Here is a 144,179-nt window from a genome sequence, read left to right on the forward strand (position 1 = left end):
GTTTGTGCATGGTTTGGAGCAGTATTCTAAATGCAGGAATGTGGCAAACAATTTTGATGTTAAAGGAGTGGAAGAGGTGTGGAGCACTGTGCCTGATTTCAATGTGCAGGGAATTGTACAAGTTTGTGAAGATATGGGCAGGGTGAACAGTCCCCATGTGGTAGTTTTGCACTGTGGTGCTTTGCATGTGAGCTATGTCAGTGCCCCTACTTTGTTGGCAGATTTGGAACACTTGGTTCAAGCAGTAATGAAAGTCCTTCCAAATGCCAAAGTTATTTTTTCTGGTTTAGTACCTAGGGCAATATGGGACAATAGTTCTGTTTTTTGTCCTCAGCAAAACATTGCTAGATGTGCAATCAACCGAGGCATGTTTGCTTCCATGCTTAGAGCTCGTATGTTCTTTTGTAATAATGAGAACATTGAATCTGGTAATGTTGTTTATTTTAAAGAAGATGGCATTTCTTTATCTTTTATGGGAAATGCCATGCTGTTTTGGAACATAAGGGTTGCTTTGGTGAAGCTAATGTGAAGACTTTAGGAGTACAATAAGAAAAAAAAATACAAAATAAAAGGTGTTTCTCAAGCATCTGCAAAAAAACCAAAAAAAAGGTTCTTTTCAGAGCCAACCTCAAAGGGGAAATGGTGCACACTATTTAAATTTACATTCACCACGCTCGGATTTCTCGATTTGTCCACGGACACTGCGATTGTCTGTGGACAACACGTATTACATACAGGGATTTTGGGGTTGAGAGGCATGCAAATGAGACTGAGCAGAGCAAGGGATTGGTCAATAAGGTTTACTGAGTGTGTTGTGTAAGGAGAGAGTTTGTCAGAAAGTATTTTTCCTGAGAGAAGAACCGATAGCTATGGCTGTGTGTTTCAGAAAACAGATTATCTGGATTTTGGGAGACTCATGGATAAATTGGTTGGAGGTGCATGCAGAGCGCTGTGGAGTGGATGCACATCTCGGATTCCCTCATGTGAAAGTGCAATGGCATGGAGTGCATGGAATGAAGTGGCTGGATTTGGTACCTCTTTATGCTACTTTGGTGACACAGTGTCATCTAGACATTATTATTATTCATTGTGGAGGGAACCGTTTAGGACATGTGTCTGGAATTTCTTTGCAATTTGTAATGAAAGAAGGACTTGGGAAGGTCATGGACAAATTTCCAAATTCCCAAGTAATTTTTTCCCGTATTGCGCAGAGACAAATGTGGCTGCGGTCTTCTTCATTTGGTCCACAAATGGAGAAAGCAAGGTCCAATGCCAATAAGGCTATGTGTGCCTTTTTAAGAGATCTTGGCATGTCCTTTTTTAACAATGAAAATATGTTTTGTAGCACATACATGTTTTGCAGAGATGGAGTACATCTTACTTATGCTGGCAATCAGATTTTTCTGCGAAATATACAAAATGCATTGCAACCTTTTTTGGAATTACATTAATACATTTTGCAGTGGGTGTTAATCATTTGAAGTTTTTGAAATACAAAAAAACATCACCAAAAGGCTCTTTTTAGAGCTACCACTTCCTTTCAGAAAAATGAACAGGGCCCTGCACTATTTATTTGTCACTTAAGGCGGCTCTGAAAAGAGCCTTTTTTTTGTTTTGTTTTTGTTGTTTTATATTTTTTTTGGTTTTTTAAACATGACACACAAGGAAAGGAGGGGAAAGGTGGGTAAGGAAGGGACACCAACCACTGGGATAATAAAGGGCAGGTGGGGAGAGGAAGATGTAGGGTGGGCCTTATTCAGGTAGTGGCCACTTCTTCTCATGCTCCTTGACCGAAGTCTTGAAAGCACTCTGAAGGGTCTCCCCCCTGCAGAGTACTGCATCGCAGTACATGCACAATATTGTGACCCTCAAAAGATAAGGGTCAACAGCATCATGAATGGCCTGCGAGGCAGCTGGAGAGATGCGCTGTCCCACAGGAGTGTCTCTTGTGGTGGCAAGAGCGGAAAACGAGGATGCTGCAGGGGAACTCAACCAACTACGTTTATCGCAAGGTACAACCTTACGAATAGCCCCACCGTGGAACGACTTCACGTGTCGCTTCATTGATGTCATACCAAAGCTATATGAACCAGGCCTTCCACGACTCAGCACCATACGGCACTGATTGCAGATCACCTTATTCGCACAAGCTTTTGGCACTCCATCAAGAGTGGTAAATAACCGCCACACCACAGACTCACGGCGAGTGCTGGTAGTAGGGACTTCCACTACCTCATCCTCTTCATCCTCTTCATCTGTCTCCTCTGCATCCTCATGCCTGTTCCCCTCTGCAGGTCCTTGGGGAGGTGGTGGTGGTGGAGGGGGTGGAGGTGGTGATGAAGCTGAAGCAGCCATGGTTGCCATCTGGAGGATAGCAGGCAGAAGTCAGCAGCAATGCAGTGAATGCAGGTCAGAAGCAATGCTCAGTCAGGTAGCCAGAAGCACAATGAGGAGCAATTCTAGGGTGTGGCCTTTTAAAGGAGAGCTGAGGTGTGTTTTGCGGACAGCCGCGATGTCTGTGTGGATAGATCGAACACCAATAAAAGGCTCAAAAAGTTCCAAAAAGTATGTAGATCACCAGGGACATTGTATGGGACATGTACAATGGTGAACTTTTACTGTAAAATACCTTGGGTTGTCAAAAAAAGCACATTTAGGACACGCAGGACACCACATGTGCATGATCAGTTGTGCGCATGTGTGCGGTTGTTCTACGGACAGTGTTCTAGTCCCCGAACCAATTAAAAGTGTGACACATGTGCGGCGTACAGTTACGGACAGGTGCGATATTCTTAGGACATCCCGGACATCTAGCGTGTTCTAAGAACAGTTCCATTTTGATTGTGGACAGTACGGACAGGTATAGTGTCCTTAGGATACCTCCATTTTCGTTAATTCCGGCCATTCCGGACATCAAGTGTGGTCTAAGAACAGTTCCATTTTGATTGCGGACAGTAGGGACAGGTATTGTGTCCTTAGGACACCTCCATTTTGGTTAATTACGGACATTCTGGACATCAAGTGTGTTCTAAGAACAGTTCCATTTTGATTGCGGACAGTACAGACAGGTATAGTGTCCTTAGGACACCTCCATTTTGGTTAATTACGGACATCGTGGACATCGAGTGTGGTCTAAGAACAGTTCCATTTTGAATGCGGACAGTAGGGACAGGTATTGTGTCCTTAGGACACCTCCATTTTGGTTAATTACGGACATTCCGGACACCTGCGCTGTCTGCGGACATCCCTACTGCTTTAAAAAAAAAAAAAACACAGAGGAATAAAGTAACAACACACATAATATTTTATTATTGTATACAAATATAAAATGTATGAAAGAGAGGGGGAAGCAGAAACTGAAACAAATACAGGGAATTAGAGGTTTAGAGATGATGGATTGCAGGGGATGAAGGGATGGAAGTCTCATCATAACGTTTTTCTTGGTGGGGAGGGTTTGGGGATAGTTGACTGTGACATGGAGAGGGCTAACAGGTACATGTGGGACAGTGATATTTAAGGTTTTCTTTTATGTGGTCCTACACACAATGTTTTAAAAGATTGACATTTTTCATTAGCATATCCATTTTTTGGCCCATTCGCTGCAGAGCATTTTCTAATGTCTCTCTTGGTATATTATTTTCACTGTTTGTATGTGCTAAGTATACATAAGGTAATGGTTATTGATTAGCTTATATAAGGAAGTGTTGTGTCTACCACTAGTATCACTGTCTTCACTCGTTTCACCCTGTGGGAAATTTTCTTCCAGCAATTCCAAAGTACTGGACATTTCTGTGTAAAATAAATATATTACTTTTAGTGTACCTAATACAGAAAGTTTACAAATATATAAGAAAAATGATGTTTACTTACTAGTTTTTGGTAAATTGTGTTGTTACTGTTGTGTAGGTCTGCTGTTGCTTTATGCTGTGCAGTTTCTGTGAGGTAATTATGTTGGAGGCATATATATTGTGTTTTGGTGTATTCCATTCTGGTGCATACGCTATTTAAATGGACGGTTCATATCTTACATATATAGTTTCCACTTCTTATTTATTATTACATATAATGTGTTTATGTGCTGCTTTTTGAACTTGTTCAGTGTTTCTATTGCATGATACAACAATGTAAGATACCCCCTGAGTTTTTGGATAGTGTTGATGTTGACCGCTTCCGCCCGTGGACATACGCACAGTCCGCATCAAAATCACTAGCTGTTTTTTTTTTCCAATATACTAAGGTACACATGTACTAACATAGGCATAGTGTGCAGCAAACATGATGGAGATTTAATATAATCTTGCCATGTTAAATACTAAAATTATAAATACTTTCTTATTAGAGTTTTGCATTCTGTAAATATTTAATAAGTATGTAATAAAACCAATTTAGTACATTATTACATTATTGCACACAAAACATAAACAGACAACACCTACAAACATGAGCATGTCCAGGGAAAGTACAGTAATAAAAAAACAACAGAACTATAAAAAAAAGTGTTGATAACCTTACTGATTATCTTCATACACACAAAGCATTCAAGTCTGTGTTTTCCCCTATGTATATGTTTCATATGATGTGAGTGGACTCTAAGTGAATTACTGTAAGAACATATTTGAAGTATAAGTCTACAAATATAGTACTATAGAATTTTTAGTTCCTGACTGTTACTGAAGAAAACCATGTGGCTTCCCCCTTCCTGCTTCCGCTGCACTTGTGCGATCTCAATGTCACTGGCCTAGTAAGATTGTTGTCTCTGTCTTCCCTCTGTTCCCGCTCCCTTGTCTCGTCGTGCCTTGAAACACTTATGTATAGGCGCATTATAAATGCCATATCATATCATATCATATCATATAATTACTCATCCTTATACTCCTGTGGGACAGTAGTCATTTTGTCACACTGATAGGCAGCGGTTAGGATTTGATATAGACTGTGCCTACAGCTTAGTCATCCAAAATAAAAAGAAAGTGTGAAGTTAATGTTAGAAGCACTGACAGGCATATTTTAATTTCTACAGTGGAGCTTGACATCAGTTCTGCACCTGCCTTGAAAGTAGGGGAGATGCATCAGCTATTTCAAGAAAGGCGACTCCCCTGTGGCAGTAAGGTTAGGAAAACGAAACTGCTCAAGGGCCTCCAAGCTTTTCAGGAAGCTTAGTGATTAAAGAGTTCTAAATAGGTCTAATATTGCTCTGTGGTAACCAGATTTAGGCACCCATTTCTCTAGGGGGGTAGAGATGGAGGGGGCGGTGATAGTGTTGATGGTTTACACCATTGTCCCTAGAAAGCAGGTAATGTAGTTGCTGCTCAGTCTCAAGCCTCAGTTATATTCCATGCTTCAATACAGTCTAAAGCTTCTGTTAGGTTCTGGGTGAAAGGCAGAGACAGAGGGAACCTGCTTCTTTAGCAAAGAAGGTGCAGAAGGCTGCAGCCACTTTAGCAGAGCAGAAACTGTGCAATGATAGGGGGGGGCAGAAAGCTGCAACAGAAGCAGAGGGACCCTACTGCACTGGAGAACGAAAGCAGAAGAATGTTAACAGAAATTCGCAAGGATGAAATTTGAAGCTCGTTTTCGGATAGATCGGCACAGGCGCTACTTTAAACTAATCAATACTACTATGTGCTGGGTAATAAAGTGAATCGACAACTGGTTTATAAATTAAAGAAGGTACCCACCCAGAAATAATATTCAGGGGATTCAGGGTGAAAATGGGGTGATGCGATATTGCGATGATGAAAAGCTGGAACCAAACCATACATATTTCACAGCCTTGATGACAGGTGAGCCACTTCAGGCTATGGACTGTTTGAAATATATATCTGAATCAGATATATCCCACAAATCTATGGATCTAGAGTGTGCTCTGGAAGGCCCAATTCAACCCTCAGAGGTGGAATGGCCCATAAAAACCCTGAAAAATAAGCCCTCGGGGGGCCAGACGGCTTTACCACTGCATTTTATAAAAAAAATCCAGGCTCAACTAATACCCCATATGAAAAAGCTGTTTAATAAATTTCTTGATACAGGCAGGACAACTCTGTCCATGAGGAGTTGATTGCAGTATTGATATCTATGCCTGGGAAGGACCTTACGAAATGTGAATCCTACAGACCAATTTACTATTATGAATAATGATGCAAAAATGGGTGGGTTTCATAATGAATAGAAACACTCGGGACAATATACAGAGGGTTTTGAATATCATAGTGATTGGGAATCAAGAAAAGATCAAAATGAGAGTCATATCACTGAACGCCATAAAGCATTTGATATGGTGGATTGATGCTACAATTACTGCTTGGAACATTTGTATTTGGCCCAAACTTTAGAATTTTGGTGTTGGCTAACTACGAGAAGCCATCTACAGCTATCAGAGTAAATGCGCAAGTCACATTTAAAAAGTTATTTCAAGGGGGACCAGACAAGGCTGTCCTTTATCCTCCCTGATCTTTGCTTTAACTATGGAACCAATTGCTAAAAGGGACAGGGATGGTGAGAGAATTAAAAGGGTCGTAGGTTAGAGGAGAACTATATAAGATATCCCCACATGCGGATGATTTGATGGTCACTATACGGGAGATGATAGCTTCTCTGATGACATTAATGGAGGAATTGCAAGACTTTGGGCTTGCCTCAGGATTTGCGATAAACTATTCTAAATCCAGTGGCCTGAACGTATCTATGCCACTACAAATGAAGCAGGATTTTTCTAAGGTGTGCCCAATTTAGTGGTTCCGTATGGTCGTTAGCTATTTGGGTGTATCGATCCTAGTACAACATCGCCAATGTTTTTATTACAACTTCCCATGTTTTTATTTAAGGAGCTGCACGAGGACCTGGATAGATGGGACAAACAGGAAATGTCATGGCTTGATAGAATATTGGCTGTAAAGATTCATTTGATCCACAGATTGTTGTACCACTGCTTGGCCCTCATTCCTGATCTTAATCTGCAGACGCTTCAGGCACAGATTCTTGAATTTATATTGGTAAAGACGAGGGTACGTATACAGAGGACGGTATTGCTGAGGGGGAATCAGGAGTGGAGGCTTAGGTGTACCGGTTGGCCACCATTATAATTTGATGGCACAGTTGTCGCATGTTCTGACATGGTGGAGTAGAGATGTAGCCCCAAAATGCAAGCACATTAAACAGGCGTGGTCCAAGGTCCCTCTGTCATTGATACCCTTTTTGAATGTTTCGCATTATAAAACAGAATTCCCCATACTGACCATGACCGTGAATACTATACACTATTGGAATAGAGCGGCTGGTAGGTGGGGTATTCAAACTGGTGTAGGTCCGTTCACTCCCATTTGGGACAACCCAGAGTTCCATCCCAGGAGAAACAATGTGCAATTTAGGAACTTGATTGGAGGTGGACTTGAACATTTGCACCAACTTTACACAGTGCAGACCACTATAATTTGAGGAAATTATACCCTGTTGGTGAAGAGGATAGGTTTCAATACATGCAATTATGGCATTGGGCCTCTCACCCGAGTACTAAAGCTGGTGGCTCAAGAGAAGTGACTTATGATCTGCTCTGATATAAATAGGGCTAAGGTGTCAACTCTATACAAAATGTTAGACAGATACGACCCTGGGTAACGACTATCATATATGAAAAAGTGGGAGCAAGATTTGTGTTTGGAAATTGACGATGATGCCTGGAGTCGTATCTTGGCTTGTACCCAAATCCTCAAGATGTGTGACTGACAAAGAGTGTTTGGTGAAAATGTGTTATAGATGGTACATGACCCGTGAGATTGAATAAGATGAAAACCTCTTACTCTCCGAATTGTTGGAGAGGGTGCTGAGAAGCGAGTACTCTAATACACCTACTCTCGACATGTGGTGAGGTGAGTCCTTTCTGGAAGGAGTTGCTAGCACAAATCAAAAATATTACTGGTATCCAATTACTGTTGGACCCGGGGGTTATACTTCTAGGTGACACCGGGATGATATCTTCCTCATGACTGGACCCTTGACCACCTTAATGACACGTCTGACTACTGCGGCCAAGATAACCATAGCTCATAACTGGAAGAATCTGGCAGGCCCTTTGATTCAGATGTGGTGGGTTAAGATCTGGGAAATGTTGGTGGCAGAAATAATTGCTACACTGAGTATGGATAAATATGAGAAATATAGATATGCATGGCCGACTTTTATAGAATATTCTGAAACTGTAGCCGCAGTGACCGTTAAACCTTGATACCTTGATTTCATTGCTGCGATAGTGCCTGCCCACCGAGGGTAGGCGGACCAGAGGGTTTACCAGAGAATGTATTGGGATAATGGCTGTATTTGATTGGGAGTTTTGGAATGTATTATGACAGAACTCATGTATTTGTAACTTGCAGGGTGTTCTATGTTGATATGGATGACTATGTAAGCTGGTTGGTTCCTTTGTACCGCAGTAATAGAAAATTAAATAAAAATAATTTGTTGAAAAGAAAAATAGAGGAATTCTCGTGCTACTGTGCAAAATTGAACTAGAGATACAGCGGGAACGCAGAATTTCTTGTGGGAAGGGAAGTATCTCCAGTGGTGTCTCCCACATCTACAAGGTTGTGGTCCACCATATGGGATGGTGAGAGACAACTTTAATTGGTTTCAGGGACTGGCACTCACCTTCTATTTCCAGGAGGAGGAAGAACAGTTGTGAGCAGCTGGCAGGATGAGCCCTCTAACGATGGCTTGAACAGATGTAATTATTCTTTTGGTGTCTGAGTAGAGGCTCACGTATGAGAAAGAAAGTTGCCATGCTCAGAAAGTTCTGCAAATTTGCGAGCCGTACCTAATGAGCTTTAGAGCGCTCACAAAGAAAGGAGGTGAAACCTTTGAGGTGTTTGCACATCAGTCCTCGAAGTATCTGTGTGGGTCGGTCTAAAGTAACAATTGTGACACTTTTGAGGGCACGTACAATTTATTTGCATGCAAGAATATCTTCAAGAATTGTGAAATGGATTTACCCCAGAATCTATTGGACAAGAGCATCACAGACCCTAGGGCACTTGCTAAGGCTGCTGCAGGTATGTGAGCACTTGAGACCAGAAAAAGGCTCAGGCGACCACATCTAAGTCGGATAAGAAGCCAATTGATAAAAGCAAATCCAAGTAGAGCAATCGCACAGGCCCTCATCCGCCTGCCAAGAAAGGTCCCCAAAAGCACACTAGGACACATAGCTCATCATCTCCCACAGAAAGGAGTGAGGGTACAACTAAAACCGGGGCTCACACATCCACGGTTTCAAAAGGTTGTTTTTTATGTGGGGAGATAATACATAGAAGAGGGGATCAGGCTTGCAATGGTTGACCCAAGCGGACCATACATAGTGCTACCCTCATGGAGGAGGAAGAGATACTCAGTGTGGGCATCATAGACAATGAATTCCCACTAGGCCAGGGATTGGCCGAATGTTCTCAAACTAGACTCTAAGTGGGCGAGGTACTAGGGTCTCCAGTTGACACACCGGTTCCCACAGATTCTCAGTTCTTTTTGTAGCACGCCTTCATAAATGGGAACAAAGCCCCATACTGCTGCAAGTATCACCGCTGTCCAGCAATGGTGGCTATGAGAGGATCAGATAATTCCTGGCCTAGACAAGTTAGTCAGGAGGTTTAATGGCCTTACTTGATGGCCACTGGCTATTGTGGAATTTTGCTGGAGGGGAGAAACCTACCAGCACTGTGTCGCTGTCGAAGGCGCTTCTCTGGTGGTCTGTATCATAGGGAATTACCGGCACAACATCAAAATCATCTCCACAGACACTAGATCTAGGGCCAAAGAAGCAGCACATTGAAGCAATGGACCGAGAGGTTTTCCAGCAGGAGATAGTGAAAGGCTGGGTTCCTGTTGACTGCCCAGTTTGGATCCTAAGCCCATGCAGACACCTGCTCATTATGGATGGGGCCTACTGGCCAGTCTGGTGCCAACTTCAGTGGCCCTAGATTCAGGGATCTCAGGGTTTCCTACAATCATACACCCATAACCTGAGATGGAGGACAACGTAGTTTTAGACCTCATTGACCTGCCAGAACCTGAGTTGTCATCAGCTGGAGATCCAAGTCAGGCTGACTATTGCAAGGCCCAGAGGGAATGTTACACTCTGGTTGATCTGCATGAGCAGGAATGAAATACGCTCATGGGGAACCACCTGGGTGTTCAGGATGAACAAGGAGAACAGTCTTCTGTACAGTGAGCCTGAGAATACTACGGCCAGGGCCAACTGGATGTTGGTTGTGCCCCAATGGCACAGGAGGTTCATTTTGAACTTTGATTGCAACATTCCTTTGGAGGATCACTTAGGGGTGATCAAAACAGCTGACATGTTGTCTGCCCATTTACATTGGCCCCATAAGGGTGTCTAAATCAGGGAATATATAAGGTCTTGCCACACTTACCGAGCATCGGTAAAACTAGCGGGCAGCAAAGTCTTCTTAATTCCACTTCCAGTGGTTGGGCAGTCTTTCGAGAGAATAGGCATGAACATTGTGGGTCCTTTGGATCCACAGACCACTTCAGGGAACTGGTACATTTTGGTTGTGGTAGAGCATGTCATCCAGAGGCTGTACCCATGAGAAGTATCAAAGGTTGTGTGGTGGCAAAGGCTTTGATAGGGATATTCTCTCATGTGGGTTTCACTAAAGAAGTTATTTCTGACAGTGAATCCAAATTCATATCACTTATATGAAGGCCATGTGGGATGAATGTAGGGTAACTTTCAAGTCCTCCACAGCCATTCACCCACAAACGAATGGCATAATATCGGGTTTGGAACAGCACCTGAGGAGAACGTGGGATGTTCTCATGCAATGCCTTTGTTTTGCCTACAGTGAGGTGCAACAAAACAGTATATGGTTCAGTCCATGTGAGCTCCTGTTTAGTCATCCTGCAAGGGGTCTGCTAAGCCAGGTGTTGGATGGATGGGAGGGCAGTCCCTAAACTCTTTTCGATGACATAGTGAATTATGCGCTTTGCCTCAGATTCAAGATGGCCAAGTACAGAGAAGAGAGCGACCAGAATTGGAAGGTCAGCCAGGAGCTCATGAAGCATTGGCATGTCCAAAAGGCCACAGCAATAGAGTATACTTCAGGACAGACGATCTGCATTATGCAACCTGTCAAGCCCAGCACCCTTCCTGGCAAGTAGACTTGGCCTAGTGTGGTGGTGGAAAAGATCAGTGAGGTTGACTACCTCTTTGATACAAAGACTACACGCCAGATGCACTGTCTTCTATGTCAACTGGCTGATGACTCACTATAGCAGGGATGACTTTTTGTTGGCTCACATGACAGGAGATGAGACTGAGGAGACAGATGCCATCCCAGACGTGTTACATGCAGAGTCCACAGATGGGTCTCTGGAGGGATTTCATATCTCCCTAGAGTTGAGTGAAAAGCAATTGTGGGGCTGCCAGCAGTTAGGGAAAATTGATTGGTGCGTCATGATTGCCACTGGAGACAGTAAGCCTTTGAAGAGCAGAAATCACCTGATGTCTGATAAGGTAAATTACACCATCAAGGAGGTGGTGTCCAAGATGTTGGACCCAGGATTGATTGAGGCTTTCCACAGGCCTCGGGCCAGTGTTATGGTACTAGTACTCAAAAGGTTCAGTAGTGGGAAGTCTGCTTAATTCTGTCACCAAGACAGACGTTCACTCCATACGTAGGGGAACTTATTGACAGATTAGGCGCTGGCAAGTTAATGAGCACCTTTGACTTCACGACGGGGTAGTAGCCAGTTGGCCTAACTGACAAAGCAAAGGAGAGGTCATCATTTCCAACTACAGAAGGACACTACCTGTTCACTGTTATGCCTTTTGGGTTCAGAAACACCTCAGCCAAATTTTAGAGGATGGTGAACCAGAACCTATCTGGGTTAGAGGAACTCTCTCTCTCTCTCTATATATATATATATTTGTTTGTATGTTCGGGTTTGGCTCCAGACACATAACAGTTGGTGGGCTTACAATTTGGTCCAAGGTCGGCATACCAGTCTGGGGTGTACTGGCCATAGTTACATTTGACCAACCCCACCCATTCGCTCTGCACAGTGGTGGAGCGGAGTCCCGTCCTGTGCTATCAGTATAGGTGATTTCAGGAGATTGGTGATTTTGTGATTTTTCAAAAATAGAAAGTTATGACACAATAAAACATACGCAAGGCTATAGTAGACCTCCATGTGCAAGTCAGCTACAGACTGGGTGGTGCAGCTAGTTGCCTATGTAGATGACGTTGTTCTCTTCAGCCATACCTGGAAATACAATCTATTCCACCTGAAACAGGTAATTCAAGCCAGGCAGAAGGCTGCCTTGACTATCAATCAATCAATCAATAAAAGCTTTATTTCAGTCATAAAACCAAAAAAGAAATACAGAAAAATATACAATATTCATTAATACTAAAAAACAATGAAACCACAACACTATTATACAGTTATTATCGGCATACAATAAGCAGAGCATAGCTCACAGCCTTAACAGACAGGGGATCTGAATTAGTCATACTTTGCTCCACCAGATGAAAATGACAAAGTCTTGATTGTTTTCACCTATTATATATATTAAGGGATTTTGCTCTTTACAAGCAAGCTCTGTATATATGTCGAGATGTTGCAAATACAACGCAAATATTTAGCGGATTACTTAAAAATAGTAGTGCATCCCTTGAGCTTCGAATCCCAACATTAATTAAAATTGGTCTCAAGTATCTCTGCCTCAGCCTCAAGGTCTTATGGCAGATCAACAAAAAATGCAGTATGTCTTCTTTTCTTAACAAACACATTGGACATAGAGCAGACTCCTGGTTTTTCCAAAGGGATGTAAAGCTCGCCACAGCCAATGTCCCTAATCGGAAGCGAAAATATAAAGATTTCTTGTAGGCCGTGCTAATTAGGTTGACATATACAGTTCTGGACTTTAGCAGTCTGTTTTCAATATAGTCAGTGCTGGTGGACAGTTTCAGGGCATCACAAATTAAATTATTTCTCACACAATGATTAATGGCTAAGCTTACTGTCTCTCTTCCACTCATGTTACAAGACATTGGATCTGTCCAAAGGTTGTTCAAATTCAGCTTGGATAGGCCTTTCTTTACATAACTCGGTCATTTCGAGCATCTGACACCTTCTAAGCTTAGAAGATGTGCTAGCGCTTCACAGTAGGATCTTTGTCCTTCCTTGCGCCACAGTGTCATCCAATATTTCACTGGATCAAAACTCACCTTTTTCATCACAGGTAAGACACCTAATTCCAAGCATATTAAAGAGGATGGCGTGTTCGATGGCAAGAGTATCAGTTTTCTTAAAAACGTCCTTTCACATCATTGCAAGATATTTAAATGAGTATATCCCCATAATTCGGCCACATGTGCTGCTGCTCGACAGGATTTATTCTGTAATAGTTTCAGGGAAGGGGAGACTGCACCCCTACCATGACTCTCAAAGAAAGAGTGTATGGCCCCATTATCTTTTTCCATACTAATTTTTGCTTTAACTATTTGTGGCTCCCAACTTCCAATTTCTTGGAATCTAACCCCCAGGTAGTTAAAAAAAGCTATAATCCATAATCTTTGATTTTTTTTACATTTATTTCCAGTTTTAGCTCTGAACATTTAGTCGCAAAAATTAAGAGAGCTTTTTAAACCCCCTGAGGTTGTAGAAAGGATTGGTGCATCTTCTGGGTAAAAGAGGATATTTTTCTGAACCCATTTGTGGGCAATCCTGGCTCTCTTTCAGCAAGGCATCAATTATTTCTTGTATGTATATGTTAAAAAGCAATGGGGCAAGAGCGCATCCCTGCCTCACTCCCCTGCTCACATTAAATGCCTTTGTGCATTCCCCCCGAGCCTTAGCGAACCTTAGCCTGAGTTTGGGAATACATTGAAGCAATTATGGAGATCAGCTTCTGTGGGGCTTTATGGGTTTCAAGCATATGCCACGAAGTAGCCTTTGACACAGAGTCAAATGCAGTTTTAAGGTCTACAAATGTGACATATAACTTGGTCCTAGAAATGGGAGAAACCACTGGTCAACAGTGCCTATGTTTTTCCTGAATCCAGCTTGATGCAGGGTAAGTATTTGGTTTGCATCAGACCACGCAACAACCCTTTTTAAATAGGGGAATAATAACTGCCTTCCACCAAGAAGGCAGGATTTTGCTGGTTGAAAGAATGATATTAAAAACTCTGCATAGGACCGGAACCCACACATTCAACTCTTCATTATAAAACTGAACTGGAATCCAATCAGGGCCCACCGCCTTTCCATTCTCATGGATCCTAGGGTTTTACCAACTTCAAACATGCTCAGGTAAATATCACATTCCCCCCCCCCTTCAGTAAAACCATTTTACATTCATACCATTCTTCTCCCAGATGGGGCTTGTTCAAATTAGAAAAATGGGACTCCCATTCATCAGGGCGAATCCCACATTGCTCTTCTTGGACCCTTCCCTCATCTTACCTATCACTAACCTCCAAAAATCGGTATTATCGCCCTGTTCTAAAGCCCTATAAATATCTCGCCATCTTTCACTCATGAAAGCTCTTTTGTTTAGCCCATTAATTCCTTATAGCTTACTCTCAGGGCTTCTAGTCCTCCTTTTCCCATGCTAGTTCTGGATTTGACCATCATTATAATGCTTTTCTTAGCTGCATGGCAGTTGCTGTCATACCAGGTGTGGCACTGCCCATTCTTCTATTTTCAACCGGTAATACTGTTACAAAGGGAACGAGGATAGACATAATATTGTCGAAATTGGCCATCACAGAGAGTGGGGGGCTCTCAGTGGTGTAAATCACTGTTAATCCTTCATTTTACTCTCATAAATGACTGATTTCTGGCATCGTTCAATTACTGTTGCCCATTTGAATTGTTTTCGTATGGTTACAGAAGCCATAATGTGAGGTTTCCATGAATGACACCATACCCTTTTCTCAACCCAGACTGCTGTCAACAGATAAGGGATAATGGTCACTCTCAACCCTTCCATTAATGACAAATTCTGAAAAAAGATCCCATTGATCACCAGATACGAAAACTTAGTCAGTTAATGAGGAACCAGTTGGTCCCTTGTACGATTTCCTTGCTGGTTGGTCCATTTGAAATCATCTATTACAGGCTCTCAGATTCAGTATGGAAAGTGTCCTGCCAATTCCACAGCCAGGAGATTGGATTTTTTTGCAGCGTCAGTAATCATTTCCGGAATTCCCCAAGCCCTGTCTTGAACGTCCCACAGGTCCACTAGGTTATTCAGAGGTTCCACTTGCATATTAAGATCTCCTGCTACTATCACAAGACTGCCTCTCCCCTTCAACAATCGGGCACTGGCAGTCTCGTAAAGCAAGTTCACCACCGCCATACCCCTTGAGCTTGAGGGTCTGCTGTAGATGTTAAATAAAATAATTTGCTTACCTTTGGACAGTTGTATTATCAAGAGTTGTAAGTCTGCTGATAGGCACAAATGCTCAGTCACTTTTCATCACAAAGAGCCAAGCCACCAGATCTATCCTCATGAAGCGAAATAGGGTGCAAGGCCCACGTTTCCTGAAAAATAACTATTTGGTATGATCTTATAAAGTCACTCCACCCAGGGAATTCCACCAACCTGCTCAGTCCTGCCATATTGAATGATAGAAGTTTCTGTCCAGAACCGTGAAGCTCTCTGCAGCTGTGCCCACGGGGTCAATCCACCTCATCAAGGTTGGCTACATCCCTCCAGATGCCCGAAAGCATTGCTTGGGCATGGTTTGAATCCTGACTATTGGGATTGTACCTGTGATTAAAACCATAGCCTGCACTAACACCCCCACCTTCATAATCCGTAGACCCTTTCGGCAAAGTAGAGGTTGTCCAGGCCGAGTGCGAAATACGCAGAAAAACCGAAACTGCAAAGCCCATTTTATATAAAACTTAGCCTCACAGCAAATTAAATCAGACACAATAGGCAAAACCAATGTAACCAAAACCAATTAGTTGTATTTAAGACTTTTGGTATTTCCGGGCTCACAATGTCACCCGATAAGATACAACACAAATCCGGGATGTAGTGCAGCATTTCAAGTAAGCATGATCGGTTCATGAAGGAACTAACTTGAGTTGGATTCAACTCCACAATTTTGATATTTATGGAGTTGGCCCTCAGTAGTATTGATCCCGACAATACTGCTTGCTTACGTTGCTCTTCTTGAGGTTTGACACTTCCTGTGACCTCTTCTAGTTTTGTCTTGGATTCAGACAGCAAAGCATTAGGCTCTGGATGCTGTGGAACGGTCTTCTTAGCATAGAGGCCATCTTGTGAGTTACCAATAACCCCTCAATCCTTCCTTTGGTCCGCCATATGACTTTTCTCCCTCTGTGTGGCGAATGATGCAGATTCTATTGTCGGATGGCTACAAGAGCTCACAGCCCCATCAAAGGGACCCTGAACCAGGGCCTGCCTCACAGCGCTATTGCTTAGGACATTGGAAATAATGTGCTTACTATAGAGCAATACGACCTTACTAAGGGCTGCTTCCCCCTTGGCATTCTATTATGCTCCATGCGTTTATTAAGTGTTGACAACTGAGAGGTCAGCTGCCTAGTTTTTTTAATACCTTTTTGGTGTTTCGGAGGTATCAATGGGGCTGTTAATCAGAGATTCCTCTGCAAGCAAAGCATCCTCAGCTGCTTCCAATGATTCAGCAGTTATTTCCACGGCCTCCCGGGATGGGGCTCTGCCCATAGGAGACTTTAGGCCAGCCACCTTAACCATAAGTATACCTTCCTGAGTATGAGCACCATGACCCACCTTCGTGTTGATGCTGAGTTTTGTGACCGTCGGTTCATGATAAGAATCAATAAAAATGTCCTCACTAGAGCTGCCCATCTGCTAGTTTAGAACAAAGGAGAAATAACACATCTAATTTTGCAACAACAGCATTAAGCTGCATGGTGGATGAGAACGATGAAAATGACGAGGATACATTATCATCATAGCTAGATGATGTGGATATTCTATGAGGTGAGGCTTACTCCAAATTGTCCTCGTCTCTGTGAGCCAGATATGTAGCTGATATCTCCAAATTCGGACTTGCAGAGTGAGTAGGGACTATTACATCTTCATTATGTATGCCCTCTTGGCACTCGGGACTCCAGGAAATACGCTGTAAATTCAGACAATCAATTAGAAGGGATTTGTTATTGTCAATTATCATAGAGCTACGAGACATGTTTGTCAGAGGATTACCCATTTTATCATCTTCTACGACATCAACACCCACATCAGCACCCACATCTGCATTCACTAAAGTCTTGTTCTAAAAATAATCCTCAATTGTCATCTGGGGGTTAGATGTTACTCTTTTTCTGTTTTTTGTTACCTTCTTGTAACGTGGGGCAGCATTAAGGCTAGCACTGCCTTGTTTTGGGCTACAAATTCACTCCCATGGGCGCAGCCCGGATCTTTGCTGTTTCACTCCCTTCGTTCCTTTCATCTTTCAATCTGTTTTGAGCCTTTTTTTTATTTGGCTGGTTTGGCTGATTCAGACCCACTGAGGGTACCAAGGGGAGTCCAAAAAGTGGTCTATTGTCTGATTGATTAATCAACCACCTCTCGCTCGCTCACATGCCTCTGGAGCTGAATGCAAAAATGCACCGGGCATGAGGAAGCCTGTAATGTAATAGGGAGCCAATCCCACCTCCAAAATATAAACAGGCCCAACACCTTATAGCTTTCACCTGCAGTGGGGTGCAGACAGCACTCACCATCGCGACCCGGGTCACATCAAAGGGCTTGCCTTGGGTCTGGCGGATTGCTACAATACTGATATGCTAATGTGCACGCTCCCCCTGCATGCAGGACATGAGCCTGTAACGCTGCCTGGTTGCTTTGCCCAAAGGCCCAAACGCTGCAGCACAAGTCAGGTAGATCAGAAGGCCTACCTTGGTTCACAGCGCGGTCTGGACTGGGAATTGCCAGATGAAATCTCCCCCTCACTGCAGCACCAGAAATGGCACCGGACTTGTCCCAACAGTTTAACTCGTCACTCGCACTCTGCACTCGAAGTTGGTTGAAGGGTCGCATGGCACTCGTCGCAGGGCACTCCTCATGGATGTCGTGGTTGTCAATCAGCAGTCTCTGAGCTTCCAAGATTCCAAGCTGCTGCTGATACTCTAAAAAAAGTTAGAGGAAAATACCAAAAGGCTTTAAGCCGCACTACTCTGCCTCTGCCTCACAGTCACACAATCTTGTAGCAGCTGCTTCCAACGCTTCAATCCTATGCAGCAACAGACAAGGCTCATTCTATGTATCTTGACTATTAAGGCATCCGAGATACAGCCAGATAGTGAAGGGCACTGTTACTTACTTAGGACACCAAGTGTGTAGTGGTAAGAAACAGCCCATCCAGGTCAAAGTCAAGGCAAAGGTGGATTGGGACGTGCGCAATACCCAGACTTAGGTGAGATACTTATTGGGGCCCACTGGTTACTAGAAGACTTTCGTCAAGGGATATGGGACCCTTGACTTCCCCCTCAATGATGTAACATTTAAGAACATTCTGAGGATGGTCAACTGGACCTCTTCTTGTCAAACATCCTTCCAGAGCTTGAAGGATGGTTTGTGAAAGGCCCCAGTTCTAAAGATACTATAATATAGACATAAATCTATCATTCAGTCAGACACTTGAATTCGTAATTGGTGCAGTGTTAGCGCAACTAAACTCTGAGTGGGTAGAGAAACCTTGTAAATATCTTAGTAGGTGCTTGACCAAGCAGGAGCGCAACTGCGCAACAACTGAAAAATAGGATTTTGTGGTGGTTTTGGGCAGTGTTCCAGCTGAAACCCTATATTTCTTTGCTTCGAAGGAAATTTATAAGTACGCAAGGGAAGGAATGATTGCCCTTGTGTCCTGCCATTGATATTTGGGATTTCTCAGGTCTGAAAAATCTGATCACATAGTGTAAGAGATGGTAGCCACAACTTTTTAAAAGAATTTGTACATCTCCTTGGTGAGACCAGACCATCATTGGTGTATGAGTTTATAATTTCTCATAATAGTGCTTTAATGCCCTGGGAATACCCTCACTGTTTACTATCATTGAGCCAGTATTCTTCCGTTATTCATGCAATGTAGGGAAACAGACTACTTGGCATTTCCCTATGTTCCAGGAGCTTTGTTTTATTCTTCTCAGGGTACAAATTTCTTATTCAGTAGGTCAGTTAATACTCTTATGTCTTCCTAGTTAGTTTCTGAAAGTCCTATACCATGCCTGTGAAAGCAATCATTTTGCCACAGAATTTTAAATCTCTTTCTGGGGCTTATTTTTTCATGTTTTTGTTCTTTTTGGCTGTTGATAAACGTAGTCTCCCTCTAATTAATATTCCAGGGCATTCCATCACTTCTGTTGGTCATCCACATTGTGGGAGTGCAGAGGCATCTGCGAGTTACCGGAAATGTTAGGCAGACCACTTGGTAAGGTTTTCTCAACAAATGCCATTGTATTATTTTTACAAGGTTGGATAAACGCCTCACTATCCCTACTCTAATGAGGATTTCTCTGCCTAAAACAACTAAAGGAAACACTCTAATAAAGGATATCTGTCCCTCACACTTATACATACAAGAAATGAATACAGACATGCATGGTAGTTCAAAACAATAATGATTGTAACCACAGTCTCTTTGAATCTGGGGAAATTCCCCTTCCCAGCTTTCTGCTTAACAGTTCAAGAAAAGAAAATAAGGAAATCCCTGTCTGCAACAAAGTTCAAGCACAGTATAATTTAGCTTCTTCAGATAAAGAACAACTTTGCAGTTCATCAATAGAGACAAGAATTGTCTTGGTCAGATGATTTACCACAACTCATAATTTTAAAGAAACAAAACTGCTTAGCAGCTTTGCACAGTTTCCTTCTTCAGTGGGACAAGCACATAAAACCACTTTGTAGCACTTCTTCAACTTCCACCTGGTTTACTCCTGTGCCAGGCCTATTACCTTCAAATGTTTGCCATCCAGGTATACTTCCCTGCCGGAACAGCGTTTCACAACAAGAAGTGCTTTTGTAATGGTCAACTGACAAGAGGTTCACAATGGTTTGGCAGTATTCAACAAATTTCAGTTTCAAAATTCTCAACGACTAGGGAAAACAAAGTTCACATTGTGCTATTGAATGGTGTGCAGGGGACGGGAGTTCCTATTACCAATAGGAACCTCATTTTGTTCATGTAATTGTTGACTTTTTGATACCAGAGTCATTTTTTCGCCCCGGGCACCCAGAAAAAACGGATTAGTTTCAGGTCCAATGGATTAGAAAAAATAAGGAATTTCTGAAGTTTTACATTGAATTTACATAAGACAGGGTGTGCTTCCCCTACCTGTTTTCTGTTCCACATTTGTGCTCTCCAACACTCCTCTATAAACAATGCTCCTCTCCTTCTGAACATCTGTCTCAGAAGGGGTTAGAAGGCAGCCTCTTTTGTCACTCTTGTTTCCCCACTACAGCCGCAACCAAACATTCATAAGCACAGGGTCTTTCTCTGCCCCTCTCTTGGCTTTGGCAATGTGAGTCTACACCAGTGATCTTCAAACTTTTTTGGCCTGGGCCCCCCCCGAGCAAAGTTTGGGCAGGCTGGGCCCCCCCAAAAGTGCCAGATGGACAGTATGTAGAAATCGCTATGAACTTTTGTGTGCCGTCACCGCACCCTACTCCCAGTACAGACCCTGGGCTCTCCCCACCCTACTCCCACTACTATCCCAGTGCTGCCGCCCATCCTGCTCCCACCACAGTCCTATAACACAAGCATAAACACATCCATACACATTTAAATAAACAATATATCACCATAAACGTACCTCGCATGGTTGCTAAAATGCCCCGCTCCAGGTTGCTCTGCCCGTATGTGCGAGGAGGCGCAGGAGCACCCCCTCGCACATACATACATGCAGTGCCCCAGCCAGCATTTCCAATGAGCTATGCAAGGCTGGTGAAGCAAAACACCCCCAGCGTTGCATGACTCAGTGATCATGTGTGGCTGGGGAAATGAACTGTCAAAGGCAAACAGAGTTTCCCTTTGACAGTTCAGCCAGCCCAGGAGCACTCTCTCAGCTGGAAAAAGCAGCTGAGGGAGTGCTCAGTGTTTCACTGGGCTGTCTCCTCGGCTCCTCCATAATGGGTGAGGTGGCCAGTGGTGGACGCCCCCTCACCCATTATCGATGAGCCGCAGGCTTGGACTGGCCTATAGGGCAATAGGCCGATGACCGTACCAAAAATGCAAAATGCTAGTGTAGGCCAGTAAAAATGGGCCACTTTTTTGGCCAATGTGGGCCAGTTTGAGGAGTTACTTCACTATGTAGCTAGTAGTTTTGACCATTGTTGCTGAATAAATGTTCTTTAAACATCACCATTTGTTTACATTTGAACAAAAAACACCCCCTTGGGTACTATTCAAACAGTCTGTGACTAAACACTGAATATCCATTTGCAACTGCTGGCCATTTTTTCATTGGTGCCTAAGACCGTTTTATGGCCCAGTCTGACCATGTGAGCTGCCCCTTCCCATTTCCTCCAATCTAAAAAAAAAAAAAAAAATTATTTTTTTTTACATCTGGCGCCCCCCCCCTCTCCTCCCCCTGGAGCGGCGGTCCCCATAGTTTGAAGACCTCTGGTCTAGACCAACATTTAACCTATGTTGTATAAAATATGAGCAACAGGTTTCACCGCTTACAGATCTTTCGTTTGCCTCTTTCTGTTGTTATCAAAATGTGTTAATTTGTATATGCCTTGACTTCAGTAGCTTTTGGCTTGGGCAATACTTGTGGGCATTACCTTTCACCAATATTGGCCTGTTCGGGGGGCTCGGGTTTTCCATAGACTTACACGACTAAAGTTATAGTCAATTGGTTTTGTTTAACAGGACTTTCGCTACTGCTCAATGGGTTAGTATTCAAAATTGCTTTGGGTACTGATTTCACTCACGTGCGAGTGTTACATTCGATGTTTTCCAATTGTTTGTTATTCAAAATTAACTTCACGGTTACTTTCACTCATATGCGAGTGCTGCTCTTCAACTGAATGCCTGTCTGGGATACACAAATGGGTAACGAGCGCTCTAGGGTCACTACCAGCTTGTGGACTCACTTTATAAGTCTTGCGTCTCTTGTCCCTTTGCCGCTCACAGGACTTCTTCTTCTGCGTCTCCTCGCAATCAAGCAAACTGCTTCTTGGAGTCCGCATTCACCCACACCACCTGCAACAGAAGCGTCTGTCACTCCGGATAACCTCTGGTGCACACCAGCCACCGGAGACCGCATCTCATTTGCTTCTGAGGCCCTCTGGTGCATACCAGCCACCAGAGATAGCCTCGAAGCCTTCAGGTGCATGCCAGCCACCTGAGATGGCCTCCTGTGAATGTACGTTTCCCTTGCCTTCACTTCTCGCTACACAGCCTCTGCACTTCAGGATTCGAGAGTCCCAGATCCTCTCAGGACCAACAGCCACGTTCTGCCACGCAGTGGTCCTGGCGTTTTCTCTCTCTCTCAGCCTTCTGCTTGGGCTGCAATCAAGTAGCACACTGCTTCTGCTGTTGGCACTCTCTGCTCCTCTGCTTTCCTGCTTTCTCTATGGCCTGCACCTGAGGGGGCTTTTTAAGCCTTTCTATCTCCCTCAGGTGTGGGTCATTCAAATTAATGATCTGATCACTCCTGCAACATTGTACCTTTTTAGCACTCTTCCTCGTCCAAGTATTTAGGGAATTATGGGACTTGAAGTCTCTAATGGTAAAGTCAGTTTTCCGAGTTGGATTTTTACTTTTAAGCTCAAATCTGTTCTTTACAATATTATTAAAAGGAACCCCACAAGGATTAGTTATCAAGCCTGATTGAAAAGAGGAAGTTGGTTCTTTTTGGCTGTTGTTCACAGATTTCCTTTCACTATACCTTTAGGTGTTATAGGGGTTATTCGCTTTACAAGTCTCTAGGATTTTGGATGGCTGTTTATTTTTCACAATGCCTAGAAGCTGATTGTTTTTACCCTTCTTTATATGTGTATGTTGTGGAACGAAAGGGTGATTATCAGAACAAGCCATTAGATATTTTGGCATTAAGGAGACATCCTCCCTAGAGCAAGAAAAATGCAGCATCCCTCCCCACGGATTCCTCTCACTCCCCTGGTTCTTTTCTTCTCCCAGGTGATCCTCCCGCAGTATACCACCCCAAGGTCAGGATCAGGAAGTGTCTGCCTTTTCCTGACCACCTGGGAGGACACTTTAGGCATTCGTTTAGTGAGGGATTTGTAGGATTCATCTCCCATACTTGGGGTTTGGATAACTTCCCACATCTTCATCCTGATATATGGTGAGGTGTTCAACATAAGCAACACTACACATCTAATCAGTATGACTAACCCAAAATGGCTGGCATAGTAAGTAGTTCACTAGGAGCATCAGTTTACAAAAAATGTTGGCTTCCTTATTCCTCCAGCCACTGAGCTGGTAGATTCCAAATGTTATGGTGATGTATGTGTTGCCAGCAAAGCCCTCTGGGATTCACCATTGGTGGGTGTGGCACAATGCAGTTCTGGGCACAAGGCAGTGGTCATGGGATGAGACCAGTTGTAGAATAAGTTGCATTTTGATCTGTGAAGGGAACACCAATCGAAAAACAGGCTAGATTTCTGGTCACAGCACATTACAAGCAGCTATTACACGATCGATAATTTTCTTTGACAGAAGAAATTGCACAGGTTTTGGGGTACTGAGGTGTAATGATTGAGCACATGGGCACGGGAAGAGTCAGATCCCTCCAACAGATACAAAGGTCTTCAGGTAGCAGAGTATCTCTGCAGTCATTGGACACTTTGTGGGTCTGTTTCTGTTTCATGCAATGAGGTCCATATGGAGCCAATTCTTTAATTTAAAAAAAAAACATTTATTTACTTGATTTAATTGTACAAAACAATTTTTACAAGACAAAATTCCCACATTAGTTAGGATAAGTCCTTTTTAGGTTTCCATCATGTTCTAATAAGGTCCTGCATCGGAAGTGTCCAACATAAAGAAGGGAGGGGAGGCAGGGTTTCATTTTCTATTCAGACTAGGCCATCAAGTAAGTAGGCCAATACTTCAAAAGAAGCCCACCACTGCAATGACCCAAGAAGTCTTCTCCACACTCATGAAACGGCACCACCATTCGTCCTCGTCATAAAAATGGAAATGCCTAAGTAAGTGCCCTAGATGCAGGGAGCGAGGGCCTATTACCACTGAACAATTCAACAGTAAATGTTTAATTGTTTCCGTCTTTTCTGGCAGCTTGCAAAATCTGCATGATTTTTCCTCAGACAGATTTCTTCTTGCTAGAATTTCCCTTGTATGTAAAATATTCAGGCAAATTCTTAGAAAATTCTCCCAGAGATTTTTGTCCGGACATTTTGTCAGATATGGTTTTAAGACATTTACTTTAGACGTATAAGGAGGTAATTCTTGAGTCAATTTAGTGGCTAATGATGTTTCCAGTGTCTCTATCCAGTCTCTCTCCATGATGCTCTGTTTAACCTTTACTGGGTTATGGATAAGTTCCTCTTGGGTACTACCAGCCCAGTGTAGGAGAGAATGGATCCTCAATGCCCATTCCGAAAGCATTTTGCTGGACCCTGATTGAATTTCCTGGTGTATTTCTTTCAGGATCAATGGATGTGAATGGAGTAAGGTCTTTCAATATAGCATAGTCTCATTTCGGGCCACTATTGATCCCAATGATTGCAATGAGAGTTCACTCCTTATTAGGGCAATTGGAAGCGATTGTGGGAGATTGAGGACTTTTCTCCAGTAAAACCCCTCTAGTCTCGGCCAGAAGTTTGCTGGAAGGTTAGGTAGCGCTTCTACCCCATAAGTCAAGCTTGGAATGACTTTTGTCTTGTAGAAAATCAATGTTGGTGACATTGTGAAACACCCGAACTTATTTGCTACCACTCCAGACTGTGAGATGAGAAGACGAGCTTTTGACATGATGCTCTCCTGCATCAGTGTTTCTTTGTTGCTTTTGTTTAAAATGACACCCAAGTATTTGAAGTTGTTCACAATTTCAATTTGGGTATTGTCCACTGTCCATGAGAATTTCCCCACTTTCCTAGAGGTACCTCCAAGTGTCATGATTTTTGCTTTCTCAAGTTTCATCAGAAGGTGGTTCTCTCTGAGGGAGACATTCAGATTGTTGATCTGCCTCTGCAGGCCAATTGGGGTTAGGTCCATGAGGATGATATCGTCTGCGTATCACAATCTTGATATTTTGCTCTTTCCCAATGTCGGGGGGAATAAACAAACTCTATCCTCACAGTCTTTATAGTCCGCCATATAGGCATTATAAAGCGCAGGAGCCAAGGGGCAGCCCTTTTTCACCCCTCTTCCCGTCTTAATCCATGCTGATAAGAGGCCTTGATTGTTCAGACGGACACACATTGTGGTTTCGGAGTAGAGGGCCTTTATAGAGTCCAGAATCCCCAAGGAGCAAGCATGTTGGTGTAATTTGGACCACAATAGTGGCCTATCTACCCGGTCAAAGGCCTGCACCAAATCAATGAATGCCATATAGACTTTAGGCCTGCCCTTGAACACTTTTGCTTTTAATGTGATCACAGCGAGAATGTTTGCTGTAGTCCCAATGTTTTTCACAAAACCAGCCTGCAAAGGATCGGACAGTCCGGTAGTGGAGATCCATGATTGGAATTTGTCTAGAATTAATACGCCAAAGAGTTTTCCTATAGAGTCTAATAACGCTATCGGGCGATGGATTCTCTTTTGATCCCTTTTTAAAAATTGGCACCATTATTGCCTTTTTCCAAGACAATGGGATCGTAGAAGACTGGACACAATTTGTGAAGACCTCCTTTATGAAGATGGACCAGGATTCGATATTGTTCTTGATATAAAAATTAGTTATGCCATCTGGACCAGCCGCCCTGGACCCATTAAGATGTTTTATTTTCCATTTGATCGTTTCTAGGTCCAGCGGAATTGACCAGTCCCCCTTTGCGGTACCTAAACGGGAGCCGTTCATGGTATCCGAGACACCATAGAGGTCCTCAAAGTGGGATATCCATGTCTGTTCACCAATTGAATTTTGCAATGCCTGGTTGGTAGTTTTTGAATTGTCCTTTATTAATGACCAGAACTCTTGTGCGTTGTGACCACAGATAGCACAAAGCATGCTTTCTGCGTCGTCTTGGAGATGTTGGATTTTAGATGACTTCAACCACGATATGTAGTTTCTAACTGCCACGGTTGCTTCTTCCTTTTTTTTTTGATAGAGTTTAAATTTGCTGCATCCCGTTTTAATTTTCTTACCCACTTTCTTCGGTCTACAAGTTGTCATTAAATGTGTGTTGGAATACGTTATTTTCTATTGCACTCTTTCCTTTTTTACGTTTGAATGCCGTTAGAAGAGGTGTATAGTAGACCGAAAATGTTGTGGTGGTTACATCGCTGGGTTTTAATTTCACATATAGCTGAGTGAGTTTTGTGATTGCAACTTCTGACAATCTTAACCTAGTACCACTCTGGTTGAGATCTAGGTTCGGGTTAGTAAAACAAACCTCTCTCCTCCGTAAGCGCCAGGTAAAAGTTAGCATGTTATGGTTGCTGTAGTTAGTCCTAATGACTATGAATGATTCCAGTAAGGACAGTAGGCTACGGGAAACCTGGATGTAATCAATCGTGGCCGTTTGATCCATTCGCTCCCAGGTAGGGATGATTTCATTCAAGGAAACAAGCCACTGCTGGAGATTATGCATCTCTCTAGAGTTTAATAAATTGGACCATAGGCTGGATCTTCCTTGGGGAGAGTTGAGTCGATGAGTTAAATCAATGTTCAAGTCTCCAGCGATAATGACGTGACTTGATTTGGACGTGATCAAAAATCCATCTATTAAATTCTCCATTTGAACAATAAAATCATCGTTAGTTATTCGCTTAGGGTTCCAATAGGTATTGATCAACAAGATCTCAGCCTGTTTGGTGGTTTCAGAAGGGCTTCCGGGAAATACCCAGGCCAACGTTATGGCCAGGATGAATTTGGATGCTAATAACGCCTTTAATATTGACAAACCACTGCCCGATCTAATGGCGGTGATAAGGCCAGATCTTGGTCTGCCCTTCTCTCCTTTATGGGCCGGGGAGTGCACCAGTTGAAAGCCGTCCAAAACTGGTTTCTCGACCAGCCAAGTTTCTTGCAAACGCAAGGCATCAAAGTTTGCAAAATGTACATGGATTTGATGGCCAGGTGTGAGAAGCCCCTGGTATTCCAGGAGCCCAACTTCAAGTCGACATCTATAAGATCTGGTACAAATGCCTCCTGGTTCAAAATGCTTCGAAAAAAACCATCTGATGGCTATTTCTTTCTTGGTTGTTCCTTTAGGAAGTCCATTCTATCTCTTCTTCGATCAACAAGAAGAGCTGTTTCTCTTTTGGTTTTCCCAGCATCCCTCTTTGCTTCACCCAAAAGGTCCTCTTGCTGGAAGTTTTGACGTGAAGATAAGTTGGTTAGATGGTCCTTGTGCGTCTGACGCTTTTCAGGGCTTGCTTTCCTGTATGCATCCTGTTGAATGTTGGATTGATGTAAAGGTCGTGAATCCCGATTTTCAGTGTTAGTGTGTGAAGCATCCCCCGTTAATCTCCTTGTGTAATGAGGTCTTTGAAAATCACTATCTTGAGCTTTAAACATAAAAATGTTCGGTCGTTGGGATGTCATTTCAGGATAGGGTGTAGGAGAAGATACTTCTCCTGATAAGTTGGTCAAGTCAAAGCCCATGTTATACAGTTTTCTTCTTGTTCTCCATATTTGTTGTTGAATGTCATTGGAGCCTGTATGGGGGTAAGAGCTGTCTTTTCTTCCGTTAGGATTAGATTCAAGGACTTTAATGTCATTCGTGATGTCAATTTGAGAAAGACGGATCTCGTAGAACAGTTTTGCTAGAGCCCTTCGATTTAATGTCCAGTTGTCTTGCTTTTCATATGATCTTTGAAGTTTGAAAGTTCTTGTCAAGGTTTCTTTTTGCCTATTTGAGACGGAGTGATTGTGGGAAGGTTTTACACCCCTCTGATCATGCACCCTGGATCTGTTGTGAACTCTTATGTCGACCGGAGAGGACCTCCGATCCATTACTCTATCTTGCTGATCGTGAGCTATAAGTAAGGCAGTGGGTCGATGACCTTGATGTAATTGATCTCAAAAGCCACCGCCATGTTTTTTCTCGTATTGTTCCTTTTCGGTCCGCCGCCCCTCCTCGACACTTTCTCTTCTCTGAGGAACTTTCCTCTTTTTCAGGGACATAGGCTTAGTCGAAGGGGAGTCAAGGAGCAGGGCCTTTGTTTTAGGCTCTTCTGTTGCTCTGTTTTCCCAGGTTTCTGGTTTTTTCCTTTTTTGCTGATTAATAGACAGGATTTCAGATTCAGATTCTTCAACTGTATAAATGCTCATGTTCATTAAATCAATCGAACTACAAGAAGCATCTTGCGATCTTTCCGGACTCGAGAAGACAGTCATAGACTTTTCCGTCGGCTTCAGCTTAAACACTCTTCTATTTTGAACCAGAGAGGAGTCCTTGTCTGAGTTTGTTGGGCTCTAGAATTGGAGTTGTTTGTCGAAGCCGAGGTCGCTTCCAGTCGAAGAACAGGAGTCTTGACTTTCAAGACCTTCTTTCGTCTTTGAACTGGTTCACTGGGTCCTTTGTGTTGAAAAATTTGAAATGTAGATGGGATCTTGATTGTGGAAAAATCAATTGCTTTGGATGCTGGATGAATAGAAGCACTTAAAAGCCACCGAACCGTTTTTCTTGGGTGCATTGATGGTCGGAGCTTGAGGGGGTTGCCCCACCGTTGCTTGCGTCTTCTTCAGTGGAATGACCTTTGTAGATGGAGGGAGCCCTCTCAAAGGTCGTCGGGATTGCTCATTCTCTGTGGAGATGTGCTCTACACAGTCAGAGATGTTATTTTCCTTTGTTAAGTAGCATTCAGTAGTTTGAGTACCTTGCGAGAGTGGAGAGTTAGACAACGTGCAAACTTGAGGGCCGGCCAACCCCTCTGCAGAGTGGTCAGATCTTTCATTACCAATATACCCTTCACCATCACGCCAGTGGTGTTGCTGGGCGGACACAAACCCCTCTAAAAAGTTAAGCTTGGTATGCATATACGCAATTAGAGTATTTTGGTCCTTCAGAGTGTCATTGATTGCTTCATAGAGCTTACCAAAAGGAGCCAAAGCAATAGTGACTATGGACAGAATGGTCATTGGATCAAATTTTTTAGGAGGGGTATCATTCGATGTCCTAGATGTTATTTCACTCACCCGTCTTGGTGGCAAAGGGGAACCAATGCTTTGGTTAGGGCCGATGCTTTTGTCAAGTGACTTACCACCCTCCGTAGTTGGAGGTTCCCAAAAAGGATTGGGAGGCCGAGGAGGGGGAGGTAGACCCCTTTCTGGGGGGGCATAATATCATTCTCAGGAGCTGGAGGTGGCAAAACCACCCCCCTGGAATCACAAGATGGTGAAGGTCCTCCATTTCACTTCTCGGCATCACGAGGGGCTTTTGCCTGGGCACCCTCCCCAAGAATTGTCCCACCATGGTCCAGCTGGACAACGGAAGTAGGCCTCATGTTTTGCAAGTCACTTGGTTCACATGGAAAATTTTTCACCAATTCTCTCCTCCCCTTCGAAACATCCAGTGTTAGCCGAGATGTTTCAATTTGTTGGTTTACCATCTCATCCTTGGAGATAGGTTGCAGCGTCTTGTTGGTACTTCTTTCCAAGAGAAGGGGCGTCTTTAATAGTAGATTTAAATTCGAGAGGTCGAGAGGTGTGTGGCAGTATCTTCCACAATGGCCAACAACTCAGCATCCGATAAATCTTGTAGGCCTTCATTTCCAAAACGTGTTTTTTTACTAAAGAACTCTTTCAATGTGGTCGTGGACATTGGGGTATGAGGGTTCAAAGGTCTTTTACCCCCCACTAGCCCTCTTTTATACGCTGCCTTTGCCCGCACCGTCCTCTGGGAGAACATTTTGTGGCCACTGCCCAATGTTCTCGCCTTAATAGGTTGATCCAGATTACCACTTACTGGTGGATCATCCAAGCATGGAGGGTCAGTTGTTGAAACAATGGAGGACATTTTCAAAGAATCCGTAGGGCAGGGACTCTGATTCTGGGTTTCGGCCGATGCAAGTTTCGATGGACTTGGAACAGGACAGACTTCAGGGGATAACCCTACGTCCACGATAGGGTCCCCTCCCACCTCTGCCAAAAGCTGTTCCTCCGATGTGGCACTGGGAGAGTGGGGAAAATATTGGTCTTCCTCAATCCCCGGGGGAGTCCTCAAATCTTCTTCTCCCCTAATGTTGTGGATCATTATCACAACCTTGTCCCCCGAGACGGCAATGCCCCCCGCCGATATGTCCCGTTGGACTTCACGGTCACGTGCGACCAGTTCAAGGTCAAGCGGGAGAGGGAGCATCGGGAGTCCTGCACCTCAGGAGTTCGTAAGGGGGCACTTCACCGGATCCAGGTCCGGCATGTGCTGCGAGGGGCAGAAGATGCCTGGAGTGGACGGCACCAGAGGTAAGGAGGGGGCCTGAACCGCTCCCTTAGATTTAATCAGCGCTGTAAGAAGAGGGGGAGGGGATTGGAGGAGTGCGGTAAAGTCAGACACCTCGTTATCCTCTTTTGTAGAGGGCATTGAGTTCATACCCGCTGATTCAATTGGAGGAAACTGAAAGTCACTTACTGTGGAAGGCTCTGCTGCTCTCGTTACTCGAGCACGGATTGCTTCCGGATGATGTTTTTGCCGGGATTTCAACAGGGAACTCTGGTCCTCCGGCCGCTCGAGTCCTTCTGGGGAAGTAAGAGTGTTCTTAAACAGGCCAAGAAGGAAGAGTTTTGAGCTTCTTAACGTACGTTGGTCACGCTCTCCTATACAAAGTTTCCTTTTTGAAGACTCAACCTGAGTCGCCATAAACTGCGGACCCGCCTGCCTCTCTGGCTCCCCCAGGCGCTCTGTCAGGATTCTGGGTCACGAGAGAGAAGGCAACGGCAGCGGGTAAGTCCAGAATGGATTCCAGTCACACGGTCCCGCGGGCCCGTGGACTGCAGACTGCCCTTATCAGTCCCTTCGCGGTCCGCTTCGGGGAGGACTGGAATTATGTAGCTGGAGGGCTCGGGTCCACACGCCTCCAAGCACACGCCTCCAGTTGTAGAAAGTGAAGAGGTACTATTACACTGTACCAACGCTCCGTGCAGATACTGCACACTGCCCTTGTCAGTCCCTTCGTGGTCCGCTTTGCGGAGGACTGGAATTATGTAGCTGGAGGGCTCGGGTCCACACACCTCCAAGCAATCGCCTCCAGTTGTAGAAAGTGAAGAGGTACTATTACACTGTACCAATGCTCCGTGCAGATACTGCAGACTGCCCTTGTCAGTCCCTTTGCGGTCCACTTCGTGGAGGACTGGAATTATGTAGCTGTAGGGCTCGGGTCCACACGCCTCCAAGCACACGCCTCCAGTTGTAGAAAGTGAAGAAGTACTATTACACTGTACCAACGCTCCGTGCAGATACTGCAGACTGCCCTTGTCAGTCCCTTCGCAATTCTTTAATTGCATTTTCACATGCGGACGGTTTGCTGAAGCCTGCAGTCAATTTGCATGCTCACAATTTTCATGCTCACTAATACCACATCTCTGCCTTTTTTGCATGCTCCACAGAATCAGTTCAGATAACAAAACTGCCAATTGAGATAATAATAGTTGAGGTATTTGCAGGGCAAACTTCATAACTCTCAGAACATGGGCCTTAATGGATTTTGTCCACGATCAAATCAATTCTCGCCCCTCCTGTCTTTCTTCCAGATCCCATCTCGGTCAGCTTTACCTTCTCTGTACAATACGCATTTCTGAGCTTGACAGCATTGCTCACCCTTGAACTACCCTAGTGAGAAAAGGGGGAGAATTCTGGTACATTCGCAACGGTTGAAAGGCTGTTTCAACATTGGCAATCACATGAGGGCTCGTGCAAATACAGCATAAGAGTGGTATTGCACACACTTTCCCCCGGTGCAAATGCAATTAGCACTACTGAAAAAATGTATCAACTGCCAAAATCATATTCTTTCAATGCATTCTTGCACAGACTACATTGCCGGTATCCTGGCAGTAAATCCTCCAGAATGCCGGCAAATGGAATTACTGTTACTGGCACTTGGTCTGGCGGTATTACTGTGTATGCCACATTAGTCCGGTATTACAGGAGCCGGTATCATCGGCACCTCTCATACCTGCAATTTTTACCAGTAGAGTGGCGGGATTACCTCCAACACTTAGCTGGAGGTGATGCCTCCACCCCACCGGCCAATTTATAGTTGGCCGGTGGGCAAACGTGCTGGTATACGCTTATTCCGGCACGTTAATTACGCACCAGCCAACTTGTAATGTGGCCCATGTTTGCTCTAGCACTAGTGTGAAGTGTAAAACATGCCTTAAAAGAAAGTGTTTTGCACATGTGCAATTTTTGCCCTAGTTTTAATTGCACGAGAACAAGACCCTAAGTATTTTGGTTCTGGTGCTAATTTGCTTGTCCACGTGCAATGTTTACACACGTGCAAATGTACTGAAACACTTCTCACGAGCTGTACTTGTACCATTGCAACATTTGTCCCTGACGAAAGAAATTGCTGATTTCTTGACACAGGCCTCTACATACTTTCGAACTCTACAAGTAGAAATTCGGTTGAAGATTAAATGCATTGGCAGAATTTAAATAATTGAATTGAGCAATGCTTTTTGCCTGTAAAATGTAGCCAGTAGTTTGTTCTGAGCGAACTGAGGAAATAATGCTGGCAAATCTTACTTGCAAACCACTTAAGAGCTCGCTTACATGTTTAGCAAATTAGCAGAACTGATTTAGTGCAGTTAGATTTAATGAATGCTGATACTTATTGGGTCCTGACATATCGCAGTCATTATTTGCGAATCCTAATGTAAACAGAACATTCATGGCTCCACACTAAAGAAAATTAACTGCTAATGGAAGAAATAAAAATAGGCATTCCAGTTGTGAAACAAAAAGAACATCGCGATGCGGGAATCAAAGTAGCTGTTACTTTTATGGAATGATACGCATGCCGGTCGCCAATTACCATAATTAACTTTTCTTCTCTGGTGAAGGTTCTGTGCATATTCCAACAGATGAATACGCCGGGATCACCGTTCACTGACTGCAAAAGGGATAAGTCAAATTAACGGGGCGAGGTGGACGTGGTTCTGACGGGAGCCAAGCAAATTACTTTTGACAGGGTTAACACACCGCAGCAGAAATGGGACAGTAAATCAGTTATAAGCAGTTTTCAGTTAGGGTTTCTATGCGAAAAGTAGGGCCACAAACACATTACCTCCCTTCCCCCTTTCCTCGTTCCAATCCTTTCAGATGGAAATCGCTCTGCCTACCAGGCAGCCCCCTCGATTTCCAGACTAAGGGCCTGATTTTCACACATGTTTCAATGGGACTTTCCAATGTTAAAACATGTTTGTAAATCAGGCCCTGGGAATTTTACCCTAGTCCTTAACCGGGACTATAAAGCCCCGCACGTGCCCACCCGTCTACCTATGTCAGAGCCCTACGAGGACAGCCAATACGAAAGACTGGGAGAGGAAGGGTGGGACTTAAGAACTGTGACGAGTCACGAGGACTCAGGGCCAGATTACGGATGATTACCACAGGACCATGTTAAGCACTATTGGGGCCCACCCAGGGCACGGACATCTAATATTATAGATGGGTGTTATACAAAATGGGAATGATTCAAACGTCATTCTCTCCATCTTCAAGGGAATATCAGCAAACCAATTGATGTAATTTAACACATTTAATCTGGGTTTGTCTTTTGTATTTTAAAGATTTAAATACTTCCAAAACAATGGTGTGTGACATTTTCATTTATAAACGTGCATAAAAACCTTTGCCTTTTACCAAAAAGCAAACCGTTTCTTGTGTCACATGAGCAGACCGTACATTATGCTTGCTCGAGGCCTGCAACATCTGGTCCGCTCTCTTCTGTCTACCAGCCCTTCCACCCAAATGGCCTACATAAGAAGAAAGATCAAGTAATGGGCTAAACGATTTCAGCAGCATGCAAAAAGGCAAACCTCACATGAGATAGCACAGAAATGTAAGATGTATGAGATGATTTGACCAGGATCACTGTATCGTCTGCTGGCAAATCCAGGATAGAAGCATGAACGCTTTGGTTCCATAGTCTTGAATTTGGATATTTATTCACCTCTTGGACTTACAGTTTATGCCATCGTCGGAGGCGATTGTCTAGGTTTTACAACACCCCGTCTGAACAAACTAATTTCTACACTTTCACCATACAGATGATATGTTCGTTTTTATAGCAAGCCCTATCTGGTGCAGGTACATTGCAGATAATAACAGATGTTTTTCTGCAAAACCAATTACATATGCAGACAGGTTTATAAACTTCAGACATAGCGAAGGCTCAGCCAGCCGTGCTGGAATGTGATATTCTAGTTTTGTATATGAACACATATCTTTGCAATGGGAGCTTCACACACTGATCTAACTTCTGAACCATTGTGGCACTCAATCAATATGCATTTCACCGTTGCCTATTGCACTTGATCAGCATAATTCCCACAGGAAGGAAAGAATGCTACAGAGTTGTGCCATAAGGAACACACAAACTATGTATACCACAATGAACATAGAAAGCAATACATGATGAATTGATCAAGCCAGAATGTACTTGTCAAAACAGAAAGGCAATGGGTTCAGAGCCTTAGCAGCACCCCATTAAATATCCTGACGTGTGCTTTTTAAGACTAGTGAACAATGGGATCTTACTTCTTCAGATCAGGCAGCACTATGGGGCCCCCTCGAAGATGGGGGGCCCTGGGCAAGTGCCCCTTTCTCCCTCCCATAAAAAACGTCTTTGGATTACCATACGTAATCTGCCCCTTACCTCCAGTCCCCCCTTTCTCATCACAGTTGTTACAGATTGAACATTTTACAAGCAGTATCGACTCCATTCAGCTGCCACAACATAGAAAAACAACCCAGGCACCCACCCCGAAGAATGCCTGAAGAGATGTATTTGAACAGTTGTGGTCTAAATTAGAGAGTCTCGAAGAACTCTATAACCAAACTCTGATGACAAGTCTCCTCTCATGGATAAGATAAATGATAGTGCCTGACAAAGGTGTGAGATGATGACAGTTGGGATGGAGGAGGCATCAGCTGCAAGGAAAGGGTTAACGGAGAGAGGATGCAGGAGGAGAAAGAGGAGGAGCCTCGAGGGGAAGAGGCAGTTAAATGAATAAAGAGTTTCAAGTAAGACGCATTGTGTCCTCCATTCCTGCGTGAAGGTATGTGTCGGGAGATCCCGGATATTGCTCTACCCATTATTTATTTATTTATTTGTATTGTGCTGACAGTCCGCACGTATTAGGGTGCAGACGAAGAGCCAAGGACAAACAGGAAAGACAAACAAGTGATCACAAGACCTATGCGAGTACCAGAACACTTAGAGCATTTCTCGGCCTAAGAGGAACCGTTCATCGTGGAAATTTATTTGAAAAGGAGGTTTTTAGTTTCTTCCGAAAAGTAAGATGGTTAGCCTCCAGCCTTAGGCTGAGTGGAAGCTTATTCCACCTTAACGCTGAGCAGTTAGGGAAGGCTCTTTCCATGCCGTATTCTTTCTTGTGGCTCATTCCTGTTATTAATCCCTGGGCTTTTGATCTTAAAGCCCGGGTAGGGTTATAAAAAGGGATTTTAGATTTCAAGTAGGCAGGTGCTTTTCCGTACAAGCACTTATGTGTCAGGGTCAATGATTTAAAGTGTATGCGATCTTCAATTTTCAACCAGTGAAGGTCACGTCTGGCTTCACTGGCTGAAGGACCATGAGGGAGGCTGGCAGCAGTACATGAGAGTATGCTGCCACAATGGCTGTACCCCGCTCATTTGCTTTAGGTGGAGGATGACAGCTTCTTACCCATGAAACTAGAACCAGAATCAACGAAGAGAGAATCTGAACAATGAAACAGAGCATTCCGGTCAATGTGCACCTTCAAGGCCCTGACCAAATCCAATGTATACGGCTAATTCATCTTCCAGAGTCTCTGGTGAGGGAAAGAAAAGATGCACAAAGCAATGTCCCAAGTTCTGTGGAAGAAGGAAGCGACCTTGGGCACAAAAGAGGATGCATTGTATCACACTGCAGCCGTTTGTATGGTCTCCTTGTGCTCTGGTGGGTCTGAAAGCAAAGGGGCTGAGGTAGGTTAGTGGGGAAATGCAAGCTATCTCTGATGCTGTGTTGATGCTTGCAGACTGACCTTTTACCTGTTCCTTATGTCAGAAGTATCTGCTTCCAGCAAAGACAGACAGGTCGTCTCAATGAGGAGACACGCTTTTATATGCAGTTGAGGGGAGGAGATTTCTGGATGAGCAAACACTTAACATCTATAGTGAATTTGTGTAGCACCTCTCTGCCATGTGAGGATTCCCCTCCCGTAATAAGGACTGTGATGAGGAAGATGGACGAGCAGGTAATGAGCTATTGCTGTGCAATGTTGCTCCATGGCTGGGCCACTCTAGCAACGTTTGCATTGATTTATCCCCTGTAGGACCAGTGCAACAGCTTCATTTAGGCTGACTAGACTGTGCAAAAGCAACATTTTACAGTTGTCTACTGGCGCGAGTAGCAGTTCAGAATTGCCCGCCAGCGTTGCAATGTACTCATTCCGTGCAGTGCAGCAGCTCCTGTAAGGGGTACACGGACACCACATATAATTGTCATGCTTTTCAGTTCACAAGAAACAACAAATGTCAAATCGAAAGCTCCATTATTTGTCACAGTAGATTCACAGCACAAATGAATAATGCATCTTCAAAATGATGTATGCAGTAAGTACAATTAGACCTATGAAGAAAGGAATAATTTTTTATTTTTTTTTATTTGTGTTTTAATCTGTAAAGATTTTTACAAAAAGAAAAAGAAGAAGTAATTTTCTGTTTATCTCTGTTTGTCTAATCTCCTTTCTTAAGTCTCTGTGGAGCTGTCCATGGAACAACTTATGTATTGTGATAAGGAAAGTGGAGAGATGCAAGGCGCCACTAGGTCTGTTAAGTCTTGGAAGCTTTCTTGTAAGCTGCGTAGGATGTTATAAGATGCCAACAGCCAAGGGGTGTTGTCCCCCGCTATTAACCTTGCCCAGCAAAGTGCTTCGTCCTGCATCCCAATGTCAGGTATGGTGATCTTAACTTCAAGGTTCCTGGACAAGAGAGCATCAAGTGGCGGATGGTCTCCACTGTTTCCGTTTGTCTACAGAATCTGCAGGCATTTGTTGTCGCCTGTCTCCGTATGAGCAAAATCTCGTTTGTGCGTAACAAGTTCAATCTTGCTCTTAGTATCAAGGACCTTGCTTGCTTGGAAGCAAATTGTTTAATAAATGGTTGAAGTTCGTTCAGTTTACGAATGTTCACCGGCAGATGTCTCGTTAGCTTGTTTGAGGCTGCTTTCTCAACTGTTTTGATCCAGTCGAGTTCCTTCACTCTGTTCAGTACTTTTACTGGGTTGTTGCTGAGAGTTTCGTCATCCGCTGAAACGTCTCGGAGAATTTCTTTGATTCAATTTGACCAGCTGTTTAACATCAGACAGTTTTGGGCATTTGTTTCTTGTAGGATCAGATGGTATACTGAGTGATTGTCCGCAAGTTGGCATTTGCGGTAGAGCATTATGGAGTTGCATCTAACCGATCCCTCGAGGGAAAGTAGACTGAGTTCTTGTCTTATACAGGCTATAGGTACACATTTTGGGAGCCCCAGGATTGCTCACCAAAATGTTGCCTCTAGGGTAGGCCAAAGAGACGAAGGAATGCTGGGCATGGCATCAGCTCCATAAACTAGGGTTGGGACCACCCTCATTTTATAAAAATTGATAACTGGGATCAAAGAAAATCGACCAAATTTTTTATCAATGGCTTTGCCTTGTGCCGTGGGTTTTCTTGTTTTTTCTTTTAGGAGATTTTGCATTCCTATCTCAGTTTTGGAGTTATCCAGAATGACACCCAGGTATTTAAATTCTGCCACGCTTTCGATCTGGTTTTTGTTCAGCACTATTTTCGTTTTAGCGTTGGTTTTGGCGGTTTTGGAGAGAGAGATGAATTTGGTCTTATTTTCATTTATCTCCAGATTGTTTCTTTCCATCTATAACTGCAGGTTGCTCAGCTGACGTTGTAGTCCTATTGGTGTATAATCTAGGAGTATCACGTTGTCCGCGTGCAAGAGCCTTCCCACGTGTGATTTCCCGAGTTTTGGAGCAAAGCTTCGGACAGTTTCTTCAGATGTTTTGATATCACCAAGGAATGCCAAAAACAGCGCCGGAGCCAGAGGGCATCCTTGTTTGACCCCCCTTTGTGTGGGGATCGGAGTGGATAAGAGTCCTTGCTGGTCCAAGCGCACCCTCATGCCGGTTTCTGAGTACAGCGCTTTGATAGGTTCAAGGATAGAGTGAGGACAATTCCATGCCTCTAACTTCTCCCATAAAAGTGACCTATCTATGCGGTCAAAGGCCTGTGTAAGGTCCACAAAGACAGCGAAGATCTTGGGGCCTCCCTCTAGCACTTTGTGTTTCATGATGTTCATTATCAAGATGTTTGCGGAAGTGCCGAGGTTTTTCTTAAACCCTGATTGTAGGTGGTCCACGCAAGGTGCCGTTTTTGCCCATGCTTTAAATTCATTAAGAAGGAGGGACCCAAACACTTTGCCTATACAATCTAACAAGGCAATTGGGCGGTAGTTTGCCGGGTCGCTCTTGTTCCCTTTTTTAAAAATGGGCACAACCGTCGCTGACTTCCATGATGGCGGGATTGATTTTGATTTGGCACATCTACGAAAGATTTCAGACAGGAGCGCTGACCATTCTTCGAGGTGTGCCTTTAGGTCCACGTTTGTGATCCCGTCAGGACTGGGAACTCTGGAATTCTTGAGTGACCTGATCTGTTGGCTTATGTCTTCACGGTCATCCAGAATGATCCATTGAGTTGATTCAGAAGTCTGCTTGACTTCCCTGGTTGTTTCTGGTGGTGCAAAAAGAGTTTTAAAAAAGGTCACCCAGTCAGATTCTCCTACGTTGTTGATTATAGTTGATTTCTCTTGCGGTGTAGTAGAGTTTAAGAGTGACCAGAATTCACGGCTTTTGTTCCCTTGTATTGCGTTTGGATTTCCTCAGCGTCTTGCTGGTATAGTGTCGCCCGGTGGTGCTTTAGCCATGATTTATATACCCTGGTGGCCTCTATAACTGTGTTGTTTGTTTTTATAGATCCACTGGCTAGTGCAGTCCTTTTTACTTTCCGTAGGGCTTTCCTTTTTTCGACCAAAAGTTTGTCGTATACGTGCTTCCTGGATTCTACGTTGTTTTTAGGCCCCCTCTTCTTTTTGTAGATCTCTAATATGGCAAATAGTCAGGCTCGTTTGCTAGGGTGCCGTCGTTTTGTGCACAGTACTTTTGTTTGAGATCAATTATTGCTTTAACTGACAATTTTATTTTTGTTCCTCTGGTGTTTGTTTCCAATAGCATGGTTGACTTTGAAATTGGACTCTGGTTTGTGGGCCATGAAAAGTACAGCAAATTATGGTCACTTTTACTGGTCCTTCTCACCCCGAATTCCGTGGTTAATCTGGCCAGACTGTCAGAGACATAGATGTAGTCAATCGTAGCGCTGGATACACCATTTTCCCATGTAGGGATGGAAGGTTCTTTAGGTAGGACCTCACTCATGTTTAGTAGTCCTCTAGAAGACATCAATTTTGACCATGCCATCCCTCTTGAGACCGTAGCTGAGGCTTTTTGGGCTGAGTGGTCTTTATATATTTCCTGACAGCAAGAAGCATTAATATCAGCACACAGCAATAGGTGTAAAGCTGCCTGCGTGGCGGTGGCCATGTCAATGGCTTGTTCGATCGATCTTAGAAAGTTGCTGGTTTCTATGGCAGATGGATTCCAGTAAATGTTCATTATGACTATGGTCGGTTTTACATTTTTTGTTTTATTTGTTTTTGACTCGGTCAGGTTTGCGCTGATCATAAGTAAGAATTGGTTGCTTCTTAACACTTTGGCGTGTGACAGGCCACAGTTATGTCGAATCGCTGTCAAGATTCCTGAGGAGGGTGGTCCCAGCGGGCCCTTTTTGGCGGGAGACAGAAAAATTTCATATCCGTCGAGGGAGGGGGGCTCTGTTAACCAAGTCTCCTGGAAACAGAGGACGTCAAATTCAGTTAGTTTTACGTCACTGGGAGCCGTGAGGTGACCGTGACCTCTTGTGTTCCAAGAGCAAAGCTTCAGTCCGTTTGTTGGTGCCTTGTATGGCGTTGCAGTTGGTCGGCGTGCTCCGGAATCGAGGGTTGCTAGCTTTTGTGTTGTTTTTGTAGCATTTTAGGCAGCCAAGCCCACAAGTTTCTTGTCGGAGATTTGGTAGAGAAGGCCACCGACTTAGCTGATGTCACGTCACGTGGAACACATATGTGACAGCATGCCCCAGGGAGGTCCACTAGCCAACACACACCAAGATGACAAGATGAAAGACGTTGCTTACACAGGCAGAGAACACACAATGGAGCCCAGCAATGTGCTAATACAGTCCTTGCTCTTGTACAATCAGAACATGAAGGGATGTTAAATTAAGTGCGGTACACGGAATTCTGCATTAGGAATAATCCACGGCACCCATTACAGTTGTAGTTTTCATGCACGCCAGCTACTGCTGTAGAAATTAGCTCAAACGCCTTTTTTCTAGAATTCCATTCGGAATTTTAATCTAGAATACATTGCATTTGATTTTGTGAATGTACTGAATAAGAATACTGAGGGGTTCATTAACATGAATAATGTATTCAAGTAACGCCCATTCATGGATGCTATTGTTTATATGTGTGGTATGAATGTAAGACAGACCCCAAGGTAAGAATGAAATAGAATGCCCACAAATAGCTGACAGCTAGAACCAATGGATACAAGAAACAAAGGCAGAGCACATGGAATCAGCAGTGCACACCCTAGAACTGAGTGGTACATCCATTGTATATCAACGATGACGCTAGGCACAATGATACATGTATGCAATTCATATAACTTTACATCTCTTTTTTTTCTGTTTGCATTGCAGGTTGTTCTGTTTGTAGACACTGTGGGCCTAATTTTTCAGTGGGTGGTTAATGACATGTAATGTGGCAGACAGGCACTCTAAAACGTTCTGCGCCATTTTGGAATGTTTTACTTGGATGGAGAGGGGATACAGACGGGCCGGTTCATGGGAAATGCCACTGCGCCAGCCTGGACGATTAAGAAAAGGAAAACTGCCAGATCAGCTACCTTTGCACGCTCCCCCGGGCGCAAATAAACGCACCCTTCAAACAGTGTGCACAGTCCCCCGTAAGCAGGCCTGTGACTCGGGGAGCCTGTGCAGGGTCCCCTGTAACTGTAACCGGCACCCCGACAACATCCATATGAATATTTGTAACTCAACAATAACCCGGGAAATGTGCGTGCGGACCCAGGTAAAATGTTCCTGCACCCCTCTACGCAGCTTACGCACACCCCTACGTTACATTGGAACCCTGATTGAGTACATGCACCCCGAAATCCAACATGTGATCCTACTGCCTCTTTTCTGGTGGGTGTGTAAAAAGGCTGAGGCACGTATGCCCGCAAGGATGACTATGTATTTTCTACAACCCATCAAAAAAAAACATTTTGTCTAACTAAGAGGGCTAGTGACAGGGTCCTTACATAGAATGTTCATGCTACCATGTTTCAATCCAATTAATATGCCACCCTCCTAGAGGTTCGCACATGTTATAGCAAGTGTATTGCCCTTTGGTTTTCTAGCAAGATTTATCTGAAAATGCTTGCACACAATGGTGTAGTAGGTATTGCTCTCAAATTAATTGTGTGCCATGTGGCAATCAATACATCATGCATTCATATATAGAATACTTTCTTTCACTTCGAATCCTACATTTAGAGGTCTACATTTTCTACATGGGAAATTGACCATTAACATGTATCAGTAAATTAATAAGCCCTCATGCTGTTCATCAAAGAGATAACATGATAAAACAGCTGCTCCACGTTGAATCTGGAGATCAGTGCTTTACTTTCCTCAGCACCCCACTCAGATCACGTGATGAGGGCACAATCTTCAAGGCAAGAAAACCTGGCAGCCGACACTGACATTATCCAGAAAGCTACTCATTGAAGAGCGCAAATCTCAATAGTGTGGGGCTCTGATTTTACATGTTGAATACTGGCCATCAATTTGTCAGAAAATAAACACGAATCTCTACCAATCAGCATTGAGACACTGTGTGAACATGGACACCCTGCAGCCAATTAGGACATTAGTCCATGTTTACCTTTCTCAGCATTTTACTGAGATCCAGTGTGTTACACAGAAAGCTATTCTGACAAGATTGAAGTGCGCGTAGTGCACAGGCAAATGTAGCAACAGTGTGCTTTTGGTTCACTGATTTTTTTTTTTAAGGTGTAGATTAGATTTAACAACAGCAGATTTTATATTTAAAAAAATTTTTTATACCTCCCGTACCCATTTGTACCTGGATCCTTACGAAAAGGCCACTGTTATTAGATGAATGACACCGAGCAAGGTTCACATGTCTCACATTTATCATTGATATACCTCGAATTTTGGATTACTTGGTGAGATTTCTAATTTGTATCCTGCGAAATCAATTTGGTACATTAGCTATATTCATTTATACACGTTCAAGGTAGTCCTCACTTTGGAATCAAGCAGTAAAGCTACTTTGAAAAAAATATATCACAATAGCGTATGAATTTCAGAATATTTCAGATGACAATTGGTGAGTTTCGAAATGCATTAGATGGAACTTTGTGGTGCTTTGTGCAGGGACAAATGTGAGCCTATGACATGTCAATGGGGGTTGTGTCTGTTGACTGGAACACACAAGAAGTAATCACTGCATGTTTTTGTGACTTGAAACTGCACCGTGTGGAGAAAGGTATTTATGGTATGATTCTATCTGAATATTAAATATGAAATGTTAAAGGTATTTGTACCGCGCACTGTCACCAACGGAGTTGGTCCCCAGGCGCTCTGGCAGATCTGCAAATGAGAAGGTGGGATGGGTAAGTAGGTGAAGCGGGAGTAGGTTAGTGAGAGGAGTGGTGTTCTGTTGGCAGCTTCAACTCGGTATACACCGGGTGCTGAGCTTCGGTGCGAGTATTGATTCGATGTCAGTCCTCGTGTGCTGTTGGTGTTGCTTATGTGTTGTTGAGGTGTTGTGAAGTGCGTGCAGGTTGTTGTGCGAGAGATGGTTGTGTGAGATTTTGAGTGAGATAAGTCTGCAGAAATGCTGGGGTTTTGTTAGTCGGTTGTATGAAGGTTAACAGAAGTTCAGAAATCTGTCCAAGTGTGGCACTCACCAATCCTCCCAATTTCATCGGGGTGGGCAAAAGGCTACGCCTGGCAGGGTTTTGGTTTGTGTGGGGCACTCCCTGTGCTGTTCTAACGCGCTTTGTAAGTGTTACGATTGCTCCTTGCCGTTCTATTCTAGCCAGTTCTGTAGGTGTTCTAATGCCGACGGATTGATTAATGTGGGTTGGGTGTCTATTCTCCTCCTTGGTGCTGGGCTTGTGTGGCGGACTCCTCTCAAACTTTCTATCTAAATGCGTCTGCCGGTTTGGATAGGGTACGTCCGGGGCGAGTGGGTGAGTCATTTAGGGCTTTCGTCTGGGTCTGAGTATGTGATCAGTTTCTGGAGGCCTGCTTTGTGGCTAGTTCCCATGATATCTTATGGTCTGTCGAGTTATCGGTTCTTTGGGTTCACTGTTTGTCCATTTGAGAGTGGCCGATGGAGTGGCCATTCTAGTGCGTCGCTGTTGTGGTAACGCTGTGAAGAGCCATGATTTGAGGAGTTTCCTGAATGCTAGGTGATTTGTTGTGTTCCGTATATTCTTAGGTAGGTCATTCCAGGTTTTTGGTGCCTGGTGAGAGAAAGAGGATCCTCCAAGTTTTCTTCTGTTATAGGGTTTTGGTTCCAGGCGGATGTCGGTGGTTGATCTCAGTGTTCTTGTTGGTTGATGTAGGCGTAGTTTATCGCTTAGGAATTCTGCGCCTTGTTTGTGTATTGCTCTGTGTGTGATGCACATGGACTTGAACTTTATTCGCTGTTTTAATGGTAGCCAGTGTAGTATTTTTTAGCGCAGGTGTGATGTGTTCTCTTCTTGGTACCTTGAGGAGTCTGGCTGCTGCATTTTGTATGCATTGTAGTTTTTTTAGAAGTCGTTCGGGCATGCCCAGGTATAGCCTATTGGCGTAGTCCACTCTGGACATGATCAGAGCGATGATGGTAAGTGTTTTGTTGGTGAACGACAGGAACGGTAGGATCCTTTATGCTGCTTGCAGGAGGAAGAAACATTTCTTGAGTAGAGAGTTTACTTGTGGCCCTAGAGTGAGGTTGTTATCCATCAGGATCCCTAGATTCTTTTCAGTTGATGATGGTTCTGGTGTGGTGCCGAGCTCTCTTGGCCACGGGATGTAGCTGATGTCTCCTCCCTTTATCTCATCATTTTCATTTTTTGTCTCATGTTTCATTTTTGTGCTTTGTCTATTTACATTTGTTTAGCTTGTTTATTTACCTTGTAATTTAATTCTCTAATAGAGGTTTACATTCATGATAACCTATTATTTGTATTTATTGATGTAACCATATATGTTGAAATTATGAATGTAAACTTGTTGCTCTGTTTAGAATTTGCAACCTGCGTTATGGTCGCAGCTTTTGTCAGCGAAACATATGTTGGCACAATTAAAAGACTTTTTTACATGAGCCACAATAAGTCTTATTAATCACATTAATACGTTATTGCAAAATTGTTATCAATAGGATGGCTGTGAACGGTGCTTCTTACACAATGTTAATGAGATGTTGAATGAATAAAGATTAACTATCTACAACATATGATAATAATAATATTTGTATGAGTTTGTGGGAAACATATTCACTAATTTGTGCACACATTGATTGCCCTTTGATCTGTCTTTTCTCACAGAATAAATGGTCATTCTAAACTTTTTCTAATTCTCATTATTGTTTGGGCTCCTTTTAACTTTTGTATTTCTGCTACACATATGCTTCTTTTTCACAATAGGCATCTTGCGTGGCCACAGTCCATGTTACGTACTAACACTATCCCTGGCTGCTTCACCATCATAACGATGGGTGCTTTTATTCTCTCTCGCCCAACCCATTGAAAAATGGGCATATATGGGCATATACATGTATGGAGACTGCAAGTAAGTTGTTTACCTTTGATTCATTCATGCTGGTCTATATTTTAATGTTTGGCTCTCGAGACACTACTAACGTACACCACCACACTCTCGTTCGTCATTAGTACGTGATGGTTTACTGTTTGTGTATGAATAAGAATTTGATTAATTCCTTAACTTTTGTGTTAGATGATTCTTTTGTTATTGTGTTTTTTGTGTTACTCATGCATATGGTTTATGAAAACCGTGAAGGCCAAACGCTCAGAAAAGTTAAAATCAAGTATGTAATTTTAATTTTTACCAAGTTGATAAACTGAGTGAAAACCTCAGCTTTTTTATTATATAAAATTATGAGGGTAATTCTGTCACTGAAATGCTCCATTCTCCTCTAGCCTCCCCCTCTCTATCCCTCTGACCACTCCTCTCTCCTGGAGTGACCACTGCCTTCTCTCCTCTCATCTTTCACTCTCTTCCCCCCAAGCCAGGCTCACCCCAACACTGCCACCTACTTTCTTGGACATCCGACCTATGAAGCGTGTGTCAGTTGAGGCTTTCACTGCTACCTTCTCTCCCCCCTCTCGTCCTCTGGCTGACTCACACCCGGACACTACCCTGTCCCTTCTCTATTCATCCATTTCTGATACTCTTGATGTTCTTGCCCCTGTCATGAAGATCCGCTTGAAGCCCAAATCCAAGTGTAATTCCTGGTATGACGCCGACCTAGCTACACTTAAACGTAAGTGTAGGGCGGCTGAGAGGAAATGGAGGGCTTTGTGTTCAGCCTCTGACAAACTGGCCTGTCGCCTGCTCCAAAGGCCATACCGACTCTCTGTTCGTACCAAGAGGAGAGTCCATATTCAAGCCTGTGTCTCTGCGGCATCTAACAACTGGGCTGAATTCTTCAAAATCTGCAAGGAGCTTGCCAACCCTGCTGCAGTCTCTACCCCTCCTCTTGCCTCCCAAGCTCTCTGTAATGACCTTGCCTCTCACTTTATCTCAAAAACCCAGGACATCTTGTCCACCCTCTCCTCCCCTCCACCTCCTATTCCCCCTCAGTCTGTGCCATCTAACCCTCCTTTAACCACCCCCCTCCCTCCTTCTCTTCCTTTCCTCTCTTCTCCCCTGATGAAGTCGCCAGACAAGTCCGATCTATGAAGGCCTCGTCAAAACAGGTTCATCCCTTTTCCTCTAAAACCATCAATGACCACATTGACACCCTCGCTCTGGTCCTTGCCGATTTATGCAACCATTCCTTTGCTTCAGGATCCTTACCCTCCCCACTGAAACACTCCCTTCTGCATCCTCTTCTCAAGAAACCCAGAGCTGATCCTTCCTGTCTGGCTAACTATCACCCAATCTCCATTACTCCCTTTCTGGGCAAACTCTTGGAAAAGCTGGCCATCTCTCATCTTAACCTTCATCCTGATTCTGTTGGCTGTCTACATGACCACCAGTCTGGTTTCAGAGCAGCCAGAAGCACGGAAACTGCTCTCCTGAGCATCCGTGAAGATCTGTTCTCCAACCTTGACTCTAATATTCCCTCTGTCCTCATCCTACTTGATCTCTCTATTGCCTTCAACACAGTCAACCACACCATCCTGCTAAACCGTTTCCGTGAGAACCTGGGTATCACTGACCAGGCTCTGGCCTGGCTGACCTCTTTCCTCTCTGATCGACCCTCCCAGGTCCAACTGGGGTCCTTCCTATCATCTATCCTCCTCTCTACCTGTGGTGTTCCACAGGGGTCTAACCTCTTGCCCAGGCTTTTCAACCAATACCTGGAAACTCTCGCCCACTGCATTGCCACTGTATACTCAAATTTTCAGTGCTATGCTGACGACACTCAACTCATTTTCAGGCTGCCCTCGGCCACCTCCTCTCCCTCCCTCATCTCTGATTGCCTAACTGCCATTCGAGATTGGTGTGCCACCAATGATCTTTGTCTGAATGCCAGCAAGACAGAGATCCTCCTCATCGGCAACCCTTCTCCATCCTTTCCCCTCTCTCTCTGGCCAGACTTGCTTGGCCCTCCTCCTATCCCCACCTGTGAGGCTAAGAACCTCTGGGTCATCTTTGACTTCACACTATCTTTCTCCGCTCACATTTCTGAGGACTCTAAAAAGTCAAACTTCCTACTGTTATTCCATCTCAGTTAAACTAGATTCAAATATTATTTGAGCATTGCATGGTGATATATAACATATATTGTGAATTATACGGAATCAAATTGGACATTGTCTTACATGAAGGATGAACTATCATTATTGGTCAAAGCACATTTTATGAAGCTTTCTGCCTCTTAAAATTTTCTTTTAAATGTCTTAACTGTTGTAAAAAAAATTGAACTTTTTGTAAAATGAAATTTTATTTGTATTATGTAAACAATTTTGAAAGGGTGAATGATCCAGCCAACCAAAATAAACAAATAATTTTAAAAAAAAACTTCCTACTGCACCTCCTCAGAGGTACTCTTCCTTTCATCTCCTTCCCCCAGAAGCTCACTGTCTCCCAAGCTCTGGTTCGCTCTAGGTTGGACTATTGTAACAGTCTCTTTCTAAATCTACCAGCCATGGGATCGTATCCCTCCAGCTCTGAATTCTCTCCATTTGCTCCCAGTGGATGCAAGGATTAAATTTAAAACCCTCTGCATTGTCCACAAAGCTTTCTGGGGCCTGGGTCCAAAATACCTTCAGCTATCCCTCTGCAAATACCTCCCCTCTCGAGCTCTTTGCTCCTCTACCTCTAACTCCCTCAGGGTCAGTCGTTTCTCAAAGAAACGAGCTGGGGTTCTCTGTCTTCGGCTGGGGCCTCCCTCTGGAACAGCCTCCCTGCCACTCTAAAACTTGAGGAGAACCATCTCTGGTTCCTGAAGCACCTCAAGACCTTCCTCTTTGCATTTGCCTTTGCTCCCCCTCTCCCTTGCTGATCTGCTCTCTCTTGGCACTGTGCACCTGGCCAACCTCTGTCCTGGGGACTGTATCTGTACCCATACAGGCCCCCCCCATTTTCTTCTTTTATGCATTTATCAGACTTACTCGTTCTACTGCCGTAAACACAGCACTTGCCACTTGCTGGCTGCACTACCCCTGTTTATTGCTCCACCATCTATTTTATTTGTATTTATTATTATTTATCTGTCTATCCTCTGCTCCACACTTTCCACTCTCCCCCTTCCATGCACTTTTACCCTTTCCCTTTTCCATGCACTTGCACGTTCTCAATGTCACTGGGCATAGTAAGATCGTTGTTTATTCTCCCCTGTTCCCCTCCCTTGCCTTGTCGCTCTCTGAAACACTTGTGTACGAGCGCGATACAAATAAAATATCATGTCATATCATATAATTCCAAAATTATAGCGCAAGCATGCGCTTTACTGAGAAAGTCTCATTACACTCTCAGCATCAGCCCTGCAGTGCCGCAGGACAGGTTTTAAGGTGACAAGTGCATTCCTGACAGCTGCTGGAACACAAACATCACAGCAGACAGTGGCTACACCTCTGATTCAAATTATTATAATTGTGTAACTTAAGCAGCCTGGTGGCACACTAAACTGTAAATATGAGCCATGCCTGGTTGTGGCGTGGCGGCTCCTAGGATCACACAATTATAAAGGGACAGTAATTTGATACCATATTTATTTATTTATTGAGCATTTATATGGTGCTTATACATCAAACAAGTGTTTCCAGGTGCCACAAGTCAATGGGGGTACATGGGAGAAATAACAATAATGGTACTACTAGGCCTTGTGACTTTCGGATCATGAAAGTGCAGTAAAAGGTAGAGCAGGGAGAGGGGCAGAGGGAGAAGTGCAGTGGCAGGGGGTCAAGGGGCTGGGCAAGTGCTAAGGGAGGCCCAGCAGGGAAAGTGCTCAGTCAAGGGGATAGGGGTAAGCTAGTGCGAGGGAGGGGAGATGGACCAGACTCAGTACGCCAGTCAGGTAAGGATGACCAAGGTCAAGTTTTGGTAAGGGGCAAGGGGATGCTGGTGGAAGGAGGGCTTGCCCCAGTAAGGCACATGAAGGCTACAGGACACAGACATAGAGACAGGTGGAACTAGCAGTGGAGGGGGAGGGAGGAGAAGAAAAGAAGGTCTTGAGAAGCTTCCGGAATTTAAGGAGACCCGGGTCAAGACAGAGAGGGGCAGGAAGGCCATTCCAGAGGCAGGCGCGTGCCATACTAGTATCAGATTTGTGAGCAGGGCTGCAGCTATATAAGGGTTGATGTGCATTCGTTTTTGGCCTGGCTGTCTCCATAAATGCCATGTGGGACAATGGCCATCAAGCTGCCTTTTGACCCTTCTGCAGGAGGGGTAACACCTACTTCCCAGGGCACAGAAACTCTCCCCAGGATATCTCATGGGAGTCTGTGCTTCAAAGGCATTCCTGACATAACAAAGTCACACTCACATAATGGTGTGAAGTCAGTAGACATGTGAAGAAGGCAGAGGTCGAGTAGCCATAGGATGAGAGCTTAGAGAGGGTTCCACTATCTTGATTTCCCTTAGGCTCGCCACAACTTCCTGCCCCCCTCATTCTCTGTAGAGCACGACACTCTGGATACTATGGCAGATGGGAAAGGGAACAACAACCTTGATTGGACCCTTACAGGAGGCTTACTTTGGACCTATTTCCTCTGACATGTTGCCCTTATAAGGAATTGACCACACCTCCTTCTTTGATTCATATTTAGACTCTCAAGACAAGAAGAAGACTGCACTGGACCTTTCCTGGGAGTACAGTCCATTCCAAAGTCCTCTGCCAGGAAGGTGAAGACAGAAGGCATCCAAAGCAGAGGCAAGCTCTGTCCGCTAACCATCCACAGAGAACAGCATGGGCGAACTGCTGTGAACCAAGGCTTCTCTGCTGGCTGTACTGGTTGTACTGGAACCAGGACAAATGTTTACTGGAGGTGAAGGACCCATATGGGTGCCAGCCGACTTCCTGGAGTGAAGCGCAGAACTTAAGGATTCACATTATCTTCACTTGTTAGAGTTTATGTTGCAGTCAAACCAAACTCAATACTTTGGAGCATGAACGTCAATCTCTTTATACCAATTGGTCCAGGAATACTGTGTCTTCTGCATAAACGAGTATGGCTATGCAACGAGACACCAATCTGGGTTGAAACGTGTTGACCCTTCTGAAGCAGGAATATTTCCCAGATAAAGATTAAACATAATGGTGGCTATTCAACACCTTTTTCGACATTTGTTTTTGTGTTGAGTCCCCCGCATCTAATGTCCTGGAAGCGGGGGACACCCCTGCAATCCCGGAAGCTCATTATACTATTATTTATTTTTTATTTAGGCTTTATATTGTTATACGATACTGAAAACCTTTTGTCTTTTCATCATTATGTCCTTAAAATGACTTATTTCTCATCCCAACCTTCCAGTTGCGACGGTACATATTTCTGAGGATGGGATCCTTCATCTTTTGGTAGCTTCAATCCTCTCAAATAGTATTATCAGGAATTTGATCAATGCCAAAGTAATCACAATGTGCTCCCCTGCAAGAAGCACCCTCCAGCAATCTTCCTCTGTCCTTGAAGCATATTTCTTGATCCCTTCCCTCAAGAGTTTCATTCTTACATCCTTGACCGCAGGGCAAAATAGCACCAAGTGATTTAGTGTTTCTTGCGAATATTTTGCTAGACAAAGTCTGCACACTACGTCTCTTCCACTCCCATTTCTAGGACTCAAATCTCAAAAATTGATATCTGAAGTACCAGTTGGGGAATAGGCATATATATTTTGGCAAAATGTTTAAGCTCCTGGTTTCCTGTAGGGGTTTCCCATACAGTTTATAAGTTTGTCTTTCATCCTGAGTGGTTATCCATTCCTGTATGTATAGTTTTATTTAATCTTCTCTGGATTCTCAAGCAAACTATTGTCAGACTCCCCCAGGTCTATTATAATTGCTTGGAAGATGGCTCTCCACTCCATTAGTGTAGTTTTGTTGTTATTTTCAAGAGCTTTCTTTAGCACCGCAAATCCTCCCCTTGGGGTTTCTTCAATACATTACATGTAAAGGGAAATTGATTTCCAGGTCACTTTGGCTTTCATCGATGTTAGGCCTAATTCCAACCGAACTGCCTGGATCGTTGTATTTTTCGGCAGCCGGAGTACTCTTTTCCAGAATATTCCCTCTATCTTTGACCAGTTCTCTGCATGGAATGAGAAGTAAGTTTCTGCTCTGTAAGTTAGAATCGGGAGAGCCTACAGCCGAAAAAAGGAAACCAACGGGGTTATCGAGAAACCACAGAATCTCTTGAGGAGTAATCTTCCCTGGCTCACCACATTTTTTGCATTGGTTCTCAGGGTCTCCAATCTTGGAGCGTCTGTTTCGCTTGTGTTCAGACAGACTCCAAGATAGGTAAATGACTTTACCTCTGGGATTTGATCTCCTAGTAAAAATCATGCCTTCAATTATTTACGGGTCCCTCCTGTAGCCTCTCCAAACAACATAATCTTTGATTTCTTCAGATTTATCTTAAGACCATTCGCCTCTACATATTTTTGTAGGGCATCTATCTGCTGTTGTAAACCTTTTGGCGTTTGGTCCACCAATACGACACCATCTGCGTATAGCAGACGTCCTATAGGAGATCCGGCAATTTTTTGGTGGGAAACATTGGGTGTTTGTGAAGGTGTCTTTTAGGTCCGATATGAACAGGTTGAATAATTCAGGTGCCAGTGGGCATCCTTCTTTTAGCCCTTTGTTGGTGAGAATTTGGCTCGAAAGAAGACCTGATCTATCCATCTGGACCCTTGTAGAGGTTCCTGAATAATGGTCCTTTATTAGTTCTAGAACATCATCGGGGCAGCCCCACTTTTCTAGCTGGTTCCATAATTTTGGCTGTTTTACGGTGTCAAAGGCCTGAGGTTTATTAATGCTGTGCACATCTTTAGATCTTCCTTCCTCTCTACTTGTGTCTTATGGATGTTAATTATGAAGATGTTCAAACATGTCCCTACACCCTTCACAAACCCTGCTTGCCATTCGTCTCTGTGATCAGTCACAATGCTCCACTTTGCCAGGGCCTTCAGGATTAATTGTGCTAATACTACCGGCCACGTCCAGCAGTGCAATTGGTCGATAGTTGCTCAACACCGACCTTACCCCCTTCTTGTAGATCGGGATTATCACTGCTGCTTTCCATGTCATCGGTATTTTTTGTGATTTAATAATATGTTCCAATAAAGTGAACAGATATGTTGACCATTGAATCGGGTCTTGCTTTAGTAATGCACTTGTCATCACGTCTGGCCTGGGTGCTCTTGAATTGTTAGTTTTCTTGATGATCTCCTGTACTGAAGTTATGGCGATATCTGTAAGGTGCCACACTTTGTTCTTTCTTTTCAAGCTGGATGGGTCTGTTCGTTCAAAGTAAAAAATAAAACGTGGCGAAATGTCTTATCCAAGTTGTCACTGATATGGGATTTGTCAAAAGGGCCTCTTGTGGTGAATCTAGGCCATTTATTATTGTCCAAATTTCTGCTGTGTGTTTTGAGCCGATCTTTTCAAGCATTACTTCAGCATCTCACTGCAACAAACTTTTCTTACATAGTCTTGTCCAATTTTGATATTGTTGTTTTAATCTATGGATTGTTAAGGATGCCTTGCTTGTAGGTATCTTGTTTAACAGGCGGATAGTTTAGTTTAGTTTAATATTTGTAATGCGCACCGCACCCTGGGTATCAGGGCGCAAAAAGGCAGAAAGAATATTCTCAGCTTGGGTTACATTGCTGTACATTTGTTTACATAGAGAAGGGTGCAGTGGATACAATACAGTACATAAATGGGAGAACTTAATATACAATAGGTTTTTTCATACAGATACGATTAAACAGGCCATATATAAAAGAATTATCTATATACAATGGGTTTTTAATACAATACAGTGAAGATGTGTTGATTTAGTGTCTTCTTTTTCTTAGGGTACACAAAAAAGCTGGGTTGAAAAACCAAGCTAATCTCTAAGGCTTATCTGAGCGCTGCTTATACCCACGGTGTGGTGCTCATTTATCGACCTCGGAAGGATGAATTGGGCCCTGCTGGGAAGGCTCTGCAGGGATGTGAAAGTGAGTGCTCTACTCGCTGTGCTATCTGACCGACCGATCTTGTCATCCCACTCGTGCTCTGACAATGCGTATGTCGATAGGTCCAGCAAGTCTTTCATGTCAGCATCCACGTCCTCCTCGATGAGTACTGCTAGTTCTCGATCTTTAATTATCTTTTGTTTTTTCGGGTTTTTATCTTTATCCTTAAGGTCGAGTTTGTATAAGTATCAAGCAAAGTGAATGCCTTTCACAATGTATTATTTAAACATTGCCTGAACAAATCTTAAGGTTTACATACAAGCCCATAGTAAAAGAGGCCTATACTTGTGATAAGCTTTGTTGGGCGGGATAATGCAAATATATTTTGTATTTAATAATAGATGACAAAGTCAAGCAAATGTTGATGATATCACAAACTGCGACTGACAGTGAAGCTGTAGAGCCTTATTCACCATGATGCCATTATATCATAACCAATGTATATTAATTGAAGCAGGTTGTGGAGCCTAATAAACACAATAATCGGTTTAAATGAATAAAGTTCATGAAAATTGTATTATAAAAAGCTACTAATTATTTCCTGACTATACATGAAAAAAAATCAGACTGGGTGTGATTTCCATTTTTTTTAAACAGTCGTACATGCAGGGCTTTAAGTGGGCCGGGGCCTACCGGGGCTGGGCCCCGGCAGGCTCTGAAATTTCGTTTTGAGGCGGGGCCCTGGCGGGGCCCACTAATATTCCCTGGCAGCCCCGGCCACTACACAAAAAGGCATTTTTTTCTACAGCCTGAAGCTCTCGCTCGTGAGCGAGAACTTCAGGCTGCAGAAAAAAATGCCTTTCAGCCATAATGGTGGCGCCGCACCTGCGAGGCATCCCTTTAATCAAGTGATGCACGTGGGCCGGCGCCACCATTATGGAGAAAACGTGAGGCCGCTGGAAGCAGAGGCCTTGCATTCTAAATACTGAAGCTCCCGCGGATTCGCTGGAGTTTCAGTCTTTAGGAAAAAGGCCTCTGCTTCCAGTGGTCTCACCCCTTCAGCCTTAATGGTGATGCTGCGCCTCCCCAGCTGGCGAGGGGCAGCATCACCATTAAGGCTGAATAGGCGAGGCGCTGTCCCCTGCCAGGCAAGCCTATACAAAATAAATGCAGAGATCAGCACCCTCTCCCCCATTGGGGAGAGGGTGCTAATCTCTACAAAAGGCTGGGGTGACAGTAGCCCATTGAGCCGGGGCTCGTCAAGGGAGCGTGGCCTAACGGGCCCTGAAGACCCCCGTTGTTAAGCCACGCCCCCTCGATCAGCCCCGGCTCGATTTGTAGTGCCACTTAAGGCACTGCGTACATGCCAGACAAATGTTATCATCACAAACCAATGTGTGAGACACCTGGGGGTATTCTCACACTTACTCCGCTTGGATCCTCTTTTCAGGCGACCAGGGAAAGGCCATCGGTTTTAGATGCTGACCCTGGGGGTGGAGAAGCGAGGGAGGATCACCTGGGTGGAGGGTCCTTGGAGATTGGCGAGAGGATATCCACAGGCGATACATGGTATCCCCCTTCCCGTATTGAAGACCAGAATAACCCTCCCCCGGCCTTTATGGGCTATTGTAGTACATTTCTCCATAATGTAAATCATTTAACACACTGTAGTACTGGGACGAGGAAGAGGCAACTCAGAGAGATGAACACTTGTAGGTCATTTCACCACTCTAGCACTGAGATGAGGAAGAGGTCTGCAGAGTATTTTAAAGATCCGGCATGCCCCTTTAATTATGGTCAGGCAATTGGACTAAGTGACCATCACCTGTCGCCACTTCGAAAGCCCAACAAATATAATAATGTGGACTTTTTTGTTGGAAGAGGTTGCACAGCAGGCTGGAACGTGGAGTCAGCTGGAGCTGGAAGCCAGAGCCAGAGAAACAAGAGCAGGACACGCGAGTGCGGAAAGCTGAGTCAGGCGAGTAGCAGAGATGCTGCGGCCCAGGCAGGCTAAGATAAGGTTGGGAAGTCTTTTGCACCCACCGTCTCGGGCGCAAGCAGGAGCTGTGGCGCACTGAAGAACTCTTGTAATCGAGGATCAGAGGGAGAGCGAGCAACAGTCACTATGAACTTGGCAAGAAAGAAGGAGAGGCTGTGGAAGCGTGAAAGGCACCGCAGGAAACGGAAAAGGAGCCGAACAGAGCTGCAGTGTGAAGTCGGTGAGTGCAGATGGGAAACACTCATACTGTGGCACTAAGAAAACCGGCAATAAGCCGTTCTTGAATGTTGAACATTGTGGAAACCGTCATAAGTACTTTTTAATGTTGAAGCAAGTGCTTATAGGCCTGAAAGAAGTGAAGATATTTTCAAGGATGAAACAGATATCTTTTTGAATACCGAACAAACTGAAAGCATTATTGAATACAGTACAGAATAAAAGCAACATGAAAGTATGATTGAATAAGCATTTCTGAATGCTGCAAAGAGATGAAGCAAGTTATGAGAATGTTTTGAATAAAATCAGAGCAACGTGGTGCAAATGGCGAATACAACAGAACAAGTTGATTGAAATAGAAGTGTTGGCAAAAGAAATACAATCCCAAGAAGGGTGTGAGAAGAGAAACAAGTATTGACACAAGCCAAGTGCTCAAGGAACCAGAGGTTGAATGAAAACCTGTATTGGGAAGGGCTAATGAAGTTTTCCCAGAGTAAACCAGTGAATGGTGATCAAGCTAACTACGATAAAGTGTTGGAAGAGGATAAATCTGATACAAGAAGTACTTTTCACTGTCAAGGGAAAGCAGTGGACAAATGTGGCAAAAGCTGATGAAGAGGGGTATCGGTTGGCTGACCTGTGATGGGTGGATTGTGTGGTCTGCTAACTGCGCCCAGACCGAGAGAACCCCTGCATGGGAGCAACATTAAAGAATTACAGCCAAGAAAGGGTAATAGGTTGCGTGACCTGAAGTGGGTGGACCATATGGTCTGTCAACTGCACCTAGACTGAGTGCCCTGCATGAAAAGCAAGTAAAGAGAAGAATCAAGAGTGTACATATCCAGAGTAAGTCAATGAAAATATGGAAAGACTTGTGTTGTAACAGACGTGCATTGGTGAACCAGAGGAATCACCCTTGGTAAGAGGATTGGGGAGGACCTCAATCCTTTGAAAACTGTTAAGCGTGAACTGTGAACTTTCTGTTTTGAACTTGGGGAATTAAACTCCAAGACATTATGGAACTCTCTTAAACTTGGGGACGGGAAGCCTGAGAGTTTTGTGGAACTGTTTTATACTTGGAGAAGGTGAGCTGAAAAGTAAGCCCGGAGCTGAAAGAAACTTTGTTTGGAACACTTTTTTCTTTTATTGTTGACATCCCTACACACTGTTTAGTTTTAGTTGTGATGGAAGGAATAGGTTTTGGACACAGTCAGACTTTTTAAAAAAGAAAAAATGTTCGGCTTGGCAATCAGGAGATACATTACATTGAGCATGGAATCAGAGCAGAGTGTGCTTAGATCAGCGGTGCATAAAGATTCTTGAACGTACAAACATGACTACTTAAGTAGTCCGATTTCGGCTCACTGCTGTACATTACAATTTATACCACATCAACCAAATATTCTTGTCCCTCCCTGCTGCGTGATGAGTAGCTATGTTTCTGTCCCAATTCAGGGGGGTTGATTAGCTAAATATATACAAAAGTCTGCCCATATATCCCTGGGCCTGGACGTGCTAGGCAGTGACCCGACATAAACCTCCTCACAATTTTCCACCCACACCAAGTCTGCCAACCACTCCTTGTTACCCAGTGGAGACTGATCCTTCCACTTCTGTAGAATACACCGTTTGGCTATTATACAACCCATATTGACAAATGCTCTCGATCGCTTCGCTGGAATATTGGGCCACAGGCCAAATAAAGCCCCCATAGGTGACCATGCAATCGGTACCCCTATTGACATTGTATTGATTACTGATTCCCAAAAAGCACTCAAACAGTTACAACTACAGAGCATGTGTATGTGATCTGCATCCACCAAACGGCATTGCAGGCATGCATTGTTCGCTTGCTGGCACATCGTACCAACTTTGCTCGGTGTGTAATACAATCTATTGAGTATCTTATATTGCACTAATTTAAACCTGGCATTCAATTATACAGTCTTAGTATGGAAACACATTTGTTTCCACTGATCATCCGACAGGTCTATGCCCATGTCCGCTGCAAACTTTCTCCTCACCTTGCCCAGTATCATTTTGTAAATTACGGCTACCAGCCTGTGCCCTCCCCAGGAGTTGGCAATGTACGCCAGCAGGTGATCTTCAGGGGGCTCCCACCATGTTGATACCACTGCTTGCAGCCTGTAGTATTGTATCATGTCCAGGGCTGTTCCCACGTGTGCTTGTTTCCACGTGTGTGGTGCAATAAATGTCCCCTCCTGGAACATAGAACCCAGTGCTCTGTATCCTAACTGCTCCCAATGTGAAACTAACAATGTATCCAACGTTGGGGTAAGGCCAGGGAATCTCCATAATGGCAACCAATTATGGTATGGACGTGTCACACCAAATCTTGCATAAATGTGGTGCCATGCGGTCACCGTACCCAAGATAGGGTTGTATGGGCAGTGATCTCTATATGCTCCATCAAGCAATAATGTCTTACGTCGGAGTCGCCCGCCGCCATTCCCTCTAGTTTAACATGCAGTGGTGCTTGCCCATTTCCATACCAACTGTGCCAGCGCCGCTAGCCATTACATCTCAAAGCGCGGCGCTGTAAATCCACCCTTGTCATATGGCACTTTCATTTCCGACCACTTTTTCCGCACAGCATCAGTATGCCACAAAAATTGTCCCAGGATCCCATGAACCCTCGAAAAAGAGGCTGGCCCGGCCAGAGAGTAACATTACCAAAAACGTAAAGTAGCTTAGGCAATATTATCATTTTAATGAGGGCCAGCCACCCCGCCAGTGATAAGGGAGTCTTTGTCCTCCTTGTTTTCTCTGTCACGTATTGCTCCTGGTAAATGGAATTCTTGCACAGGAGTGCATTCTTATCTCTCGACACCACTATCCCAAGATACCTAATCTGATCTGGTGCTCACTTCGAAGGAAAGTCCCCATGAGGTTACCTCCTAGCAGGTGCTAGTGGGAAAGTCTCAGATTTAATGTAGTTGACTTTAAGTCTGGAATACTTGCCGACTTCCATAATATCCCACATTATTGGATCTATATTTATGTATGGGTCCCTAACATACAGCAGGATATCATCTGCATATAAAGAGATTATCTCTGGGATTCCCCTCAGATGTATCCCCCTCTTTCCGTGATGCTCTCTGACCAGGTCGCATTCGGTGAATAATAACAGAGATAGAGGACAGCCTTGATGGGTTCCTTCACCAAGGAGAAACTGTTCGGAAACTTGTGCATTCACCAACACCCTGGCCCCTGGTTGGGTATTTAGGATTTGGATATATCGGATATGATTTGATATTTTATTTGTCTCGCGCTCATACACATGTGTTTCAGGGCACGAAGAAGCAAGGGAGGGGAACAAGGGAAGACAAAACAGCAATCTTACTGGGCCCAGTGACATTGAGACCACGCAAGTGCAGGGGAGAGGGAAGGGGGGAAAGTGCAAGGGAGTGGTAGAAAGTGCTGAACAAGGGATAAAACAACAACAAATGGTAGTGCTGCCAGCAAAGTGGCAAGTGTGAGGTATAAGGGGCAGGCAAGGGGTGTCTGATAAGTGCAGCTAAGGGGACTGTAGGGTAACAGATACAGACCCAAGTACAAGAGTTGCCAGAAGGCAGTGTGTGTCTTGGTGGGCAGGGACCTGGGCCCAAAAATCAGAGGGTAGCCAGGTCCACGAAGCCGAGCCCAGCCGATCATATTCAAGGCCAGCCCCATATTCCCCAGCATGGCAAGAAGATACTCCCATGACACCATATCGAACGCTTTGTGAGCATCCAGTGTTATTGCCACCGCTGATGCCTCAGGGGCAAGGGACACAGGGCCTCATTACACGGATGGCGGTAAGGGTTTACCGGTACCAGTATTTTACCAGTACCGGTAAATCCTTATCGCCTTACTACGAGGTCCCTTTGCGGGTTGGGAATTTAACGCCTGCTTTTTGCAGGCGTTAAACACCAACCCGCAAAGGGACCAGGGAGCTAATTACGGTACTGCAATTTGCGGTACTGTAATTAGCGCTTTCCCCATTCCCATAGAGCGCTATGGGGCAAAAATGGGAATGGGGAAGGGCAATGGTGGAAGGGGGAATTACCGCCCCTCCAACCTTGGAATAGGGCGGTAATTCCCCTTTGCACCAAGGCGGTATTTTACCGGGCGGAACCATGGCGCTAATAGCGCCATGGTTCACCGCCATCCGTGTAATGAGGCCCACAGACAGACTTAAATTGAACTCTTGAAATCGGACTGTCCTTAGTTTCTCTAGGTAGGGAAATCCCACCTTAGCTTAGGGCAAGTTAGGCCTTCATCAATCCTGACATTTACATGAAATAAAGTAAGTTTGTTTGAACTTTGACTCAGTTGTCTGTGTCTTGCTTCATGATGCCTTCACAAATGTTATTATGAAATGTAACATTTGTGAGAGCTGTGCATAATCCTCTAAGGATTAAAAAAGCATGTCTAGATTTTACAAATAAGGTTAACACATCATTTTAAATTCTGACATTAATAACTTTGATATTCTGAGTAGAGTGAAGTTTCCATTTTTGGTGAAGCAAGTTTAGAAACTTACCCGCTCACGTATTATGTTTCCAGTGTCTGATATATATGTCTACCCCTATTGCTCTAGCTTCTGCTGATCGTTTGCTGGAAAAATGTAGCCCCTGTGGACTGGGATGGAGTGGCTCATCTGGATCATTTCTCATAACACTATAGCACTGGGGTGCAACAGTTCCTGGAGGGTCAGATGACCTTACAAAGCTGGGGTGGTGCTATCTACTGCCAGAGTCTTAGAGGATCAACGTAATATCTGGATGTATCCTGCGTTAGCTAAGAAACACCCAGACCACCGACCAAGAAAGAAGTGCCCAGGACAACTCATTGGGCCTCATTACGACCCTGGCGTTAAGGGGTTTACGCCAGCGTTAGCTGCGCCGACCCCTTACCGCCAATTACGAGGTCCCCTAGCGCCATGGTGCTTTTAACACCTGCTTTTAGCAGGTGTTAAAATCCATGGCGCTAAGGGACCATGGAGTTAATTACGCCACCGTAATTTACGGTGGCGTAATTAACGCCTTCCCCACTCCCATTATGCCCTATGGGGCAAAAATGGGAATGGGGAAGGGTAAATGGGGATTGGAGACTTACCGCCCCGCCAAGGTCGGAATGGGGCGGTAAGTCCGCCAACCACCATGGCGTAAACGTAGTTTACGCCATGGTGGTAAAGTCACGGCCCAGGCGGTAACTTACCGCCTGGGTCGTAATGAGGCCCATTATTCCATAGACTGAAAGTGACTGTTTGAACCATTCAGGGACAGGGCGCTGGCCTCAAATGAGAGGGACGGACTGTACAAAATGGTCCTTAATAATTAAGTTAGATAATCTTTCTTGATGTTGTTATGAATCAAATCTCCTGCTGACATTAGGACAAATTATCTTGGAATTGTCTGTCGATACCTTGTTTGACACAGCTCAATCCCCGGGCTGCTTTCAAATTGTGGGTTAATGGCATGAACGCACTCACTACATCTACTGTACTCTTTTGGTGAGCCTCTGCTCCCGGTCACAACTTACATGCTGGCACTCCAGTTTGAGGGAACCCCATAAGTTTACTCATACAACAGGAGCAGCCCTCCTGGGAGGATTTTCCTCCATGTTGGGTTTGAGGGTTCCCTGATGTTTAGAATGGGGATGGATGGGTTGATCCTCGAGATCCACTTCTAGGAGTTGCATCACTCGGCAGGTGGCTTCCTCTGCCCTCTTGAACACTCATCTTCTTCTCCATTGCCCCTCATAGTTGTGACCTCATCCCACTACCCTTCGTGTTTCCTGGCTAGAGTGCCAACGCTGCTTTCAGGCCCTAGCACACTAGCTCCCATCCTTCCGCAAACTGGAGGATGAAGTCAAACCATCCACTGCACCATCATGTACTGTAATGCCTCACCAACAACATTAAGAACAAAAGCGGAGTGTAAGATGACGGCATATATAGGATAGCTCTTCATCTACAACACTAACATTGGGCAATTCAGTAGTCTGGGAACTCTATCTCGCTCAGCGATTTCTTTCAATAAAGTCAACTGCAGCACCACAGTCTGTGAAAAAGTGTGCTTTATTATTCCTTGTTTAGATGGATGCACCATGGTGTGCACTTGAATTAGCAACAAATCTCTCACTCTCTTTTCTGGTATTGCGTGGAGTTACTTTTTACACACAATCCAGGTCACATTAATGTAAGTCATTCTGATAAATAAGTAGAAACACAGCCACTCAGCCATAGGGCATCTTATGACCTCCAATTTAACAGCATTTAAATGTTCTAGGCTAGGATGATGTTTGAAACCCTTGAGAAATTAAGTTCTTATACCCATATCCACAAAGTAAGATTAAGTTGTTAATTTGCACTGGAAGGGCCTTCTCTATGTTACTTGTTTGATAAAATCCTTGAATCAGGTACTGAGTAGTTTGTGGTCCTGGCATCCATCCTGACAGTATGTGTTCGTTTGTGGTTTGTGTGCACACGCAAGATAAGTTTTGCTGCTCTTAATGGCACTGGTCCCGGTGTCTCTCATGCGGCTCTGTGGATGTTGATGTGTTGTCTATCTGATCACCCTTTAGTGGTACATGCTTTTTTATGGGTGTGGCTATACACGTAACATGCTACACAGGGGTGATTTTATGTCATAGCATGGCTGTGTTATTGGTAATTTCATTCCTTGCTCACAAGTTGTTTAGTGTCATTTATTTTGTTCCAGACGACAACAGTGTACCCCATGATGAGTTTGTGGAGTGGTTTCACTGTAAAGGGGCTACTTTCTTCTGTATGTGTGCATGTGTGTGTGTGTGTGTGTATGTGTTGGGTTGCATACTTGTCAGAATATCTTGCACAGCATAGCCTTGAATTGGATTTGTCTTTCCACCAAAATTTGTTTAGTATGATTTAAAATGTCTTTGTTGGAATCACTTTGGAATGATAGGAGCATGATCTGTTTCTGTATTGTTGCGAGGGTGTGTGAGTAATATTTCGTGAAAAATCTTCTTGTATACTGTTAGAAAATACTGTGGAAAGAGGTGGACTGTTGTTGCTGTATTGAAACTGGAATACGACATGTTGCCTACTTTGATGATACAGTATTTGTGATTGAATGAGTGTCTGGTTTGCTCCAAAAGTTATGTAATGTGATGTGACCTATCAAGCTGTATGGTAATGATTCATAGTAGCAGGTGGGCATTTGGTTGGTTTGGTAATCCTTTAAATGCTGTCACAATGGCAGATGGGCCCCTTTGTGGCATGGACTTGAAATCAGGCGATTCCTCGTTTATAACGACATACTTTAAAGTGGTGCGCTTATTTATTAAGATTTCTTTGTAAAGTGTTTGGGGGAGAAGTAATGTTTTTTTATTGGCAATGGGTGGAATTTCATTTTTCAGGTTCCCTTTTGTAAGTGGCCTTTGAATTGATGTGAAAATGACACACACAACCTGGATTTTGTGCCGGGGAATTGTGTTGCATGGGGGGGCCTGTTATTGTAAGGGCTCTAAATGTTTATCTGAGAAGTTTTTTTATTCTATGAATAGTGGTTAGAAGCATTTACACACCTTTGTAATATGCACACATTTAATCTTACTTTGTTCTGATGTGGCCATCTTTGGCAGATATATGTTTTGGGGGTGAATGTAGAATTCTATTTCAGGTATTTTCTGTACCTGGCGTCATTTTGGGCTATTTTGAGCAGGGGTGATGCAGTTTGTTATCATGTGATTATTTATTTATTTATTTATTGTTTGCTTTTTAGGTGCTTATACAATAAGGAAATAATGTTTCAAAGCACCCACAGGTCAGGGAGGGGGCAGGGGAGGGAAATACATTACAACACAATATTAAGAATAGAGTGGGAGGGGCAAACCTACTATGCCTTGTGAGTATTCAGAACAGGCAAGTGCAGAAAGGAAGAGGGAAGGTGATAAGTGCTGGTGGGTCCGAGCTCGAGAGAGAGACATAGACAAAGTGCTAGGAATGTTGAGTGCTACACGGCCTGGGGCGCGGGAGGTGTAAGTGAGAGCCTCCAGAGTGGAGGGTGGGCAGATGCTAAGTGCTGTGGATAGACAGGAGCTGGGAAGAATTAGTGTGGGAGGTCAAAGCCCTGAGGGTGCCCAAGGGCCAAGTACACTGATTCAGTAACTGTGGGATTAGTAGAGGAGAGAAGGAGGGAAAGAGGAGGAAAAGAGGAAGGTGTTAAGGAGCTTCCAGAATTTGAGGAGATGTTGCTTGAGGTTCAGAGGGAGGGGGAGGCTATTCCAGAGGAGGGAGTCCACAGAGGAAAGTGAGCTACCCCCAGCCCTCTGTTTAGCAAAACGCTTTAAACACAGAGAGTTGGTGCCAGAGGACAGCAGTGGTCTAAAGGGAGAGTATTTAGTAAGATAAAGTTGAAGATAGCGTGGTCCCCGGGTCCAGAGAGCATTGTGGCTGATGCAGAGCGATTTGAATTTAATCCGTGCAGCAACCAGGAGCCAGTGAAGACTTTTTAGTGCAGGAGAGATGCGGTCCCAGGGCTTAAGGCCAAGGATAAGTCTTGCTGCCCTATTCTGGATAAGCTGGAGGGGTCGCTGAGTTGAAGAGGGAAGATTCAGGAAGATGCTGTTACAGTAGTCAAGTCTAGAGAGAACCAGGGCTTGAGTCACATTGAGCCTCTGAGGGAAAATGAGAAAAGGTAACATTCCTTTGAGAAGGAAGAGCTGTTAGTTGGACTTCTTGGCAATGTACTGAGTGTGAGGGATGAAGGAGAGAGAGATGAGTCGGAGATGATTCCAAGGTTTCCATCTTCAGTTAAAGGTGAAGAGGGAGAGCCCAAGGAGGAAGGCTAGAGTGAGGGGAAGAAGGAGAGAGCAGGGGTCCCAATGGGAAGGATCTTAGTTTTACAGGTGTTGATGCAGAGATCATTGGAGGTGCACCAGGACTGGATGGCACATAGGCAGTCAGGGATGATGGAGGGTGCAAGAGGGTCAGCAGGGAGTCTGAGGAAGAGCTGTATGTTCTCTGCATAACACTGGAAGTTGGAGGAGAAGGAGGAGAGGAGGCGTGCAAGGAGAGCAAGTTAGATGTTAAAGAGCAAGGGGGAGAGTATAGAGCCTAGGGGGACACCACATGGAGCCTTTGAACTAGGATAGAATGATTTAATGTGTCAAATGCAGAAGACAGATCAAGAAGGATGCGGACAGTTGGAGAGTTGGAGTCCAAAGATGCAAGCAGTTCTTCACAGGTGTTCAGAAGAGCAGTTTCCGTGCTTCTGGATGCTCTGAATCCAGATTGATGGTCGTGGAGGCCATCAACAAGTTCAGTGTGAGAGTTGAGTTGGGGCAAGGCCAGCTTCTCAATGAGCTTCCCCAGGAAGGGGGTGATGGAGATAAGGCGGTAGCTGGCAGGGCAGGTAGGATCAGAGGATTTTTTTTAGGAGTGGGTGCACAAGGGAGTGTTTGAGGGGTGAGGGGAATGATCCAGTGACAAAAGAGTGATTGCAGAAATCAGTGAGAGCAGGGTTATCAGAGCCAATATCATCCTTGATGGTCCTGGATGAACAAGGGGAGACCTGTTCAGAAGAGGCCTTCATGGGGCGGACACCTATGGTAACTTCTTCAGGTGTGACTGGAGAGAAGGAGGAAAAGGAGGAAGGAGGAGGAGGGAAGGGGAAGTGTGGTGGGATTCTGGGAAGGGATGTGAGGGAGTGTACAGAGGGAGGTCAGAATGTCCTGAGTTTTGTGGCAAAGTGTGAGGCCAATGTATTGCAGAGGTCCTGGGAAGGAGAAGGGTAGGAGGAGACTGTGGAGGGGTTGGCTAGTTCCCTGCAGATTTTGAAAAGCTCAGCTTAGTTATTGGATGTGTCAGAGACCCGTGCCTGGATGTGGGCGCTTTTCTTTGCATGGATGGCAAGTCTGCATTGCCTTTGGTGGTGGTGGGGGTGAGGGGCGGACAAGGGGAGGGCATACCTAGGTAACCTCACACAGCGTAGAAGAACCTGTGGTGTGGTGAATTACGGATCGCCTGCAAGATAACTCCTTGACTTTATGCAAATAAAGCTGCTGTGGCATTAAGACTTCCAACTTTACAATTGTGTCATGTGGTTATTCCAGTAAATGCTTCACTGCCGGGTACATGGGGGGAGGGGGAGTGGGGTGGCCGTTCAGGGACAAGGTGCGGGAGGAGGGGGAGGCGCGGCCATGGGATGCCCCCGCTATGTGGGCTGCGCGGGGGCCGGGTTCCCTCTTGTGTGCTTTCAGTGTCCTTCGGAACAGCGCAGCGCTGCGTTAAATGTTGTAAATAGGCAGGTCCTTCTAAGCGAGCGTTGTCATAGCTTCGAGTGCGCGGTCTAACAACGTGAGTTACACACAAGCCATCACCGCAACAAAGACAAGCGTTAAACAAATTGAGTTTGTGACCTGTAGATACTGCCCTTCGTTACCTCTGGTCTATCAAAGTTGTAAAAGTGGCACGATTTGAGACTGACCTAACGGCATGTCAACTTAAGTATACGAGGGTAAGGTTCTTTGTAACAGGGTGAAAGGTTTTGCCATCTAAGAGGGGAGGCTATATGGAGTACTCGGGCACCGAGATCCACCCACCACCCTCTGTCTGAGCGCGTAGGAGAGCAGGGTGACGCTTAACATGGCTGGCATTGGTCTATTTCATCGGGAAGGGGAGATGATTTGGAATTGGGGGTCGGTGTAGGTTTGTGTCGCCCTAAAGCCACTGGTAGTGGGCCGAGTGGCGCCTTGGCCGTCTGTTGTGGTGCACGTGGGTTGGGGTGGTGTAGAGTGAGGTTCGAGTGTCTGTGCAACATCAATGGTTTTTGTATAGTGAACCGACGGGGGTGCTGCTTTTGCGCTGTGCCTGCCACTCCTGTACTGTAGTCGTGGGTTGGATAGTACCGGGATGCCCCATGTAAGGGGGCGCAGGGGATTGCAGAGACTTGTAATGCAGCTTCAAAGCCACTGCTGTGTAGGAGTGGAGTTCCGGGGTGTGCACTCTTGGAACTGGCCGATGGTATCAACGAGGGTGACTCAACAAATTCAAGTTTTATTTCACATGTCGGTACAAATGTCGCATTTATGTATCAGTGAAAGTTAAAGTGCAAATGCTGCAATTCGCATGTTAGCGCACCACACATTCTTTGGTTGTGTGAGTTGCCCGAACAGAGTTGTCTGCATGCACTGCGGAGTGCTCTGGTGGGAGCAAGGTAGGGTGTTCTGTGAGATCAGGGGGGATGGGGAGGACGGGGGTGCAGTGTGGGACTGATGAGTGCATGTCGGAGAGGCTTGTGGCGTATAGGTGTGGTTTAGCACCGGAGCCTTGGGGGTACATTTGTGGGAGACCAGTGGGGTGGATACATGGGGGTCATTATGGGGTGGGCGACAGAACATTTTCAAGCTCGAATTAATAATGGTACATGAGTGTAGGTAGGATTAGCTGCGAAAGATTGGTATAAGTAAAGTTGCGTGTTACATCATTGCTATTAGCTTTGAATGACGAAATTGTTGTTACTCATGTATTTTGTACCTGTAAAGCATTACTTATAATAGTGAATTTTTTGTTAATTCGTTGTCTGTTAAGTTTTTAAAAGTTGAGGGCACATTGCGGTTCGCCCAGTTTTTATTTGTTTCATAGTTGTCCCTCTTGCATATAAAGCGAAAGGCACGGCCTTTAGTGAGTTGGGCTACGATATGTGCATGAACTTTGAGCCATCGGCAAGAGTTCACGTGTTGCCTTATTTTCCATAAGTGCAAACTCATAGGTAATACGTATTGGGGGCATCACTTTAGCCAAATGTATCCCGTATGCCCAATGATTGGTTGGGCAGCTTGTGGAGCTTTGGCAACATCTAACCCGTAAGCTCTCTGGAGAACTCCTTCATGAAATGCATTTTGGGTTACCCCCATTAAACTATGCAGTTCCCAAAGGTTGGATATTTAATTCGGAGAGAATGGCCTTAGGTTTGCCGGTTGGCCACCGTGCCAGGGGGCGAGTAGTATTTGCGGGTGAAATTCAGACAGTCAGCTATGGGTATTCGGAAATGACACTTATGACTGCAAGTATCAGCATTGCACTGATCTCGGAGGCCGCAGTACCACTTGGTTGAATGGGGGGGAAATAATGTACTTGGCAGCGAGAGGACTGGGAGTGGGGCACCTGGCAGTAGGTTAAACAGATTTCAATAAGTTGGTTAGACACTATACACAGGGGGCAGGGGAACGGGCATGTGAACAGCAGATGGACGTTTGGGCAGAATGTCCTTCCATGGACAGGAGATTAAGTTTACAGGTAAAATGAAAGCACTAATTGTAGTAACATGGAAAATACAGCACAGGAACCAATTTGAAAATACACGTGGGAGGCCATGCACACGAGACACACATCCCCTGGGTGGATGAACAGTGAGGCTCGGAGCTGTCGTGCTGGGTATTCAGGAGGCACATGGGCTTGGCTTAAACTGGTGACTCTCTTTCATGGAGAGAGGGAAGAGTTATGTCCAGTGCCGCAGAATTGGGGTCCCAATGGAGCTGAAGGGGACGGGCCCACAAGTTGGGGCAGTTGTTTCGACCTGACTTCGCCAGCCACCTCTTCTCATTGAAACCTTTTCAGTGCTTGCAGTACCCATGGGGCTAATGACCTGCATTTGTACTTCGCAGAGACAGGGCACCAAGGCTTTGCCAAACAGCCTCCGCATGCAGCACTGCATCGCAAGCACAAGAGTCGAGCATTTACATGTTTACATACATCTCACATGTCACCAAGCCCCCATGGAGGCGTGTCCTGCCGAGTGGACTCGCGTGAAACACAGACCTTCAATTGGTTCACCAGACCATAAGCATAAGTGAAACTATGCATCCAGCCGTGAGAACGGTTGTAGGTGAAAGGATCTAAAACAAAAGGATCGAATACAATAGTTTTGAGTCAAAAGGACCGAAAAATAAAAGGTCCATTTTTTTTATTATTATTTTTTTCGGGGGTTCCCCCCCCAAGCCCCGGTTTCTAGTGTAAAAAACACTTTTTTTACCTACACAGAAACCCCCACATTTTAAAAAAGGCATTCAACCTTTTTTTTCGGTCCTTTTGACTCGAAACTATTGTATTCGATCCTTTTGTTTTTGATCCTTTGACTGGACACCTTGAGAACACGAAGGCAAAGACAGACAATCATTGTGTTCATCCAAATGTACCCATGTGCTCCAGACCCAGCTTTACAGACACGCAAAACGGAGCAGAGGATTGTTGCGGGGTGCCAAAGAGGGGGGTTGTACTTTCAGATCTGTAATTCGCAAATACAAGAATGGAAGAATTGGCTGCATGGGCAAAAGGGGAAGTTATTTGAGTAGCGGAATGTTTAATTGGCTGTCAAGCGCACATAACCAGACTGTTTCTAGGCGCTAAGGTGAACATTATCTGTGACCGAGCGCAGTACCAGGTTGGGGGGCACGTTTTGTGGGAGAGAGGGCTGCAGAAACAGCACAAATGGAATTGCAACACAAGGGGTCCAAACACACTGAAACACTATGCATGGAAAATAAATGACTTATTTAAATACCGGCAGGCCCAGATAAATCTAGGGGTAAACGTGCACCATCACACCTTATATGTAATCAGAAAAAAAAAACACACCACTATGCCTGAAGGTACACAGACCAAAGTACAAACCTTTCTGGGAACACCTAACAGTAGTTAAGTCAAAACATTTTCATACACATTAAGCACAGGTCACACCCATTGTTGGGGATTAAAACCAATGGTTACTTTCACAATTACATTCAGTAATGCAAGGGCAGTAGACCCTACCAGTGGTTCAGCAACTCCCAATACAAATCACATACAAAGTCAACAGGACTATATACTTTGTGTTAATAGTGGAACATTTATTCAGCTGCTTATTCTAAGAAAAGAAAACCTCTGGGTTCCCTGTGGGGGTCAGGGGGAGGCGCCAACAATGTGCGAAGTGATGCCAATAATGTGGGAAGTGAATTTCGTCGGCTGCCGAAGACATGCTTATGATCTATTTGTTCTGCAAGAAAACAGCTAATAATGTGGCAAAGTGAATTCATGTGTCATGACCTATACTAATACATTTTGTCATTTGTTTTCAAGGTGGCAACGTTCATTGGGCAGCTAATGGAAAGTCACAAAGGGCTCACCTGGCCTACAAGGCAGCCGCTCCCCACAAATAGTGATGGTTATCCAGAAGGGGAGAGGGTGGAAACAGGGGTTGCAATACCATACATATCTACTTCGGGTACAGTTATGCAAACATGCTATGTATAGCATACATAAATAGCAAAGCACAATCAAATAAAAGCCAATTCCCAATCTAATACTATAAGGATGGATATCATAAATCGCCAGATGGGGGCTAATGCTTTGGGTGGAAAGGAGAAGCCAGAGGGGAGATGCTTGTGTCAACGGAAGGCTGTTAAACAGAAGGGATGGCTCAATAGGTCTCCTCAAGCTATCATTTATTTGGGTCCGATTTGGGGGAACATGTACTTTGTCCTACATTTGGGGTGCTCAGTGGCTCAGACAAGATTTGGGAGTCGGGGGGAGTTCACCCCAACTATGTAAGGTAGGGAGCACTGCAGATTCCGGGAGATTATGCAACCCGACAGGAGCAAGTTGTAAGTGGACAAATTCAGTTCAGCAGTAAACAGGAGGTTTTGCAATATTACTTCCTTGCGCCTAGCTATCGATACCTTGGTTTACATAGGGCCGTGGGGCCATGTGAGAAAACTCCCAAACCGTACAGGCAATTAACAGTTAGATTCAATTAGGAGGGGGGCACTCCCACCTTGCCCCCCCCCTAGGAGGGAGGGGTGTCCTCAGGCCCAGCCACATCTGCCTGAGCTCCGGGGAAACGGATGTAAGGCGGGGGGACTGCCGAGCCCAGTCTCTTTCTTCAGCCCCCCCACCTGAAGTGTCACCCGCCCTCAGCTAACAGTGGATAGCGAATATATGTAGAGGCATTTCTTGGTGTCCAGAATTAAGGGTTAAGTCATGGGTCATAAGGTTTCTGATGGTCAAAACAAGCAAGTCACCCTTTGGTTAAGGTGGGGATTTATTTGCTTTAAGTGGGTTTCGAGTGTGTATGTTTTCGCTTGTGACGGGAGGGAAGGGGCCCCAGGCTACAATAGATTAGGTGATGCTGGAAACTCAGTGGACACAAGAGAGATACTTTCTCACAAGGGTGAAGGACGGGGCCGGTGCTCCTCTACAGTTTCGACAAGCCGCCGGACACTTCCGGATGGCTTTTCTAATGTATTATTGTGGGGATGAGTGTGGATGTGTGCTGGGTAAGTGCAAATTGTTGGGAAGTCCCTTGCCCAGGGCGAGTCACGACCTGGTGTCTGGGGGGAACTCTCTGCCGCCGGCAACCAGCAGAGAGTCATGGCGGAGTCACAGGTCGATCCCCTAGAAAGCATTGACAGATCGGATAGGGGACTGCGCATCCAATAGCTTAGAAGTAACGGTGGCCAGGCGTACTAGACTCAGGGGAGGCCCCGGAAAAAGGGGCAGCAGTTAGGGGGCTTCGAAGACCTTCCAACTCCAAATGCGGGGGGAGGGTTGGGGAATGGAAGGGAAGGGAGAATGGAAACTGTGGAAAAAGTCAGGGAAAGTTTTGGGGGAATGAGAAGAATGTGTTACAGGAAGGTTTGGGTAAATGAAGAATTGAGGGACTGGATAACGAGGGTGGGGTAAGGAAGGAGTTGGATAAGGAATAAACTGTGGAAGGGGAAGCATTTAGGGGAAAGTGAAGAGTGAGGGACTGAAAGGGTTCTGGGGTGGGTAAAGGTTGGCAGCTCTGGGAGGAATTAGGCTGTTGGGGAAAAAACTTGCGGGGGATGATGGCTAAGAACCAGGGGGAGGGGCAGGCAACTTGTGGAATAGATTGAACTGAATATGGAAGTAAGGGGTGGAGGCAATGGGGGAGCAGAAAGAGACTCAGGAACGAAGGGGGGTGTTAGATGGGGGAAGGGGCCTGGGTGGGGGAGAAGGAAAGGTTTTGGAATTACAACAAAAGTAAGATCAATGAAGACGGGTAGGATGGGAAATCAAGAACTGGGAATTAGAATAGTAGCATAATAGACAGAACAAGGGAATAGAAAATGGAAGTGAAGGAAAGTAGTGAACACTAAGCAACATAATTATGATGTTAGAATGGTAGAACAAGGGAATTGAAATTAGAATGAAAGGAAATATTTGAAATTGGTAAAGGAAATCAAGAATTAAAGACAAAAGTGTACTGTGAAAAGTAAACAAAGAAATGGCATGGGTAGAGAAGGAACTGTGTATGGAGGGACGGTCTAACCCGGCAGGGTCCTCAGGACACTGACGGAGGGGTTGCTTAAGAAACCACACCCAGCATAGAATAATTAGAATAATCTTGAGGTGTGGTTGCGAAACGGATCACCTGTAAGATAACTCCTGGCTTTATGCAATGAAGCTTGCTGGCAAATTTGTGACTTTCACCTTTGAAAACTGGTGTGGGATGTCCCCGCTATAGTCCGGCCAATTCTGGGCTTAGTTCAGCACGCTCTAACTGGCTTCGGAGGTAAAGCAGATAGTGCCCAGGAGCTTTGGTTGAGCGGTTTGAAACAGGGCACCTGCCTTTCTGGAAGTCGCGGCTCGCCCACTGGGTGCACAACCTGGATTTCATCATGTTCTATTCACTCTGGGCTAAATTGCCTGAACTGACAGCATGCAGCTCTTGAAAGCTGCCCCTTCTCTGAGCTCTTAAGCTGCGAGACAGCTAATAGTGCTTCCTTTGTGTGTGACCGACTGACAGGGACTCAGATTTCTGAATGTTGCTTCCTTCTGGTGGCACAATAGAAAGTTGGAGGCAGATTAGTAATCAGAGACACAAGCACTTTGAGGGTGTTATAGCGCAAAACCTATTCACAGAGCTATGATACTGTGATCTATTATCAAGTGCCACACAGACACTGTAGTACAGAATGTAGTGTTGAACTGATTGGGCCTGAGCTGAGGATGGCTGGGTGGTGGTGGGTCTACTCCTTTGTCAGTAATGTTTATACCCATCCACGTTCCTGTCAGTGTCTACACGTGACTGTAAATGCCCATAAGAGTAACCAGTATTCTAGACTACAGCTGGTCTGCCCTTCAGTGATGCATCCTGAATGTCTAGTGAAAGGCTTTACTACAAGTGGCGACGAGGATAGCCAGAAACCATATAGAACATGGAGGAAAAAAAAAGAAAGAAGGACTGTAAAATGCGCTTACAAAGGAGCTGCAGATACAAAAGTACAGTAAGGAGAGCTGTGCTTTACTACACTGGGTTACATCAAATGGCCATTATGATGCTCTGTCTACAAACTGCTGTTGTAAACAGGTGGGCATTCCCACCCACTAATGAATTGGGGAAAACGGAAATCTGTTTATATTTCTAATTATCCAGATTCGAATTCATTGTGGGTAACATTTTGAGATTATTTGTTTTGGACTGCCATGTCTGGGTAGTAAAAAAAGAGGTACCGGCCATCCCCATTTTTGTGTTGACCTCAGCATTGTAGTATGTGATGGCATGGTTCTTCTTTGGGGTATTTTATATATGAAAATAGATTTGAAGTGTTAATGCCACCTCACACCTTAGCACCTTTGCGCCTTGAAACAGTTGTGTATAGGCAGGTTATAAATGCCATATCATATCATTTTACGATCTAAGGTATTGGTCTGTGATTAGCCCTTACTTGTTGGTGCCATAGCTTCACACCATTGAATGGCACTAGTATATTCCATGCCATGCTGTTATGTATTCAGTATTTTAATTGCTGGATGTTGCCTATAGAGGCACAGGTCCACCCTACTGATGAGGTCCAACCAGACCGAAACATGTTTGTGGGGTTGCTGTTGGTACTCTTGTTCAGAGGAGAATTGCCTAGAATTTCGGTGCTGGACTGCCCCAGTGCAGGCGCAAAGACTGATATGTTTTGGGTATTTCTCCTCTGTGAAAGACAGTGAGCTAAAGACTCTGGGTAAGGTTCTTGTAACTGGGACTAATGCATTGTTGCTTGGAAATGTCATTGCAAGATATCATCCAGGCATTTATGACTCGAGGGCAAAGGTGAATATCATGATAGAATGTAAATGGGGAACACCTACTTTGACCTTTTCCTATTTCTTTTGTTGTTCGTACATAGGTATATTAAACATGTACTTAATTTGGCCTGGCCTATTTTTTGTGTTTTCTTTTGAATGGATAATCATATATCCTCTTGTATAGTGCTCCATGCCATAGTGTTTCTGCTTCTAATTGTTGTAATAACTTGTTGATATTACCCAATGCATTGGAATTCAAATGTATCAAACTCGGAATGATAATGGGCTGACTTGGAAATGCCACCAGCTTCAAACCTGGAAAGTGCAGGCTTCCCCCTGGATCTATCACAGGTGAAAATTAAACTGTGTGCTCTCAACCCACACTCAGAGCCAGCCCAAGGCATGGGAAATCTGAGCGGGTGCCCGCCCTCAACTTACCAAGTAATGTTTTAACAAGATTTGTATCATACAATTTTTGTTGTAATTTTTAGGGTGGGAGTGCCAAGCATGCTTCCCGCCTGGGGTGCAATCTGGCCTAAGACCTGGGGTTCAATGTGGGCTAAAACCGGCCCTGACAACAATAATTAGCAGAATAAAAACGGGGCACACAGTAACTTAAAAACAAGTGACTCAGAACAAAACATATTCCGGTTGAGCCCGGCCGTTGCTACCAATTTCTCTCTACCCGTTAGTAACCCCCCCACCGGACCCACATCACCGTGTCCTATGTCCACTTCTATCTAAAACAGGCAGCCACTCAGTGCCATGCTATTAGCAGGTTCCTATACAGACACCACCATCAGTGCCCCAACACATCACATACCCCACATCACTTTTCTTTCAGTGCCGACACAGCCTTTCGGCACCGACAAACTCGTTTCTCTCTGCCGACACAGCCTTTCGGCCCTGACAAACACGTGTCTCCCTGCCGACACAGCCTTTCGGCACCGACAAACACGTTTCTCCCTGCCTATACCGTCATCGCTTCGCGATGTCCACCTATCCTAGCGCTCTTTTCTACTCTAATCAGCCCCCCCATCCCGCTTCCGCTGTATGCTTCTGGACCCGAAGTTAACGGCCCCAGGTGTCCCCTTTCCGCCTTGCCTTCCCCCGACCAGGGCTTCGCCGTGGCACCTGCACTCCCTGTGCCCTCTCCCCCCAGGCCTCCCTACGAGACCTAGCCCAGCGCCCCCCACCCCCGGCATCTTCAGTGGTCCCTAGCCCTGACCGTTCGTTTCTCTGGTTTGCTCCTCCCCTCTCCTGGTCCCAAGGGTCCCCCCCTTAGTTTGCCTCGGCCCACCCCCCCAGCTTTTTCCCCCTGCAGATCCTAGGCTCTCTTTCCCCCAAAGGCCGACTTCCCCAGCCCCATTCATACCCCCTCAGCCTTGCGCTTGCCCCCCCTCTTCACCTCCTTGAACCTTTTGCCCCCCCTGGTTCCCTCTTACCACCCTTCAAGCCCAATTTTGACCCCCCTCATCCCCCTTTGTATCCTTCCTTCCGTTATCCCTTCCCCCCATCTGTTTCTTTGACCACTCTGCTTGTGCCACCATACCTTCATCTCGGTCCCCCCCAACTCCCAACTTCCCTTGTAGACCTTTGTTTTCACTTTGTTTTCCAATGTATTCTTTCCACCCCCCCCCCACATTTTTGAGGTCGGAATGGCTTCCAAGCCCCCTAAACCCTCCCCTTTTTTCCCCAGGGCCTCCCCCGAGTCTGTTACTCTTGGGCGCCGTAGGATCTAAGCTGTTGGCTGAGCATTCCCCTATGGGCCTGCCAGTACTTTGCTAAAGGGATCGACCTGTGAAACCTCCAAGACTCTCTGCTGGTTACCGGCGGCAGAGAGTTCCCCCCGCCTGAACAGGTCGCTCCATAGCCAGCCTTCCGCTTGCTCCCCCTCACTCAGCTGCTCCTTGGTAGGGATGGGGGGGGGGTGAAGTTTGTCACAGAAGACTGTGTCCCCTCACGTAAAGGCAGGGGTTATTTTGAAACTTCATCTTGGCGCATCCCTGACTTAAATGCGTGATACCCTTACATAAAGTCATTCACAACTTAAGTATCTTCATTACCGTGTGTACATATTGTGCCATGCCGAACACACGTAGATGTGTTACTCGTGCTCTACCCTAGCAACCCAATTTGCGGTGTCCGGTTCTGTACCCTTTAATATTGTGCCTCCCTTCGCCCCCCGTTGTACCGGACCGAGCACCCCACTCCCCAGCAGCTCTCTGCTCAGGGTGAGGGGGCTCAAAGCGAATGTGTGCTGCCCCCAGTCCTTCCTGAGTTGTCCCTCTCCTTGTGCAGGGCGGGCCCTTCCCTCCTTTGGCCCGCCCCCCCCCCCCCATCTTTGGAGGAGAGGGAGAGGTTGGCTGGGCAACCCCCACTAAGGGGCGAACGCGCCCGCCATGCCTCCTGCGTCGGCGCGTTCGCCCGCCAGAGATGGCGGGGAAAGCGGGTGAAACGTTCCTTCCCAAGCGTACATAAAACAACAAAGGCCCCTCCCCCAATGTACCATAGGCACACAAACCAAACGCTGGCGCTCGCCAAACATTGCATGTGCTGGAGCATTCTCGCGACTTCTGTGCAGATTTCCACTACTCTGTGAGGGGGAGCGGGACCAAGAGGGTGCACCAGGGGGGTGTCAAAGGCTTTATCTAGCACGCCCCTCTCTTGATCCAGAGGTTCTTAGAGACCCCAGGTGCTAGAATTGGCCCACACAGCTGCTGACAGCAGCAGTAGAAGCACCTTGGCCGATCATGCTCACTGCTGCTCAGAGCGAGAGATTTAATAGCACTTTCTTTTTTGTTTACTCTATTGCAAATGATGCATGATGTTGGGAGTCGGACTGGCGCCCCATAGAAGCTGGCACCTCACTGCCTGGTGCAGAGACCGGCCTGACTGTTGTGCGGAGAAACGTCTTAACATTTGTTTGCTGTTCTCCTTTTTTACAGAGACATTCATTATTGTGATTTTAACTAAACGTTAAATACCATTTGTGTTTGTTTTTATTGCTGTGTGTTCTAAGGTTACTGGTGCCAGCATCAGCTTTGGAGGAGTGAGGCTTTCTTTTCGAGCAGTGGAAAACGGTGTAACAGTGTTTAACACAATGGGTTGAGTGAGTGTTCTGTATAAATTGCCATACGTATTAAGTGGCAAATATTTGTTTTTAGTACGTTTAGTAAGAGAAGATGTTTTGTTAGGCCATGGTGTGCTTCATGTTCATGCAGACTCCTTTCCTCATAGAGCACTGTTTTATTAGGCAAATGTTTCCTCCCAGAAGAAATGATGATCGATGTGTACTGAGGTATGGTTTTTCATCCACAGTTAAAAATATGTTCCATTTGTAGATAGACACTATAACAGTCAGGGAAATATTCAGAGAACAATTTCCTTCTTCACCATTATAAACAAAGTCTGTAGAAAACACACAAAAGATGTATGGAGAAGAATCAAGTGAGTGTCATTTAATGTGTAATTGAATTAGGCTCACAAATACTAGCATTGACCTTAGAAAAGAAGCACACCATATCGCTATCAGGGGGTGCTATGCCTAGGTCCACGGTGGTGTGCCGCCTATCTAAAAGAAAAGGGGAGAAAAGCTGTCCCTCCACTATACAAAACATCTTTTGCTTTTTGTGCTGTTAAAAACACTTTACAGCCTGTAATCAGAGCCCAAATGGGTTCTACTTATTCACCAAAGTTATAACATTCCAGAAGGGAATTTGTGTCAATTAAATTGCTTTCATTCACCCACAGTGCCGCGTGTTCAAAAACAAGGTGCAGGCTGTGTGTCCCTAAAAAAGGTTAAAAAGGGAGCATAATCTACATCGCTCCATGCACGAACACGAGGGGGAAAGTGCCAGTTATATACTACACACTCGTATCCAGTGTTGCACAAAGGATATCAGAATGGAAGAGGTCGACTGGTTTCGATGACTCCAATTGTTATGTGATCTTCTTCAGGGCCAGAAGGTTCAAATTGTAGTAATCGGGGAGATCCATTGTCCAATATAGTGAGTATCAGGCAGCCATCTCGTGACCTAAGGAAAGGGGAAACATATATGCAAGTAATTGCTATATGGGCCTGCTACAAAAAGGCAATAATACCTAGCTCAAATGAGTACATATTGCCATATTTGTGGGCGAAAACAAACAACAATATCCAGGGGCCGCAGACCCCCGCACACACACCGTTGCACACACACACCCACATTAGAGCACCTACCTACCTTGCACCTATCAGTTGGTGCTAGCTCGGTAGGGTGCTCTGAATAGGAACAGCAGATAGCAGTCTCGTATGTTAACCACCTGACTGCAAAGTGAATAAAAGGGGAGAGTGATTCCCGTGGTGCCACACATCATATTATCTGTTAAAATCCTCTGGGTTGAATAGGGGTCTGTCTAGGAAGGGCCAGGAGAGGTCTGCAGTGGGCTCCCAGAACCTGTGTCAGCAGCGTCTGTGCACTTACCTTCCAAAGTGGATGTTCAGTTCAGTGCAGTCAGTCATGTGCTTTCTCAGCTCCTCCAGTGTGCCACACGCGATGGAGCGGGGCCGTCTTGAACTTGCTACTCAGTGGGTTGTTAGCCTTGTGCACGGTATGTCAATGCGAAATTGCTGGACATAATGTGGTGATTTCTTTTGCATGACAGTAATGGCAATATTTAGAATTTAAAAACAATCTTCAATAAAGTGTCATAGATGGGGGACCAGCTCAGTTGGTCCTGTTTAAAGTATAGACCCGTTCCTCGTACACAGGGGACTTCATCCTAATACTGTGTGCTATGCTGGGTGAGGTATGTGGTCCTATATGGTGAGGACCACAATACTGTGCTACAAGGGTGCCATGTTAGAAGATGCTGTTAAAACATGGTTCTGTCAGATATGCTGTTGTTTGTTTCAGAAAGCCAACCGGTTGCATAAATGAATAGATGAATGGGTGTGGCAACAGCGCAGTTGGGGTCTCTGGAGTGATACCCATAGACAGACTAGTGTCATACCGCCTTTGCTTGTGTTGGAAAGTGGCAAATGGGATCCGAGAACATGATCCATGGTATCTCCGGTCTCAGTGGTCTGTTCAATGTTAGCGATTAGTACCACTCCATCCTTCGGACGGTATATTGATGCTACAGACAATCTTAGCCCCAGGATTAGGTAGCAAAGGGATGGGAGCCCCATCCATATCACGCAATGTGCATCAGTCAGGCAGGCTGTTTAATGTCAGATGTGTAAGTCATCTCTTCCTGGGCTCAGAGGGGAGCCTGGGGATGATGTACTGCAACCTACCAATGGTCCACCGATCTGGGTATTCCTGTCCGCATGTGGTCCCGTTACGGTCAAGTCATGCCATTGGATTTCTTCTTTCAGATCATTCATACAGGTTCCTAGATGGAACATTCCCTTTTTAATAGGAATGTCTTCAAAATCCTCACCTTGGCGCAGTGGGTTGAGTTTTCCAAGGATGGCCCGTTTAAAGGCATCCGCACCATGGCCCATCTCTTCAAAATGTGATATCATTGGTGCAGCCAACTTGTGTGTGTGAATACAATACTTGTGCTCAATAAGCCTCTTTTTTATTGCTCGTACTGTCATTCCCACATATCATAGTGAGCATGGGCATGTTTATTTGTTTGTTTGTTTATTTATTTAGTATAGCGCGCAAAACCCAGAGGTAACAGGGCGCAACAGAGGTCAGGAAGATAGGATTACATAAAAACTTGGTTACAGAATAAGATAGGCATGAGAAAAAGAGCATTGCATTTACAGTTACATTGTGTGGGATGTGCATATATACATATAATTGAGCGAAAGCTTACAAATTTACATATTTAGTGCTGTGCATAGGGGCAGTTCGGTTGCATTTACATATTTACATATTTAAGGCTGTGCATGGTAGTCAGGTTATAGCACTGGCATGATCAGATTAGATGGCAGGGTTAGTCGTGAGGATCATTGGCCCGCAGCCAAGTGAGGGTGTTTCGCCTGAAGCTATAGTAGGATTGGTCTGTCCTAATGTAGAGTGGGAGGGCGTTCCAGTGTTGGGCTGCCAAGACAGGGAAACTGCTGCCGCCGGTTTTCTTTTGTCTGAAATTGGGTACCTGCAGGCAGTAGGAATTAATCGATCTGGTGGGGCGGGTGGACGTTTTTTTCTTTATTCTGGATGCGAGATAGGGGGGGGCTGCGTTGTTTAAACATTTGTAGGTGAGTGATGCCGTTTTGAGGGAGATGCGGTCGTGGATTTTAAGCCATTTGTGTTCTCTCCTTTTGTTGGAGATGTGTTCCTTAGAGGGTAGGTTGAGGGCTGTTCTGAGAGCGTTGTTTTGTAGTGTCTGTAGTTTGTTGGTTATGCATTTGTTGGCTCCTAGGTACATGGCGTTGCAATAGTCCAGTCTGGATAGTATTAGGGCGTTGGCTATGATGATGCAGCTAGCTTGGGTGAGGAAGGCTCTACTTGCCCTAATTAGCTTGCATGTGTAGGCGGTGGAGGATGCTAGTGAGTTAACTTGTTTTTTTAGTGACATGGTTGCATCAAGGTGAAAGCCTAGTGTTTTCACTGTTTTGGCCACTGTGATGGTGTTGCCATCAATGTTGAAGGCCTTATAGTTGGAACTGAGTTTTTTGAGATTGGTATTGGATCCGAGGAGCAGGATTTCGGTTTTCTCATCATTTAGACATAGACCGTGTGTGGCCATCCATGCCTGAATGATGAGATATATTTTGTTTACCAAGGCCGTATCTGAAGCGTAGTTGCCTGAAAGGGGTATGAGGATCTGGGTGTCATCTGCATAATTGGTATATGAGACACCCAGTCTGTCCAACTTGTCAAATAGGGGCTTGGTAAAGATGTTGTAGAGGGTGGGAGAGACGCAGGAGCCTTGGGGCACCCCACAGGTTATTTTAATGGGGTCTGCTGAGGCTAGGGTGGAGAAGACCCTCATAGTTCGGTTGTCCAAGAATGATTGGATCCAGGCTATGGCCTCTTTCGAGAAGTGGGCTGCTGAGGCCAGGTGTTCGCACAGGACTGCGTGATCTACCAGGTCAAATGCTGCCGACAGATCGAGGAGTAGTAACATGGCAGTGTTCCCTTTGTCGTTAATCTCATTGATCTGGGTTTTAAGATCGATTAAGGCTGTCTCGGTGCCGTGCTTCGGTCTGAAGCCTGATTGGTGGGTGCCTAGTAGTTTGTGAGTTTCAAGATATTGCTGAATCTGCAGGTATGCTACTCTATCTATTATCTTTAACAGGAATGGCACCGTGGTGATGGGCCTGTAATTGGTGGGAATAGCGGGGTCTAGGGTTTGCTTCTTGAGGAGAGGCAGGACCCAAGATTCTTTGAGGTTACTTGGTATGGTGTTGGAGGAGAAGGATGCGTTGATCAGCTTGGTTATAAAGGGGGCTAGATCCCTAGCAGCATCCTTGATTATCTGGGGAGGGCAGTTGTCGCCTTTGCAGTTAGATGGTTTAAGTGAGGCTATAACTTTTTCTGTTTCTGGGATAGATATTTTGGTAAATCTGAAGAGATTCTGGCCTGGACGGTTGGCTGTTTTGTCGTGGTTGCTGGGAGATGCTTCATTGGTGGTGAGAGAGTCTTTTTTCAGAGCGATTTTGGTTTGGAGAGTTTTGATTTTATTAGTTAGGGCGTTTTGGACGCTGGTGCACCATACTTTATCTTTAATTATATTGTCTGGTGGTGGTGGGTGATGAGGTATATCACCCCTGAGCTGTTGCAATTAGTGAACTGCTTCTGTAGCCAGAGCTTTCTCCATCAGATGTCAATGTTGGTACTCTGGCATGTTTGTGAGCACACAGAGCACCAACCACATGGAGCATGTCCTGTCAGTCGTTCTGTGGGCCGTATGGTATGTTCTCCATCCCTTTCAGCATTAGTCTCTCTTACCTTGGGTAAAGTGTGGCCAGTCTGTCGCAGAGATTCTGTATCTTTGTAATGTCTAAGTAGCGTAGTTTGAGGGGGGTGTTGCCTGTTTTGAGGATCAGCCAGAGTTTTTTAATCTACTTTTTTAGTTGGTTAAAGAGTGGAGAGTAACTGAACACTGCCATGATGGTGCCCCTTGGTGGCGCTTTTGGTCCCTACCTGGGTCATGTAGTCCCCTGGCTTTGTACAGGTGTGCCTATATCTCAGAAATTGGTCAAAAGGGAGGTTATCTCACAGTGCCCGTGGATGCTAACTGTTATATGCCATTCATGAATTATGGTCCGTGGATTTCTTATAGACCTTGGATATGTGGTTACCTTCGCTAGCCATGATTAGGAGGTCTAAGAAATTAATTTCCTCTTTACTGGCCTCTAAGCTGAAATGATGGCACAGGTTACATCCATTCAACCAAACCTTGAAGGAATCAAGCTCTTGTGTTGACCGTTCCAAGATCAGAATGATGTCATTGTTATACCAGTGCCAGATGCAAAGGTGCTGCTTAAAGGGATTAGTTGCAAGATATATGTGCTCATGCTCAAAAAGATGTACATACAAATGTGCCACACTGGGGTCAAATGTGGCACCCATGGCAGTCCCTGAGATTTGCTGGTAGAATGTTTCTTCATATAAGAAGATATTTTTGGTAAGGGCTATTTCTGCCAACTGTGATATGATATGATATGTCATTTGTAACGCACCTATACACAGGTGTTTCTAGGCACAACAAGACAAGGGAGGGAAGACAGAGGGAAGACAAGACAAACAATCTTACTAGGCCTTGTGTCATTCAGATGAATGCTGGGGCATGTCCCATAAGTCAATTGTGGAGTTGAGTAGGTGCTATAGGGTAACCAGGGCCTCCTCTTGTGGGATCGTGGTGTACAGCGCCTCAATATCCACGGTGAATAGCCATTGCATCTCTGGATCAAATTTGAGGGTATTGAGGGCATTCAGCATATCGGTGGAATCCTTCACAAATTACTGCATTTTGGGACTATCATCTCCAATAAAAAAAAATCAACGAATTCGGATAGGGTCTCCAAGACTGAATTGATGCTGGGCACAATTGGTTGTCCCTGAGGCAGGTTTAAGCATTCATTGATTTTTTTTAGTGTAGAGGAGGAGCCAAAAGCATCTACCGGAAGTCCCGCCCCAAACCTGCCTATATGTTGGGAACCAGAGATAGTGATAAAGACGATACCGGTAATGATGCCAATGACACAAGCAGTCTTTGAAGCAAAGTGCTCATTAAGAAAGCCATTCTTTATGTTTCCACGAAGAGCTGACAGTCAGCTGGGGAAGATCTCCGAAGAGCGGTAGAAGATGAATGAAAGAGCAGACTGGTGACATCACATGATGTAACATGACGCCCTGAGAAGAGATAATGGTGAAGCACGTAAAGAGAACATATAGAATCCGATGGTGAAGTAATAAATCGAGTAACCTGTTACGTGTAAAATGAAGATTACACGTGTGAAGACCACGGAAGAAAATGCAAATCGTTTTATAAATGTACTGAGCCAGTAACTCAAGTAGACTAAGTGATCTTAGAAGCTAGCTATACGTAGTATAATAGACTTCAGGCGGTGCCGCCAAGGTATAAATAAGTATGTCAAGATATATATAAGCATAAGAAATCTGGATATTCCACATTGTGTTTTAGAAAAGTGGGATCTCATGAGCAGGAAGCCTGAAGTGTGTTGCAGTTAACAAACATTAGCAGATGAGCAAGGAATAATCAAGGAGGCTTGCCTGACCCAGTGTCAAAAAGCCCAGTGCAGCTGAGAACTGGTTGTCTATTCAAAGGATACAATTAATACAAGAGACAAGTCAAGCTACTGCCAAGGTGCAGCTGAGAGCTAGACTTAATACCATTTAATATTGAATTGAAGCTCAAATTGTGGTCTTCAGACACGTGACCTAGATGGAAATAGACTCCAGCAGATGACGTAGAGGTGAGAAGATGCAAGTATACCCATACTCCCTTTTTATTCCCAGGAGTTTGTGAAGCCTGCAAGGCCATGTTTAAAGGCTAATTTTATGACAGACAGCTTGAGTGATGATAGATGTTGGGCTAATTGGGTGGGGAGGTATGGTCAAGACCAACCACCTGCACCTGGAGCACCAGCTTGTGCGCTACTAGCGAGTGGAACATTCCAGAAGGGTACAAACGTGCCAACCAATGATAGAGGGCCACGTAGCAAAGAGCCCTATAGTTTGTGAACCAATAGATTGTTGTGTATTTTGTGACGATGAAGAGGACTTGCACTGCAGGAAGGCTTAGTTATTCACTGATAGTAGAGACCCAATCACGACATGAAACCCCATAGAAAGTATTTGTAAAGGTTTCCCATTACCCAACCACAGCCCCACATATGTTTCTACAATTTGCCATGTAGCATGATGTCAATGATGACAAGTTTTCAGTATAAAAGTGTTTTTTATGAAAATCTTTGAGCTTGATACTGTTGACATCCTTAGATGTCCGTTGTACTACCTGTTTTAGATAATTGTTAATAAAACAGCGTACCTTTTGCCAACTTCCTGAGTCGACCTTATTATTGATGTTTGATTAATTTCTGCATCCCCATCCTTCCCATAAGAGCGCCTTAAAGAGCCCCTCGGGTTCACGTGGTAGCAGGTCGGATGGTTTAAAATAAATGGTATGTCACTTTAGTAGACTTGAGATTCTCGCATAATCCGACACCCTCCGCCATCTAGCTGGAAGGAGGCAAAGTTTCCTGTGGAGAACGGCCAATATAGTCAAGCTTACAAGTAAAGAAGATACAGGTGGAATGGGTCCCTCTTTGACAAAATCCCTCCTGGTTTCCACAGGCGCTGAGTGGACTGAAGGCATCAGTAGCCGGATTGAAGGAGGGGAGACGATACCGAGGGCCTACAGCTGAAAAGTGAATGGTGAGTAGACTAAGAGACTGGCAAATTGTGGGGAAAGGGGTTATGATAGAATAAAGTAACGGGGGGTTGTCTTAGTGTGTGATGGGGAAATGTCAAAGATATATGATAGAGGGTTAAGGAGAGATATATAGTGTCTCGAATCCCGCCAGTCCTCGTTCAAGAAGCGTAGAAGAAGTAATTTCAAATTCCAAGTGGATAAAAATAGGCTACACGCAGATAGATTTGAGAAAGGAATAGACTTAAACTCCCATTAGGGGGTATTTTAGGGGCAAGTGAAAAGAGGTGTCATGACGTGCATATGAGAGTCGACTACGTTTTTATCTGTTTGTGGATTTTATGTTTCAAAGAAAAAAGAGACAAAGTTATTATCTACTCTAAGTTAATATCGACGTCGATCATAGAAAACATTGAAATTATTGTGAAGTGAAGGTTTTGAGTGGCGAGTGTGAAGCACGCTTATATTTATTATTTTTTTGAAAGTGCATTCTTGTGTAAACACTGGTAAGTATAGAGAGTTAATTGAGACTTGTCAAGAAGACACACTACTGATGCACATGTGCAAAATGTTCCCCAAACATATGCCCAAGATCAAACAGTACAGTGCAGAATGGGTAACAGGCATGGCAGAAGAGATGTTTATGCCATGGCCACAAAGGGGATCACTGTCAAAAGCAGTTTTGCAGCACATTACCGCATACCTGCATGCAGCATTCACGGGAAAGAAAATAGAGAAAAGGTTAGTTATCCTAGAGCTCTGGAAAATGTACCAGGGGGAGCGAGAGGATCTGCCTCCTGAAGAATGGATGCTTAACCAAAGCAAGGAGAAGGGTGTTGAGCCTTCTGCTCCCCCTACTCTGTTGGAAATAAACAGCAATAGTACAGATGATATAGGGCTGTATCCACTAAAGGAACTGGAAGTGACAACAAGAGGATATAGCAATCCAACATTCGAACCACCTTGGTATAGCAGTGGTGATAGTTTAGAAGAGAGTAAGAGAAAGGGAGAAACCTTTAAAGCCTTGCAATACAAGGAGGAGAAAAGTGAACGACTGAATGTATCATTAGAGATAGAACAAGAAATTAAGAGAAGGAAAGGGGAAAAAGATAAAGCTGACGAGATAACGCTTGTGCAGAATGAATGGATGGGTGGATAGATATTGCTTAAACTTGATGGGAAAAGCATTGAGGAAGTTAGGCAAGGAGAAGATGAAGCCGAACAAGATAAAGACAGGGAATGAGACAAAAGATTGAGGGAAGATGAGAATAAGAGAAAGAATAGACAACTGAAAGAACAAATGTATCAGGAAGAACAGCAAAGAGAGGAAGAAAGGGCAGTGGAGCAAAGGAGACATGACAATAGACAGAGAACACTCAAAGAACATGACAGGTTAGAAAAGAAGAGAGAAGAAGAAGAAGAACAGAAATTGCGAGACAAAAGAATGCAAAGATGAAGAGATGAGGAAGTGCGTAGAGCAGACGAGAAGGGAAGAGAAAAGGAAGGAGGAGGAAAGAGTTAAATGGGAAGCAAAGAAATTAAGAGAATTCGATGAAAAAATGGAATGAAAAAGGAGACAAAGAGAACGCGACATTGAGCAAATTCGAAAGCGGCTATTGGAACCATGTCCAGAGATATCATAGAGTCATATAGAGAAGTTCCTCCCGCCACAGGGAGTAGCAATAGAGCCGCTAGGGTAAACATATATGAGAGTTTTCAGATAGGAAGCACCGGAGATAGGATTGATAACGCTTATTGAGAGATGGGGACAAAAGGTGAATCAGGAAGCAAGGCAAAAGAAGATCGATCTATAACTGACCAATCGCGAGTCAAAGAAGGAAGCCTGTTTAATCTCGAGCACAGAGCCTTGTTGTTAGACAGGTTGACTTTGAACAGAGGTGAGAGGGACGAAAGCCATACTAGTTGGGGACTAGATATGTCAGACGAGGACAGAGAAGCCTTCCAAGGGGAAGAAGGAGAAAGTGCATGTGGTCCCGAAGGATTCATGCTCTTGGAAAAGGAAGTAAGATGGTCGGATCAAGAAAAATTCAAAGATAGAACGCCAGAGCCTACAGTATATTCTAAGTGCTGTAAAGAATGAGCGAATAGTGAGAGAGGAGAATCGCCGCCATATTTGAGCTGACTAAGGTTATTGGCAGGAAGAAGGCGATGCAGAACCATTGTCCCTTCTATGGATAGACAGACAATGGGCACCAATGGCGGAGCTGGGTATATGCAGTTCGTCTTGTTAGAGAAAGGAGGAGCTAGGCCACAGTATATCCCATGGCCACAGATGGATAAGGATAATTTAAGATGTAACCTTCACAACTTGATGATGGGCGTGGGAAAATGTATTTATGAACTAGAAAAATGACAGGAGGGACTCCTATCAGCCATTCTTGGGGTAAGGGCTGACAACATTTGGGCACAAGCAGGCTATTCTAGTGTCGTGGCACAGAATATTGCTCATGATGGAGCACCATTCAACAATTGTAGGGCAGATATTTGGAGAGCGCTGAGAGTACAGTATCCTGATACCTCAGATATTGTTGTAATTATGGCACTTAAAGTGCAAGAAGGGGAAAATCCGCTTGTTTACATTCAGACTATTCAGGAACTGTGGTCTTTGGAAATGAGGGAGCCTTGGGGGAAATCAGTTGCTGTATTTTACCACATTTTATGTCAAGAACTGCCAGAGCAAGTGCAGAGGTAGCTCAAGCAGTTAGTGGGTATGGAAGAAAAACCATGGGCAGAATAAAGTTGACCATAGAGTATCACTGTCGACTGTGGCAAGAGAAGAATAAAAAAAAGAGGAAACCAGAAAGCTTGAAGAAGCCAAGCTGGTACAGAAGACATTGTCAAAATACACGTTAGAATGGGTAGTTTTGACAAGTGGAGAAGGTCTAGGGATGCAGCAACCTATCTGTGCATCACATGGAAATAATCAACATCAAATGGACCAAAGAGGAAGTGGGTTCATGCAGAGAGGCCGAGGAATGGGTTTCCGAGGAAGGGGTGTTTTTCAGAATGACCAAAACAGTTTTCAGAACATGCAGAATGACAATCAGAATTTGCAAGGAGGGCAGATTAGAAGAGCGCCTATTGTATGCTGGGCATGGGGCATGACGGGCCAAATTGCACAAATGTGTGGAAGTCAAGGATATGTACAGAATGGGCAAATCCTCAAGAGCAGCGACTGCTTACCCTCCGGCGTATAGTCCACAAGTTAGAACTGGATTTGCACAAGATCCGACAGTGTATCAGCAGCAAGCGCCGCAAATACAGCAGGCACAGCAAATGCAGCAAGCACCATTGAGTCCGCTGCAAGGGCAGTCACAACACGCACCCATGAAAATACAGCAGACTGCAAACATGGGACAACTAATGACAACTAGAGTGGGAGGTGCTGCTGTGATGAATGGGAATCCTTTCACGGGTACTGGGATGAAGATATATCCACAATAGGACAGCTCACAGGGTGACTTGATGTGTTCCGTACCGTCGGTAACACCAGATCCTCAATAGGAACTGAAGGTTGATGTATCGATAGGAGGCAAATCTTTTTCTTTTTTGGTAGACACAGGTGCAATTCGCTTATGTATACAGGAGGGAACATTTCCGTTATCGGGAAATGTCATGAATGCTCAAGGCTTCTCTGGAGATACAAGCAGAGTCCTTTTACAGAAGTATTGCTAATTTCTGTGGGAGAATGTGATATGTCTGCACCTTTACTGTATTCACGGCAAACACCAGTTAATATTTTGGGGAGAGATTTAATGACAAAGCTTAACATGATGGTTTCATTTACTGATGATGACATAGTGTGTTCCACTCCTGGGATACACTATTTAAATGTGGGCGAATTCATAATCGCATTTACAGGGCATGTGGCTCTGTGAGGAGTGCTACTCGAAACTGAGATTTTTCTGTATGGGATACTCATTTTGTTATCATGGTTGCCTGGCTTAGTGGGAAAGACTATTGAGAATACCTGATGAGTTTCTGTTTAGACCACAGATACCTTTGGATGAAGAGGGGGGGAAGAGTTATCCCTCTAGAATTAGTAGCAGCTGTAGTACGAGGGGAATTAGCCATGCTTGAAGGATGGGATGAGGGAAGGCCATGGAGAACAGTCATTGCTATTGGAGAAGGGTATAGACTGATTGATGTCACAGATGAGGATTTGTTTAAAGACGATCCAGCAGGCGATGAGTTGATATTTGAGATGAATATTACATATAGGATTAGGATAGAAAAAAGAGAAGTTCAGCAGCAAATGATGATAGTACGGCAGCGTCCAGAATATTTTGGCGAGGATTTAGACAAAGTGCCAACCTTGTTATGGACTACAGGCCCCTATGACGTAGGCCTATTGAAGGGAGTAGGAGAGGTTCAGATTAAGATGAAACCAGGAGCAATTCTACCTCGAGCAAGCAGTATACCATGTCTCGGGAGGCAGATGAAGGAATTTTAAAAACCATTTCAGCATTAATGGAACAGTGTATTCTAATGACGTCAGAGTCACTATGCAATACTGCAGTGAATCCGATTAAAGAATGTAAAGGAGGGTCATGGCATTTAATTCAGGATATGAGAACAATTAACCAGATTGTAGAGGCAGAGTGTCCTCTAGTTCCAAATCCTGCTACGATATTGTGTAATACTCCTGTTGAAGCACGATATTTCACAGTGATTGATTTAAAAAATGTTTTTTTCCCAATCCCATTGCATAAAGACTCTCAGGATCTGATGTCATTTACGTCCAGTCAGGCAAAACTGAAAAGCACAAGATTACCTCAGGGGTACTGTGAGTCTCCATTCATCTTTAATAGGGTCCTTCAGATGGACCTAGGCAATGTTGAATTGAAAGGGAAAATGTTGTACTTTAATACGTAGATGATATTTTCGTCTGCAGCACGACAGAAGACGAGTGCAGGGAAGACTTGATTCAGTTAATAATTATTCTAGCAGAAAAGGGATATAAGGTGGACAAGGAAAAGCTACAGTATTGCCAAAAGGAGGTGTTGTATACAGGCCAGTTGATTTCACATGAGGGAAAAAAGGTTACACCTGAACGAGCAGAGGCAATTATGAAAACAGCAAAACCGCACACGATAAAGCAGATGCAACAGTTTTTGGGATTGTGAAACTATGTTAGAGCGTGGGTATTTGATTATAGTTCATACACAACACCACTTTTGTAGGCTCTTAAGATGGTACAAGCGAACAAAGATAACATAGAATGGACTGAGGAGATGAGGAAGGATTTGATGAATTAAAGAAAGCAATTTGTACAGCTCCAGTTTTAGGGATTCCCAATTATTCTGAAGATTTTCACTTGTTTTCACATACAAATGGGACAGTTCTGACAGCAGTGTTAACACAAAGAATTACTCTAGGGTATAAACCTCTGACATGTAACAGTGGGATTTTATACCCAGTTATGAGACGACAATTTCCTTGCTAACATTCGCTGGCTACAGCCACGTTCACCATTGAGAAATATAGTTATGGGATGTTCTATTACATTATATGTGGAGCATGCCTTGTTTGCAATTTTGGAAAAACCTAAGGGTACACTGACGAACCAGAGAGATTCTGCATTTGAAGTAGTTATATCAGATCCTGCTATTAAGATAGTCAGTTGCAGTATAGTGAACCCTGCCACATTTGTAGCTGAGCCCGTGGCAGAGGGTGAGCAGGTACATGATTGCGCTAGCTATGAGGAGTTGTATGATGACATAACGCGTGTAAATGAAAACGCATTGTCAGGAGGGGAATTTCTCTTTATTGATGGGTCATCGAAGATCGATCACAATAATGGAGAAAGAATGACTGGTTCAGCTGTAGTGAAATATAGAGAAAACGGGGAATTTGAAACGGTGCCAAGCTTAAGGCTGCCATCTAATTTTTCAGCACAGGCAGCAGAATTGGTGGCGCTTATTATCGTGCTTGAGAAATACGAAGGAGATGAAGTGACAGTGTACAGTGACTTCACCTAGGTGAAGTCACTGTGCACGCAGGGTTAGCACGTTGGATTAGGAGGGGCTACCTCTGAGCGGACGGCACTCCAGTGCATCACACAGTATTATTGGAATGGCTTATCAAGGCACTATAGCTCTCAGCAACCATTGCAATAGTTAAATGCGCCGCAAATACTAAGAAAACTGATTTTATTTCACGCGGAAATGAAGAAGCAGACCAAGAGGAAAAAGGGTTACAGATTCTTCAGATATTTCAAGTTTTGACACTCCTAGTATAATGACGGGGGTGACTATGGCTAGGGTAATGCAAGACGGATTTAATAATTTGCCGAAAACACAGTTGATGGAAGTTCAAGGAAGTGCTCTACAGGATGAGAAGGAGTTATGGGAAAAAGGGGGTGTTCTTTATCCCCCACTGAAGCCTTATGGCGGCAAAACAGCACTGAAAAGCCAGTGTTGCCAGTAGCATTACTAAAGGTAGCGCTTGAACAGCTGCACTGTCCTGCGCATGTAACATGGGAAAGCCTCGGGGAAGCCATTGCGGAGGACTGGATTGTACCGAACCTGTTAGAACACGTTGCATTTTATGTAGTAAATTGCATTGTATGTCAAATGTTACGCAATGCAACACCAAGCCCAACCAAAATGGCAGATGAGCTGGGACACATATTTGCTCTCGAATCAACAAGCAAGAGACCGTATGCTTTATATTGCCTTGGAAATGGCAGTAACAGTTACGAGTCTTGATATCGCTGCCAAAAGGCTTCCATTCAGGTAGGATCCATGCTTCAGATGACATTTGTCTGTGAGACAAAACAATGGGAAGGGGCGCGATGGAGCACCATGCATGGGATCACAATAGAGGGGATTAGGGACTGTTAGCTGCAAAGCATTACAGGGTTTTTATTTGTTTTATCTTTTCCCTCCCCCTCAACGATCGGAACAATGGGACTCTTTCGGATTGCATCATTACGATCGATTCTTCTGACAATAGAGAACTGCAACTCTGCATTTGCAAGGATATATAGGTAATTACCTACAATTCCTTATTTATATAGAGCTGAGTTCTGGACAGCAATTAATAGTTTCAAGAAGTCTTGTTGGGTATTTTTTGCTTTCTCGCCTTTGCCTATGTTTACACATATATTAGACGGCCGCGGTAGTGGCGTGTAGTTATGGTTAAGTTGCTCATCTCATTGGAAGAGCACTTTTTGGATGGCTTATAACTTCACTCCCCCTGGACGAATCCTCACCAAACTTTGCTAAAAAAGTATATGGCCAACTCTAAAAATGTTTGCTAAGTTTAGTGAGGTTTGGTCAAGGGGGGCAAAGTTATAGGGCGGGTCCCAAAACATTTTTTTTCTCCATGTTTTGAATGGAGAAAAGGTTTGCTCACGCCTACAGCCTAAACCGCTGCACGGATTTTAACCAAATTTGTGGCAGGAGCAGCAGCTTGTCCCGAAAGCGTGATTTTGTAAATTTGGTGGAAATCTGTCCAGTAGTTTTTTTTAAAACAGGAAAAATGTAGGTACATTTTTTTGTGATATCTGGGTTCGGTCCACTGACCCATTTCCCTGTTCAGTCCGCAGATATTCGCTTAGAGGGTGACGTGATGTTCACAGACATCGGACGTGTCCACTGAATGGATGGTGAAAAGCGTGAAGTGCATCAGATTTTTGGAAATGCCCACCATGTTGGATTTGCAGACTTCGGCCGATGTCCACGGACACCGCGGTACAAACATATAAAAAAACACAACACTACTCTTGTCAAACCTATCAAACAATCTCTGGGGAGGTGAGGGGTGATGTGGATGGGATATGGGCATATGAAGTCAAAAAACAGCATTTTTTCAAAGTAAAATTCCGTGAACAGTCCTGTGAAGTTCGGGGACACTTCAGATGTTCAGGGACAGTTCTTGGATGGCTTATAACTTTGGCATCACTCAATGAAACTCTATTCTAGACCTGGTACTGAAAGGATTTACAAAGTCTGGTGGGATTCTGTAAAGTGGGGGCAAAATTAGAGGGGGGTTCACAAAATAATATAAAGGCTTATAAATGTGGTGCCATTTGAATAATCTGCACAAATGTTTGCAAGACGATTTTTAATCTAGATATACATGTTCATACAAAATATGGTGGGATTCTGTCAAGAGGGGGCAAAATTAGAGGGGGGGTTCAAAAAAATTGTAAAGGCTTATAAATGTGGTGCCATTAGACGAATCTGTACAAAAGTTTGCAAAACGATTTTAAATCTAGATATAAATGTTTTTGTAAAGTTTGGTGGGATTTTCTCAAGTGGGGGTTAAATTAGATGGGGTCTTAACATTTTTAAATGTTTGTGTAAAGTCTGAATGGATTTTGTCAAGTTGGGGGCTAAATTATATGACTATTGTGGGTACATACATTTGCACACTTTTGAAAAAAAACATGGGCGGATTTCAAGCAAACTCGTGTAAGGAGCATTGGCAAGAACCTGAAAGCATTGTTTTGCAAACGTGCCTGTGTTTTATTTTTTGACAAGTGTCATAATGTAGGTACAAAAAAATAGTGATCTACCTTTGGTGACTGAGGTATACCCTGTAGCCATGGGCAGTGGCCAGATTGTCCAGGTCATGGTATAAGGTCATGACCCGGACAATCTGGCTACTGGCCTTGACTGCGAGGGATGAAAAATGGTGTTAAAGTGGCCATGTCCACCTGGGACCGGCTATGTGATAAAGTTATTCAAAGGTAGGATAGGTTTGAAAGGGAAAAAAAATGTGCTTGTGTTAATATGGTCATAGGGTTCTGACTTCGCCTTCTGAAGGCTGCCATGGAAAGGGAAGAGGAGTTCTGTACTGAGCACCACCTTCTCTTTCCATGATGGCCATCTTGGAAAAGGATTTTCCTTCCTACAGCGTGATGCCGCAGGCATCCTGCTGTAGGAAGAAAAGTCTATTTTTTAGCACCCTGGGTTCTCGCTTTTGGAACCAGGGGTGCTAATGGCCTTTATCCGCCATTGTAGGAGCTGCAATGGAGGATAATGGTCCGGAGCCCTCATTATTTATTTATTTATTTATAACCCGCCAAAGCCTGCAGGCATCAGGGCGCACAAAGACACACTTCGCTTGGGCCGATAACTTGGGCTCCCGGGCCCTTATCCCCCGTTCCAATCTCTAGAAACCGGGATGAATGCAACATTATTCCAATTAGCATAACACGAAATGCTTATGGTAATGTGGGAAAAACATATTGAGTCGATGTATGGTCATGTGGCGCTGTCCGGAAGGTTCACAGTGATGTCAGACGTTTGCGGACATCGACGGAAGCAAAAACAGTGGAAAAAGTATCAAAGTGTTAAAAAGGATGCTAGAAGGTGGGAAATGGCAGAGTTTTAAGGTGAAATGTAAATTGGACACAAACGTTGCTATATTGGGGTAAGTATGATATTAGTACGTTGTAGTAAAATAGCATGCACTGGTAAAAACCCATGGAATTCTCTAAAAAAAACTTTGTTAAAGAGACGTTATGGTTAAGTTGCACAAAAAACAACGTATACAATTCAATCAAAACACTTTGTTAAAGGGACTTTATGGTTAAGTTGTACTAATAAAAACCTAAGAAATTCAATGAAAAAACTTTGTTAAAGGGACTTTATGGCTAAGTTGCACCAATAAAAACCTACACAATTCAATGAAAAAACATAGTTAAACAAACTTTATGGTTCAGTTGCACTAATAAAAACCTATGAATTTCAATGAAAAATTGTAGTTAAGGGGACGTTATGGTTAAGTTGCACTAATAAAAACCTATGATATTCAATGGAAAAACTTTGTCCTGGGACGTTATGGTTACAGGTAAAACCGAAAAACCTCAGAAATTCGTCAGTTATGATAAACTAAGCAACCATAACTCGCGCTGCCACCGTACACTGCTAAGACTAACACCCAGGATATCAAAGATGACATCACAAATGGAATTTATGGCATCACTGATGACATCATATATCTGGCTCACTTATTTTTGTTCACTGAAATATCTAGGGCAGGTGATTTTGTTCACTGACATTCAGAATATTAAAATTCAAAAGGTGCTGTTTATCTAGACGTTAACCTTGCCATATGTTCTTAAAGTACTTTCCTCATGGTTTGGTCTCAGCACATGGTGCACATAGATGGGACAATAGGCCAGCCTCAAACACACAATTCATTTATAAACATGAAGATAAACTTTAATGCTGCTAACATTTTCTGATGATGCAGTTTCTTTCTTCCTTAGTTTAACTGTTTATGCCTCTGATTTGTATGCATTGTGGGTCTTCATATGTATTGTTTGTACTAGCACAAGTGTGTAATAAGTCTTGAATTGTTAGCTAGTTATTACATGTTTAACATTACACAATCACCCCTGACATCATGTCACCAACATTATAAACACAACCTCTTGTAGGGACTTTTCATAAAAATGTATTTCACATGTGATGTCATCAGTGATGTCATCAATGACATTTGTGATGTCATCTTTGATATCCTGGGTGTTAGTCTTAGCAGTGCACGGTGGCGGCGTGAGTTATGGTCGCTTAGCTTACCATAACTGGTGAATTTTCATAGATTTTTATTAGTGCAACTTTAACATAACATCCCCTTAACTAAGTTTTGTCATTGAATATATATATACATTAGGTAAATGATTTCACAAAATTGAGGCTTAGCCCGCCATTAATTCTTTATTAATGCTTTGACAGTACCATGCACAGTTTGTGTCATGCACGCCAATGGTTTAGTCAGTTAACACCAACCAAGCCCGCATTTTCTTTCTCTTTCCTCCCTTTTACCTAGGTTGGATTCTACATACAAAGGATCATAAGGTACACTTACCATAGTGCACGTATGGTTTGATGTGATACATTACACACTCTTCTGCATTGAAGAATGTACACTAACTGAGACATATGTCTTTGTATTTCTTATCATTATTCCTGTTACTGTCCTTGTTGGATATGCCAAAGGTATCCTTTATTTTGTTAATGAATATGGCACATATTGGGCCTCATTCTAAGCTTGCCGGTCTGGTAAAAACAATACCGGTAAGCTTGCTGGTACCATTATTACCGGAACGGCAAACTACGAGGTCTGCTCGTGTGTGTCTTTTCGCCTGCCAGGTCTGACCTGGTGGGCGAACCAGCACCCCTGAACAGACCATGTCAGATGAACCGGCACCATTCACGAATGGTGCCGGTGCATCCGGCCTCCCCATTCCCATTGAGTCCAATTCGACTCAATGGGAATGGGGACTAATATTTTCCGGCGCCCGGGAATGGGCAATTACTGGGTCAGCCCGGACCATGATTCCCTGGTAATTGCCCATTCACGGGCTGGAAAAAAAATGATTCAGGCTGCAGCCATGCCGGTTTTATGGCACAGCGACCGCTGGTCTCAAAATGAGGCCCAATATCTTGATATGGGATTGTTTGGTACAATTTCCTGATGCCACCTTTGGTTTGTTGCTCTGGCTTTTCTATGGTTTTTGAAAACTGATGTTCTCAATCATTAAATATTAATGATGTATAATGTGACACAATACCGCAGCCCTCGAAGAAGAGCAGAGCTTGAAACACGTGTCGGCTGCTCCAAACCCAACTCACCTTGTGCGAACAACATTAAAAAACGATTCCGGACACATCCGCAGTGTGTTTGTATCATTGTTTATACTTGTTTCAACATGTTGGAGTCTTGAGCAGAGGCTCCGTGACCGGATACACTCACCCGCTGCTTCTGTCCATGTATAATCAGATTGCATATTATTAATTTCATGGTACTAGCGCTAGGGTCTTACAGTTCTTTTCTGCTTCCTGGTTTCATTATTAATTAATTTATTTATTTAGCATTTGTATGGCGCCGATACAGCACAAAGTGTTTCAAGGTGCCACAAGATAAGAGGGGGTTGGGGGGCAGAGGAGAAAATTACAATAACGGTCCTACTAGGCCTTGTGACATTCAGATTGTGCAAGTGCAGTAACTAGAAGTGCAGGGGGAGGGAGCTGATCGGGGCAAGGGAAGGAAGCAGAGGGGGTGACGGAGAAGTGCTGGAGGGAGGGGGCCGAAAGGGCTGGGCAAGTGATAAGAGGGGTTAGGGGGCAAGTGCCTGGGAACAAATATAACAAGGGGGTCAATAGTGCAGCGATGGGGTGGACCGGCCTCAAGGCAAGCCAGGGGAAGGGTGCCCATAGGCAAGTGCTGGTAAAGAGTGCAGGGGAAGACTGGTTGAGGGAGGGCCTGGCCCCGGTAGGGCTCATAAGGGACGCACTCAACCAGTTGCAGTGTCAGGTGGAGACTAACAAGGGAGGGGGAGAGGGAAGGAGTAGGAGAAAAGGAAGGTCTTGAGGAGCTTCTGGAAGCTTAAAGGAGATCTGGCTCAAGTCGGAGATGGGCAGGGAGGCCGTTCCACAGGGCGGCTCCTGACGAAGAACAAGATCTACCCTCCACTCTCTGCTTTGAGAAGTGTCTGACCTGCAGAGAGTTGGAGCTAGAGGACCGAAGTACTCTAGCATGAAGGTATTTAGGGGGAGAGAGGTGGATGTAGCCGGGTCCCAGGCCCCAGAATCCCCTGTGGATGATGCAGAGGGTCTTCAATTTGATCCTTGCAACCACTGGGAGCCACTGGAGAGACTTTAGGGCTGGAGAGATGCGGTCCCTGGGCTTGAGGCCAAGGATAAATCTTGCAGCCCTATTCTGGATTAGTTGAAGAGGGCAGAGGGAGGAGAAAGGAAGATTAAGAAAGAGGCTGTTGCAGTAGTCCCGCCTGGAGAGGACCAGAACTCTGGAGACATTGAGTTTCTGGGGGAAGGTGGGGAAAGGGAGAATGCCTCTGAGGATGTGAAGCTGATAGTGGGCCTTCTTGGCAAGGTCAGAGATATGAGGTAGGAAGGAAAGAGAGGAGTCAAAGATGACAACCAGGTTTTTGGCATCATACGATTATGAGGGGAGAGGACCCAGGTATGGCGGCCAGAGAGTAGAAGGGAAGGAAGGGGCAGGGGTCCCAATGAGCAGGATCTTATTGGTGTTAAGGCAGAGATCATTAGAAGCACACCATGCCTGAATTGCAGTCAGACAATTGGGAAGGAGAGAGGAAGAGGAGGTGGAAGAGGGAGGACGCTTAGAGGAGAGCTGCGTGTTGTCAGCATAGCACTGGGAACGAGGCGAGAAGGTGGATATTAGGTGGGGAAAGAGGGGAAAGGTAAATGATGAAAAGCCACAGCGAGAGGATAGAGCCCTAAGGCTGCCGTAAGTAGAGAGTGGAGTAGAGGAGAGAAAAGGGCTCAATTGCCCTTGCGAGTGCTGATTTAAAAGGAAAGAGGTCAACCAATCCAGTGCCTAGTCCGTAATGCCGAGGATATCACTGAGCCGATTTATGAGGGTGGAGTGATTGACCATGTCAAAGGCAGAGGACAGGTCAAGGAGGATGAGAACGGAACGGGGGTTGGAATCAAGGTTAGAGAGCAAGTCCTCACAGGTGTTCAGGAGAGGAGTTTCCATGCCTTTGGCTGCTCTGTAGCCAGACTAGTGGTCGTGGAGACAACCAACAGGTTCAGTATGGTGGATTAGTTGGGAGATGACCAACTTCTCTAGGAAGTTGCGGAAGAATGGGGTTGTGGAGATAGGGCTGTATTTAGCCAGGCAGGAAGGTTCCGCAGATGGCCTTTTTAGGAGAGGGTGCGAAAGGGAGTGCTTGAGGGGGTGATGGGATGGAGCCAGTGGCAAAAGAGTGGTCGCAGAACTCAGCCAATGAGGGAGCGAGAGAGGCAATGTTGTCGTTGATAGTTCTAGTGGAGTAGGAAAGCACCTGTTTGGAGGAGACTTTCATAGAGCAAACTGTCATGGTGACCGCATCCAGTGCTGTGGGTGAGAGGAGGAGAGTAGGGGGCATATGGGGGAGGGGGGCCAAGGGAGGCAGTATGAGGGCAAAAACTAGAAACACAAGTTAGAACTTCCTGATATTGACGTTTTCCTCTGTCAGTAAGTAGAGCTTCACATGGAGTATTACTAGCTCTTCCATTGTGTGCCCATTATCTGATGTTGAAGTCAAAGTGTAGCCATTTTATACCCAGGCATAATATTTTCAGTTAGTTTAAAAGCAGGTATCACCATTTAGATTTAGTTTGATTTAAAATGTATAAAAGCCTTTAACCATTTCTTGTTTTTTTGACTGTATATGCTTCAAATAATACAGTGATGGACTGGCCTACTGGAATTCCGGCCACCGCCGGAAACAGATTAGAATTGTTTGGGATGGTTTTATAAGCCAGAAAGATGGGCCGCTGAAATAAAAATTTAAAGCATACACTACACGTCATGTCCACGATGTGCGTGTGTGTAACTTTCAACAACTTTCTTCCAGTGCTTGTCCTTTAATGAGGACACCGTTTCGACTCGGGCCATGGGGCGCGGCGCTCAAAGTGGTGGGAAGTTGCGGAACGTGTTACATTTGAACACTTACTTGTTGCTTCACTTCTTCAGTAAGTTCAGTTTGAATAAATTACACACAGAAGAAGCAATCACAGCCTTGCAGCCTCGCTCGAGCATTCATGTTAATTAGACACGTGACGTGACATTGTCTAGGGGGCTGTCAAGGCCTGTGGCTGCCTGGCACTTCCTGCTGCTCTGCTCATGCATATTCTGCCTGGAGGTGCTGGGTGCGTGTGCTCGAAAGCGACACATCCAGGAGGCCAAGAGCAGATATAGTTGGAGGAGCTTGAGATGAGCACAACAAGAGAACGAGTGAGGATGGCAAGCTTAGGCCTACTCAAAGAGGCCGATTTTGTGCACGCGGGACAGCAGGCTAGTCTCCTCTGCTCTGAGTGCTGCTGACTGTTTGACTGAGTCAGTCAGAATCAGAGGACGAAAAAAGGAGCGAATCATAACATAAGGTAAACAAGTAAAGAATTGCAGTGAAGTTAGTCGAAAGGGAAGGCGGTGGGGTGGGATGGGGATGTACTGGGCAAGTGGTAATAATGGCAGCAAAGGACTGAGCAGAGGGAGCAGAGAGCATGGCTCATGCATGGTCATTCACTCACATGGGTTTGAATTGTGGTGTGGCTCTGGAATGCTAGTGTTTTGAATATAAATGTAGTTATATAATATAAGTTAAATTATATAAATTGTGGTCGTGGAGCACGTTCAATCCAGTGGAGGAACAGGGAAGCACATTGTGCACGATGGTGTACTTGTACTGTACAGGAATGGGGTAACATTGACAAACGCTGATATGACCCGGTGGAAAGGTCTCAGGTCTCGGTGAGGCCTGTCTGGAAGTGTTGATCTGTCACGGCCTGATTCCAGCCTGTGTTCCTGTCACAAAGAAATCATTATCCATTGCATTCCCGGTAATCCCCCACACAAACCCATGCAATGTGTTGTGCAGCGGCAGGTGCCTGCTCCTGTTGAATTACACGCGACTTCATTTCACAGCCCATCATAAAAATCCACTTCCAAGGAAACCCGCAGAATTCCCTGTGCTTCAAGTGACTCTGCTGCCAACACGAAGGTAATATATTTGTTTGCAGTGTAAACACTCGAATTATGCTGCCTGGAGTTTCAGCTAAACTAATTACTGCCACCTCACCTCCCTGTTAAGTACCAGAAAAAGAAACACTTTTATACCCTTCTGTTTCTTAATACCCCTGTGTACGTGTTTGAAGGTCCTTCCTCTGGAGAAGATAGGTGGAATGCGATCACAGACCCTGCTTCAAGTCACAGACCCAGATCGGGCCCTCTGCCCTTAGTGCCGGCAGCAGCGGTCCATCATCGCTCATGGGCAGCCTCGGGTAGGCCAAGCAGGTTCGGTGCACAGTGCACGGTCACTCTTTGCAATCTCATCTGAAAGTATGCCATTTCAGGGGGGTCAATCCATCAAACATGGTACCGCCATATCAGTACAAAAGGAATAATGCGGGCTCTACTCTGCCTTTCATCTCATCGACGCAATGAGTTTCCATACATTCACCATTCACTAGATGAGATGGCATAATCCATGAGGTGCATTATGGTAAACGCCTATACCGTGCATTATAGCATAGGTATAGTACAGTATGGTAAATGGTGTTTAACATTGTGGTAGGTGTGGGTGCTCTAGTACATTTATAAAGTATATGTAGAGTACTTTGCAGTAGATGCCCTGGAAAAGTACATTAGTAAAGATGGCATAGAAGATCGGGCACTGCATGGCAGCTGACACAGCATATCATGGCATTTTTGTGATTTTACAATTACTAAAGGAGCTCAATCTGAGTGCATCGGCATGGGTCATAGCTTTTTGAAAGTTCCTATGGTATATGTCATTTAAAACGAGCCTGTACACAAGTGTTTATAAGTGCGACAAGACAAGGGGGGGGGGAGAGAGGGAGGACATGACAAACGATCTTACTAGGCCTTGTGTTATTCAGATTGTGCAAGTGTGACATCGCAAAAGTGCAGGGGGAAGGGAGAAGGGGAAAGTGTCAGGGGGAGGGAAGGGGAAGTGCCATCAGGGCAGCATTGCTCTGAGTGAGTGCAGCCAGGGCAGCACGGCTCTGGGTAAGTGCAAGGAGGCAGGGGGCTGCAGAGGCTACAGTTACAGCCCCTAAGTGCGCTGTAGGCCTGGAGGCAGTGCATGGGAGACTGATCATGAAGGAGCCTGGTACCCAGTGAGACTCTGGCGGTAGCCAAGCAACTGGTCGGCGCAGCAGACAGGTAGGCCAGCAGGGGAGAGAGAGAGAAAAAGCAGAGGAGAAAAGAAAGGTGTTGAGCAGCTTCCGGCAACTTCAGGTTGTCCGGCTCAAGTTTGAGAGGGGGAGGGAGGCCTTCCAGTGGGAGGCACCTGCAGAGGAGAGCGATCTACCCCCCACTCTCAGCCTGGAGAAGCGTCTGATACTCAGATAGTCGGAGGTAGCTGAGCAAAGGGCTCGAGAAGGAAGGTATTTTGGGAGAGAGAGTTGGATGTAGTGCGGGCCCCGGCCCCAGAAAGCCTTGTGGTCGATGCATAGGGTCTTGAACTTGATCTTTGTAGTCATCGGGAGCCAGTGTAGAGATTTCAAGGCTGGAGAGATACGGTCCCTGGGCTTGAGGACAAGGATAAGTCTTGCAGTCCTGGAGTAGAGGAAGGCAGACTGAGAAAGAGGCTGTTGCAGTAGTCCAGCCTAGAGAGAACCAGAGCTCTGGAGACAGCTTCTGGGGGAAAGTAAGAAAAGTAAGAATACCTCTCAGGAGGTGCAGCTGGTAGTGGTCCTTCCTGGCATGTTCTGTGATATGAGGAGAGAAGGAGAGAGTGAAATTGAAGATGACACCATGTTTTTTTTGCCTCACAGGAAGGCGAAGGAAGAGGGCCCAAGGATGGTGGCCAGAGTGAGAGAGGGAAAGCGGGAGCAGGGGTCCCAATGAGAAGGATCTCCGTCTTACTGACATTAAGGCAGAAATCGTTGGAGGCACACCTATCCTGAATCACGGATAGACAGTCAGGAATGAGCAAGAGAGGATAGGAGGCTGAGGGGAGCCTGAAAGAGAGCTGACTGTCATCCGCATAACACTGAAAGTTAAAAGAGAAGGTAGAGATCAGGGGGGCCAAATGGGCCAAATAGACATTGAAGATTCAGGGTGAGAGGACAGAGCCCTGGGGAACACCACATGTGGAGAGAGGTGTGGTGGAAAGAAAGGACCCAAGTTGTACCTGGGAGGGTCGGTTCAGGGGGGAGGAGGTCAACCACTCCAGGGCCTGATCCGTGATGCCCAGGTTCTCGCAGAGTCGATTGATCAGGATGGTGTGATCGACCATGTCAAAAGCAGTGGAAAGGTCAAGGAGGACGAGTACAGAAGGAAGGCTGGAATCAAGATTGAAGAGCAGTTCTTCATGGGTGTTCAGGAAAGCAGTTTCCATTCCTCTGGCTGCTCTGAAGCCAGAATGATGGTCATGGAGACAACCAACAGATTCAGTTTGGAGAGTAAGCTGGGAGATGGCCAGCCTTACCACCAGGAGTTTGCTCTGGAAAGGAGTGACAGAGATTGGGCGATAGTTTGCCAGACAGGTAGGGAAGGCAGAAGGCTTTTTAAGGAGGGGATGCTTGAGAAGACAGGGGAATGAACCAGTGACTAAAGAGTTTTTGCAGAAATCACCCAAGGCTGGAGCGAGGGTGTCAATGTGGTCCTTGATGGTTCTGGAGGAGCAGGGGAGCACCTGTTTGGACGACACTTTCATAGATCGGACTTGTTTAGAAACATCCAAATATACAGTAAAGTTCCCACAGTAAGGGAACTCCCGTCCCCAGCACTCAATCACTGGCTAATAGAAGCCAAATATTAGATGTAGAAGTTAGATAAGTGGTCTTAATATGACTTGATATGTAAAAGTAAGTTTACTTACACTTTCTAAGCAATACGTCAAAAAAGACTATTTATGTACATTATGTAGTTCTGACTTCTCAAGACTGCACCGAGTAGGAATTAGCACAACAACTTAACTGGTTAGCATAGTTTCATTTTTATTTTATTTTATTTTATTTTATGGTGCCCTTAAACTGACACGTGTTTCACCTGGTTGCAGCCTTTTTGAAAACCGGGCATAGTCTGTGATTTTTCAGTTTTTGCAATTGTGTTCATTTGATGTACACAAACACATTTTATGAATCAATAGCATGACAGTAAAACATAATAAGCATAAATTATGAATCATGACATTGTAAAACACAAAACAGTTTGTTATGTACAGTTTATAATGATCATGGATCAACCATACAAGAAGGACTGCAAATGTGGGGTTGTTATAGGGGAGGAGTGTGGGGTGAGAGAGAGGAGAAAAACAGTGTATTGAAAAAATAATAATTATTTGTGTTAAAGAAAAATGCGGTCACTTGTGAAACATAGATGCAATTGACAAATTAAATATAAGGGATGCACTTACCAATGCTTTGAAGTATAATATGTCTTGGGTTAGATCCCTCAGTTCCTGTAAGTAATAGTATTTATTTATTTATTTATTTATTTATTTATTTATTTATTTATAATATGCTCATAGCCAAAAAATGGCTTTACATATACAAACAATTTACACATACAAACAGTTTAAAACACAGATTCGCACAATCCGAATTGTTAAAAAACGGTTTTCATACAAAAATACCCTAGTAAGTAATAGTAAGCTGCCCATTGATGTGGTTGAAAAATTGCACTGGGCGGTTAGGTGAAGAAACTCCTTATTTTTACAGTACAATATTATGCACAAAACAACTAGGACATATATTGTAATGTGCAGTTGTGTATTTCCCTTTTCCATGCTTGCAGTCTAGCCCTCATGGCTGCGGCTGAATTTAGAGCCGCTCCCTCATAAAAGTATCTAGCTGTGTCATCGTTACTGGGCTTGCTCACACCGTATTATGCTAATGTCTTTACGAAATGGATTAGGTGAAAGATGCTTCTGAAAAGCAGCTTACCATGCTTCAAATCCATGCTCTGATGAGCGTCGGCTCGTTCTGTTTGGGAGCCGGGCGCCATAGCTAGAATTGTATTCTTTGGTTACCGAGGTAACCGAACGCAAAGTTACCACGTTGCTAACGCAATACGTTGTGTAGTCAGTAGTCCCTTTTCCTTGGGGCTTGCTCAGTTAATCAACGCCGCCATCTTGTAGCGGAGTGCAAATGCATACAAGTGTGCTTGGTCATGTGACATGATTATAACAACCTGAATATGTATTTGGGTGTGAACAGTCCAAAATGTATTATTTAAGAAAGCAATGAATCCGTGTATGATTTCAATTATTAAAGTTCGGATCCCCCTTGTTTGAAAACTGAAAAATCACAGACTATGCCCGCTTTTGAAAAAGGCTGAAACCGGCCAAAACACGTGTCAGTTTAAAGGCACCGTAAAATAAAATAAAATAAAAATGAAACTATGCTAACCAATTAAGTTGTTGTGCTAATTCCTATTCGGCGCAGTCTTGAGAAGTCAGAACTACATAGCAATTATTAGCGGTTTCTGGCTATATCCGCTTCTCTAACAAGACGCGACGAATCACCAACATAAAACTAAAGACAGCAGTTAATAAGACAACAGCTTACCCAAAGAAATAGGCCCATAGAGGAGATGCCGCACGAGCAGCTTTTACTAAAGCCAGCCATTGCTTCTTTTATATTCATGTTTATTAGTCTGTTAGTCATATAAATATTCTTGCAAAAGACATCTTCAAACCCAGTCCTGTAGTATCCATAGTTTTCTCTTAAATAAAATGCCCAGCGCGTTTCGAGCTGATGCACTCTTCTTCAGGGGGTCATGATTACTTCATATGGCTGTAGTTTAACAGATAATGGGATTCTGTGAGTCATAATATACGGGAGTTCCTTACTGTGGGAACTTTACTTGATATTTGCATATTCTACGATCCATGTGCCAGGATCATATTTTCTCCCCTGCACATCAAGATCATTATGTTTTTCATTTAAGGCCAAATTACGTTACTTTGAATATCCACTAACAAGGTGAGCAGTGTACATTCTCTGTTTCAGAGAGAAAGGGGAGAAAGGAGGATGAGAGGGGGAAGCGGACTGAGGGTGCCCGAGGGAGGTAGAGGGAGAGGAAGAGGAGAGTGAGGACAGGGGTTCTGGAGTTTTAGTTTAAAGTGAGAATCCAGAGCCGTACAGAGGGCATGGGAGGAAACAGAAGTGGCAGAGACTGCACAAGGATCGGCCAGCTCTTTGCAGATTTCAAAGAGTTTTGCCATGTGGTTAGAGGCTGCAGAGACACAGGCTTGGATGTGGACTCTCTTCTAGGAAAGGACAGAGAGTCTGTATTGCCTTTGAAGCAGGTGGCAGGCCTGTTTGTCAGAAGAGCGCACAAAGCCCTCCACTTCCTTTCAGCCATTCTGCACTTGATTTTCAGGGCGGTGAGGTCGGAGTCATACCAAGAGTTGCACTTGGAGGTAGGCTTCAGATGGATTCTCATGACAGGAGCAACGATGTCTAGAGCATTGGAGATAGAAAGATGCTGGTTAGAAAGAGCTGTGTCAGAGTGTGAGTCAGCCGCTGGAGTAGTAGGAGCAGAGAAAGTAGAGGCAAAGGCATCCACTGACACGCGCTCCATGGATCGAATGAGTGAGAAGGTAGGTGGCAGTGTTGGGGCAGGCTTTGCCTAAGGTACAGTGAGTTTTAGGTGAGAGGAAAGCAGAAAGTGGTCAGTCCAAGAGAGAGAGGTGGAGAGAGTGTTAGAGAGGGGGATGTCTGAGGAGATGATAACATCCAAGGTGTGTATGGCTGAGTGTGTCAGACCAGAGGGTAGAATGGAAAGAGAGAGTGTTGCAGAGGTTAGAAGCATCAGCCCACTCTTAGAGGAAGAGGGCAACCTGGCCAGGAGGCCTGTAGATGGTGGCCACAGTCAGAGAGAGGCAAGGAGAGACAGAGAGCCTGCAGACGCGCCATTCAAAGGAGGAGTAAGCACAGACCGACTCTGGAAAGATCAGAGCTACTCCACCTTCAGGTCAGTTGGTTCTGGGCTCAGAGAGGATCATGTAACCAACAGGGAGGTGAGTGTCAAAACTTGGGACAGAGCTGGCCATGAACCATGTCTCGGTGAGAGCGGGGACATCCAGGTAAAGTTCTTTGAGGAGGTGGCAGATGTCAGGGGAGTGTTTGACAGCAGAGCGGGAGTTGAGACTAGCGATGTGGAGCAGTTTGCTACATTTGACTTATGTCTTCTGGGGTGGGTTACAGGCTTGGGGTACACCCAGTGGAAGTAGTAGAGGGGCCTGAGATTGAGCAGAGGTGGCAGCCAGAGGTGGGATAGTAGCCAGAGAGGAGGAGAGAGGTGCCAGAGAGGTGGCAGAGGCAGTAGGTGACAGAGGAGCCAGAGAGGTGCTAGTATGAGTTTCAGGAGAGGGAAGTAAGTTGATAAGGCGTGGGAGACACCTATCAAAAAGGAGGAGATTGGGCTGTGGGCCCTGGACAAGGACAGTGCCGTTCAGATCCACATTGATGATGATCTTGGACGAGTGGAGGGAGGCCAAGAGGACCGTCCATCAAGTGCCACCATTAATGGGAGAGGAAGAGATTGGAGAGACAGCCAAGACCATATGAGGGGTCCATAGGTCTGGTAAGGGAACGACAAAGAGGATGTCAGTGTGAGTCTGTCTAGAGGAAACACTGATGTAGCTATCAGCGATAGGGAGTCCAGGGTTGGAGACTAGGATGTCCCTCTAGAGATTCTTCCTTTCAGACTTAGTGCAAGGGATAGGATAGTCAATAGAGTAGCCATTAGAGAAGATGGGGGGATGTAAAGCACCATAGAGGGTGCGAGGAGGAAAGTGGAGGAGGAGGGAGCAAAAGAGAGAAGGAGGGACACAGCCCTGTGCCGCACAACGCATGAAGCACAGAGGGTGGGGCCACACAGTAGGGAGCACACAGGAGGAGCAGACAGGAGACACACAACAGTACAATGGTACCTCCAGCGGGGTGGGGGACCGAAAGAGTGGGAGACAGCCTAATGGGACATAGTTCACAGTACAACAGTGCAAACACCACCCAGATTCAACTTTCGTAAAAAGAGGGAAAAGCCCCAGTTACAAACACAGCAGCAATGCAAATGCGATACTCCTGAGTAAATGTGGAGGGTAGCTGAACAAGTAGAATTATCTAAGTTGCTAAAGAGTGGCGCGGTTGCAAAATAGTAATACTTTGAGGGGTGGGCCATTTTTGTGGAGTGCAGTGATTGCTGCCCCCCCCTGACCGCACCAAACCTACCTGGTTGGGAGCAGCAGGTTGACGGCTGCAGGCCTCTTGCTTCCCCGGCAGACACCATCTGGAGCTGCTTCCACTGGAGATGTCCTTTGCCTCAGGATCCTTCACTGCAGGGGGCTGCAATGGGCAGTGGGGCTGCCTTGTGAGTGTCACTAATAAGGTGTCGCAGGTCAGGGGGGGCTGCAAGACACCAATCAGCCATCAGAGGGCAGGAAGTGAGGCGGGCTGAGAGAGAGAAAGAGGGAGGCAGCGCGAAAGGGCGAGCAAGAGGCAACAGGCGGAGCAGGCAGCAGTATGCCAGAGGAAAAATAAACAAATGAAAATGAGAGTCAGATAGGGAACGAAATTCGTATGTTTCCAAACTAAAATGAGAGTGCAGAGCTCAGATGATGCAGGTTACCTGGTTTGCTACTCAGGGGAAGTCCTCGGGAGCTCGGCTGCAGAGGCCTAAGCCCTGCTGCAGCTTCCGTTGGTTCGGGTCTAAGGACAAACACCAATCAGCCATCAGAGTGCGGTAAGAGAGGCGGGCTGGGAGAGAGAAAGACGGAGGCAGTGAGGAAGGGAGAGCAAGGGGCAGCAGGCGCTGAGTGCGCAGGGGGAAAAAGTTGCTTTGTGTTGAACATTAAAACGCTGGGGCTCATTTTGAAGAGTGTCTAAAAGATGCTCAAATTACATTTGCAATAACAGATACTTTTGATGTGTTTCAGTGCGCTACAATTTTTTCATGTGGTTTGAAATTGCTGAAAGACTGCATTGAATGAAGAAAACACAGTGGGACATAGTTACAAAGCGTTTTCAATGGGATACCGCCAACGGGAGTAGTGTTAAGGCTGTAAATCCCCATTTTTTTAAGAGTCCATAGGACTCCATGGGGATTTTCAGTGCTATTATTGCTGGTGGTAATAGTGCCGAAAACGGTCAAAACCAGGCAGAAAGTGAAGATGTTTTACTTGGAGGTGAAACTCCCACTTACTGCCCAACTCATGATTGGGCTGACACTTAAATGTGGCGGTAATATCGTTAAGGGCTACACCCCAACTCATGATGAGACAAATTTTATTTGAATGCTGAGCTCATGTGATTTAGAAGGTTAGCTTCTTTTTTTATGTTCCATGGATGGATGACAGTCTCCTCTCAGTGACTACTTACCCCTTTTGCACCAGCCTTCCATTATAATTATAATTTTGTAATTGTTCTTTTACAATGCACTTAATACTAGAGACTGGTTTCTAAGCACGGGATCGGGGTTCGAACCTGTGTTGCCACTGCGTTGTCTTGCTTACAAGACACACGTGTTGCCCCTGAGATTCGTCTCCTGGCTTCATTCCTTGACTTACATTGCTTTAAAAGCCATGCTCCATCCACAGTCACAGGTGGCATTTCAGTAAATGTCACAAAATGGGGGAAGCACACTGAGTACTTTTTATAGGCGAAAATACATAAGGTGATTGGCGCTCATGTTGGAATGGTCTAAAGTAGCAGGCAGCGGCCCCTCACTTTTATTGCAGCCCTGGAAAAGGCAGGCTGGTACTAATGCTAGAAATTAAAAGTGTGTGGCCAACAGCTGTCAATTTGGGCATAGTATATGTTTCCATGTATCATTCTGTAAGGTTGACTACCGTCAGAACTGAATAAAAAAAGAACTAAAAGCACTTTGAGATAAATAGGGTTTAAAAAATAATGCATGTAAAGTTAAGTAGTTGTGATTTGAAAGTAATGTATTGCATTTTCAGTGCATACGTTACTTGAAATGAAATACAATATTTAAAAAATCCCAACACTCATCTTCCATGTTTGCTTGCAAATAACATTTTATAGCAAATTGGCCTTGTTTTCATGGACACTTATAGTTGGTATCTCTTCACTGTCACTCACGAATGTCCCTAGAACTTTCTTTCTTTGTGGGGGCTGGGTTGGCCTGGCACTGCTGTCTGGCAGAAGTAGTCCAGAGCAAGGGGCAAGAAGATGTTGTGATTAATGGCTAGGTTCTTTTAAATCTTAGCAGTTAGCGCCGATGGGTTTTGCAGTGCTGCAAAGAAAGAAAAAAGCGCCAGACAGCTAAAAACGAAATAATGGGGGAGAGAGGAAAAAGAGTGAGGGTAGAAGGATGGAGAAAGATAGTTGACATGAAATGTGGTAGAGAGACAGGAAGGAAACACTGGAATACAGGAAGGAAAGGAGGGGAGGAAGGAAGCCATGGAAAGAAAGGGAAGAGAATGGGAGTGGAAGCAAGAAAAAAGAAAGAAAAAAAGGAAAGATAGCAAAGAAGGAAGACAGGAATGAAGGAGCAAAGAAAGAAGACATTCATAAGGAAGGGAAAGTAGGAAGGAAGAAAGGAAAGCTGAAAAGACAGAATGAGGAAGGATGAAAAAACAGAATGAGGAAATCAAGAAGGAACTACTTGCTCCTATCTTAGTACTATAAGATAGCTCAGCGGGCTGTGCACTCTCTGAGTGATCTGCAGGTTGCATGTTCGAATCCTGGCAAGGCCGACTAAGCCTTTGATCTTTCTGAGGTCAATAAATGAGTACCAACTTCAGTTCTGATAATAATTGTATGTAGATATATTCTATGTACAGGGCTTTGGCAAAAGTGCTGTACAGATAACAGATTATCGTTATACAATGCCAGGGCCATTGCTACTGCTTTGAGTGCCTGGATGAGTTGCTCAAAAGTCTCAAGTGTTTACACAAAAAATGACATGCAACAAACACCACCTCCCATAAGTAGCGTTTTCTGGAAAGTCGTTTAATTGCTGCGATACACGGACGAGGCACACTTTTTGTGGGATGCCCAGGCCTATTCCGTGTCCCAGTCTAACTATGTTCAAATAAACTGCAGTTGCCCAGCAGGGAACTGCATACTGTGTGCTGAATCAACGCTCTCAGGGCCTGATTCACGGAAGAGTTTTATAATAGTGCAATCCCATTGGAAAATGCTCTGTGAATCAGGCTGTCACTCTCCCTGCAACATTATAAATGAATGACACTCATCCCCAACGATTCCTAGGTGTTACAGGCTTTGGATTGGTAAAATAAAGCTTCTATAACATTCCATGTTTTTAATTATAGTGTTGGCTGAAAGTGCAAAGCCATGACTTGCCAAAATATTCCTGTAGTGCAAAGTTTCGGATTTGCGTAATAATGCATTTGTAGCTTGCGGTCATGTTTCCTTCCTGTAGAATACTCATCCAACCAGGTGTTTGCCTGACCCCGACATGACAGCATCAGTCAAGCCCTGCATGGTTGAATACTTACACAATGAAACATTCGTCCAATCAGGATTTACTTGACAGCGTGGCAGTGTCAGGTACACTCTTGTTGGATGACTACTCATATCACTCCATTCTACTGCCACCACCAGGTTTGGACTGGCCTATAGGGCAATAGGCCCATGGCCAAACCAAAAACACAGAAATGTTGGTGACAGCCAGTTTTTTTGGCCATTTTGGGCCAGTTTGATGAGTTAATTCACTCTGTGCCTAGTTATTTGGCCATACAGTGCTGAATAATCTTTAAAATGCACAATTTGCATCACACTTGATCAAAAAACTCTCCTTGGTTACTATTCAAACAGTTGGCCTCATTACAAGTGTGCTGGTCCAGAAACAAGGGTGCCGGTAAACTTATCGGCACCCTTGTTTCCGGACCGGCACACTACAAGTTTGCCTGCCGGAGCTGCTGTGCCCAACAAGGCTGACCCTGCCGGACACAGCGGCCACGGTAGGCAAGCCGCCATGGAAGCACCAGCACCGTTAATAATTGTGCCGGTGCGTCTGTGTTCCCCATTCCCGTAGAGTCGGGAATGGGGAATTACTATTTACCGGCGCCTGACTTTCCGGACCGCCGGGCTGTAATCCCCTGATGTTACCGGCAAGTCAGGCACTGGTAAATATTTATGGGTCCGTCTGCAACCCACCGGTATTACCAGCACAGTTACCGCCAGACCCTTAATGAGGCCCAGTGTCACAAAAGGAATGAATAGCCATTTGCAACTGTGGGCTACTTTTTCATTGGTGCCCGAGACAATTTTAAGGCCCAGTCCGACCCTGGAACTTGTCCATTCTGGCCATGAAGTTCTCATCTATGTACCCTGACTGCTTGTTCCACAGAAGATGCTGAGTTTTCTGCTTGATAGTATCCCGGAGCCCTGAAAAAAGAGCAGTATAATTCTTAATTACTCCTTCATGATTCAGCCTTGGAGCCAGAGTCATACATTGCCAAGTTACTCATCATTGGCTCAGCTATTAAGGCACGAGAAAGGAGGCTTGCGTCTGTGAAATATTTTCAACTCATGTCTTAAGCCAGTTGAAAGGTGAGAGCATTTTCATTGCTTTGAGTGTCCTTAACAAAGGTCAGATGTGATGTCACACTTTCATAAAACATGCCTGGGCAGGCATTCATTTTATCAACGCTGTTTTAGCACCAGATGTGCATTGTTCTGTTGGTATCTGACGACAGTGCATTTTCGCCCACTATGGCAATCAAGAGCACTCATCAGAGGTATTGTAATTTGGCTGGGTAATAACAGTGATCCCCTTTTACGCCCGGTCTAATATCCTGGCAGATAGCCTCTACATTGAATGTGGGGGTGGGGTGGAGAGCAGATAAGAACGAAGGCCCCTTTCAAATGTTGGTTGATGTGAGCATTACAGGAGCCCAGGGCTGCAACCACCATGAAACACGGTGTGAGCGGTAGAGCGAAGCAGGGAAGGCAGTTTTATGCAAACCATCAGTCAGGGCCACATCACAGGGAAGGGGAAAGAAAAAATGCTACGCCACAAGGTCAAAACCCCCAACGGATGTTCAAGCATCAGTACTGTTTTAGCTTGTCAGAGGTAATTCCATTTTGATAGGCTCTTCCGTCTTCTCCTTGGCACTTCTGAGGACCATACTCCACTCTGTGGTTCGCTTGATACAGCCATATGAACATGTGAGCATATCCCTCCTATTTTGGTTAATCTCAGGCAACCTGTCTACATGAGCTCAATGGCACTAGGAAGGTAGTTTAACCCTTTGACTTCCGGCCTGTACAAGGGACCAAAGGGCTTGGAATGTAATGATTCCCAGTGGCAATTAGGACTCATGTGCGCATGCATTTGTAAAACTGTAATTTTTTCAGATGTTTAAATGCACTGAATGGCAATCAAATTATCAATAGTATACAGATGTGAGTTGGCACTTGTGGCCTAATCAGCACCAAAAGATGTGACTCAGGGAAATAATAAGAATAATCAGGAGAATCAACTAAGCCCAAAACCACCTCGTAGAAGCGATGTTTTATTGCAACTCATAAGATCTTGTATTGAAGCTTTTTGGTTTTTACAAAGTGCAAGTGTACTGAGTGGCATTGCCCTAGCACCATGCACACTGGATGCTACTTGTACTTAAATGTAAAAGGAATCTACTGCAGCATGATTTTAAACAAACACTAAAAGAGAAAATGTGCCTGTGTGCACCTAGTCACTAATAAATACTTATATGATCAAAGAAAGTGTTCGGTGTCAGTATAACATACAATGTGCACATGAATCTAAGTGATGGATCAGTTAAATTGTGTCTTTTTCAGACAAGATTTGTAGTGCCTAGACTTGTATGCCCCTTGCTTGAGGGTAGTATGCATCCATGCCAAACACTCTTATTTTATTGAAGCCGAGCGCAGGAAACTTGAGCCACTGTTTTTCACTTAGGGATTTGAAACAAAGATATAGCCACATTATCTGTAACGAAAATACACGTAGTAAACTTGACGTTCAGTGATTGATGCTAAGATGAAATGTAGAAGGCAGAGAAAGCATCTCCTATTTCAGAGCTAATCCCCGATTGCTTCGATACAACCCACAAAGGCCTTAGTGCTTTCCAAATGATGGTGTCACAGTTCACCTGAATGGGAAAGAGGACATCCAAAGGCTGACCCTAACCTAAGACGGATCCTTGGAGCCTGGGCAGCAATGGCTGGTGAGTGCGAGCAAACATTTTTTTTTAAAACAATTTTTATTGATTTTGTTCCAAACAAACAACCAAACTTGCAGTACATATTACAGTATTTCAAATGTATGCAACTCAAACAATGTCTACTGCATCTCCCGTTCTCTCCCACCCGCCCAAGCCTACACTACTTCTGCTTCTTCATCTTGTTAAGGGAAACCCTCTCCTGTGTTTTCTGCTGGGTCCTGGTCGCTCGACCAGTCTTGAGTGGACCCAAACAGTGTGGCTATTAAATGTTTCCAGGCTGTCAGGGTTTCTGCTTCTTCCTCCCCTCCAGTGTTGCTAGCTTCCTGCCATACTGCAGTTTCAGCTTCTGGCCATTTCTGAAGGTCTTTCCACCATATTTCTATCCTTGGTCTGTGGCAAGCCTTCCATCCCATGGCGACTCTACGCTTTGCAAGTATATATGCCAAATCCTTTAGTTTACTTACATGTTTAAGTTTACGTGGTCTAGGAAAAACCCCTACCAGACATGCCCATGCTATTTCAACAGTTATCTTAATCCCTTTTTCTTCCAATCTGTGGGCTACTTCTCCGCAGAATTTCTCAATTTCTGGGCATGCCCAGAACACATGTGTCATCCCAGCGTTTTCTTCGCACATTTGGGGCATGTTTGTCGTTCTGCGTTTTTAAATTTAGCTATCCTCTGGGTTGTCATAAAAGCCCTGTGGGTTATATACAGTTGTATTTGCTGTAGCCTCGCATTCCTTGACACTTACTTGTGGTACCCCTGAGCCCGCTCCCACATCCCATCACTCATGGGGGCACCCACTTCTTCCTCCCAGTCCTGTCTCAGTTGTACCACTTCCTTCCCCACTCTGGACATCACCAGCTCATATATCCTGGATATCTCGTGCCCTCCTTCTGCTATGTCATACATCACTTCTATGGCGGCATCCGGTTGCTCCTCTAGTACTATTTCGGACCGTATCGCTTTGATTCGCCACACCATCCTATGATATGTAATATACTGTCCTGCATGCAACCCCGTTTCCTCCATAAACATCCCAAATTCCTTAATCCTCCCCTCTTGCCATATGTCTCCCACTGTTGCTATCCCTACCGGTTCCCAGTGCTTCCTGATCATCTTCATTAATTGGCCTTCTTTTCCCGTCAATGCGACCAGTGGCACTTGCAGGGAACACGGGGTTGGGTTCTCCATTACCTGACAGGCCTTATGCCATATTTCCCAACCCAATGTCATCCTCTCAGGGCGCTCTTTCATATTTGATTTGGGCAGCCATATCATTTCTTTCAGGAAGAATAGGGCACATTCCAGTCTAAACAACCTAGATTCTGAGGTTGGGTCATCTGACAGCCATTTTGCCACGTACTGCAATTGGCTCGCTAGATAGTAAATCTCATAGTTTGGCAATTTTATACCCACCTTATCATACGAATTTTGTAACTTCCAAAGGGCGATTCTGTTCCTCATCCCGTGCCAGAGAAATTCCCTGCATATGCTATGCATACTAGCAAAAAATCGTCTTGGGATCAGATATGGTATGTTCCCGAAATAATGCAATAATCTCGGCAGTACTACCATTTTCAGTATCGCCCCTCTTCCCATCATCGCCAAGGGGAGCTTCATCCAGAACTTTATACTATTTTCGATGCTCTTGACCGCTTTCTCAGTATTATGTTGGTGCTCTACCTCCACCGTATGGTAAATGTCTATCCCAAGATATCCAAATGTGTTGATCTCCCATGGTATTTGTAAGACTGGTAATTGATCTTGCAGGATCCTACCCAGCGGAAATTGCTCCATTACTTCCAAAACATATTGGAGGTTTTCTTCGGGGTATCGTAGATACAACAACATATCGTCAGCATACAGAGACTAAGTGCGGCTCCCCATTTATTTTAATCCCTAATATTTCATACTGTTGCCTTGGATATATCGCCTGGGGTTCTAGTGATAAGATATACAGCATAGGGGACCACGGGCATCCCTGTCTAGTACCCATATGAAGTTGCCACCTCTCCGATATTATCGATCCCGTTTTGACCCTGGCCAACGGTGCACTATATAGCAGTTTAACCCATTTAAGATACCCAGGCCCTATCCCCTAACTGGACAGGGCTGCAATCAGCCAAGGCCATTTGACTGAATCAAAGGCTTTTATTGCATCCACTGATACAATTGCAATTTCACCCACGTCCCCTTTCGTGTGTTCTATAACTCGGTGAAGACGTCTGAGGTTGTTGGATATATTATTATGTGGGACATATCCGGTCTGGTCGGGGTGTATTAGTTTATTGATGATCCGTCTCATTCTATTTGCCAGAACCGCTGTGAGTATTTTGCTATCTTGATTAAGCATTGACAGCGGTCTGAATGATCCGCAATCTTTGCCAGGCTTTTTGGGTTTAGGGAGTGGTATGATAATCGCCTCTCTCAGGGACTCCGGCAACTTCCCTGGTTCGTATGCCTCATTAAGCATTGCTAAAAGCGAGGGGAGCACCTCATTTCTATACATTTTATAGAATTCAATAGGGAGTCCGTCAGCCCCCGGAGTCTTGCTGGTGGGTAGCTGCACTACCACCTCTTCTAGTTCCTCTAGGGTGATTGGGGCATCCAGTTCCTCTCGCTCATTCATGCTGATTCGCGGCATGCCTATGTCTTCCAGTGTTTCCCTTATTTCCCTACAATCGCTTCCTCCTTCATCCCCATACAATTGTTGGTAGTACTCTAAGAATATGCGATTCACACCCTCTTGGGTGTCCACTATACACCCATCCTCTTTCGCTATTTCTCTAATCGTAGATCTGGGGGTCTCACTCTTATATAGCCATGCCAGCACCCTCCCTGGCTTATCTCCTCCAGCGTGTTGTCTCTCTATATACTTTTTATAGTTTAAATTGCACAGTCTCTCCCAATGTCCCGCACATTTCTGTTGCAGCCTGAGTATGGTTTCAGTATCTTCCTTGGTGTTACCCTCCCTGCTCAGCGCTGTTTCTAGCTCTTCTTCAGCTTCCTGTAGTTCTATTAATATCCCTCCTTGTAGTCCTTTGGACTTAGCTATGGCTACCCCCCTCACTACCACTTTAAAGGCTTCCCACAGCCTACCAGCTGACTCAACACTGCCAGTGTTGGTCTCAAAGTAACTTATTATTTCTTCTCTCAAATCTTCCCTGAACATTGTATCTTTTAACGCCTCCACTCTGAGGTGCCACGTTGGTATCCTTGCTCTTGAGGGTCGCGGTATTGCCATGTTAGGACCAATGGCGAGTGGTCTGATAGGACCCTCGCTTTATATTCTGTCTGTACTATTCCTGTCAATAGCTCCTGTGTGACAAACATGTAGTCTAGCGTGGTGTGCAGATTCTGTGGGGCTGAGTGATGTGAATACTGCCTGTCCTGCGGGTGGCACACCCTCCATGCGTCCTCAAACCTGAAGTCCGTTAACAATAACTGCAACGCCCTAGCGGCCGGGGTGGGACTGCCTATTTTGTCATCTGACCTATCTACCTTCGGGTTCAGTGTGCAGTTAAAGTCACCTCCCCAGTTAACCCCACGCCCCCCCAAATACATGCTCATTTTTTTGTAGGGTCTTGAAGTATGCCGCTGTGTCTTGGTTTGGGGCATATGTATTTATAATGCATAATTTTTTATTTTCCACCAGCCCCCTTATTGAAACCATCCTCCCATCCGTTTCCACCGTGGACTGTAGTAACTGGAATGGGACATGCAGTGATACCCAGGTAATCATCCCCCTAGCGTAAGATGAGTATGCTGCGCCACCAACAGTCCCCTTCCACTTCTTCTGGATCACCTCTAACCTTTCTTTTGTGAGGTGGGTTTCTTGTATCAGGGCTATGTCTATTTTCTGTCTGCGCAGTTACAGCATAACCTTATTGCTTTTTAGGTAGCTAGTAAGCCCTCTGACATTCCAGGTGACTACCTTAAGGTCCTCCATAATCCAGTATCATCCCTCTCCTCCCCTTTTAAGTCTCCCGTATCACTTATCCTGTCCATCTCGATCCTGGCCGTCTTCAGACTCTGGGCCTCCCTGGGTGTCCAGCCAGCATGCGGCTTCCTCCGAGGTTTTGAAAAAGTGTGCTTTCCCTTTGTGTAGGACCTTAAGTTTTGCAGGGTACAAAAGCATGTATTTGAACCCGGCGTTCCTCAACCTTCTTTTCACCGCGATGTAGCTGTACCGGTGTCTCTGTACCTGCATGGTATAATCCGGGTATGCAGTGATGTTTGCCGCAGCTCGCGTTATTGTTCCTTCTTTCCGAAAAAATTCCAAGATCTTTTCCCTGTCTCTGTAATTTAATATCTTTGCGATTATGGCTCGTGGAGGGGCCCTGGGTTGCGGTCTTCTCATCAGGGCCCTATGCGCTTGTTCAATCACAAACCCCTGGGAGAGCTTGCCTGCCCCTATTTCCTGAATGAACATGTTTTCCACATAGTCTGTGGGGTCCTGGCCTTCTTCCCCTTCCGATAGGCCCACCATGCGTATGTTATTGCTTCTGGCCCTCCCTTCGGCTTCCTCTGCTCGCTTTTCCAAGTTAGTCATTTGTTGCTTTAAAATATCGACTTCTTTAGCATTGGTGGTGCTAACATCGGTGTTGGTTTTAACAGCGCTTTCTAAGCCACTTGTTTGGTCCGCTAGTGCTCTTACATCCTGTGTTCGTAAATTGACCTCTATCCCTACAGCGTCTATCTTGGTTTCCAATGCCACTTTGAGGTCTGCCATCGCGGCTCCACACGAGGATTTCAGTTCCGTTATGGCCGCCAGGATCTGGCGGTCGTTCCTCGGTGCAGTCATCTCTTCTGGTGTAGTATCCGTGGACTGCGCAGGCGTGGTCAAGGCATGCTGTGATTTGGCGAATATGTCCATCGTTGGTTGCTTGCCTTTATCTTTGCCTCCTTTAAGCGCCATTGCCCCGGTGGTCACAGGTCTAGTCCTTCTACTGTTTGGGTTTATGTTTTTCTCCTTGTATTTTAGTGATTGTGCTGGTCCACAACTTGGCGTCTCGGGTGTTGGGTTCACTGCGGCCTTGTCTGCTGCATGCGCTTAGTCTTTTGTGTGCAGGTCGCTCTTGTATGCAACCTGCAGTTCTAATCCAATGGCCTCCTGCCCTGGAGCGCTTCGCTGTGTCGCGGGGGCTTGGCGCTGCACCAATTCCTGCTTATGACTTAGCTCAGTTACCTCTGGTCCACATATTTCCACAACACGGTGTGCGCCTCCTACTCTCAGGTGGCGTGTGCACCAGTACTTCCAGCGGGTCAAGGCTCTCTTCCAGAGTCAGTGTGTTGTTTTAGAGGAGGGTGGGTATTACTATAGTTCTGCCTGAGTGGTGGCACTATGCAGGGTTATCCTTGCCTCATTGTTATTTTGTTGCCATCAGTCAGCCAGTGTTTGTTGCTGTCTCCCCCAAGGGTGTTCTTCTTACCACCACCTTATCTGCCCACCTCCAGCTTTGTTCATTTATAAGATGTGCACTTTCTTTCATACCAAGTTTCCCTGACTGCGTACCTTTGGTTTGGTTTGGTTCATCTGTCCTCGTGGAGCCATCAGTGAGCAGCCAGTCGATGCCCTCTCTTGGTCTGTGTTCCCAAGGCGCTGTCTTCCGTGCTTTGCAGCACTCTGGCGCTCCCGTGTTCTGTTGTCCCTCTGTGTTGTCACTTATTGTTGGCAGGGGCAGCTTCCGGACCTGGGTGCACTGCGCTCTATTGATGTTGGCATGTCCCTTATTTGAGGCATGCCACTTGTACATGTTGTTCGTATGAAGCCCATTGGTAAGAGGTGTTTCTCCTGCTGTTTAATATATCTCTATTATAAGGGTTGCGTGTGCTTATAGCAACCTGCCTTCTTACGGCGCTGTTGAGAAGTGGCTATGTTTGTGCTCCTAGCATTCACTAAATGTTACAGCCTTCCGGAGCTTCTCCGTGCCTGCGTTATGCCACATCCAATGTCCTAGTGGCCGCGCCTGCAGCACTTTTGTGTCCACGTTTTCCACTTTATGCTACAGCTGCCCGTGTGCCGGCTGTTGCTGCTGCGCATGCAGTCGCTGCGTTCCGCCCAATTCCTGGGCGTTTTGCATGCTTCTTTTGGGGGGTTCGGGCATCAGCACGCGGCTGTCCTCATTCTTCTGGAGGAGTTCTTCCTGCATCACTGGTCACCCATTTGGCCGCCCTTTTAGGCCCCTAGCCTTCGGGTACTCTAGCGCCAACAGCTGATTGCAGCTGTACGTTTGTCTTCTTGCTCGATTAATGTTTGTTCATATGAATGCACACCTGATTCCTGGCTGCAGCATTCTTCACCGCTGGGTCAGTCCGCGCATCCCAAGGGTCCTTTGTTTCAGACTCGCCGCCATCTTGCTGCCATCCCTGCGTCTTCGTTCGGCAGCTTCAAAGTTTCATATCTTTTGTCAGTTTCGTCGGATTTACTCAGGGAAGCGTGCATCAGATCCCGCTTCCCTTCCCATTGATATGATATGATAGTTTATTTATATAGCGCCTATACACAATGTGTTTCAAAGCGCTTCAAGTCAAGGAAGGGAACAAGGGAAAATTCAACAACATTCTTACATGCCAGGAACAGTAAGGATGTGAAATTTACTATCGTACTCGGCCTGACGACATTTCAGATAGTGCTAGTGCTAAGACATAGATAAGGGAGGGGGAGAGTGGGAAGGAAATGGAAACAGACAGGTGACTACCATACTAGGCCTGATGACATTTCTGGTAGAGCCGGAGGAAAACAAAAGGTGAGGGAGAGGGGTGCAGAAAGGGAGGGGAGGAACAAAACAAGTGACTATCGTACTAGGCCTGACAATGTTTCAGATAGTGCTGGAGGCAGGGGGGGTAACAGTAAGGGGATAGAGGAGCGACAGACGAGGTTGCTATCATAGTAGGTCCAGGGACAATTCTGATAGAGTAAGTGCATAGAAGAAAGTAAGGGGAGGAGGGGAGGAGATAGGAAAAGGGAGAGGGGAGGGGAGGAGAGAACAGAGAGTAAGCAGTCAAAAAGAGTGGAGAAGCAAGAGAGGAGAGCGAATACAATTGCAGAAGTCAGCAGTAACACATAATGTTGCAAGCCAGGATACAAGATGAAGATGGAACAGCATGATTCAGGGCCACCATGAGTACAAGATGCAAAGGAAGTCCAGCATGAGAGTTGAGAAGGGTGACGCACCGTGAATCAATGAAGTCCATAAAAGTAAAATCCAGCATTGGCCAAAAGACGGTGATGGTGAAACCAGAATGTATCAGAACAGACTCCTGTGTGCAGGAAGGGGGGGTGCACAAGGGAACAACACAGGGGGGGGCAGAGAGGGTGGGATGGCCTGTTGGGACAGAGTGTGTAAACACATGTTGGTGCATGCTAACCTGCTGTCTTAGCAGGGGGTCGGACCCTGGATCCTCCTGGTCCAAACATGTCCAAACAACAATAGCCTTCTGTTCTTCTTGAAATTGGTGGTCTTAAAGCTTGCGCTCGATCAGATCTGTTTTTCGGACCAGGGAGCACTCAAGAGAACAGCCTATTCCATGGCTGCCAGGTCACGCCCCCCCAAGTGCGAGCAAACTTAATTTCATGAATGCCCCTTTGTTTTTAAAGAGGGCCAGGAAATGGGTGAAGCCAGGGTAGCATGCATGCTCATGGAGAGTGAGGGTGAATTTCACCATTTTGTAACTCCAAGCATGATTAGTATCTGCCGGCCAGCAACTGCACAAGGAGCAAAGTAACCTGCGAACTGCTGAAAACAAGGGAGGGGATTACACAAGAGCGATGTCACCATTGGATTCTAATGGAGTGCTTCGAAGCCACCAGTCTCCTACTAGGATTGAGGTATAAATGGAGTGGAAGAGCCTAGCTTTACTGATAACTGTTGGAGTTGCAGGACTCTACGCCTCTGCCAATGGGAGTGAAGACAGCAAATCAAAATAGGTAGCGGGACCCTTCCCTAAACATACCTGGGGAGCAGATAAAGCATTTGTTGAAATGACCAGGAGGTTGGCTGCGGCTGTGGATAAGTGACCAAGATGCCCAGATACCCAAAGGGATACTGTGTGCCTAAAAGGAACGTATCCATATTAATGAGAAGAACATTTCAGGTGGTTATTTGGAGAAGAACTATCCGCATCAAAGAAGGCCAAGCATGCTATTCCCAGCTTGTTGCCTGCAAGGTCTTTAAGCCATTTTCTAGATGTTGAGACAAACCAACAAAACACTGTTAAACAGCAGACCTTCCCACAGTGTAACTCTGCATGAGCCATCAAGCCTGTTAGACACAGTTGAACCGCCCGCTCAAGCCAACGAATCCTACTCATTGCAAAGATATAATCGCTGCCACAAAGACCTGTCAAAATGCCGAGCATTTTTGAGACACCCAGAATGAAACTCAGCTTTGACGCATTGATTGCTGATCAAGACTGTGAAGGCTCCTCGACTTGAAATACAGCTGCAGTGCCCAAGCACCAACAAGCCCATAATGTCACCCACTTGACGACACAGCCGAATCAGATAAGTACCACTGAAACATCTCTCGACTGTTGAACGAGAGCTCAAACCTATGCAAAGTGTTGCAATCCAGGAGACTAGATGCCAGTCCTAGGGACATATGTTACCCGGACCTCAGGCCTTACCTTGGAATTTAGAGACCTACAACCTTACTGTTTTTAGGAAAGGGTTGAAGACTCATCTTTTCAGATGATGAACTGGGATACGGGGGATTATGACCACCTCATGGCTTAGCGCAGACGTTCCTATTGTATTGTTTTGTTTTTCGTTGTTTGCCTAAGCGCCCTGATGCCCACGGGCTATCGGCGCTATACAAAAAATAAATACATACATACATACAGAGAATGGTTGTGTCACCATTTCCCCTCCCTTGGACACAAAGAGGATTCGAAAGACCATTTCTGTGTTTTTATTCTTTTAATGTTGCCTATTTTTGCTATACCACATGCAGTAGATTTTCATTTTCCCCATTTGTCGATTAGTATGTATTCAACTGGTATTTCCTGTGTCTTCCTTTGCCGGTGTTGGTGGTTACTGTCTTAGGACACTGTTGTTACGATTTCTTTATTTTTTATTATTTCATTAAAGTGTATTTGGTTACTTAAACCTTTTAACCTTGTATCACAAAAAAGAATCCAGTAAAAACATTTAATATCATTACTTCAGTTAATATCATACAAACAGTTCTCTAACACCACTAAACCAATTTCATATTTCTGTATCATAAATACAGTTTAAAATATCTTGATTAAATTAACATCTGTGGTAAAAAGCTAAAAATCACTTCTTAATCTTATCTACATTTCAGTCTATTTAAAAAAATGCAGCACAGTCAACATTAGATCTCAAATATTACTCTTCAATTTTAAGTAATTCTTGTATTTCTTTCCAAATGTAAAACATGGTGTAATTCAGCACCATGCTTGAACCAGAAAAGACAAAAAGCCCATGTTTGGTCCATTTGCATATGTTCCAATGGGAAGCAGAGTTGTAACAAATTGGATTCTTCTCTGTAGGAGAACAAGGATGAGTAGAGGTAAAATGGCCCACTCAGCCCTCACACTTCCACAAACCAAACCTCAACGCAATCATAAAGGTAAAATAGGGACAGTTGAGAGATATACCTCCTTTGCCTTTTGTGGTAATGTGGGCTGACAGAAGGCTATGCTTTCAAGAGGGGTGTGAAGGTGAACCAGTAGTGACCCAAACAACACAGTATCACAGCCCAAAATAAAGCCAATGTCCAAACAAGGTTCTGTAAATATATATATACTTTAATTAAACACACCATCTGCACATACAACGAAAAGAAATTACTATACAAAAACGCACCCTGAAGGAAGAATGGAATAGATACAGCAGATTGGAGAAAGTAGCACTTTGAGGGTAGTTCCAGGGGTGGTAGGTAAGGTATTACCATAAAAAGGATATCTTGTAGTATACAGGAGCGATCGTGACCTAATGAGTCTGTATGGTCCAAGTGGACCATGGGGCAGTTCAGAGTCAACAGTACCTGCATTCATGTTGGTGGATGACTCAGACCCGGGTTTGAACATTGATTCAAACTGATCAGGCTCAGTTCGGCACGTAGGATCGTGGAGGCCCTGACAGCAATAATATTAATAATAATAATAATAATAATAATAATAATAATAATAATAATGTGGCAGTTCTTGGGATAGCTGGCCTGAGCCGTGCTTGTAACCCCTGGTTAGAGTCGGCGAGTTACTCTCCAGAGATTCAGTTTGGGTCTCAGCGTTGAGCAGTCGATTTGGGCCTAGCAGGTGACATCCTTCGCTAGGACACAATGCAGTGTTGAGCTGGTTTAGATGGAAGCAATAGTTCAGCTGGTTGGAGGAAACTCAGACACCAGCGCCTTCACTCTTGCTCAAGATGCGGGGGATACAGAGCAACCAGTTTGGTGCGGTAGGACAGGGTGCTTTGGCTGGTCTGGCCCGCTGGTGCTGTGAGGACTATGCAGAGGACTCAAGGACAGGATGCTTCCGTTCATGGATCCATTGCAAAGTGGTTGCTCATGGTCCACAGCACTGTTCCCTCCCGATGTACCCTGGGAGTGTTTAGGGGACAGATCTTTCTAATGTCTTGGACGATCCTTCTTCACCTCAGGCTGAGGTCTTTGGAGGGTGCAACTCTCCCAAAGGAAGAGTAGTGAGTTCTTCAGAATGGCTCTGCAGCCTTAAAAGATCCAAGAGGAACTGAAAGGAATCTGCTGAATGGGTACAAGAACCCTTCTTTTAAGGGCAAAAGTCCTCAGGTGATTGGCCTAAAGCTAGCCTGCCTTAGTGGCCCAATTCCTGCTCTGAGCTGGAGTGGACATTGCCTTGTTGATGTTACATACAAATTGCTTTGCTCCAGAGAAAGTGGAGGGGAAAGGGAAAGAGAGACCTGAGAAAGAAGATGGTGGATAACGTCTTCCAGTGACTAGAGCCCTCCTGCCTTCCCTACTCCTGCCCCCTTCCCTCCTTACTGACAACAAAGGCCTTTAGACATGCAGCACCCTGGTGCGACGTTATTCCTTCTGAATGGATGTGCTCCGTTGATGCCTGGGCCCAGGACAGCTGCCTGCTGTGCAGCTCTGTCTGGGCGAGTGTGTTACCGGCCCTCTCAAAGGGAATCAAAGCGAGGCTGGGACCTCTAGGTTTTTGTCTCGCCATTTGGCAGTATTGGCCCGTCTGACCCAAATACACATTCCCTTCCACAGCAAAGCTGACTCACAGGAGCTAACACATGTGCAATATCAATTTGGATGTGGCGACCATGATCATAAGCAGTGCCATGCATTATGTCTAAACTCATGCATAGCTTATTTTTAGAGATTACCCTGCCACCAGCATGGGGTACCCATGATCACTGTAGTTTTGGTACAGGAGCATATCTTGAAATGCCACCCCTGTGCTACAGTGACTTGGCCTTCGCTGCGGCAGTCGAGTGGTCATCATGTAACCTTTGAACCAGCTCTGGGCCACGAGCAGAGCAGGGCACAAGTACACTGTGCTTTAGGCAAGGAGTTGATGACAAAGGGGGATCTGGTTAGCAGGTTACCCTTTAGGGAAGTGATCGGCCACATCATTTTATATATGAATACAAGTTTTAAAAAACAGGGCTTTGCACCTTTGTCAATTCCTCACAACTGTATGTTTCAGTAAAGATGCCTTTATATAGAGAATTGCTTCAACGTTCCTTTTATTTTGCTACTGAACGTTTTTGTTTGCTTTGACACATTCTTTTGCTGACCTTCTCTATGGAAAGTATATTGTGCCCTTAGCACACACTACCAAAGCAAGGTTCACTTTTGTTGATTTACCTGAATGATTGAAACACCTCTCATCCAAGATATAGTACAAGTTTGGACATCGCGCATAGAAGCCTTTGCGCCCCGTTGGATTTTACATGAATTGTAATGCAAATTGTGCAATTTAAAGAATATTTATTCAGCAACAATGGTCAAACCTAGCCGCGTAGTGAAGTAACTCATCAAACTGTCCCACATTGGGAAAAAAAGTGGCCCACTTTGACCCAAAAAACAGGCCCACACTGGTGTTTTGAGTTGTTGGTTCGGGCATTGCCATCTTGCCTTTTAGGCCAGTCCGAGTCTGGGGGCAAACACTTCGGGCATCTCCCTATTGCCCTATAGGCTACTGCTAGTGTGGGCTTTAAAGAGATCAAGCAGGCTGGTAGTCTAGGAAGAGGCTGTGTGGAACCTGCTCTACTCTCCGCCCCCTGCAACTGCGAGACTTGTCCTTGGCCTCAAGCCCAGGGATCGTATCTCTCCAGGACTGGAATCGCTGCACTGGCTCCCAGTGGCTGCGAGGATTAAGTTCAAAACCCTCTGCATCATCCACAAGGCCTTCTGGGGCCTGGGGCATCAATACCTTCAACTCTGTCTTCCTAAATACCTTCCTTCTCGAGCTCTTCGCTCATCTGCCTCAAACTCCCTCAGGGTCAGTCGCTTCTCCAAGCAACGAGTTGGTGGTAGATCTCTTTCTTCGGCTGGGGCCTCACTTTGGAACAGCCTCCCTGCCTCCCTTAAACTTGAGGAGAATCATCTTCGGTTCCCAAAGCACCTCAAAACCTTTCTCTTTGCTTCTGCTTTTTCTCCTCCTCTCCCTTGCTGACTTCCTGGCTGACACTGATATTGCACTGGTTGCCTGGCCGCCCTCTGATCTCGAGCCCAGGTCCCCTCCCCCGCCAGTCGCACTGCTGCACTGCCCTCCTGGCAACCCTGCAATTGGGGACTGTTTCTGTATCCCTACAGTCCCACTACCAGCACTTGACACCTGATGTCTGCACTTACCCTTGCACTTGCCAACTGCTGGCCGTACTTTTACTTATTGTTTATTTATTTTCTTATCCCATGTACTGCACTGTCCTCCTCTCCCTCCACCCACACTCTCTGCCCTCCCCTTCCCATGCACTTGCGTGACCTGAATGACAGTTGGCCTAGTAGGAGCATTGTCTGTCTTCCCTCTGTTCCCCTCCCTGGCCTCATCGCGCCTTGAAAAACTTGTGTATAGGAGCGTTATAAATGCCATATCATATCATATCATATCATTCCTACAATTTAGTGTAATGAAATGGCCTGAAAGCATGCAAGCCTACTAACTAATTCTCTTCAGTTTACAAGTCCCTGTGACTTGTACTAAATGCCAATCGTATGCTGCTTAATACTTTTTTGTAAACTCAACATATTTCTAGGTTTTAAAACTCCTATAGAACAATAATGGGGTTTAAGGGTCTAGAAGGGATGTCTTGCTTGTGTTTAATGTACAAACCATAGAACAGTTCTACAACCACAATCAGATTGTTCGATGTATTTCCCTTTAGGGAACACGTTTTCAGAATTCTTTTTGTTTCTTAGTTTCTTTCTCTTTAGTACATCGCGGGGGGTGCATAGTTTTCTTCAAAGAAAGCATTTACAGACTACTTCATGGGAAATTTGTTTTAATGTGGGTGTGTTAGACTAATGGATTCACCAATGTCTGACCCCAAAGAAGTTCAGAAAAGGCAATAGACCTCACAGTCGAGCCATGTTTAAATGAAAATGTCTGACTCACACAGTGAGGAATTCCGTTGTGTGTTTGTTTTAGACAAGGCGGGGGTTTACATCCCTTGATCACAATTTGCTAATGTTATGATGACACTCTCGCTAAAAGCAGGGCACAGAACATAAAGGGTTTCCACGTGGAACGCCAAACCATAAGACAAAGGTGAAAGCGGCATTGCCAAAGCCAACAGATGAGATTTCTGTTTTGTGAACATGTATTATACCCTGGAAGGGATTGGCACAATATGCTGAGATACAACATTTTGACAGACATTGGAACCATACGCCAAGGCACTGACACATCGTACAGGTATTGCATTACAATGTTCTGGTATGACATCGCATGGCAGCGATTGCTATGAAATGCCATGTAATACCATTACTGGCAGGTATTGCAACCCTATACCCGTGTTCTCACACTGTTTGCCATGTAGTGCTTTCATACTGGGATGATTTCAAAAGAACCTCAGACTCGGAAGGTTGTGTCGCACTAATCCTTCTCGAGCTCTCGACGGCTTTCAACAACATTGACCACTGCACCCTCACAAACTCCACTTCCTCGGCTTCAGGGATGCAGCTTTGAAGTGGATCTCCTCCTTCCTCTCCAACGGATCACAAATAATACACTTGCCTCCCTTCTCCTTGACTCTGCGCCCTGTCACCAACAAAGTACCAAAGGGCGCATCTCACCCCTGCACTTTAACCTCTACTTGAGCCCCCTCCCTGGTATCATAAACTCTCACGACCTGTCTTGCTACAACTACACAGATGAATCACAAATCATATTCAAGATCCCAAAGGAACCTCGCCACAGCTCCACCGATCTCACTTCATGGCTCACAGAAATCGGCCACTGGATGACGGCTAACCACCTTGTTCCTGAACAAAGAAATTCTGAAATCATGATCTGCGGGAGGACTGCCCTCTTCTGAACTTAGAAAACTACAACAAATTCAAAACACTGCAGCAAGTCTCCTTCTTGCCCTAGGCCGTAAAGAACACATCACACCCGCTCTCCGTGCCCTTCACTGGCTACCGATTGGGCGATGGTCCACCTTTAAGGTTATGTGCATCACCCACCGTGCTCTACACAACACAGGCGAAGAATACCTACAATACATGCTTATACCCTATAGGCCTCATTCTCTGTCCAAGTTCGCACTATATGGAACTCTATCCCATTCAACATCCGCCGCAAAGCGGATCACCTCTTTACGGAAGGCGATCAAGACCTGGCTCTTCCCTTCTCGATCTTGATCGACCTAGTCCACCTCATGAGTGAACTGTCACCCTGTGAAAGGTAGGTGTGGGCATCAATGAGTCCTGCGAGGTGGCAACAAGACAGTAGAGCACACACAGAAAGGATTCCAGTCGATCAGCATGATACGATCTGAATCCGAATTCCCTCATCACAACTATATATCAGCAAGGACTCAATTGGTACGTATTGCACTCCAACTCAATGGAAGATAGCCGTATGCCTCCTGGGGCATGGCCACCCACCCACATACATCTGCAACTATCCACTACTCAAACTCATAACGCACATCACCTCTGCCACTAGAATGCAGAGTACCCCCAAAAAATGTGGTCTAGCTTGGCACATAATCAGTCTCCTTGTCTCACATACTCTCCTGAAAGCCTACCACAGAACCTATCCACAAGCCAGATCTACATGGGTTGCCAGCAGGGACTTAGCCTCCCCTACCTACCTTTGTACTGGCTTAAATGAACAGACATATTCTAAAAATCCTCCTTTGAATTCTCATACCTCAGACTTTGGTCCTCCAAGGGCGTTCACCTACAGCACTTTGAGGCCATATCAATGGCATTAGTTGCTATACAAATGCCATGTACCATAACATATATCAGATTGTATATAGTACTAAGCACTGTAATAACTTAGCATTAGTATCTGCATTTGAAGTAAATAATGGTTTTCAGTTGACTGTTACAAAGTTTACAAAGGCCTATATTGTAGAAAAAGGTCATTTAACTGTTAATGCTGCTATCACGAGAAAAAAATAAAACCTTGCATCACTGCAGACACTGGGAGCAAAGCAAAAATTGGATCTCGTTTTTTGTTTGTTTGTTTGTTCATTTGTATTGCACACCGGGCCCAAGAGTATCAGGGTGCAGAGGTTACAAGAAAGTTCACACCTTGGTTACAGAGGCAAAAATACAATACAAAGAGAGATCAATACAGGGAAGTGCAAATTAAACAGTAAGAACAAACGAAGAAGAATACAGTTACAAGGCATGCTGTTGAAAGGCAATCAAAGGTTAAAGGACTGTAGGGCAGGTGTCAGGCCTTACTGGTCATGGGCTTTAAACCGATTGACAAGTTTCTACCTAAACTGAAGATATGACTGATCCACTCGTATAGTAGGGGGCAGCGAGTTCCCTAGCCCAGCAGCTTTAACAGGAAAGCTACAACCCCCCACCTTGGATAGTTTAGTTCTTGGGACAGTGAGGCCGTTGGCATTCACTGATCTAGTGGGCCTGGCTGAAGATTTTCTGCACAATCTTTCGCTAAGGTAAAGGGGGTGCTGCGTTATTGAGACATTTGTACGTAAGCGAGGCAGTTTTAAGCTGGATTTTGTCTTCTGAATTTGGAGATGTGGTCTCCCCTGGAGATGCCTAAAGCAGCTCTGAGAGCATTGTTCTGGAAGTTTTGCATTATCTTCAGGATGGATTTATTGGAACCAATGTATAGAGCGTTACAGTAGTCTAGTTTAGACAATTTGAGGGCTCTGGCAAGGGTGGTACAGCTATCTTTAGAAAGAAAAGCTTTGCCTGCTCTAATGAGTTTGCATGTATATGCAGTCGTGGGTGCCATAGAGTTGACTTGTTTGTTTCTCTCACAGTTTTTGGGACGCTGCAGGCATTTCGAATTTAGAATTGTTCACTTCTTTGAAATTCAACATCACTACTGACAGTGCATAAAAAGAAATATGATCTTCAGTGAACTGCTTAATGTTTCATTTATAATGTCAGTGAAGTTGTTATTAAAACCCACGACCCTTAACAATTATTAACGCCCGAAATGCCGCTTGAAAATAAAGTGGGGAACAGATAAAAAGAATAATCAATTGTTTGACCATAGCAATTGTCAACAAAGTGCAGAAGCTGGTCGCCGTTTTGTTTTCGGATTCTGTGGAACGGCAGTGTAAAATATTGTAGCTGTGGATTGCTGTGACTCAAGGCTGATTGGCTGAGGCTAACTCCACCCTTCCTCACTTTGTTTTAATTTAGCAGTATTGCTTGGAGCAGCAGGCTGTACCGGTTGGTTACAGCCCCCAGCGCACAGGCTCAGAGCTTTTTCCAACAGGTGTGGCCTCCTGCTCCAAAGATAAGATGGCGAAAATGTTTTCATGCAGGAGCACCGTTGGAAATACAAATAGAAAAAAACAGTCGTAAGCCTGCTCAAAACATATGGTTAAGCTCGTGATTCGGGCAGCATTACCAGTTTCTCACTCCACGCATGTGCTAATAGGTTATTTGATGTGGCATGTTGTCCCGCCATATACCATGATTTTCTGTTACATGTCCAGTTGCTAACTACATGTGGAAGATGTAGAAAACAATTAGCCCATGTGGTAGATCACAGAACACAGAAACGTGTCTGCTTATTATTTAAAAAGGTTTTATTCTTGTCAGAATGGATAATGGGATACGCACCTATAGATGGGGGTCCTCTACAAAGAAAAATAGGGTTCTCATTTATGAACAACCTAAACAAGGAAAGGGATACACTGTAGTGCAACCCGGATTTCCTCCATGTTAGGGATTCTGGATGGGATACTGGTCTCCCTCTGCGTCTCTAAACTGGGTTTCAGCTATATAGCACCCAACCCTCTTCTTGCTACTATGCGTCGAGACTGTCTCAGGGTCACAGTGCCCAGCTCTTGGCCCTCTAAATACAGTCTCAGGTATGTAGCGGCCAGCCCACTTCTTGTAAACTCCCAGGGATGTAGTGCCCAGATCACTACTGAAAATATAGTGCCTTGCTCACTCCTTGACAGTCTCAGTTTTTCGGGATATAGTGCCTTGTTCACTTATTAAGTGGTTCAGGGTTATCCTGCCCCGCCTGCGCTTTGTAAACTACCAGGGATATATGGTTGAGCTCACGTTCAGTGGTATAGCGCACAGCTGGCTTTTAGGGACTTGTTGATAGCCTCAGGGTTGTAGTCAGTGCCATGCTGGCTTTGCCTTTAGGGATATAGGGCCGTCGTTGATTGAGAAGTCAATCTCGATATTCTCGTCCTCGGGCTGGGTTGGACATCCTAGGCAATGCGTTGGTCTGCCTTTTTTTATCAGGAGAATAAGGTGCCCTGGGTTCACCTGGGATCGTAGCTTTATCAGGCACTTGGATGTCTCCAGGTTTCTCCAGAAATCCTTTATCCATAACTCTCCTCTAGGCGCTATGGTTGCTTTGATCAACTGTAAGTGTCTCAGTGCTTACAGTTGAATCCGCCAGTTTAACTGTAAAGTTTGTCCTTTAATAGCAATCTCTTAGCGGTTTCTCTCCTTATGGTTTTCTCCTTTGCTTCGGCTGAAATCTTGCTCTCTCTTCTGGTCATCGGTAACTGCCACACTCAGGGGTGAACTGGGAACCAAAAGAGGCCCTGGAACTAATTTTCAAAGTGGCCCATATTACATATTTTCAGCAAGACTAATTCTTTTCCCATGAGAAAATGCGCAAATACCACACAAAAGAGGCCTAGCGTGCAAAGGCCACTGGGAAATCTCGAGAGTTCCCAATAGGCCAGTCCACCCCTGGCCACACTTGGTCCACTTCTATTGAGCCTTACAATGTTATGTCTCACCAACATGGCCTTGCATTGCTTAGGCCCAGTTACACTCACCTGAGTCCTTCTGGTCGTTTTTCTGGCCTAATCTGGTAACCTCTTCTACCGGCAACCTTGCCTCGCTCTGCTCCGGCTTTAAACGGCCCGGTGGCAATTGTGAGGTAGGCAAAAGTCCAGCCTACTATGCCTGCCTCTGCAATTGTTCCGCGTATGTGTCTGGCAGCTCTGGCAGCTCCAGCAGCCACAGTCTTCTAGCATGAGGTGTCTCTGTACTGCTTCACATCTAACATTGTGAACAGGTTCAATGGAGGGAAGTAGGTGCTCCGGTCCAGGTGTCTGCACTGTTAAAGTAGTGTTTTATGGGGCATGGGATCAGCAGTGTTGAGTAATTTCAGTTGATTGTATCTAACAATTATCATCACAAGTCATGTTCTGGTTCTCCTGAAGATGGTCAAGGCGGGAAACAACTGCCTAAAAAGGAAACAGGGAAATGGACAAGGGTGGAGGGGTGACCGAACATTACCTTGGTCCATGAAGGCAGTCTCCCTACCCATTTGGTAAGGGGGCATGGTTTTGGAATTAGAGGAGGGCTCTGAGAATCACATCCATGTCTCCCCTCAGTTAGCAAATGTCACTGGCTCAAGGGTTGTGGTAGGCTGGGTTTCCTAATTCCCAGACACTTCCTCAGTCCTTGGGATGGCTCAGAAAACTGACATTATCACACCAAACACTGCCAGCAGATTGGCATCATATCCTAAGTATTGCCATCATATGCTCGGCTATTGCCATTGTTTGCTAGGTAATGTCATGACATTTTCTGTTATATGGAACTATTTTTATTGCTATGATTCATGTGTCTGATATGGCCATCATCTGACCTGTTATCACTTCATCCATCATATGACTTCCTACTCACATCACATGCATTTATGGCTTAAATCTAACAACTATTCTAGTATATGACCAGGTATTCCCACCATTTGCCAGATATTACCAACCTGTGTGTAGATGAACCATATCTCAGGAATAGTCATTATATATTAGAAATGTACATCAGGTATCCAGGTACTCACACAGTTTGCCAGATATTATCATTTCCCATCTGCTCCCTTCGCTTGTCAGGTTTTTGCCAGTGACAGACAGTATTTGCTGGGGTATGTCAGGTTTTGTACTCACACCATACACAGGGCCTCATCATGAGTTTGCGGTGGTAGTGCTATTACCGCTGCATTTAAGGGTCTGCCAAGTCACGGCTTCGGCTGATTTCCCCCAGCTCTTAGCTGGGGGGAAATCTGCCGAAATTTCGCGCTCTTACCGCCGGCGGGAAATCCGGGGCATTCCCGAATGGGCTCAGTGGGGAGTGGGGATTTCTCGTTCCGCCAAACCCGTGATCCGGTGCATATAGCGCCGGTGGGTTTGGCGGTAGGGCTAATAACACCGGCGTTACTGCCCAACTCCTGATAAGGCCCACAATGTTTTCAATCATATTCCCACTTAGTCATATGCCAAGGCACTAAAGCTATTTGAAAGATATTGACATCAAATGGCAATGTACCCATACCTTTTGCTAGATTTTGCAATGTTGTGACAGGTAATCTCACGATGTACCAGTGCCTTTTTTTATTAGATCCACAGCCTCATTCCATATGCTTAGTTTTTCCATCAAAGCACATATACACCATTTTCACACGTTCACATTATTTTCACAGGTATGCATATGGTGTTACATATATTGCCTTCACTTGTCCAGATGCTAGGGAAATTTGACAGGTATTAGCAACAAATACCCAAGTACTCATGCCATTGCCAGATTTTTCAATCAAAAGCTTAGGTACCCGTTTCAGTTGTTAGTTATTGGCAGTCTATATTCAATTACTTTTACTATGAGACAATTGCCAGCATATCCTCACGTGCTATCATTGTTTGCCATTTCTTGCCAAATACGCAGGTACTCATAAACGTCAAAAGGTATTCCACCATAAACCAGTTATTTCCTTAAAAAGGCCCAAGTACTCAAACCATTTGGCAAACTATGCCATCTAATGCAGGCATGCCCCTACTATATGCTCTTTATTGCCAATGATGCCAAAACACCCAATCATTTGCCAGGCCTTGGCATTATATGCAAGGCATTGTACCATTAGGCCACAATATTCCTATTATCTGAAAGGTAATGTCCTGATATTGCCGGGTACTGACACCAATGCCACTCTTTTTAATTGGAGAGCAGATACTTGTAATCTATGCACAGGTTATCTCATTGTTTGCCAGGTAATGACAGGAGATGCCCAGGTGCATGCATTGTTTGCCAGTTAATGGCATCATTTGTCTAGCACCTCATATTATTGCCGAGTATTGCCATACAAATCCAGGTCCTCAGAGCATTGCCAGGTATTGCCCTCAAAAACGTAGTACTCACACAATTGCCTTGTATTGCCATCATATCCCCATGCACTCCATAGCAGGAAAGGAAAGTAGGGTCCTTGCTGCTCGTCCCAGTCTCCCTCCCCAGACCTTTTGCCGAGAGGCACAGTCTTCTGCTCCACAGCAGAGATATAAGGAATCGTGGGTTCGTTTAATGAGCAGGACGATTTTTCCATTAAGTCAAGGTATGCACTAACGCATACATTAAGCAAAGGGACACACATTTTCTGGAGGACCTCCGAGGGAAGTAAATAAACGGGCAGGTCTGATACCCAACTTCTCACACTATTTTCCACACAATGAACAAGTTTGGGATGGTGAACTGAATATTTATTGATCGTGGCAAAATGTCCGCAATTTATCTGCTCAGGGACCAATTTAAACGTACATTAATTTTTTAATTTTTTTTTTATCCCTCGCTCTCCAGGTTTGGTATTTTGCAATATATGCGACCACATTGCCCCGAAGGTCAAATCACCTATGCAAAATTTGATCAAATTGGTAATTAGGACAATTGTTTTAAGTCAAATAGGCTAATACCAATGAAACAGACGAGTCATTGCATGCCGAATTGTGCATTATTTCACATGGTACATCGTCTGCTGCTGTACTCACTCCATTCTATCTTCCATAACTACATGAACATTGATTTAAAAAAAATGATAAAACACATTTCAAGTTGATTTTATTAAAATATGTCATGCCACATTTGTGAAAAGTTGCATACATTGACACTGGAAGAGTGGAAAAGCCATAATTATGCTGAGAACCTCAGATTATTGCACGAAATAACAGTATTTAATACATTGGGTAATGTGGGGGTAACAATCCAAATAACTATTAATGAGGGAAAGATGAAGGCAGAACAGACACAGTGTGACATTGAATTCTGGAACAGAGGTCAATATAGGAACACAGCAGCATTGGGGAAAATAACACACAGAGGACATAGAGGAGCAAAGTGGACCTGCAAATTGTAGCTGTGGGAGCAAGAAGGTACTGAAAGAGTACTTACAGATGAAATGTAGGGCAGCCAGGCCATTCTGTTATTTAAGGACAGTGCAAAGAAAGTGTATTTGAAGGGGTGTAGGAAGAGTAAGCCAGTGAATAGAAGGTTTTAGGAATAGACTGATGTGAGTGTTAAACGTAGATTGAGAAGGGCCTTCACATCCAGGTTCACATGCACACATCCAACAATCACCACAACCTCTTCCTCCTGCATCTCTTCCCACATGCTCTTCCCACATTCCCAAACACTGCACTTAACTTTCCCTCAAACAGAAGCCTGGCACCACACATCATGCCACAACTCTTACTGAGTTTCAAGCTTTTTACCATCTTGTGTGTTGCTGTTTGGGACTGGTCATGCAATTCCCCCCACTTTGTTCTTTTCTCCACCTTTCTGCAGTTCCCATGCTGTGCAACTTGTGTCACCCCATCCCTTACTGGTTGAATCCATGTGTTTCAGATGTTTCGTCGCAGACGACTCGTTTATGACTTCTGGCCATTGTCATTAGTTCTTGTTTTAAGCTGCTTTTTTCTTCTCTTTTCTATTCTGTGACTACTCCTGTTCCCTACTTTTCTAGTCCTTCCCTCAGCAGTTTCATGACTTGTCGAACTTAACTCATATTCCTTTTTCTTCTTCCATGCCTCCTCCTATTACATTTCACTTGCTGTATGTTCGCTCAGCTGGTGTGACTTGTCCCATTCCATTTTGGATGCAGTCTCTTGACTTCATGTGCAATTTCTTTGACTGACTGATACACAACTCCCTTCTTTTGACACTTTTACCCTTGCACCCTTCTTTGCTTTCACATCAAAATGTTCGCATTCCCCCACCTTTCTGACGTAGGCAGCACCACTGGCTTTTTAATCTGCTTTTGCTCCTTCACCCTCTTGCTCTCTTCTAACCGTTTCTTCTTTTGAATACCATTTTGCATCCTTTTCTAAAGCTTTTCCTATATCATTTCCGATCATGTATCGTCCCCTGGACCTCTTTCTTTTTTCTGCGATGAATCAGATTCCCTACTCTCTTCTGCTCTTCCTCTTTACTTTCTTTTTTCCTTTTTGGGGATTTTAACTTCCATCTGTACACCACTCGTATTTCTTCTTCCCTCCCTCTGGTTGAGTCTCACCATTTTACTCAGTGTTCCAGTCCCTTCTTTCATGCTTCTGAATCATCTCTTGATTTGTTTTTTCTTAATTTCCTGCCAATTCTTCTATTTCTTCTGCCTCTTTCTATCCTTCCGATCACCTTGTACTTTCTTTTTCAGACTAGTCTTTCCTTTCTTCAGGCACTTCCTCTCCTTTTCCTACCGTCTCCCGTCATAATCTGAATTCTTTTGAGACTTTAAGATTGATCTCCTTCCTGTAAAACGCTCTCGCTTACCCATTCAATCTTCCATCTCTTTTAGTTAGTGCTCCTCTTTCTCATCTTAACTCCAGTCTTCTTTCTACTTTTGATTCACTTCATCCAGTGTTGTCCTTCCACCCTTCCTGCAAATCACCCGGTTTAGTCCTGATTGTCTCTCTTTGTGGTCTCTGAATGGTTCAGGAAGAAACGTGGCTACACTCTCAATCTTAACCTGCTTTTCTCTTTGTACTCCTCCAATGACACCTCTCCTCTTACTGCTAAACAGCAATTAATTTAGGATCTCATTGTTTCTCTTTCCCCACATTCTTGTTGTGTATTTTACCTTCTAAATTGCATTCTGCCACCCCTTCTACTGACCCTTCCTTTGCATCCACTCTCTCTCATGGACTTGGCCAACTTTTATTCCAACAAAATAGTCCAGCTTCATTCCTCTCTTTCTTCTCCTCTTCTGTTTCTCCCCAAGCTCTTTTTGTTTCTGCTCCATGTTCACCTTATTTCTCTCTTTCCTCTTTTCCTTTTTCTACAATTCTCACACTGCCATATTTATCTCAAAATGCTCTCTCTGCAGCTTTCCCCACAATCCTTTACCTTATTCCTTAATTCCTAAGGTTTTCCCTCATCAAACCCCATTCTTGACCCCCCTTTTTAACCTGTCAATTTCCTTGTCAGCCCCTCTGACTGTAACCATGTTATTATTCCAATTCTAATGAAACCTTCTTTAGATGCCTCTCTTCATTTAAATGTTCATCCTTTCTAGTCTAAGGTTTTCAAACCTATTGTCTACACCCAAACTGCTACTTCCCTCAATCAACACTCTTCTCCCTTTACATAATTGGGGTTACATCCTCTACAATCAACTCTTAATGCCCTTGTGTGCATTACTATCTCTCTTCTCTCTTGTTACAACTCTAGGCCCTCATCTATTCTTATTCTACTTGATCTCTCGGTGGCCTTTGACACTGTTGATCATTCTACACTTCTTACTACTCTTTCACCCTAGAGCTTCTCTGGTTCTGTTGTACAATGGTTTCAGTTGTATGATATCTACCTGACCGTACTTTTTTGGTGTCTTGTGCGAGTAAGAGGTCCTCCTCTTTTCTCTTACGGTTTGGGGCCTAATTCACAGAAGGGTTTTATAATGGCAAAACTCCATTGGAAGACACTCTGTGAATAAGGGCCACAGTGTTCTCCAGGCTTCCTTGCTGGTACCTTTTCTTTTTTCACTCTATACTAGCCCTTATCTATTGTTGCTTCCTTTGGTCTTTCCTATCACGTTTATGAATATGATTCTTAGAGCTTGACCATATATTCTTGGCCACATCCTGCTTTGCCAGAGCACTATGTGCCCCATCTCAGGGCCCTGCCTGAAAAAGGAAGCTTCCTGGGCCTACAGCACCGAGGGGTCTGCCTGAAGGTGTGAAAGCCTTCTGGAGCATTGTGATGGGCTTCCAGATAGACTCGTGACTGTCTGGAGCTTCATTTTCAATGTTCCCCCATTTGGGCTTGATAGGGCCGAAAAGGGCCTAGTGCCAGAACCCCTGCTCAGGCCAAGACTTCACCAAGCTCACCTATGTTTAAATGGTTATATATCATGTTTGAATGCAGTCTGTTGTGCAACCCAAAGTGCCCTAAAGTGGGCAGTGGGAGCCACGAGGCACTGTAAACACAGCCATAGAATCAAAATCAAGTCAGGAAACCCCTTCCGAATTGTCCTGAAAATGTCTTCTCAGGCAACCCAGGTCTATTCAGTGTGGATCCTCCCCGTGATTTCCCTGCTGGCAACCCTCAGGTTGGGTTCCTGCTATCTATTGGATTTAGGTAGCTGTGATGCATGGCCTCTTCCGTAACATACTGAAAACATGACACTTTTTGGATCCAAAATGTGAACTAAAAGCCCTTCCCAAACCTGACACTCTTATTACTTTACTAAGAAGTGCATGGACCATTCCAATGTACCCCCGAAGATATGTACAAGTAAAGTTATGTCCAGGCCTGGATCTGCGAGAGTAACAATTTCAGTCAACCCCCTTCCCTGAGGTGTCAGGGAAGAAGAAGCTGTATATGTATCCAATGAGATGGGTGGAAATATCCAGACCAGCACATATTGAAGAGATTAGCCAGATCTTTGCATATGTGACCAGTTCATGCACTGTATGGCCATGGCTGTCAGTCAATTAAACCAACACTCCACAAAACCATGGCAGGCCCAAAACAAATCAATCCCTGAATGGTGAACACGTACTTTCGTGGGTCATATGGAATGATGTATACATTGTGATTAGATAAGTGAGCCCCAGCTGGCCATTCTGTCTTGTTTGTCTCTTGGGATTTATGATGGAGGGATCTGGGCCTGAATGCCCCTGGGTATAAAACTAGAAATGTATTTTAAAAAGAAGTTTTTCCATTTTCTAAAGAAGAGACATATAGCATCGATTTAGTTAAACTCCGAAGAAATGTAGTTCCACAGTTTTGGTCCCCTGACTGGGAAAAACCTTTGACCTTTTATTTTTGCATCTGGAGGGTGCAATAACCAGAAGATGTTTATCCAACCAGCGTAAGGTTCTCTCTAGAGTGTAAAAAAGAATGTTAGATTTAAGATAAGCTGGTCCGAGATCATGTAGAAATGTGAAAACCAGACACAAGACTTTGAAAACAATGTGCTGGAGAACTGGAAGCCAATGAAGAGACAGTCGATAAGGAGAAACAGCGGTTCTTTAAGACATTTTCAAATTAATGCACACAGCAGCATTCTGAACCACCTGCAGCTGGTTCAAATAGCAGTTTGAGATAACAGCATAACGAGCATTAGCATAATCAAGGTGAGAAATGATGAGAGTCCCCAGAACAGATGCCTGTTTTTCTGCCTATAAGTAGCAACGTATTGTCTGAGAAGATGAAAGGCTGATCGAACTACTTCATTGACTTTGCATGTGAGGGAAAGATGTGACTCTCAGGTCACCCACATGTTCTCAATTCTTTTGGCAACGGAAGTAGGTAATCCAAACAACATCCATGGAGAGGAAGCAGAGTTAGTATCCTACAACAGATGTTTAGGACCCAACAGAATCACTTCTCTCTTAGAAGGGTTTGGTTGGAGACCATTAGTAGCATCCATTGTCTGACTTTCAGAACAAGACCCTTGAGATGGGAGAGATTCCCATTTGAGTCAGTTTTAAGCTACACCTCAGTATCATCGCCATAAGAATGGAAAAACAAATGATGTTTCTGAAAAAAAAACTCACAAGAGATTGCATATAAATATTGAACAGCAGTGAAGACAGAGATGATCCCTGTGGCACTCTTAAGGAGAGGGACTGGGCACAAAGATTCCTGCTTTGACTGTCTGATATCTTTATGCCAAAAATACTGCACAACCATGCATAGGTTTGGTCTGTCCTAACAGCAGAGGCTTTTCATGCGAGCAAGTAGGATGGTATCAACCGTGTCCCGTGCCACTAAGAGATCCAACATAACCCACAGGGGCAAATTACCCTTGTTGGCATGTCTCCAAATATTGTTCCACACTGTGACTAGTGCTGATTCTGTCCCGTGCCTTGGACGGAAACCAGATTGCAATATATAAAAAATATGATTTTCTTTAACATATTGAGAAAGTTGTAACAAAGCAACTTTCTTCAAGTTCCTAGAAATGCAAGGTGACCATGCTATAGGCCAAACGTTGCTCAATACTGGGGGATGAAGTGAAGACTTGTTTAACAAGGAGGAGATTAGTATTAATTTGAGTGTGGTCGGCATGACTCCTTGACCAAATTAACAATTTACAGCTACAAGATGCAAGATGTTGTGCTGCAATTGAAAAAGCAATTAGTGTTGGACCATATCCTCTGTAACCTCATGATATATTAACAATGGAGGACAGTGAGGATACAGGTCTGGACTTCAAGGAGAGGGTTACATGTCTTTCCATCGAATTTTTTCCATCGAGGGTTCGTTCCATTAAATCTTTTTCATTGAAAGATGTTTCATAGAAATTACCATACATAAAGTGCAAAGTGTTTATGCATCAAAACCCTTTCATCGAATAGGGTTTCATTATATAAACAGTTTTTACATTTTTTGCATGGAAAGTCACGGGAATATATACAGGGAGCTGTCCGGTGCTGAAATCTTTTCAATACAGCCACAATGTATTTCAGCACCGGGCAGCTCCCTCTAACTTGTGTAGTGTTAGCGAGTGAACTTGACACTTTTATTTTATTTTTTAATGGGGGATTCCCCCTCAAATCCCCAATAAAATAAAATAAAGGTCCCCAGTCCTGAAATTGCTTGCTGACACCTATTCAATACATTCACAATGTATTTAGCACTGGACAGCTCCCTCTAAGTTGTGTAGTGTTTATTTTTTATTAGGGGGGACCCTCCAAACCCCCATTTTCAAAACTGAACCCTTTCCTCAACCCATTGAATTTCCAACCCAAACATTCATACATCTATTTTTGAGGTATGTTTGAGTTAGAAATTCAATGAAAAAAAATCAATGAGTATGCTTTTCGATGGAAAAGCATTTCGTTGAATACATTTCGATGGATTCTATGAATCTTTTTTCGATGAAAAGGCTGCATGCTGAAGAAAAGGGATGTGAAGTACCCTTTTGAAGACTGGTACAAATTGATTCTATTTTGGATGTAAAACATTTGTTAAAGTCATTTGCTAAATGCCGAGTCGGCATACAATTGTGCGTGAAGCAGCTAGAGGTAACCAAAAATGTACCTTTGGTAAACCATTTTTAAGGCTAATTCCCAGCTTGAGGGACACATTGATGACAATAGAGAGATTTAGACTTAACTATAGCTTTTTATAATGTCAAAGCGCCTCTTTGATGTTTACCAGTGAATGTGAATCCCAAGCTCTGTCTGCCCAGAGGTAAGTACTCACTGTGGCAGTTCCAAAAAACACAGTCCAGGAATGGCCGACAGCCCGGTGAGTTAGTCTTTTGTCTCAGGTCGAGTTACAGGATCTGGCCGCCCACAGGTATTTGAACAACGGACCAACGGCAACCCAGATAACCCCAAAGAAGAACACGCATCCTTCCCATTGAGGTTGACCCCAAAGAATGAAAAAAATGGTGAGGGAAAAATGGCGAGGAAGCCACCAGGAATACAGAGGAACCCATCAAAACAAATGAAACAATGGTAAAGGCACAAGGGCAGATTCCTACCCCCATGCACACGACCAGGAGGAAAATTCGGTAACAAAAACAAAATGGCTGCAAACAGGACTTATATACATTACTACCCCACTGGCTACCAAGAAGGTACATTGGGCGATTTGGCCCAACCTCTCCTGAACATACATAGCTTGTGGCCCATCTCAACCCCTGCCCACTGCTCCTTGTTCTCAGGCCAATACCTGTGTATGGTTTCCTCATACAATTGTCATTATTATGGAATGTTAGTGCATTGGAATTTTCTTTTGTTTTCAGGAGATGATTTAGTGGTCCGGCATTCTTATTGTTATGATGGAGTGGTTCATTCGTTTGTAAGTGGTACATTTCCATATCTGTCATGCATATTTTTCGGAATGCATGGTGTGCAGGTCGCAAGAGGATGATCTAGCATTGGAGGTAGTGCATTTATTATATGCAGGCATGTTTTCTAGGTGTGCAATGTGCTGATTAAGCATTCAGTGATATGTAATATGTTGTAAGGAAGCCTAACTGCAAGCTGTGTGATGGTTCTGTGCTTTCATGCTGCGCCAGATCACCACTGAAGCTCTTTCAGAGCGCTTGATCCTTGTGCATGGTGTATTGTGCCCTCGCCCACGGTGCTCCAGGCCTCATTCTGCTTGGGGAATATGTTCTTAAACATTGATGTGTTTATTGCATTTTTTTCTTAGTAGGTCAATTTCAAATTGCGCACTTGTATGTGTTTCGGAGTTTTTTTGGTTTGTTTAGGAGAACCAGAACCCTATGGCTGGAACACTGTGAGAGGCAGAATTTCTCGCACCTTGAAAATTGAGAGAAATGTTTAACTGGGTTTTAATTTGGACGCGGACGTCCACCTGCGCTGGCTCTGCAGCTGGACATGTACTTCTATTATGGCAGAATGAAATGAACTTTCTGTTGAAAAAAACGTTCAAATCGAAAAGGTCACGTGCTTGGACTCTGCATGGACTCCAATTTCACATGCATTTACTGTGTACCTATTTTTGAAAACCCACATGTCTTTGGTAAGTACAGAAGAAGAAGATATTTTCTGGTTGCGGCAAAATAATTGTAACTTTTAGTTCATTTTTTAGTCATACTCCATTACATCAAATAAATGTATACAATATGGGGTACCTTTTTAAAGGCTTTTGCTGCTTTGTTGGTGGTGCAGTTTATGTTATTTTATTTTTATAATTCCATTGCCTTGTTTATTTCATCCACAACAAAGGTACGCAACAACTTGAGGCAGTATATTCCTGCATCCGTGAATTACTCATCAAGTTGCTATTTTCGCCTAGGTTTGGTGTAGCGCAATCCCCACGGGATGGGTATACTGTGTCTCAGGCTGAACCGCTTAAAGACAGAAGTAATCTTTCTCCCTGCCTCCAACGTCAACCCCACTCTGCTCACCCCCCTCACATTCCTTCCTGGCGCCCCCACCCCCCACTCATTGCTTGCAAGATTGCAACTCCCATTCACAGTGACCTGAAACTCTTCCAATTTGTCATGGCCACTGCCACCACACCCAGAATCAAGCTCTTAAACAATTGTGTAAGGTAGCATATATTGCATAAGGTGTTTTCTAAAAATCAATCACTCATTGTCTGTCCACAGATTTTAGGCCCTGCTCCACTTCTAAATCTAGGTGTTTTGCTAATTCTGTTCTCATCTAGTCTTTCTATGCATTTTAGGCCCTGCTCTTCCTTTGTATCTAGGTGATATGTAGCACTGCTCTTTGGACATGGATGGAACCCAGGATCTAAACATTGTTGTTTGTACAGCTAACCCACTTCTCCCCTGCCACACTGCACCTTTGTAATTTAGCAGAAGGAACGGGCTCGCCAACACACCCTGCACTCACATATAACACACACACTATTGCACAAACCGTTTTGCATAAGAACGAACCTACCGTTAACAACACAAATTCGAACTGTAGCTTCCCACATAACTCTCTATCTCTTTAAACACAATCCACCCTGTTTAGTTCATAGTTTACATCCACTGCGCCCATCCACACACCATTTAGACATGGGTGACTAGCTGGGTCTTGGCCACCCTGACATAACTTTAATGGCTGAAAGGCACACGTGCATAATAACACCTCCCAATTTCCCCAAATTTGGACTCCGTTCCCTCTGAGGCCGTTCAACCAACAAGCGTGTTGGGACCATAATTATGGTGAAAGGTGCTATACAAATGACAAAATGAATGAATGAATGAATTAGGAAATCTGCCCACACGTTATGCACCACTCAACTTAAACACTCAAATCTGCAGTTGTGCTCAGAATAATGGACTACTGTGCAAGCCTACTTCTTGGTCTAGCCCTTCACTGTTTTACTCTCCTCAACAAAGTCCTCAACAAGAATTTGAAAGTGATGTATTGATTGGTTGGTTGGTTGGTTATGGCTCTACCTCAGTTCCGTTGGCGAAGCTCGCTTGGTGCATGAATTGTGGCATAGCATTCAGGGATGCATATGCAGGGATACTTTCAAAACCTATTTCATTGACAACAATGCTCCAATAGAAGCATTTACCACTCTTATGTGGACCCTCTGAGACCAACAATTAAACGTCATTCAACAGCTGACAAGACAATTAAAATTGTTTTGTGATCAGAGTCCCTGATTCACAAACATCTTTA

Source organism: Ambystoma mexicanum, chromosome 7q (assembly GCF_040938575.1).
Source record: "Ambystoma mexicanum isolate Mex_15411 chromosome 7q, UKY_AmexF1_1, whole genome shotgun sequence".
Classification (NCBI taxonomy): Eukaryota; Metazoa; Chordata; class Amphibia; order Caudata; family Ambystomatidae; genus Ambystoma; species Ambystoma mexicanum.